The sequence below is a fragment of the Mercenaria mercenaria genome, chromosome 7 (assembly GCF_021730395.1).
Source record: "Mercenaria mercenaria strain notata chromosome 7, MADL_Memer_1, whole genome shotgun sequence".
NCBI lineage: Eukaryota > Metazoa > Mollusca > Bivalvia > Venerida > Veneridae > Mercenaria > Mercenaria mercenaria.
Window position 1 is genome coordinate 72,144,374 of NC_069367.1, and position 144,179 is coordinate 72,288,552.

Consider the following 144,179-nt stretch of genomic DNA (forward strand, 5'->3'; position numbering starts at 1 on the left):
GTAGAAGCAATATACATTCCTAAAAATCAAATACTTTGTCTAACAAGCTAGGGGTAAACAACAGGACAAGCGGGAATGTGCGGGTGTCAATGGCTTTAACCGGAAATAATAAACTCAAAGCATGTATTTCACAAACAGACTAGACGACAGATTTGGTTAATTTTTTATCATTTTTTCCCCAATTTTGGTCTCAAGATAAGGTTTGCACATCATGATCATCTTAAATTTACGGACTGGGTTAATTAGTAGGGAACTTAAGTTTTCTCATGTGTTCAAAAATATATCAAAATTGCCGAAATTGAAATTCACTCGAATACATAGAGGATATTTGTTTGTTTTGAGTGAATATGGAATATATCTCACTGAGAAGTGAGAAAATTTCAAATATTTTTACGAGCGCGTAGCGCGAGTGGAAACGTAAACATTTTCTCACTTCGAGGTGAGATATATTCCATATTCACGAAACACAAACATATTTTCTTTTTATTTTATGCTCAATTACATTGAGATGTACATTTTGAAACAATGTTTAATCTCAGCGCGGGAAACAGACGCGCGTAAACAGACATGACGTCAGACGTATTGTGACATTAGAAAGACGCACACAATATAAAGTTTCATCTTTTTTTTTTTGCTGCATAACGTTATGAAATTCTCATTAAGTAAAATAATTTGAATCGAGAAATATACTATAAAGAACAAAGTGCGAGTATAATTTTCATCCTGATTTAAGCAAATAATTAAAAATTCATACACAGTGTATGAGGTATGGAGCTATATCTCTCACAGTGTAAAAATATAGATTTCATATTTTCACAGTGTGAGTGATGAGATATAAAAATATTTAACTGATAGAATACAGTATTTCATTAGTTAGCATAAAATAAAATATAATTTTGATGGGCAATCTGATCAACATTTTAGAATGCACAAATCATGTAAATATATATTTTTAATTATATAATTAAATCGAATTCAGGATATGGAAAAGATATTCGTATTTATAAATATGATAAGCTCATTACAGGATATCACAAAATACATTTATTTCATGCTTTTCAGTGGTTTACTGAAATATAATGGTAGATTATATCCTGGTAAACCCACAGTGAAATTTATCAAAATATAATTTTCACTGTGCCGGACTACTTTCTTCCCCCAATTGGACACCTCTCTATGTACATGTATATACATGAGGTGACAGGTTGGTTGTAGTAGCTTCCCTTTGTTTACATGTTTGTAACAACAACAACAACACCTGTCAAATCTGACGTCTGCTTTAGTATACAATCAAGATGTCTGTAGAAGAACTGGATCCAGAGGTCTTGAATGACATTTTCACAAATTTCTTTGACCAGGAGGAATATGGAGACTTTCAGGTTGCAGACAGGAACTTTAGACAAGTAGATGCTGACCAGTTTCTTAAAGAAAATGAAAATAAAAATACCCAAAAGAAGACAGAGAGTGACATGAAGTTATTCTTCTCTTTTTGATGTCAAAAAATGAAATGAGAAAACCAGAATACATTCCCCATATCAGCTTAATTCATTACTGTGTGAATTTATCTTGGGTGTTACCAAGAAAGATGGCAGGGAATATGAGCCTACAACTTTGCGGGGCTTTATAAGCTCTGTTGACAGATATCTAAAAGCAAGTGACAGCAATGTTGCCATATTCAAGGACAGAGAATTTTCCAAAACACGAGCTGTCCTTTCAAGAAAACAGCAACAGCTGAAAGGCCAGGGACTTGGCAATAAGCCGAGAGCTGCAGAAACCATGACAGAGTCTATCATTGACCAGATGCATGAAGCCAGGACACTAGGTGACTACACTCCAAGGTCTTTGTTACACTCCATGTGGTTTGTATGCACAAACCATTTTGGAATGCGGACAGGCAAAGAATGCCGTGATCTCTGCTGGGGAGATATTCATCTTAGAATGGACGAAACTTCTGGTGAGGAGTATCTTATATATGACCAAGAGAGACAAACCAAAACCAGATCTGGTTCAAATCCTCGGGACATTAGGTACGTTTCAATTGCATTTTTATTTAATGGCTTTATTACACTCCCGCAACGTCGAACATGTGATAAATAGCGGATATTACATGAGTGTCTTTTCATATTGAATTTATTAAACTCGTTGAATAAAATGATAAAATGCGAGGCTCTGCCGAGCATTTTATCAATTTTATTCAACGAGTTTAATAAATTAAATGTCGAAAGACACAAATGTAATATTCTTTTCATCACATGTTAGCTATTCATGTCGAAACATCAAAAATTCAACTTTCTTTTACTATACAAATAAGTCAATTTGTCCAGCGTCTCCTATACTGTAAACGACGTCGACGTCAAAGCGTTATTACACTAGTTTATTTCATGCTTTTCAGTGGTTTACTGAAATATAATGGTAGATTATATCCTGGTAAACCCACAGTGAAATTTATCAAAATATAATTTTCACTGTGCCGGACTACTTTCTTCCCCCAATTGGACACCTCTCTATGTACATGTATATACATGAGGTGACAGGTTGGTTGTAGTAGCTTCCCTTTGTTTACATGTTTGTAACAACAACAACAACACCTGTCAAATCTGACGTCTGCTTTAGTATACAATCAAGATGTCTGTAGAAGAACTGGATCCAGAGGTCTTGAATGACATTTTCACAAATTTCTTTGACCAGGAGGAATATGGAGACTTTCAGGTTGCAGACAGGAACTTTAGACAAGTAGATGCTGACCAGTTTCTTAAGAAAATGAAAATAAAATACCCAAAGAAGGACAGAGAGTGACATGAAGTTATTCTTCTCTTTTCTGATGTCTAAAATTAAAATGAATGAAAAACCGAATAAAATTCCCCATATCAGCTTAATTCATTACTTTTGTGAATTTTCTTGGGTGTTACCAAGAAAGATGGCAGGGAATATGAGCCTAAACCTTTGCGGGGCTTTATAAGCTCTGTTGACAATATCTAAAAGAAAGTGACAGCAAGTTCCCAATTTCAAGGACAGAGAATTTTCCATAACACGAGCTGTCCTTTCAGAAAACAGCAACAGCTGAAAGGCCGGGGAAATTGGCAAAAAGCCGAGAGCTGCAGAAACCATGCAGAGTCTATCATTGCCAATGCATGAAGCCAGGACACTAGGTGACTACACTCAAGGTCTTTGTTACACTCCATGTGGTTTGTTGCACAAACCATTTTGGAATCGGACAGGCAAAGAATGGGGTGATCTCTGCTGGGGAGATATTCATCTTGAAGAGAAATTTCGGTGAGGATATCTAATAATGACCAAGAGAGACAAACCAAAACCAATTGGTTCAATCCTCGGGACAATTTAAGGTACGTTTCAATTGCATTTTAATTTAATGGCTTTTTTACATCCCGCAACGTCGAACATGTGATAAATAGGGAATTCATGAGTGTCTTTTCATATTGAATTTATTAAATCGTTGTAAAATGATAAAATGCGAGGCTCTGCCGAGCATTTTAAATTTTATTCAACGAGTTTTATAATTAAATGTCGAAAGACACAATTGTAATATTCTTTTCATAATTTTATTATTCATGTCGAACATCAAAAATTCAACTTTCTTTTACTATACAATTAAGTCAATTTGTCCAGCGTCTCCTATACTGTAACGACGTCGACGCCCAAAACGTTATTACCTAGTGTATTATCATTTTTATTTAATGGCTTTATTTACACTCCCGCAAAGTCGAACATGTGATAAAGTAATTTAATTCATATACAGTAGATCTCCCATAATTTTTGTGTGTTGTTTTTTTCAGTGTCACTGATGAGCACTAAAATTAGTAATTTCAAAATTTGTGTCACAAATTGAAATATTCATTCTTCCACTGAATTCTTTTCGGTTTATTTCATGCACAAAATGCTTTAAATTATTTTGTATTTTTGTTTACCATCTTAAAAATCTTTAAAATTGCCCCAAGCTTTCCTTGTGAAAATGTAGAAATCTGTGAAATAAAAAAAAAATTATGTGAAATCTGATATTACAGGAGTGTCTTTTCATTTTGGGGAATTTATTAAAAAGTTGAATAAAAAAATAAAAATGCGAGGCTCTGCAGAGCATTTATCATTTTACTCATCGAGTTTAAGGCACTGACCTCCAGATTTGGATAAATAATATTTTTTCTTTCAAATTGAACTTTGGTCTATTACGAACTTTTGAATATGAGTTTTTGTTCAAAAAATAATTTTAAAAACCTATTCAAGAAAAAAAGATGACCGTCTCGGCAATGGGGAACCCGGACAACCACGGCAATAAAGACATTTTCCCGTCTTCGTAACCAAAAAAGCTATTGAGGAATTAGTGAGTTATGATTTAAAAATACGATTTTTATAATTGAGAACAGTTTCCCTGGAGTAATGCGTTACAAACGCATTTCGATTTTCATCGTAAAAAGTAAAAAAAACAGCAAATTCTAATGTGTTTCCGTAACATGAATAGTTTGTCAGTAATTAAGTTTTAACCCTTCTTAGAAAATATAGCTTTTTTTTCCAGATATCTAAAAAATCTTTTAGTAGACTAGTAGAATGATCTGGTGGCCAGTCCCTTTAATAAACTCAATGTGGAAAGTCCAAATGTCATATTCTTTTTTCCCCACATGAAAACCCTTTCCCCTGGCGAAAACCAAAAATTCTACTTTCTTTTACTAGATTATATGAATAAGTCAATTTGACATACGTCTCCTATACTTTTAAACAACGTCCACGCGTTTACTGAAATTAATGGTAGATTATTTGTAATGATAACGATAAAAAACAAAACAGCTATCCAAACTGGGATTCGAACCCAGGCCTACTGCTACTTAGTAACAGCCGTCTTCCGCTAGACTATTTGGATGCAAAAACTGTTGTATGTTGCCTACAATCCCATTTTACGATTTAGAGTTTTAGACTTGCATTTTTTTTTCTGTAAAATGTCTGTCAAAAGGTTAGAGACTGTAATAAAGATAAATGATTTTAATGATGGTAAAACAGTGTAAATTTCATTACTTCAGAGGTAAAAAACCCCAAAGCCTATCCCAAACTGCTGACGCCCAGGAGAGATCCTGTACATCTGTACAAGCGGTACAGCCAGAAACGCCCGGGACGAAATGTGCAAACCTGACAGCCCATTCTTCCTTACACCAAAATGATAAACCACAGAGATGCTGGTCAAAAAAACCCCACTTGGAATAAATAAACTTTACAACATTATGGAGACATGAAGGCTGAAGCGGAATTGAAAATCCAGAATAACCCCCTTACAGGTGTGCTATTATACATTATATTCTTTTTTATGCTTTTCCATGGTTTATCTAGATATAATAAATAAAACAGCTAAAAATATCCTGATATACGCAACGTTTTTTAAGCCTGATTTTATAGCCGATTGTTCTGAGTTCCCAAACTGAAAATTTTTCCACCCATTTTTTGCAAACATTTTAAATTTCAGAGCTTTAAAACGACAGTTTTACTGGAATGTCAAGAAACGTAATTTATAAGCCTTTCATATGGATACAAAAACTTTTTTCCGACAATCAAAAAAATTCAAATCGACATCTATTGATCTTTTCTTTCCTTTTCAAATTCATTTTGAAAAAAGAAACACCCTAAAACTGTAAAATTTACTTTTGAAATACCTTACCAAAGTCATACTGCATAAATTCATTTATATTTAAAGTAGTTTGATAACAAGAATCTTCAAGTACTTATCAGACTGTAAACCCCAGGCCCCGATAATTTTTCATGCAATTAGTGTTTCAATTCTTTGTTTTTTCACAACAATTTCAATCAGTTTTAGTTTTGCTAATCGCAAACATTTAATCTTTCTTAGTTAGTTTTTTTTTTTTTTTTTTTGCTGGAGGGAGTGCATCTATCATTTTTTGTCCGTTTTCAATGACTTTAGTAATTTTCGTTACGTTTTAGAAATTTCGTATTCATCATGGGCTATTTCCAACCAGAATCAATGACATTTGTTATTGATGTCCGGTACAATTCCACCTGCGATTTCTTCATTAAGATTTTTTCCGTTCTTGTCATAAAATTAACCAAAGAAGGACAGGGCACTGGTCAGTTTGATGCTTTGCTCACCCCTCGCTTTCTTACTGCCGACGTCATATTCGCAATTTCTTAGAAGGTGAATTCATTCTAGAAAGCTAATAAATGGCACGATTAAGATTTTATCGCTGACTTGAATTAGCCGTGAAATTAAGAAAATTTTAGTAATAAGTTCCCAAACATGGTTATCGTAGAATAACCCGTGTTTTCTGTGTTCTTATGCGTACATGTAAGAATGTATCAAGAAGGCCGTATTATTTTAAATACTGTTTGCATAAGAACGAAAAACTCGTGTTATTCTACGATAAATCACACTTGGGAACTTGTTATTTCGATTCTAACACTACATACTAGTATCAACAGTGTAAGAAAAAAAACTACTTTTTCAACCGTGCTATGCACTGGATCGGAAAACGTCACTGCACGCGAGTGGTTTATTTAGAAATAATATATCTCATCGGTGATTTGCGCTGAATAAATCACTTTTTGGGGAGTTCAGATGCGAAGGAATTATATCACGAGGGCGGAGCCCGAGTTGTATAAATACTACGCAGCGGGAACGACAAACACTGATTTATTCAAGAGCAAATCACTAAATGAGATGTATTATTTTGATTCTAACACGTTCCCAAGGACGGGAAAACCTGCACTTTACCAGTACGCACTTTAAAATTTAAAAAACCCCATTTATTCTTATGGGGGCTACTGCCCCCACACCCCGTTTTCTGTTTTCTTTAATGAAAGATTTTGTTACAATTTATTTAAATGATTGTAACGAGCACATCCTACCTTTTACAATCCTAGCAAAAAAGTGCGTACCAGAAAAGCGCATTCTAGCCCCAAGGACTTTAAAGTACATCTTTGCCGGCATTCATTATTATTTCCCCGTTTTCAATCGGTTTCTTTCTAGCGCGCTGCTACGCCGTTTGACGCAATAATTGTGACGTCAGAACAGTGAATTGTTGTTTGAAAATTCACTGATTCCAGCCTTCTTTGTTTATAGTAAAATGAATCGGATCGTGTTAGAATGCAGAATGAGATAACCCGAGAGCCCTCCCATGTCAGCCAACTTAGAAAAAACGAACTTATGCCTGCATACTTATTCTAAAAAAAATGCACTTGTACAAAATAATTTATGCCTTCAAAAAATTTCATAGGTCAATGATATGAAAATTCCTTTTCATTTTTTTTTTCAGCTCCAGAAAAATCTGGTTCAAACCCCTTAAACGATGCTGGGGTCCATGAAAAATTCTGGTCACAAGAATGGAATTCTATAAACAACTACAGTAAAATCAACAACGACCAGTCGAGAAATATTTCTAAAATACTGTCGAATCAGAAAAATGAAACCAACCTTCAAACTCAAGGAAGTGGTGCTGCCAGTGCTCCGGAGCCATGGACTGGGCCTTTCGGTTTCCAATCGCTCTCGCAGTCTTTTTGAAAGAGCACTTTCCACGGACCTGTGACTTTAAATTTCCACAGTACATCTGTATCGGAACACTGTCACAAATGCCCACAGTTAACGTAGGCCAAAAGTAATGCAACTGCTGAAGAGTCCGTTTCCAACATGCTCGATTCGCCAGTTGCCACTGCCGGGACCATTCAAACGAATAAGAATGATTCCAGAAAGTGACAGTGACTAACTGTAACACTCACGACACGAGAGTTTACATATAAGTCCATTTAAAATCCCACTTTTTACACTGTTCGTATTGTTTCTCCAGTTATTTGTTCTAACTGTTTACCGATTGACTGAAGAAAAACAAAATGGCGGACTCGAATTTTGACAAGCGCAATTTGCGCGTATCTGCGCGTATAAATTTTTCACACATTGTTTGTTTAAATATATCTGAAGTTACATGAATAAAATTTTTGAAGTACCAAATATATTATTTATATCCCTTACAAATAAATTAATCTCCTTTCTTCTGTTAGACAAAACACAACCTGGACCAAATTTGTAGAAACTATTTGGGACGCATAACACAGCGCTGACAGTCGTAAACAGTGGGGCTCCCTGCGGGGGAAATTTTTAAAAAGTAAAACGATTTTATAAAGAAACCACTGAATAAGCATGAAATAACAGAAAATTTGTTTGTTTCGGGGGAAAGATCGAAATTTATTTCTCTCGTGAACATCACATGTTAATATTTTCACTCGTGGCTTCGCCACTCGTGAAAATATTCATGTGATGTTCACTCGATGAAATAAATTTTCGATCTTACACCGAAACAAACAAATATCCTCTATTTATTTTATGTTTTTCGGTGGTTTATCGAAATATAACGGTGAATTATATCCTGATAAACTCACTGGCCACTCAGTGAAAATTATCAAATCTGATACCCGGATTAACGTCAAAAAGTTTACCGAGCGTACTGAAAGCCGGAAACAATATGACGATGACGTCGTTAAAATGACGTCATCTTTGCGATGCTTCCTGATAAAATTTCCCGCAAATTTCGACATTTTATTGAAATAAACACAACAAAAGTAGTTTTAGACATAAAATAAACAGAAAAATTGTTGGTATCGATGTAATATCACGGTAATTTCACTCGTGAACACCAAAAGTTGTTATTTTCACTCGTGGCTGCGCCACTCGTGAAAATATCACTTTTGGTGCCCACTCGGTGAAATTATAACGTGATATTACACCGAAACCAACAATTATTTCCCCTATGTATTATCATTTTTTTAATGGCTTTATTACCCCCTCCCGCAAAGTCGAACATGTGATAAAGTATTTAAATTTATATACAGTAGATCACCATAATTTTTGTTGTTGTTTTTTTCAGTGTCACTGAATGAGCACTAAAATTAGTAAAATTTTAAAATTTGTGTCACAAATTGAAATATCTCATTCTTCCACTGATATTTCTTTTCGGGTTTTTTTCATGCACAAAATGCTTTAAATATTTTGTATTTTTGATACCATCTTAAAATATCTTTAAAATTGCACAACTTTTCCCTTTTGAAAAGTGAAATCTGTGAAATAAAAAAAAAATATATGTGAAATCTGATATTACAGGAGTGTCTTTTCATATTGAATTTATTTTAAAAAAGTTGAATAAAATAATAAAATGCGAGGCTCTGCAGAGCATTTTATCAATTTTACTCATCGAGTTTAAAGGCACTGACCCCCCAGTTTTGGATAAAATATATTTTTTTTCAAATTTTAACTTGGTCATATTACGAACATTAGATTTTGAGTTTTTGTTTCTTAAATAATTTAAAAATCCCATTCAAGAAAAAAGATGACCCTTCGGCAATCGAACCCGGACAACCACGGCAATAAAGACATTTCCGTCTTCGTAAACCCAATAAAGCTATTGAGGAATTAAATGAGTTATGATTTCAAAATACAGATTTTTATAATTGAGGGCAGTTTACCTGGGTAAATGCGTTACAAACGCATTTCGATTTTCATCGTAAAAAGTAGAAAAAACAGCAAATTTAATTTTGTTTCCCCTAACATGATAGTTTGTCGTAATTAAGTTTTAACCTTCTTAGAAATATAGCATTTATTTCCAGATATCTAAAAATCTTTTAGTAGACTAGTTGAATGATCTGGGCCAGTCCCTTTAATAAACTCAATGTGGAAAGTCACAAATGTCATATTCTTTTTTCCCCACATGAACCTTCCCTGGCGAAACATCAAAATTCTACTTTCTTTTACTAGATTTATATGAATAAGTCAATTTGACTAACGTCTCCTTACTATAAACAAACGTCCACGCGTTTACTGGGAAAAATAATGGTAGATTATTTGTAATGATAACGATAAAAACAAAACAGCTATCCAAACTGGGATTCGAACCCCGGCCCACTGCTACTTAGTAACAGCCGTCCTTCCGCTAGGGCTATTTGGATGCACAACTGTTGTATGTTGCTACAATCACCATTACGATTTAGAGTTTTAGACTTGCATTTTTCTGTAAAATGTCTGTCAAAGGTTAGAGACTGTAATAAAGATAATGTTTAATGATGTATATAGAGGATTAATTGTTGGTTTCGGTGTAATATCACGTTATAATTTCACCCTGGCACAAAAGTGATTTTTCACGAGTGGCGCGCCCCGAGGAAAATAACAATTTTGGTTTCCGAGTGAAATTACCCTGATATTAATCGATACAACAATTTTTCTGTTTATTTTTATGTCAAAACTTATTTTTTGTTGTGTTGATTTTTAATAAAAAAGTCGAAATTGCGGGAAAAATTTTATCGGAACATCGCAAGGAAAATCATTTTAAGACGTCTCGCAAATTTTTTTCCCGGGTTTTGTCGCCGGAAATTTTTGCGTTTAACCGGGTATCAGATTTGAAATTTTCCCGAGTGGCCGTGATTTTCAAAATTAAATTTACCCTTAATTTCGATAAACCACCGAAAAACATAAAAAAACAGGAAATTTTTACAAGGTACAAAACCCAAAGCCTATGCCTGCGACGCCCGAGGATCCTTACATTGACAAGTGACACCCGAAAAAGACCGGACGAAATGTGCAAACCTGAAGCCTTCTTCCCCACCCAAAGATAAACCACAGAGATGTGGTTCAAAAAAAACCCCCTTGGAAAAAAAAATTTAAAAATTTTGAGAGAATGAAGCTGAACAGGAAATTTAAAATCCCGAATAACGCCTTACGGTGTGCATATTATAATCTTATTTTATTTTATGCTTTTCCATGGTTTAATCTAGATTAAAAATGAACAGCTGAAAAAAAAACCTGTATAGCAACGTTTTAAAGCCCTTTTTTTTAGCCCTATTGTTTGAGTTCCAAAACTGAAAAATTTTTTCCCCCCTTTTTTTGCAAACATTTTAAAATTTAGAGCTTTTAAAACGACAGTTTTCTGGAATGTCAAATAGAAAAATTTTAAAACCTCATTGGATAAAAAACTTTTTCGAAATCAAAAAAAAATTAAATTGACATTTTGATTTTTCTTTTTCCTTTTTAAATTCATTTCTGAAAAAAGAAACACCCTAAAACTGTAAAATATCTACTTTTGAAATACCCTTACCAAAGTCATACCTCATAAATTTAGTATATTTAAAGGTTTTATAACAAGAATCTTTTAAGTACTTTTCAACTGAAAACCCCGGGCCCCCAGATAATTTTTATGCAATTAGTGTTTCAATTCTTTGTTTTTTCACAACCAAAATTTAATCAGTATTAGTTTTTCATCGCAAAAATTTAATCTTTTTTTAGTTATTTTTTTTTTTTTTTTTTTTGTGGGGGGGGAGTGCATCTATATTTTTTGTCCGTTTTCAAAAGACTTTAGTAATTTTTCGTTCGTTTTGTATTTCGCTATTTATCAGGGGGTTTTTCCCCAGAATCAAAACATTTGTTTTGATGTCCCCGGGACAATTTCCCTGCGATTTTTTCTTTAAGATTTTTCCGTTCTTGTCAAAAATTTAACCTGAAAGGGAAAGCACTGTCAGTTTTATGCTTGCTCATCCCGCTTTTTTACTGCCGACTTTATATTCGCAATTTCTTTGAAAGGTGATATCTTCTAGCAACTAATAAAAGGGACGTTTTAAATTTTTTTGCGACTTGAATTAGCCGTTTAAAAAATTTAAAAAAATTTTAGTATAAGTTCCAAAATGGTTTATGTAGAAAACCCGTGTTTTCTGTGTTCTATGGTACATGTAAGAATGTATCAAGAAGGCCGTATTATTTAAAAAACTGTTTTGATTTAAAAAACGAAAAACTGTGTTATTCTCGATAAATCCACTTGGAACTTGTTATTTTGTTCAACCTACATATAGGCTTTGAACAGTCTGTGATAGCTATTCAAGAAATTTGTGCTACTCCAGCATGTAACATGTCAGCCATTGAAATCATTCAATACAAATTATTAGTCTGTGTTCCATCTTTTGTACAACTTAAAACCTGGAACAAGCTACTATATACAGATAATGTAAATTTCATCAAACTCGTTCATTGCCAAACCATGGTTGATATCTACAGGTGACTTGAGTTGTCCACAAATGAGGGAGGAAGGTCGTTCTTTTCAAGCTTGCCAAAGTCTGTTTCTGTTATAACATGGTTATAGTATTATAATCTGTCTCTGGTTGTATAGGCAAATGAGTCTTTTGTTTGAAATGGGAAAATCAAGTTCAAGGGTAAGAGCCTTGTTATCACCAAAACAGTTACCCTAGAGTAGGTTATTCCAATCTGTATTTACAACCAGTGTTAAATTATATTTCATGCATACATTATTTTACAAATTACAGAATAAAAAATGCAAAACTTAATATTAGTACCATATTTAAACAGAGCCAGGGAAATTAACGTCCATATACAGAAATGACGTTGTGGTATTTTATAGACTCACAACAACAAAGTTCCAGTTTAGTAATTCCTTTTGTAGCATTTCGTTAATTTTTTCCCCATAAAATAACTATTTTTGAATCGAGAAAATATACTATAAGGAAGAAAGAACAACTATCTAGACATTTGATGTTTATCAAATTTTACATATTATTAAAAACTATATATAATCAATGCATGAATCTAATACATAAATTTAGTTTGATAGTTGTCATTAAGAATCACCTAATAGAGAGGGGTGCCAGGTGGGTTTTGCTGGCATGGGTAACTTTTGATGGTAACATGACCTCCCCCCCCCCTCTTTATAGGAAATGTTTGATGGTAACATGACCTCCCCCCACCCTCTTTATAGGAAATGTTTGATGGTAACATGCCCTCCCCCCCCCCTCTTTATAGGAAATGTTTGATGGTAACATGACCTCCCCCCCCCCTCTTTATAGGAAATGTTTGATGGTAACATGACCTCCCCCCCCCTCTTTATAGGAAATGTTTGATGGTAACATGACCCTCTTTATAGGAAATGTTTGATGGTAACATAACCCTCTTTATAGGAAATGTTTGATGGTAACATGACCCTCTTTATAGGAAATGTTTGATGGTAACATGACCCTCTTTATAGGAAATGTTTGATGGTAACTTGACCCTCTTTATAGGAAATGTTTGATGGTAACATAACCCTCTTTATAGGAAATGTTTGATGGTAACATGACCCTCTTTATAGGAAATGTTTGATGGTAACATGACCCTCTTTATAGGAAATGTTTGATGGTAACTTGACCCTCTTTATAGGAAATGTTTGATGGTAACATGACCCTCTTTATAGGAAATGTTTGATGGTAACATGGCCCTCTTTATAGGAAATGTTTGATGGTAACATGACCATGACCTCCCCCCCCCACCCTTTATAGGAAATGTTTGATGGTAACATGACCCTCTTTATAGGAAATGTTTGATGGTAACTTGACCCTCTTTATAGGAAATGTTTGATGGTAACATGGCCCTCTTTATAGGAAATGTTTGATGGTAACATGACCATGACCTCCCCCCCCCCCCCCACCCTTTATAGGAAATGTTTGATGGTAACATGACCCTCTTTATAGGAAATGTTTGATGGTAACTTGACCCTCTTTATAGGAAATGTTTGATGGTAACTTGACCCTCTTTATAGGAAATGTTTGATGGTAACATGACCCTCTTTATAGGAAATGTTTGATGGTAACATGACCCTCTTTATAGGAAATGTTTGATGGTAACATCACCCTCTTTATAGGAAATGTTTGATGGTAACATGACCCTCTTTATAGGAAATGTTTGATGGTAACATGACCCTCTTTATAGGAAATGTTTGATGGTAACTTGACCCTCCTTATAGGAAATGTTTGATGGTAACTTGACCCTCTTTATAGGAAATGTTTGATGGTAACTTGACCCTCTTTATAGGAAATGTTTGATGGTAACATGACCATGACCTCCCCCCCCCCACCCTTTATAGGAAATGTTTGATGGTAACATGGCCCTCTTTATAGGAAATGTTTGATGGTAACATGACCATGACCTCCCCCCCCCCCCCCTTTATAGGAAATGTTTGATGGTAACATGACCCCCCCCCCCCCCCCCCCTCTTTATAGGAAATGTTTGATGGTAACATGACCTTCCCCCACCCTTTATAGGAAATGTTTGATGGTAACATGACCCTCTTTATAGAAAATGTTTTGTGGTAACATGACCCCCCTCTTTAAAGGTAATGTTTGATGGTAACATGACCCTCTTTGTAGCATATGTTTGATGGTAACATGACCCTCTTTATTTCAGAATGCTCAGCAAATAATTGATCTCACAAGTGCAATGAAAGAAAAGGAGAAAGAACTTCAGCTCAAAGATTCAAAGTGAGTATATATGGCAGACTGAGCCATGATAGACTGGCAAAAGGTTCTCATCATTAACATTAGATTTGTATGTTCCGGTTTACTGCCTCTTATGGTTACACAAAGGGAGAGAGAAACTTTAGATACAGACATATCTGGCTAACCTAACCTAGCTGTTTTTAGCTTGACTATTCGAAGTAATCTCATGATGGCAAAGATGTGAGTACAATTTGAGAACATTTGATCAAGTGGTTTCTAAGAAACATGCTCATATCGAGAATTTTAACAAAATTGTACTCACATCTTTGCCTTCATAAGATTACTTCATGAGACAGGTTTCAGGTTACTGTTACATTTTGACAAAATCATGTCCCTTTTTTCAAGTAAGAAAATCTTGCTTAAGCTGGTGTTATGTGGAAGGGCTTCAACTAGTCAAATGTGCTGTCATTAGACAGTTCTTGTTTTTAGATTCAAGTTCAAAATTAATACCACTTTAACTAACACTTAGACTTACTTATTAAGGTACTTTGATGTGGTGATCTGAGCTACTGGTACATTGCACTTTCACTTCGTATTACTGTCGATTTGTCAAATCAATGGTTCTTTGAATATGGTACAACAAAGTCCTATAGTCATATCTGTATTGTGAAGTACCTTTCTATATTTACAGGCTGATGGATGCACTGGCTCTAGAGAACAGTTTAAAAGCTGAAATAAAGCATTTAGAACATACTGTGTTTGAACTGGAAGCTACAAATCAGGTAATGTACAGCTGTTACAGAACAACTTCAGTACAGAACTTGCAGCTTTTCTGTGCTCTGTACGTAGGTAGACTGTAATACTTTTGATACATTAGTTGTAAAGCAAGTTCTCACAGCTTATACAAATTTGTCAGAGGTTCAACCAGGTGACCATAGTATGGTAAACCTTAGTATGTGAGAATAGGATCCAAGTGAACATCAAAACTTAAGTTAAAAAAAGTTTTAATCTTTAACAGTGACATGAGTTTAAACAGTTTATTCTTGCTAACTCACCTGTCTATGGTGTGACAGATATTTTCTACTTACTTCATACTCTATAAATAAATGATGCCTAAAGGTCACTGAATTATGTTATTTCCACTTTATTTACAGTGGAATTTCTAAAAAATTGCCACAAATATGGAAATTAAAAGATGGTCTCTCTGCTAAACAGGAAAAGGGGGCACCTGTATGGATAAGGGCCCTTATTACAAATCACTTGGCGTTCAACAATATTATGTAGATTTCTTTCAGGTGAAGAAGCCATTTAGCTGGTTTACTGAAGGGCATTGCCCATATGCCTCCCAATACCTGAAATAATTCCCAGAGGGGTACCTGGGGTCGTCCTCCTCCATCAAAGGCTGAATAGTGGCCATATATCTAATAATTGGGTCAGTGTGATGTTAAACCTAGCTTAAACAAACAGAAAATACGGGAAAAGGAAAAAGTGAGGTTTCAAAGCAGATTATGAAGTTGTTGTTTTAATTTGGATGCAAGACTCTTGAAATAGGTAAAAATGTATATAACAGGAAGAAAAAATTGTTACATCTCAAAGCAGTTTGTTTTAATTCAGTAATGACCTTTGTTTCAAGTTTGACTGTAAATTTCAGACATTGAAAGATGAGCACCAAGCATTACAGATGGCATTTACGGCACTGGAGGAGAAGTATCGTAAAGTTCAGGAAGAAAATAGTGAGCTGATGGCCCGCTGGCTCAATCAGAAGATGAAGGAGGCGGATGTAATGAATCAAGAAAATGACAGGTTTTTCAGGTATGATATAAACGCATCACTGTCCCTATGACACAGTTCAATCAAATAAATGATATGCTACAAAGCAGCAAGTAAAAGTGAAGTCTATATATGAAAGTTTTTGTTCAACGTGTGTTAGATCGAAATATCTTTCATTGAGTGAACATCTGATACAATAACAACTGTGATTGCAGTATTTTTCCATGACTCTTGTGAAAATGAAAGTCAGGGTTTCCAACATGCAACAGATTTTTTCTTCTTGCCTATTTTTTCAAATTTTTGACATTTGAAAATTAATGTACTTTTAAGAGTTGGTTATTTGGATCAGAGACAGAAAATGTCAAACTTTCTCACGCAGTTTGTATGGATATACTCTAACTTTGAGTTTATAATCATTTTATTCATAATTAGATCTCTTTAATTATCAACATTTTTCAGTTATTTTCCTATGTTAATAATTATGTCTCCCCCATACCCCCATACATAGGGGAGACATATTGTTTTTGCCATCTGTCTATCCGTTCGTCTGTCTGTCCATCCGCATTAAGCTTGTCCGGCTTTCACAGGTCAAACTGCTGGCCGGATTTCGACGAAACTTCCCAGGAGTGATCAGTACCAAGACTAGTTGTGCATATCCCCAGCACGTTCCGCTTCGCTTCACGAAATGGTCACCAGAGCTAAAAATAGAAAAATCTTGTCCGGCTTTCACAGGTCAAACTTCTTGCTGGATTTCAACGAAACTTCCCAGGAGTGATCAGTACCAAGCCTAGTTGTGCATATCATCAGCACGTTCTGGTTCGCTTCACAAAATGGCCGCCAGAGCTGAAAATAGAAAAATCTTGTCCGGCTTTTACAGGTCAAACTGCTGGCCGGATTTTGATGAAACTTCATAGGATTGATCTGTACCAAGCCTAGTTGTGCGTTTCGCTAGCATGTTCCGCTTCACTGCACAAAATGGCCACCAGAGCTAAAAATAGAAAAATATTTTCCAGCTTTCATAGGTCAAACTGTTAGACAGGTTTTGCCGAAACTTCACAGGAGTGATCAGTACCAAGCCTAGTTGTGCATATTGCTGACACGTTCCACTTCGCTGCACAAAATGGCCACCAGGGCTATAGGTATTCATAGGGGGGGAGACATATGTTTTTTTGACAAAAACACCTTCTAGTTGATCATTGTTGTCAAGTAACAGATATAAGTGTGTCACAAATCAGTTTTTTATGTTGACAATTGATTATTCAATGAATGTACAGATATAAATATGTCACAAATCAGGCTTGTAGCCAGTTGTTGCAAAATTTGTACCTTAAGAACAATTCACTTTCAGACACAAACAAGAACGTCTACAGAAAGATTTGGAAGATGCTGCTAGTGAACCAGTTCAGATCAAGGCTGAAGAGTATGTGTCATTATATTTTAGTGTCTTATTCATTGATAAAGGTAGATGGTCTCCGTGGTAGTGTGGATGCTGTTGCTGTAATCTCTTGCCCCTTACCACTCTGATGCTAGGGTCATGATGTGAGCAAGCCATTTAGCTGGCTTGGTATAAGTTGATCAATGCTCTGTCAAGATTAATGAGACTATGTATGATCAAACATTTACACTAGTCAGTTTGGTATTATTAGATAAAGTTCTTCACCATTCAGTTGCATGTTGTCTAGATAGGTTTGTAAGTAGAGTATGAATATACACACATGAATGGAATTGTCATGAGTTTAATCCCTGTACAATTTGACTCTAATCAGTCTTTCGCCAGTGATGGTTTATGTATGCATGTTGTCATTTACTAGCCATGAACAAGTCGATAGTGGTAAAGAATGCAGGAACTCCTGTTCGGTTTATTGACTATTTTAAACATAAAACTAACATTACATTTCAGGATTGCTGGTGTGTATATGAGAGGTGTTACTCCAATTTGCCTAAGTGCATCATTACCAACAAAAGCTCAGTGTAAATTGGTAAGTTTACAGCAAGAAAAGCTCAATGTAAATTGGTAAGTTTACAGCAAGAAAAGCTCAATGTAAATTGGTAAGTTTACAGCAAGAAAAGCTCAAGGTAAATTAGTAAGTTTACAGCAAGAAAAGCTCTGTAAACTATCAGGTTTACAGCAACAAAAGCTCAATGTAAATTGGTAAGTTTACACCAACAAAAGCTCAATGTAAATTGGTAAGTTTACAGCAACAAAAGCTCAATGTAAAATGGTAAGTTTACAGCAACAAAAGCTCAATGTAAATTGGTAAGTTTACAGCAACAAAAGCTCAATGTGACTTTGTGCATGAGTGTTTTTGTAATGAAAGCTTGGTGTAATTTGGTTTGTACATTACAGTCTAACCTGTCTTAAGCAGCCAGCGAGGGGAAGCAGACAATTTGGCCGCTTAAGCGAGGTGACCGCTGATCGGTGCAGCCAGTATATGCATTTTTCAGACTTCTGACCAGTTAAGCCTTTAAGCCCATTTCTTTTTTGGTTTTCTAGTATTATTATACCAGAATACATTCACGTGCATTTGCTTTTGCAATACAAATGGTCTTCCTAGCAATCTAAAACTCCGGCGTTATCTTTTTTTTACAACAGAAATTATTACAGACAATTTTCCAATTTCAGAACAGGTTTGTTTTCAATTTTCGCCATTTTGGTAAGGGAAGCTTCTCTCTGCGCTTACTGTCTACGCTAAAATCTAAGATTGCCGTTACGTTCTGCAAATGATCGAGTGGTTTATATTTCGTTCAAACATAATAAATTTCGTATAAATTAAAACGTATTTTGATGAAAGAAATATAAAAAATCATAAATATTATGTAACTAATTAGTTATTGAGTATTATTTTTAACCGAGATCAAACTGTGAACAACAAAATTGACATGAGGTGACACGCTAATTGCCGATAATTACTGGCCACTTGATCGTAACAAAAGGCGATCACACCTTTTGTTATCAGTTTTACCGTATTTTGGTGTGTATAGGTCGCGGTAATGTATAGTCCGCATCTAATTTTTGCTCTGGAAATGGTTGGAAAATTTAAGTTCTAGCGTATTAGTCGCAGTTAAGTTTCGGATTTTTTCCCCAGCAATATTTAATTTTTACCGGCAAAAAAGTTATGGCGGCGGCCATATTGATGCCGCGGACTGAATTATTATCAGAACCTGATTGGTAGAAATCGGACAGTGTTTTTTCGATCCCAACCGTTTCGTACCAACAGTAGTATCGGTAACAGACTACATCAAAGAAAAGCGGCTTTTTGACACTAATTAGCAGCAAACGGTTTGCGTTTACATTCTGTAATTATGCAAGTTTAAATGTGAATTGTTTGCACAGCAATTTTAACACCTTTCCGCGTCATGTACAGCGTTCGACACTAACGGTGTCCCGGGATCCCGAGGACACCAGAAATCCGCAAGGGATCCTGAAGTTCACAATTTCGATGTTCCGTCGGGACTCTTGATTTTCAGATAAAATATGATTCTAAAAAAATGAAATTCCCCAGTCTTGTTCGCTCAAACATCGGTCTTTTGCTAAGCCAGGGCGTTCAGTTGACCCAAAGTCCCGGGTTTTGACCCGCGAAAATCGAGAAAAACTCGTATTTTACCCGCATAAATTACGGCACGTGCGTCGGCTTGACTCGCGGAAATTTACTTAGATGCGTTCCAAGTTCGATAGTTCTGCCCCCTGTCAATCAAAATCCCAGTGAATTTCAATATTGTTAGCCGGCACAAGCGGAAATATGGCAGTAGACGGAGCGTCGTATGTTAATTAGCTACCGACAGATGTCAGTCACGCCACGCGCCAAATGACACGTGCTTATCTCGCGGTTTGTATTTAGTACAATATGCCTTGTCATTAACAAAGGTGTTTATTGATCAATGTTTACAAGTTAATTGATAAACAATGCAGCCTTAGATTATTGTGTTTGTACCATTATTTTGTGTGCTCGATACGATTACATGAGACGGTCGGCCGTTACGGTCTATAACAAATTTATTATCATTGCCGTGGCTTTGTTTGGGCAAAACAAATTAAATAAGCAGAAATTATACGTGGTATGATGAGAAAATAAAGTTAAAACAGTTATCTTTTCAAGAACTTTAACTGTTACTTTTGTTTTTCGTATTTGTCACTCGTTTTCTAGACCGACATTTTCGAACATTTTTATCATTTCTTACAAGATTTTTCTAGTACAAACTAAAATAAAAAGCCAATAAAACGTCTGCATTTACGAAAAATATGATCACTGTTGCCAAAGCAGCTCTTATTTAGAAGAATTTGCTGATAATAAAAGCATGCAAACACTAAACCCCACCCACTTTTAGGCAATGTGCAAAATAAAACAACTAAAATATGAAATGTTTAAGAAAATCTGTTATGACCAATGTACTAGTTTTAGATAAAGTCTGTGGGAGTTGCATTAATAAGGCCTAAAAAATCTTTGTATCTGGTAACATGCTCAAAAAATTAGGGTAGGTAGGTCGGAACATTTTTTTTTTTTTTCATTTTTTTTTTATTTAAGAGAGACTTCGGAATTTTTTTTATGTCAAAAAAATGATTACAAATAAGCGGGTTATAAGGGGGAATGAACTAGGCGGCATACATTTAGACGAACTACAACAAATGGCAGAGGAGTGTGATGGTAGTGAAGATGAGGGGGAAGAGGACTTGGACAGAAATGACATTATTCTTTTACAGCAAAAGTCATACAAGCTATTGTTGTCATTAATGTAAAATGGAAATAAAGTGGAAATAAAATACATGTAGTACTGTAAACAGTTGTGTTTGCTAGATTTTAGTTTTTTCATGTTCTTACCATATTTTGTTATCAGGGACTCCTAATTTTCAGCAGGGATTCCTAAATTTCCCAGCAGGTATTCCTTCGGGATACCTGGCAAAAAAGTTAGTGTCGAACGCTGATGTAATTAACCGCGTTCTTTTGATTCTGAGATTAACAAAATACCTCTTTTTGGATTTTTTTTTCTTTTATTTAAAAATCAAAAGTAAAAAATTATCTTTTAAGTTTTTTAATACGCTAAGAATTAGTATAAACAATGTTTGGAATTGATGACGGATCTGTCCGGATTTTATCCAACCCGGAGTACATGTCAATGGCGTCCAGTAAAACGAAAGTAGAAACAAACGTAATTGAAATTGCAAAAACATCTTTGAATTAAAGTAATTCATAATTTTAATATCTGTATGGGTTATTTACGATCTATTTAATTGAAAGTAACCGCTATTGGTTGAAAGGCCGCCGAAATTGATATTTTTTATCCATTTTGTTCGTTCGTAACAGATGCACGTAATTTTGCGAGAGCTATGGTCAGAAAATTGGCCCGAAAAAAAAAAACTCTGCTGGCAATGTTCTGTCGTATAGGTCGCAGGAACTTTTTCAGGCAGCAAAATGGGTAGAAAAAGTGCGACCTATACACACCAAAATACGGTAATTGAGAAGCTCATGTCATTTTGTCGTTCTTGTGGTGAGACTTAGCAATTACGTGTTTCTCAAAAATCGGGTATCTTCGGCGAGTATCGCCTAAAAATAATTGGTTTTGGAAGAAACATGGCGGCTGAAAGGGTTCAAATACGGCGGTCGGGAGGCAATTTCGGTGGCCGGTGGCCGCTGGCCGCGGACAGGAGGTGGATGCTGAATGAAGTGATATAATAGAGGAAAATCCGTCAGGGGTGTCAGAAAATGACCGCTAAACGGAGGTGACCATTAGTGCAGGTTAGACTGTAATTGCAACAAAGGCTGTGTTGACTGGAACTACTTAGGGTAAACATTTCCTCCCTGGAACATCAAGTAGGCTTCTCAAGAAATGTCTTTGTACATTTTTTAGCTCACCTGTCACATAGTGACAAGGTGAGCTTTTGTGATCACCCTTCGTCCGGCGTCAGTCCGTCCGTGCATCAACAATTTGTGTCTGCACGATAGTGGCTTCATTTATGAATTTATTTTAACCAAACTTGCACACAACTTGTATCACCATGAGATCTTGGTTCCTTTCTTGAACTGGCCAGATCCCATTATGGGTTCCAGAGTTATGGCCCCTGAAAGGGTCAAAATTAGCTATTTTGACCTTGTCTGCACAATAGCAGCTTCATTTATGATTTGAATTTAATCAAACTTACACAAAACTTGTGTCACCATAAGATCTTGGTTCCTTTCTTGAACCAGCCAGATCCCATTATGGGTTCCAGAGTTATGGCCCCTGAAAGGGCCAAAATTAGCTATTTTGACCTTGTCTGCACAATAGCAGCTTCATTTATGATTTGATTTTAACCAAACTTGTATCACCACAAGATCTTGCTTACTTTCTTGAACTGGCCAGATTCCATCATGGGTTCCAGAGTTATGGCCCCTTAAAGGTCCAAAATTGGCTTTTTTAGCTTTTTCAGCCATATAGAGACTTCATTTATGGTTTTATTTGATACAAACTTCCAAAATGTCTTCAACAACAATAAATCTTTGATTCCATGACAAATCAGATCCAATCGTAGGTTATAGAGTTGTTATGTCTCCCCCAAGAGACATATTTTTTTTGCCATCCGTTCGTCCGTCCGTACGTCACACTTCATTTCCGAGCAATAACTGGAGAACCATTTGATCTAGAACCTTCAAACTTCATAGGATGGTAGGGCTGCTGGAGTAGACGACCCCTATTGTTTTTGGGGTCACTCCGTCAAAGGTCAAGGTCACAGGGGCCTGAACATTGAGAACCATTTCCGATCAATAACTAGAGAACCACTTGACCCAGAATGTTGAAACTTCATAGGATGATTTGTCATGAAGAGTAGATGACCCCTATTGATTTTGGGGTCACTCCGTCAAAGGTCAAGGTCACAGGAGCCTGAACATTGAAAACTATTTCCGATCAATAACTAGAGAACCACATGACCCCAGAGCTCCAGATAAGCTGCGTATTCGCGTATTTACGCAATTAAAATTGCAGAAAACCCAATTGAATTCATACAGTGTGCGTACTGAAACGCAATTAAAATTCCTAATACCCAATTCGTAAAAAATAGCTTGCGTATTGCATTTTCCTTATAACTAGAACGGGTACGAGACTTTAACGCTAGATTTGACTGACTGGTTATACGTTACTGCAGAACAGGTTGCAATTTATCGGAAAAATAACAGGACCATTCAGTCGGCTGATCGGTGTTATTTGGACGCTTTGTAAACAATTTTACGCCGATAAAATGTAAAGAGGTTGCAGGAAAAAACATTGTTGCAGCACAAACAAACAAATTAGTGGGATATTTTGCTGTTCAACAATGACAGTTATCTGTTTGTGACGATGTAGTGTCACCAATACTGGATGACATCTTTTGGGAGAATGCATATTGCGGTGACCACATCGTTCGGGATATTGTGGATGAACTGATCTCAGACTGCATTAAAAGTGAAAAAGAAAACAACAGTATGAAACATTCATTTACCCAATGCAAATTTCCAATACCCAATTCAGACAAAAAGTGATGGGTAAATACCCAATTGCACCAAAAGCTTATCTGGAGCTCTGTGACCCAGAATGTTGAAACTTCATAGGATGATTGGTCATAAAGAGTAGATGACCCCTATTGATTTTGGGGTCACTCCATCAAAGGTCAAGGTCACAGGGGCCTGAACATGGAAAACCATTTCCGATCAATAACTAGAGAACCACTTGACCCAGAATGTTGAAACTTCATAGGATGATTGTACATGCAAAGTAGATGACCCCTATCGATTTTGGGGTCACTCCATTAAAGGTCAAGGTCACAGGGGCCTGAACATTGAAAACCATTTCCGGTCAGTAACTTGAGAACCACTTGACCCAGAATGTTGAAACATGATAGGATGATTGGTCATGCAGAGTAGATGACCCCTAACGATTTTGGGGTCACTCTGTAAAAGGTCAAGGTCACAGGGGCCTGAACATTGAAAACCATTTCCGGTCAGTAACTTGAGAACCACTTGACCCAGAATGATGAAACTTCATAGGATGATTGGTCATGCAGATTAGATGACCCCTGATGATTTTAGGGTCACTCTGTTAAAGGTCAAGGCCACAGGGGCCTGAACATGGAAAACCATTTCCAGTCAATAACTTGAGAACCTCTCGACCCAGAATGTTTAAACTTTATAGGATGATTGTTCATGCAGAGTAAATGACCCCTATTGTTTTTGGGGTCACTCCGTTAAAGGTCAAGGTCACAGGGGCCTGAACATTGATAACCAGTTCCGATCAATAACTTGAGAACCACTTGACCCAGAATGTTGAAACTTCATAGGATGATTGAACATGCAGAGTAGATGACCCCTATTGATTTTGGGGTCAGTTTATTAAAGGTCAAGGTCACAGTGGCCTGTTCATGTAAAATTATTTTTTTGAAATAACTTGAGAACCACTTGACCTACAATGTTGAAACTTAATAGGATAATTGGACATGCAGAGTAGATGACCCCTATTTTTTTTTAGGTCACTTGATCAAAGGTCAAGGTCACAGGAGCCTGAACAGTGACTTGAGAACCACTAGGCCAAGAGTGTTGAAATTTAGCGGGATGACTGGATATGCCAAGTAGATGATCCCTATTGCAGCCAACCATCAGTGTCTCTTTGACTTTCGCTCCTGACTTCTTGCCTATAGGACTTTGCATTGGGGGAGACATGCGCTTTTTTACAAAAGCATTTTCTAGTTTTATATCTGATTACCTCCCCTGATTGTAATCAAAATGGATTTATATCAGTAAGTACTTATAGGACTTATTTGAAATTTCATTATTGCTATTAGTTGGACTGAGACAATCAGGGTAGATAACTATGGACTGATTTTATGTCAAATTACCTCCCGTTATTTCAAATTAAAATGGGTATATCTCCATAACTAATGAAGATACTGATCTGAAATTTCATTTATGTCAACAGATTTATTTGGCAGATCCTTCTTTTGTTCACTTACAATATTTATTTTTTTGTACCCCCCGACAACAAAGTTGTAAGGGGGGGTATACTGGTTTCAGGTTGTCTGTCTGTCTGTCTGTCTGTCCGTCTGTCCGTAGACGCAGTCTTGTGCACACCATCTCTCCTTATCCCCTTGACAGAATTTAATGAAACTTCACACAAGTGATCAGTACCAACAGTAGTTGTGCATGGGGCATGTTAGGTTCTTTTAGAAAAAAAATTTGCAGAGTTATGGGACTTTGTTTTTTTTGTTACTATACTATATACATAGACACAATCTTGTGCACACCATCTCTCCTCATCCCTTTGACACAATTTAATGAAACTTCACACAAGTGATCAGTACCAACAGTAGTTGTGCATGGGGCATGTTAGGTTCTTTTAGAAAAAAAATTTGCAGAGTTATGGGACTTTGTTTTTTTGTTACTACACTATATACATAGACACAATCCTGTGCGCACCATCTCTCCTCATCCCCTTGACACAATTTAATGAAACTTCACACAAGTGATCAGTAACAACAGTAGTTGTGCATGAGGCATGTTAGGTTCTTTCAGAAAAAAAATTTGCAGAGTTATGGGACTTTGTTTTTTTTGTTACTATACTATATACATAGACACAATCTTGTGCGCACCATCTCTCCTCATCCCCTTGACACAATTTAATGAAACTTCACACAAGTGATCAGTAACAACAGTAGTTGTGCATGGGGCATGTTAGGTTCTTTCAGCGACAAAAATTGCAGAGTTATGGGACTTTGTTTCTTGTTAACATACTTCGTACATACAGTCTGCATATGCAATCTTGTGCGTGCCTAATCTACCAAACCCTTACACACAATTTAATGAAACTTCACACAAGTGATCAGTACCAACCCTAGTTGTGCATGGTGCATGTTACATTCTTTTAGATAAATATTCTGCATAGTTATGGGACTTTGTTTTTTGTTACTATACTGTATACATACAGTCTATATACATACAGTCCACATAATTATGCAATCTTGTGTGCATCAAATTGCAATGTACTGTGTCAGTGCATGCGGGGGGTACATTCATCACCTTTAGTGATAGCTCTAGTTTTAATTACTTCCCTTTTACATTACTATAAATAGCTTATTTTTAGTAACTTTTTTATTATTGGCCGTAGGGAAAAACCGAGTCCACTTTTCTGTGGTACAACATGAATGGTACCTCCAATTTATAGGTGTATTTTGACATATCTATACCTTGTAAGAATTTTTTTTTCTTTTTGGTTAAATTTCTTCCCTTTGTTGTTCCTGTCCTTTGGACTATTTTTTCTGAGGACCTTCTTGTCCTCAAGTGCAATGATAACAGGTGAGCGATATAGGGCCATCATGGCCCTCTTGTTGAAAAATGTTTACTAATTGAAGAATAGGCAGAGCTATTGTGCTTATTAGTTTGTAGGCATCGGCATCACGATTTGGTTAAGGTTTTATATGTAAGCTGGTATTTTAGTAACCACTTGTGGGAGTCACACACTAGATCCATTTGATGAATTAAATTGCTGCACATGTTCCATAACTCTGTTTTGCATTTTAAAAAATTCATAGCCCATTTATTTTGTCTTTTTTAGCAAGTTTTTGAATGTAAGCTGGTACCCACTATTGGGAATGGATTAAAACCTCACACACTTGTTATCTGTGATAGTCTGACATTTAGTGCATGCTTTCCAACTCTGTGTTCTTTGTTACAAAGTTATGCCCCATTTTTTGATTTCCGTATTTATTCATTTAACTTTGTTTAATGGCAAGACTTTCGAATAGTCAAGCATTGCTGTCCTCCAACAGCTCTTGTTAAGTTGTCATATAATTGCTTGGTATATTCTTATTTTCCTCATGTAAGGCACATACTCGCGGGGCCTACTATGTATTTGCAAAGGCTAGAAACAGCTTTAGTTACACAGGGCAGCATAACCATAGGGAAAAAAAAACACATAAAACAATATAAATACAGACTTGTTAACTGATGCAAAATATTCCTGTAAGCAACAGTAACTGCCCTACTGTTTGTGCTGAGTAAGAGTTGCCATGGTATCTGTTTTGCAGGATGCCCATGAAGGGGAGGTAAATGCTGTATTATGGAGCCCCACAGGAAGTTTGTTTGCAACTGGGGGATCAGACAGAAAAATCAAACTCTGGGATTATAATGGAGGTCAGTTTTGAAATCTAGTTTATATGGGAAAAAATCTTGTTTAAATGATGTTTGTTAAGTTGACATTTGTTTCACTTTTATTGTAGGATTTGATAGTCAATTAGCCTTTTGCTTTGTTGAGAAATCAAAAAAAGTTTCTAAATTAACTAAGGTATTTTTATGTTTCCAGGTTAGTTACGCTGGTAGTTTATGTTTCCAGGTCAGTGTACATGTAAAGGGACATTACTGGGAAGTAATGCTGGTATTACTGCCCTTGAGTTTGACTTGGATGAAGAATTTGTACTTGGAGCATCAAATGACTATGCCAGTAGACTGTGGTCTTTGTCTGATCAGAGATTGAGGGTGAGTTGGTTTATATGTATTGAAACAATAAATACTGTACAATCTTGAGAAAAACAAATTCTGATGAAATGGGATTTTTTTATGAAACCAAACAAATGTCTGACTGCCAAAAATTTCCTTCTTTAATTCAGTTTAATAAAGTCCTAAGATTTCTGAATTCCTAAAGACGATGGTCTCAGAGTATATAATTGTACTGTAATTATACACTAAATACAGAGCAATTAACAAGTAATTGATGTCATCACATTAAGCCATGTATGAGTTGCAGAAGGGGTTCCTCACAATTTGTCCTTTGTAATATTTACAGTATTGTTATTTTTAGCTCGACTATACGAAGTATAAGGAGAGCTATCCTACTCACCCCGGCGTCGGCGTCTTTCCGCATCCCCACCTTGGTTAAAGTTTTGGTGCACTTTCTCTTTTTTCAACTTATCTCTGTAATTACTTGATGGATTTGATTCAAACTTGAAATACTTATTCCTCATCATCATCCACATCATCTGACATAAGGGCCAACTCTGGCACCAATATTTCATGAATTATCCCCCCTTTTCACTTAGATTTTCGGGTTAAAGTTTTGATGCACTTTCACTCGATCTCTGTTATTACTGAATGGATCTGATTCAAACTTAAACATTTGTTCAATATCATTACCCTTATCATATGACACAAGGTGCATAACTCTGGGACCAATCTTTCATGAATTATTTCCCCTTTTTACTTAGAATTTCAGGTTAAAGTTTTGGTGCACTTTCGCTCTACCTCTGTTATTACTGAATGGATTTGATTCAAACTTATAATAGTTGTTCAGCACCATCACCCACATCATATGACACAAGATGCATAACTCTGGCACCATTTTTCATGAATTATTTCCCTTTTTACCTAGAATTTTAGGTTAAATTTTTATGCACTTTCACTCTATCTTTATTATTACTGAATGGATCTGATTCAAACTTAAACAATTGTTCAACATCATTACCCTTATCATATGACACAAGGTACATAACTCTTGGACCAATTTTTCATGAATTATTTCCCCTTTTTACTTAGAATTTTGGGTTAAAGTTTTAATGCACTTTCACTTTGTCCCTGTTATTACTGAATTGATTTGATTCAAACTTAAAATAGTTGTTCAGCATCAACACCCACACCATATGGTGCAAGGTGCATAACTGTGGTACCAATTTTTCATTAATTATTCCCCCTTTTTACTTAGAATTTTAGGTTAAAGTTTTGATGCACTTTTACTCAGTCTCTGTTATTACTGAATGGATTTGATTCAAACTTAAAATAGTTGTTCAGCATCATCACCCACACCATATGACACAAGGTGCATAACTCTGGCACCAGTATTTAATGAATTATGCCCCTTTTTGCTTAGGATATTCTTATATAGTGTTTTGATGCATTTTATCTTTCCCTCTCTTATTACTTTAAGTTGATATTTTTGGCATAGACTCGGGCTTTTGTGCAATATCTTCATCCACAATTGGAGTCATTAAACACTCCAGTGACAGCTCTAGTTTCCTCAGAATCTGCACATCTGATGTGCACAGTTTCACTATCCAGCATCTAAATAGTCGAGCGCGCTGTCTTCTGTGACAGCTCTTGTTACATGATCTTTTTTCTATGAATATGAGTGAACAAAATTTGATCTTTATTTCTATGAAATTCAGAACAAAATGTTTTTTTCAATGCTGAGGGTGATTTTACCAAAGTTAAATTATAATCATGATGTGTTCATTTAATGGTGATTTTGCAATTGCAGTTACGTACATATTTGTACCCCCCGACAACAAAGTTGTAAGGGGGGGTATACTGGTTTCAGGTTGTCTGTCTGTCCGTCTGTCTGTCTGTCTGTCCGTCCGTAGACACAATCTTGTGCGCACCATCTCTCCTCATCCCCTTGACACAATTTAATGAAACTTTTTACAAATGATCAGTAACAACCGTATTTGTGCATGGGACATGTTAGGTTCTTTCAGAAAAAAAAATTGCAGAGTTATGGGACTTTGTTTTTTGTTACTATACTATATACATAGACACAATCTTGTGCGCACCATCTCTCCTCATCCCCATGACACAATTTAATGAAACTTCACACAAGTGATCAGTAACAACAGTTGTTGTGCATTGGGCATGTTAGGTTCTTTCAGAAAAAAAATTTGCAGAGTTACGGGACTTTGTTTTTATTCCCCCGAAGGGAGGCATATAGTTTTTGAACCGTCTGTCTGTCGGTCTGTCAGTCTGTCGCAATTTTCGTGTCTGGTCCATATCTTTGTCATCGTTGGATGGATTTTCAAATAACTTGGCATGAATGTGAACCACAGTAAGACGACGTGTCGCGCGCAAGACCCAGGTCCGTAGCTCAAAGGTCAAGGTCACACTTAGATGTTAAAGGTCATTTTTCATGATAGTGCATTCGTGTCCGGTCCATATCTTTGTCATCCATGGATGGATTTTCAAATAACTTGGCATGAATGTGTACCACAGTAAGACGACGTGTTGCGCGCAAGTCCCAGGTCCATAGCTCAAAGGTCAAGGTCACACTTAGACGTTAAAGGTCATTTTTCATGATAGTGCATTCGTGTCCGGTCCATATCTTTGTCATCCATGGATGGATTTTCAAATAACTTGGCATGAATGTGTACCACAGTAAGACGACGTGTCGCGCGCAAGACCCAGGTCCGTAGCTCAAAGGTCAAGGTCACACTTAGACGTTAAAGGTCATATTTCATGATAGTGCATTGATGGGCGTGTCATCCTATGGAGACGGCTCTTGATTGTAACTATACTATATACATAGACACAATCTTGTGCGCACCATCTCTCCTCATCCCCTTGACACAATTTAATGAAACTTCACACAAGTGATCAGTAACAACAGTAGTTGTGCATGGGGCATGTTAGGTTCTTTCAACGACAAAAATTGCAGAGTTATGGGACTTTGTTTCTTGTTAACATTATACTATGTATATACAGTCTGCATATGCAATCTTGTGCGCGCCTAATCTTCCGAACCCTTGCACACAATTTAATCAAACTTCACACAAGTGATCAGTACCAACCCTAGTTGTGTATGGTGCATGTTACGTTCTTTTAGATAAATATTTTGCATAGTTATGGGACTTTGTTTTTTGTTACTATACTGTATACATACAGTCTATATACATACAGTTCACATAATTATGCAATCTTGTGTGCGTCAAATTGCAATGTACTGTGTCAGTGCATGCGGGGGGTACATTCATCACCTTTAGTGATAGCTCTAGTTTCATTTTGTAAAAGTTGTTGTAAATAAAAGATATTTTTGCATTTATTAAACTTTTTCATAACTAGGCTACAAAATGTACTTACATGAAACTTCGGCATAATTTCACATTTAACTTACAATATGCACAGTTATAACAAATTTCCAGATGAAAAGAAGTTTTCATATGTTCAGTTTCATCTACTTTCTTAAGGACGTATGCTAGAATTTGGTGCGAAAATTTTCCCAATAACAGAATTTCTTCAAACTTTGGATATTGAAGGACAATCATCTAAGAAACAAAAAAATGCAATAAAAATCATAGGTCACCGGTATCAAAAAAGAGTTATCTGCCCTTGAAAACGGCATTTCCCCCAAAAATGACGTTTTCAAGGGCAGATAACTCTTTTTCGAATCCGGTGACCTATGATTTTTATTGCATTTTTTTGTTTCTTAGATGATTGTCCTTCAATATCCAAAGTTTAAAGAAATTCTGTTATTGGGAAAATTTTCGCCCATCTCATATACAGGGAATTCTAGCCTTTAATGTGAAAAAAAAATGGTTATAGCAGATTTTTAGGTATACAGTTAAACTGTGTTCACTCAAACTCTGATAATTCAAACACTGCCCTCCGCTTGAACTCATTGTCAGGTCCTGGCAAAACCCATGTATAACGTTACATAATAATAATGTTGTTCGATGACTGGAATTACTGATAACTCGAACAATTTTTCCGCTCCAATCAAGTTTGAGTGAACAAAGTTTGACTTAAAAGAGATTCTCAGGAGTGAAGACTCAATTTAAAAACTCATGGAAGTAATAGCAGTTAATCAAGTAAAGTAAATTTGATTATTATTTGTTTTACAAGAATACAAAGAAAATTGGAAAAAATGAGAAATACACATTTAAATTTAATTTTAAATTTGAATGATTTGAAGTAAATTACTGCCTATCTTTAAGTTTGTGTATATTTCAGCACACGTTAACAGGTCACAGTGGGAAGGTCTTGACCGCCAAATTTCTTGGTGATTCTACTAAGGTAGTAACAGGAAGTCATGACAGAACATTAAAGATCTGGGACCTTCATACAAGAGCGTGTAAGTTACACATTGAAATTTATATTTAAGGTTACATGTACACAGATTTAAAAGTGTACAAACTTCAGTTTTTCATGATTTTAAGTCAAAAGTATTTTTAGATTTTGTCTAGGGTCTGTTTAATGTATGGTCATTTTTGTTAAACTAATACAAAATTATTTGAATTGTTGATGAATTGCTAATTCTTAAACTTTCATGTTGAAGGCTTCTTTTAACCTTGACTCATCCCAGTCAGATTCTCCTAGATGTGAAGACTATACAGTTTACTTGTAGAAGGTTGATGTTTTGCTCACATGCCAGCAGGTGCAAGAAATACATAATTATACTCTCCAAAAGTGTCTTTATCCAACAGTGTAGAGGAGCATCTGTGGTTGAGTGGTTATGGTTGCTAACTTTGCTAGTTCTACCCCGAGGCGGCCTGTGTCTCGAATAATGCCAAGACAAGTGCATGTTGTTTTCTTTCTCCGTTATAACTGGAAAGTCACTACATTACTATAACTTTGCTAGTTCTACCCTGGGGTCTGCCTGTGTCTGAAATAATGCCAAGACAAGTGCATGTTGTCTTCTTTCTCTTATAACTGGAAAGTCACTACATTACTATAACTTTGCTAGTTCTACCCAGGGGTCTGCCTGTGTCTGAAATAATGCCAAGACAAGTGCATGTCTTCTTTCTCTGTTATAAGTGGAAAGTCACTACATTACTATAACTTTGCTAGTTCTACCCCGGGGTCTGCCTGTGTCTGAAATAATGCCAAGACAAGTGCATGTTGTCTTCTTTCTCTGTTATAACTGGAAAGTCACTACATTACCTCAGCTTTGTTGTATGACTTAACAGCACAACAATTAATCTAACAGTAAATCTGAAAAGTTACCACAGTGAAATTACTGCCGGCTTTACTTATGACTCAGCAGAAAAATATTTTTCATTTCAGGTTCAAAAACAATATTTGCTGGATCAAGTTGTAATGATTTAGTTACGTTACATGCTAGCAGCATAATAAGTGGACATTTCGATAAACGTGTAAGATTTTGGGATCCACGTTCAGATCAGACAATCAACGAGATTTCATTGCAAGGACGAATCACATCATTAGCTTTATCACCAGGTAATACATAGTGACTTGATACATGTAATATATTTGTTTGGATGTTTGTTTTATTTGGTTTTCCAAGATTCTGTATGAGTACAGATCTGGTCTCTACATGTAAGTTAGAACTTGCTCCTCTCAAGAGATGTATTTTGTCTAGTTTTCACAGATAACAAATTTACCTTTCCTGGGGATTGAACTCGTGACGTCCTTTGATTTATAATCTTTTTTCTCTACCTAGGCTGGCTTGTAGTAATATTCAAACTGTCGTATTTATATAATTTGTGGCGAAACATCTGATATCAGTAATTTTCAGTATCAACAACAGTTTCAAACTGCATGCTTAACACCTTCTGTATTTTATATACAAACACATGGAACTTTAAATCTTTCTATCTCCTCCTTAGACATTACTTATGAAAAATAAATGAGTGCTAATACAAAGTGCAAGGCTAGTAAAAGGTTTACTCACTGTCTCAGAATTGAATAGCATGTAGGTAGCATTATATCATAAAACACTAAACCTATCAGAGTAACTGTACTGTACAAAATGAAATATTTTAATCTTTGAGAACTCCTCCTTTGATTTCAGTTTTGCAATACATTCCAATTGTAACTGTATTTTATAGGTTGCTTCAGTCATACTTCATAAGTGTTTTGTAGAAACTACAGATTAAGTGGATATTTTTTCAGTTTTCTTTGGTATTGTATACTTTTGCAGGATTAACATGAAAGCCATAGTTTAATTTGATTTACATATTTAGTGTCATTAATGCAAGGTTTGTTGTTGATTTGATAGACCGAGCAACACTGATGGCATGTACACGAGAGGACACATTGAAAGTGATAGATCTACGCATGAACCAAGTTGTCTACACATTAAGGTATGTAACATTTCATTGTTTTCATTTTTAGCTCGACTATTCGAAGAATAAGTAGAGCTACCCTACTCACCACGGAGTCGGCGTCACAACCCTGGTTAAGTTTTTCGTACCAGCCCACTTTTTGACAAAGTCTTTTGAGATAAAGCTTTGAAACTTTCAACACTTGTTTACCATCACCATGTCCAGTTTTAGGCAAGAGTACATAACTCTGTCAAGCATTTTGACTGAATTATGGCCCCTTTTGACTTAGAAATCTTGGTTAAGTTTTTCGTACCAGTTCATATTTTGACAAAGTCTTTTGAGATAAAGCTTTGAAACTTTCAACAGTTGTTTACCGTCATGTCCAGTTAAAGGCAAGAGTACGTAACTCCATCTAGGATTTTGGCTGAATTATGGCCCCTTTTTGACTTAGAAATCTTGGTTAAGTTTTTCGTACCAGTCCACATTTTGACAAAGTCTTTTGAGATAAAGCTTTGAAACTTTCAACACTTATTAACCAGTACCATGTTCAGTTATAGGCAAGAGTACATAACTCCATCAAGGATTTTGGCTGAATTATGGCCCCTTTTGACTTAGAAATATTGGTTAAGTTTTTCGTACCAGTTCATATTTTGTGTAAAGTGTGTGACATATGGCTTTGAAATTTTTATAACTTACTCATTATAATAGTCTCTATCAGTAGACAAGAGTGCATAACTCTGTCATTTATTTTGGCAGAATTATGGCCCTTTTTGGATTTGGAAATTGGTTCTGTTTTTGTATATGTCCACGTTTTGTCAGCATTATTTGACATATGGCTTTTAAACTTTAAACACTTGTTTATCATCATGAATTCCATCTGTAGGCAAGAGTACATAACTCTGACAAGTATTTTGGTTGAATTATGGCCCTTTTTGAACTTTGAAATTTGTTCAGGTTTTCTTACAAGTCAGCGTTTTGTCAAAACTATTTGAACTGTGGCTTTGAAACTTTTAACACTAGTTTATCAATATAATTTCCATCTGTAGGCGAGAGTACATAACTCTGTCAACTATTTTGACTGAATTATGGCCCTTTTTGGACTTGGAAATTTGTTAAATTTTTCATACAAGTCCATATTTTGCCTGACATATAACATAACATATTTGCCATCATGGTCACACATTGCCATTTAGTGCAAGACTAATCAAAATTCACAAGTACAGGAACATTTTTGTGTTTAATCCATTTTTTTCTTTTTTCTGAAAATCTATGGTAATATTTTGACCCCATTCTTCAATCAATTTTTCGAATAGTCGAGCGACAGTTCACCTGAGCATAAAGTGTGTTGTCCATCATAAAATTTTTACTATTAACACTGTTGAGGTCACAATTTTAGCACAGTCTTAATGAAAGTTGGTAAGAATATTACCCTCAAAAAAAGTTCAATACTGGATTATCTAGGTCAAGAACTAGTCACTAGGTCAAATCATAGACATTGTTAATGCTCTGGAGGCAGAATTTTCAACCTGATCTTCATGAGACTGGGTAGGAATGTTTTGTCTGTTTAAAATCTAGGATTAATTTGTAACAGCATCACTAAAGAAAAACCTAGGTAATTAAGTCAAATTATAGACAAACTTTGTTAACATTTTACAGGTCACTTTTTCAACTTTATCACCATTAATCTTTGTCAAAGTGTTTTGTTTGTATGAAATCTAGTACCAGTACTTGAGGCCAAAAACTGTCTCTAGCTCATTGAAAAACTTGGTTAATGATCTTCCTGATTTACAAAAACATGGTCAAAATGTTTGTCTCAATGAAATGTCAGCCAAATTAAATACTAGGTCATCTGGGGTAAGACTTGGATCAGGTGAGATATACAATGCATTCAGAGCCCTCTTGTTAGCTGTACCTTGTTTTGTTGTCACCCTTTCATCCGTTCGGTGTCATGTCATAAAAGTTTTAGATGGGTGCTGGTTTCCCAAAGAAACTGTGGATAAATGCTTTCAAATTTTACACATATTTTCAGCATCATGAGATGACCTCACAGGACAAGTGACATAATTCTAGCTTCTGTTTTGCCAAAAGTGCATCCTTCCTAACTTTAAATAAATTTTGTTAAATTTTTACATGTAAGCATGTTTCTCAGAAATTGCAAGTCAAAACTTTTCTTTGATGTCATGTTTACCTTACAAGTTACATACAGTACATTCGCGATGCTACGAATCGCAATTTAACGAAATACTGGTATATTACGAAAAGGTGTTGTGGTCCCGGCTGCTTTCCTTTTTATTTCTATGTTACAAAGTCGCGGTTTTACGAAAATGCAATTTTACGAAAAATGCGCTCCTACGAATGTATTGCTATGTCCTTATAGCCTGTTTTCAAATTGTTTTAGTTGCAATTTTACGAATACCTGTATTGTCTAAGTTTTCACACCTTCCATAACGGCGTGAAATGCATTATAGTGGAAAGTGTCACTATCATTTAGCTCGGCGTAAACAGTAATTAAAGTGTGAAAATTTAGTAATTAAATTCGAAACACATACGCTGTACATTATGACATAAGTTAGTGGTTAATTATTTCTGCTATAACTGTTCAGATCGGATGACATACCAGTCACATTTGAACCGATACCTATACGCTCAAAGAATCACTGCATAAAGAAAATAAAAATATTTAAGTCCTAGTCGTCTGCATATTGTCGTTTTATTATTCCAAACTATTCAATTAAGGGTAGCTGATGGTATCGGAATATGCAATTGCGATTTTTATTCTCGTGCAACAATGTGCCCTGTATATTTTTATGTACAGTGAATAAAAAGTGAAGAAAAAACAACAACCCGTTTTACATTCTAGATATACCGTCTGAGTTCAGATTCGACAAAGATTTGTAGTAAACCCAGATGTACATATAAAATTGGTATACATGTACTCTGGCACGGAAATCACATGTTTAAATTCTATGGGTTACGACGTGTGGATAAAAAGGTGGTGTATAGCGAAATTTCCTATGCTACGCTCGAACGAAAATGCGATATTACAAACAAATGGCTGGTCCCTTGCATTTTCGTAGGATCGCGATTGTACTGTATTTATAGTCTTTTTTTGTTAAAACTATTCCACTACACAGAAATGTCTTTCAAGTTTTGCATGTAAGCATGTGTGACCAAATTTTACCAAACTCTACACACACCTTTGGCATTGTTAGATGACTATACAGACCAGACTTCATAACCCTGACTGTTTTTAGCTCACATGTCACAAAGTGACAATGTGAGCTTTTGTGATCACGCAGCGTCCGTCGTCCGTCCGTGCGTGCGTAAACTTTTGCTTGTGACCACTCTAGAGGTCACATTTTACACGGGATCTTTATGAATGTTAGTCAGAATGTTTATCTTGATGATATCTAGGTCAAGTTTGAAACTGGGTCAACTGCGATCAAAAACTAGGTCAGTAGGTCAGATAATAAAAAAACCTTGTGACCTCTCTAGAGGCCATATTTTTCATGAGATCTGTATGAAAGTTGGTCAGAATGTTCATCTTGATGATATCTAGGTCAAGTTCGAAACTGGGTCACGTGCCATCAAAAACTAGGTCAGTAGGTCAAATAATGAAAAAACCTTGTGACCTCTCTAGAGGCCATATTTTTCATGGGATCTGTATGAAAGTTGGCCAGAATGTTCATCTTGATGATATCTAGGTCAAGTTCGAAACTGGGTCAACTGCGATCAAAAAGAAGGTCAGTAGGTCAAATAATAGGAAAACCTTGTGACCTCTCTAGAGGCCATATTTTTCATGGGATCTGTATGAAAGTTGGTCAGAATGTTCATCTTGATGATATCTAGGTCAAGTTCGAAACTGGGTCAACTGCGGTCAAAAACTAGGTCAGTAGGTCTAAAAATAGAAAAACCTTGTGACCTCTCTAGAGGCCATACTTGTGAATGGATCTTCATGAAAATTGGTCAGAATGTTCATCTTGATGATATCTAGGTCAAGTTCGAAACTGGGTCACATGCCATCAATAACTAGGTCAGTAGGTCAAATAACAAAAAAACCTTGTGACTTCTCTAGAGGCCATATTTTTCATGGGATCTGTATGAAAATTGGTCAGAATTTTTATCTTGATGATATCTAGGTCAAGTTCGAAACTTGTTCAACTGCGGTCAAAAACTAGGTCAGTAGGTCTAAAAATAGAAAAACCTTGTGACCTCTCTAGAGGCCATACTTTTCAATGGATCTTCATGAAAGTAAGTCAGAATGTTCACCTTGATGATATCTAGGTCTTGTTCGAAACTTGGTCACGTGTTTTTAATAACTAGGTCAGTAGGTTAAATAACAAAAAAGCCTTGTGACCTCTCTAGAGGCCATATTTTTCATGGGAACTATATGAAAATTGGTCTGAATGTTCATCTTGATCATATCTAGGACAGGTTTGAAACTGGGTCAGCTGCGGTCAAAAACTAGGTCAGTAGGTCTAAAAATAGAAAAACCTTGTGACCTCTCTTGAGGCCATACTTTTGAATGGATCTTCATGAAAATTGGTCAGAATGTTCACCTTGATGATATCTAGGTCAGTTTCGAAACTGGGTCACGTGCCTTCAATAACTAGGTCAGTAGGTCAAATAATAAAAAATCTTGTGACCTCTCTAGAGGCCATATTTTTCAGTGGATCTTCATGAAAATTGGTTAGAATTTTTATCTTGATGATATCTAGATCAGATTCAACACTGGGTCACATGAGCTCAAAAACTAGGTCACAATGTCAAATAATAGAAAACAACGACATCATACTCAGTTTAAAACTGGGTCATGTGGGGACAGGTGAGCGATTCAGGACCATCATGGTCCTCTTGTTCAAATATTATGCCCCCTTTTCACTTACAGATCTTGATGAAAGTTTGGCATGTAAACATGTCTGTCAGGAACTGAATGCTTTCAAACTCTTCATAAGCTTTTGGTATTTTGTGGTTTCAAATAGTCAAGTGTGCTATTGTTTGGCTTTCTTATTACATTTATTTAAGGACTTGAATTATACACAATAAACCAGAATTCTTTGAAAAACCTGTTTTAATTATTTGAAACTGATTCACAAAAACATATTGCATAATACTTTGTTATCAATAACAAGACATTAATAAAATCCCTAACACAAGTTTGGATAGTTTATGGCCGCATCTTTATGACAATAATTGTTTTAGCCTGAATTTTTGTCACACGCTGTGACCCAGGCCAAGAAAATGTAATGAAAATTCTAACAACCGAGGACCAAAAATTGCCGACACCCTCAAGTAAACTTGAAATTAGCTATGTTTTTGCCATGCACTAAATCAGTACAATAAATTAGCAAGACTAAATAATATTTCTGTCGTGCAAAATTAAAAATTTTCACAATGAAGGATAATACTTTAATAATAGCAAAAATCCAGGTGTGTACAATACACATGCCACCGTTTAATAACTGTTACTTAATCATTCTTCCGCGCACAATACGCGTAAAGTACTCGTAACAATTTAGCAATATTTTTGCCATACAATATGGCACAGACAATAGCAAAACACAATGTATCTGTCATGCATAATATCCGGACAATAATTTATCAATATTTCGGCCATACAATATGGCACATACAATAGCAAAACACAATGTATGTGTCGCGCATAATATCCGGACAATAATTTAGCAATATTTCGGCCATACAATATGCCACAGACAATAGCAAAACACAATGTATCTGTCTTGCATAATACTTGGACAATAATTTAGCAACATTTCGGTCGACAAAAACCAATTTTGTGCTAACACTATAGAATTATTTGGCAGTGACAAGCACCCAGCAATTAATCAGGCAATAGCAATTAGCCGGTGCACAATAGCAAAAATTTTAATGGCAATAGCTATATTTAGCACTGTAATGTCCTATCCATGTAAAAATTATAATGCCAAAGAGACACCTAGGAGATACCAAGTATAGCAACAACTTGTGGGCAAAACCCAGTGCTCACAGAAAAAACTAAATTTTGAAATGTAATCGAGCAAGTTCACCAGATCATTGAACATTCCGCCGAAGCGGACCAACAACCCAGTAAAATAATTGCTCAATTATACATCAAACCAAAAATAATGCATTCAATACTGTTTTTCCTTATACCTTACAAAAAATGATCCCCGGCTGCCAGAATTTTATGTAATCTAGCAAGTTCACCAGATCATTGAACATTCCGCCGAAGCGGACCAACAACCCAGCAAAGTATTGCTAGATTATTACCTAACGAAATCAAGTTAATACAAACATCCACTTCCATGAATATCCCACCTAATATTATAGGCCATGAAAGCAAATGTCGACTAAGTGTACAAGCACAAATGACCCTCAGTCGTCAGAATCCTCAGTTAAGATGCGACAGGTACCTTTACTTCAAATTACGGTTAAAATATGATTTATAACACTGCTAAAGAACACCCTACAAAACAACACTTCTTAATATTCATCAATTTCAGCAATGTCACGTAGTTAATACCTGTTTGTTTGTAAACAATGCTTGCACATGCAAGCATGATAACATTAAAAATTCAATAATTCAGGAGTTTCAATATAAAACAGTTTCAACAGAAATAATTAAGCACTCGAATAACAAAACAAAATAATAACACACATATTAATAAAATGTCTATTCTGATACTGAATTAAAATGCTCGAAACACCGTATGTATTATGCCTAATAAACATACTAAAACAAAATTGTGTTGTTCATTTTTGTTCATAACACATTTTCTGTCTATAGAATGCCCGAACATCCAATGTATCATCTGTCTCAAACCACACTCTTAGGTTCAACACGTTACTAAAGGCGAATTAAAATCCACCTAAATGTTCATGCCTACAATACCGCTATGAAAATTGTTCTGTTGTTGCTACCTCTTAAGATCCGTTTACTGATATTACCCAAATTTATACAGTGTTAACGGATATATCCAGCCTCACATAACTCTGTTATATACTAAGTTATTTGGTTCATATGCACATTGTCCTATTGCTGCCTCACACATTAAAAGTTTATATTGCTGCAAACTGATGTATTAAGCCTGATATCGCTTAGGTATATACAAAATCTGTATTTGATTGACCAGAAAATTGTTCTTTTGCTGCCTCCGCAAATGAAATTGCTATTTATACTGCTAACCAATGTAATAAGCCCGATACCGCTTTGGTATATACGAAGTCTGTAGTTGCTTGATAAGAATATTGTTCTGTTGCAGCCTCCGCAAATGAACGTTAATTATGCTGCTAACTGCTATTTCAAGCCCGATATAGCTCCGATCTATCCGAAATCCTTTTTCATTTATATAGATACAAATATTGCTCTGCTGTTGCCTCGACAAAGGAAAAGTTTATTTATGCTGCCAACCGATATAATGAGTATGATATATCTCTGATGTCTATAAGTTTTGTACTATGATGACGCCCTATGGAACTAAATTTCTAGACTTTCAAATTCTAGAGATTCCTGATGACCACAAATCGACTGAATGTAAATTGAAATTCCCAGTATTGTAATTAGGTACATGTCCTGGTTGAATAACAGGTCTGCAACCAGAACGGCTGAATATGTTCCATAAAGGTAGGGGTCATCACCAGGCAACATCAGACCTCACAATTTGGCAGCCTGAAAATATATAACTGACAGCAGTATCTTTGTAAAAGTAACAAAGTCAATATATCATGTTATGGTTTATCACATAATAATACATATATATATATATATCCATATGTATGTGAAGGGTGTGGTGGGTGGTAATTTCGTGTCTATTACACCAGCTGATCGAAACATGTGAACTGCCCGAATGACTCCGAATAGTGATGTGACGTCACCGACAAAAAACTGTGCGGTTAAAACCGAAAGATTCCAAATACACATCAATTATACTTTGTTACTTCCCTTGATCTAAGGCTAATTTGCTTACGAATGACATAAGCGTCTATTATTTTGTCATCATGACAAAAACCAAAATTAATTCTTGCCTAAATAAACGCGAGTTATTTCTATTCAGAAAATAATCGGTATTATTTAAGGACTTGAATTATACACAATAAACCAGAATTCTTTGCAAAACCTGTTTTAATTATTTGAAACTGATTCACAAAAACATATTGCATAATACTTTGTTATCAATAACAAGACATTAATAAAATCCCTAACACAAGTTTGGATAGTTTATGGCCGCATCTTTATGACAATAATTGTTTTAGCCTGAATTTTGTCACACGCTGTGACCCAGGCCAAGAAAATGTAATGAAAATTCTAACAACCGAGGACCAAAAATTGCCGACACCCTCAAGTAAACTTGAAATTAGCTATGTTTTTGCCATGCACTAAATCAGTACAATAAATTAGCAAGACTAAATAATATTTCTGTCGTGCAAAATTAAAAATTTTCACAATGAAGGATAATACTTTAATAATAGCAAAAATCCAGGTGTGTACAATACACATGCCACCGTTTAATAACTGTTACTTAATCATTCTTCCGCGCACAATACGCGTAAAGTACTCGTAACAATTTAGCAATATTTTTGCCATACAATATGGCACAGACAATAGCAAAACACAATGTATCTGTCATGCATAATATCCGGACATAATTTATCAATATTTCGGCCATACAATATGGCACATACAATAGCAAAACACAATGTATGTGTCGCGCATAATATCCGGACAATAATTTAGCAATATTTCGGCCATACAATATGCCACAGACAATAGCAAAACACAATGTATCTGTCTTGCATAATACTTGGACAATAATTTAGCAACATTTCGGTCGACAAAAACCAATTTTGTGCTAACACTATAGAATTATTCGGCAGTGACAAGCACCCAGCAATTAATCAGGCAATAGCAATTAGCCGGTGCACAATAGCAAAAATTTTAATGGCAATAGCTATATTTAGCACTGTAATGTCCTATCCATGTAAAAATTATAATGCCAAAGAGACACCTAGGAGATACCAAGTATAGCAACAACTTGTGGGCAAAACCCAGTGCTCACAGAAAAAAACTAAATTTTGAAATGTAATCGAGCAAGTTCACCAGATCATTGAACATTCCGCCGAAGCGGACCAACAACCCAGTAAAATAATTGCTCAATTATACATCAAACCAAAAATAATGCATTCAATACTGTTTTTCCTTATACCTTACAAAAAATGATCCCCGGCTGCCAGAATTTTCCGCCACAATAAATTTATTACAACTTCACATTCACAAAATAAATTTATCCCCCAAAATTCAAAGCCGCGAAACTAGTTTGTCTTTTAAAGCGTCTAAAAAATATTCAAGCCCCACCAGTGATAAATGCACCCCATCTAAACGATAAAATCCGGGGGTATCAGTGTCAATGTCTATGGACAACACGTCGCCCTTGGGCAAAGCAAGAACTTTTTGGCGACCAAACCTGTTAATACGCCGTCTTTTGCCATCTGCTTTTTTATAAATTTGACCAGTACCCCAATTTAACCTTGGCAAGATGTCACACCAAATGATAACACACTCCGGAAAAGTTGATGCCACATAATTCAAACCTTTGGATATTAAATTGAAAATACGACACAGAGAAAACTTGCTCACATCATTGCCACCCAAATGAATCATAAAAATACTAGGGGGCTTTTGAAAAGCTATCTTTAGCTGAAGGCTGTGAATAAACGAAGACCAGGACATTCCCCTTATACCATACCAGCCCACCTTTTTATCAAGTTTCAGATCTGGTTTGCCTGTCTTCACTGCCTGGACACCGGCCCAATGTACAATTGAATCACCGCACAACCAGATATCTGCAGAAGAAGATTTACGAAACATAAAAGCATTTGCCTCACACCTATTTCGATCTATAAACGTATGTAACGCCTATAGGCTCCAGAGTGCCAACGACCTAACTTCATAATTGCATCTGTAGGGATACCCATTGTTGCTAACTGAGTTGCTCTACCAATTCGAAAACTATGTGATCGAATTTTTTCACTGGCAAAACTGGAAGAACACAAACATTTAGATAATACACCAGAAAATTGACATCTGGTAACTGGTTTCATATTGGCATGTATGAATAACGGACCAATAATTTTCGGTCTTACCACAATATAATCATTAAGTGCACATACAGGACACAACTTATCATTATTTTCACATTTAATCCTAATTGTTGTGGGCGCATTAGAATGATTTGTTTTTGACATTCTCAGCACTATAGTTAGTTGTGTGTTATCACTTTGGAATGTAACATCTTGATACTGCACAGGTCTATTAAGCTCCAACTGATTTGTCACCACTAATTCACTCACCCTGAACATACCAAAATATGCTAGTACAAACATAGCCTTGAACAACTTGGACTCGAAAACATCATAACAAATTATTGGTAACAAGGAACAGATTTCGGTTAAAATTTTTAAAGTGACAGGGGCTCTAAGGTCCCTTCTTTTCCTAGACCTACGACAACCTTCCAACAGTTTCCTAATGATAAATACCTCGCCAAAATCTGACCCTTCATTTAACTTATTATAATAAGTTATACCTGCTACATAAGTTGATATTGTGTTTGGAGAAAGCCCTTTTTCAAAACAGAATGAAATGAACAATATTACTTGATTCTGAGTTATTGGCCATTGTAACTTCAATTTGTATACACTACAAAAGTCTTGAAATGTGACTAATGCTGTTCTATATGTACCCAAGGTGTTAGCTGATAAACTGGCATTCAACAGTTGCTTTGCTCTGGATTGAAGACATTCCACAGATGGGTTGGGACCGGACATGGTTCGAGTTCTGCTTCTGGAGCTAAGTCCCTGAACCTGTTGAGCTGTAAGCGGGATAATGCATCACAAATGAGATTTTTCGAACCTTCAACATGTTGAGCTCTAATCAAAGTATTGTTATCCAAACATGCCAGAGTCAATAACCTTAAAATACACATAACATTATCTGATTTCGATGTCATTGTATTGATAATATGAACTACAGCCATGTTATCGCAGTTGAACTTAACCTTTTTGTTTTGAAACTGACTACCCCAAATGTGCAAAGACACCAATATTGGGAACAACTCCAGTGCCGTTATGTCTTTAGTTATGCCAGCACTATGCCAGTCAGCAGGCCAAGGTGCATATGACCATTGTCCCTGAAAATAAATACCAAATCCCAGGTTGGGACCACCAGCGCTATCGGTATACAAATTCATATCAACATTTGACAACCAATACCTGTCATGAAAAACAGAAATTCCATTGAAAGCTTTGAAAAAGTTTAACCACATAGCAAGATCTAATCTTACACCCTTACTAATGCGCAGATGATGATGCGGCGTTGTTAAGCCGCAAATAGAATTAATAAGCCTTCTACAAAAAGGTCTGCCAACTGCTATAGCCCTACAACAAAAATTTAAAGAGCCAATCAAAGATTGCATTTCTCTCAGTGTAGTTTTCTGTTTCCCAATTAGATCTTCTATTTTCTTAATGACTTCTTCCACTTTACTTTGAGGAATACGCACCACCATCTGCACTGTATCAATTTCTAAACCCAGAAATATAATGACCTCACAAGGACCTTCTGTTTTTTCTTGCGCTAATGGAACACACAGAGAATTAGCACAGTCAAGAAATATTTTCATGACCATCTTACATGATGCATATGATTTATCACCTCCCAAAAAATCATCTAAATAATGAACAAGTTTTCCAGACTTCATTTTCTTTTTAACGCAGAACTCTAAAAATGTTGAAAATTTTTCAAAAAGACTACAGCTGATAGAGCAGCCGAATGGCAAGCATTTGTCAACATAGTATTTGCCATCATACTTGAAGCCAAGCAATTCAATATCTTCAATATTGATTGGCAACAATCTAAATGCATTTTTTATATCTAACTTAAACAATTTACAACTTGGACCCAAGTCCTGTACCATAAAAACCGCCTCGTCAAAGCTAGTATACTGAACAGAGCATAAGCCTGGGTCAATGAAATCATTAATAGATTCAAATTTAGGATAGGACAGATGATGTATAAGCCTAAACTCACCAGGCGTTTTCTTAGGCACCAGACCTATAGGAGAAACTTGTAAATTTAAAAGCGGTCTGTCAGTGAAAGGGCCCGCAACTCTACCAGCTGCAATTTCTTTTTCAATTTTATTTTGAACAACAGACGGATAATCATATACCGAACTTAAATTTTTTGATTCTCTTGCTGCACGTGGACCTTCATAATGTATGTTAAAACCACGAGTAAAACCATTTAGAAGTATAACTGCATCTTCAGATTGATAGTTTACGAGTTCCTCATGTAAAACTGAAATGTTGATTGGGGACTTAGCTATTTTCTGTAATTCAAGATTACTTATTGGATTGTCCTCTGAAGGATCCTCTTCTAAAGGATCCCCTGTTTGATCTATTGTACGGCCTATATTGGTTGCGAAAAGATCCTTGGTTCGAACCTAGCGTTTGTGTATTTGCAAAGGGAGCAGTCTGACTATTTTTATAAACACGGCAATAAGAAGCACCATGGCGACTACTCCCGCATGTTCTACATAAGTGACTATACCGGCAGGACCTACGGAAACATGAACCTGCATTGAAATAATTGCAAAGCAATTGTCCAGACACATTATTACTTGCCATGTGTTGCCTCTCTAAAGTACAACGCCACCATAAATCTTGATTTATATGAGACCAGTTTGACTTGGTCGTAGCTTGGCGCATCCTAAACTGTTCATCATAACTTCGCCAAGCCAGACCGCCATATTTAGCAGCTGCTTCCCTAATATTGAACATATAATGTAATAGACCAGCAGTTTCATCAGCATGAGCTGTTAAGTAGATGGACATAAAAATCAAAAATGCATCAGTCCATTTATCTATAGAGGGAATAACTTCTTTGTTTGCCTTTGGCCTAGACTCAAGTTTGCCCCCTTCAGCCAAATGCAATGAGGCACCAGTACAAATTTCATGCAGCTCAATATTACCCTTTAACAGCAATGCAATATTGATATAATCACCCTTGCAAATTTGTTGCTTCAACAAACACGGCACGTGGGCCGATATATCATCTTCACTACATCGTGCGCTAGGCAAATTATGAACATTAACCTGCTGCTGCTGCTTATCAGCTACACCACACCCTTCACTTTCATTTAATAAATTTGACGCCCGAATTATTTCGTCAAAATCAGTTACAGACTGTTGGCTTCGGGAAGCCACATTGACATTTTCAGCAACAACGTTACCTGTATTTTCATCAGATTCCGGCGCTTCTGGCAGATCAATACATTGCCTCTTGGCAGTTGTAGGGTTCCTTGCTTTCCTACGAACGCCTCTCCCACGGCCAGGCATTGTAACTTTATCGGATGAAATAAGATAAACTAATTATAATTTCGTGTCTATTACACCAGCTGATCGAAACATGTGAACTGCCCGAATGACTCCGAATAGTGATGTGACGTCACCGACAAAAAACTGTCTTGGCAGTTGTAGGGTTCCTTGCTTTCCTACGAACGCCTCTTCCCCGGCCAGGCATTGTAACTTTATCGGATGAAATAAGATAAACTAATTATAATTTCGTGTCTATTACACCAGCTGATCGAAACATGTGAACTGCCCGAATGACTCCGAATAGTGATGTGACGTCACCGACAAAAAACTGTGCGGTTAAAACCGAAAGATTCCAAATACACATCAATTATACTTTGTTACTTCCCTTGATCTAAGGCTAATTTGCTTACGAATGACATAAGCGTCTATTATTGTTGTCATCATGACAAAAACCAAAATTAATTCTTGCCTAAATAAACGCGATTCAGGACCATCATGGTCCTCTTGTTCAAATATTATGCCCCCTTTTCACTTACAGATCTTGATGAAAGTTTGGCATGTAAACATGTCTGTCAGGAACTGAATGCTTTCAAACTCTTCATAAGCTTTTGGTATTTTGTGGTTTCAAATAGTCAAGTGTGCTATTGTTTGGCTTTCTTATTACATTTATGTTGCATATACATGTTGTTGTGACTGTTTGCAATAAAATTAGTTAACCCAGTTAACAAGAAAGTTCTCTTTCAGGCTGTTTTTGCCATTGAATTATAAAATCATTGTGCATTCAAAATGAAATAAGACTAACATTCGTATGAAAGCGTAACGGTGTCATTAGATGTACCTTTATAATTGGTTGGAGTTAGAAGATCTTAATAAAGTTCATTTCATTGTTTGTTGTGTATTTTCAGTGCTGACAACTTCAAAGTAGCATTTGACTATTCTAGAGCAGTATTTAGGTATGTATCTGTGCATTATCTTAGTCAGTACACCATAAGATCTTCTTTTAGATACTGTAGAAACATTTTGTAACTTGGGGGAAAAAGTAATGTCTAGGTTTGTTTTATTACACAGAAATGTATATGTAAATTTCGTGCCAAAGAATTTTCTCTGAACTTCAATTAGTGGACTGATTTTTTGTCAGTCATTCATATCATTTCTTGAAATGAAGATGCACCCTTTAATATTTTGTGGAAAAAAAGAACAACATAAAAATTGATGTAATTTTTATACATTTTCAAATAAGGTACACAATGTATGTTCCAAGAATGCTTTCAGAATGAAGCCCTAATGCTTGCAATATGCCAGAATAGACTGGGGTACACCCTGCCTTTTCATATGTAGAAAGTTTCAGCTACTTATGTTTAGTTTATTACTGTTGTAAACAGATTAGAGAAAAAAATATCAGCTTGTAAGAGTTACTCTTTGAAGAGACTGCTTCCAGGATTTCTGACCAAGCCACGGGATTTTACACACTGATATCAAAGTGTGCCGCTGATTAGATTCTAACCTGTTTCATTAGTGTTCAAATTTTAATCCTTTAATTGTTGTTGAAGAATAAATTAGTTGTAAGATTTCAAGGAACCTGGAGTATCTGACTAAATCAGTTTGACAGAATTCTATTGTACAAAACATATTATTACATGACTCCATATATAAATTGACAATCCATCGTTTGTGTCTATAGTTCACCCCAATTTTTTGGTTAAAGTCAAAACTGAAGGAATAAATCTTTGAAATTTATTTGTGACATCATGTTAGAAACACTTGATGAATGGCTTGCTGTCTATTAGTCAAAACAATAGTTCTGATTATTGACTGGCAAACCTTTAAATAAGTGTATACTTTATAAATGAAATAGTAATACTTGATATTGAATGGTTTACTAGGTAATAGTCAAGATGATTACATGACTATGTATATAAATCACCAGTCCATGGTTTGTGCTGTAGACCAGTCTGTAGTTCAACAAATATAGTCAAAACTTAGGAAAATAAAACTTTGAAATTTATTTCTAATGTCATGTAATAAAACACATAGAATTGCTTGTCAGTCAGTAAGTGTTACTGTTAGCCTGAGATGTTAAGGGGTTCAGTGAACTACCTGAATTTAACACAAAATAAAACTAATGTTATGTTTTCATCAGCTAAATAACTCAAAATGGACTAACTGAGCTACAAGGTAATATACAGACTATTGTCTTGCTACCTTGGCATATAGCAGTAAACTATTGACTGGTTAACTTATAACCAGTCTTGTAATAATAAATTGACTTTAATATAAAGATTGAATAAAAGCAGCAAAAAGTGTATGTTATTATTTTCAGTCCTGATGGTAGCTATGCAATGGCAGGATCCTCTGATGGAACGTTGTATATCTGGAATATAAAGAAAGGCAAAGTCGAGAGAACGCTGAAGGAACATACGTAAGTCTTCTTGTGTTTTAGAATTGTTCATCAATTTCAACAGCTTTATATAATTTAACTTGAGTTCATCATACTGATCACAACTACAAAACCAGTTGGTACTTGTAATTTTAAATCAGGATAAATGTTTTCAAGCTTACAGAATAATTAATTTATAGTCAATGGGAAAATGAATGTAGATAGAAATAAGTACTGGTTTTACTGGGGCTTCTCTGGCCAAATGGTTAAAGTGGCCATCTTTGAATTGCTTGTTCTTCATATCTGTTGGATAAAGGCCAACTTTAGTCATCACATTAGGAACCCATCAGGATAGCTTCTGAAGGTAGTTAGCTCTACCCAGTTCTGTACCCAGGTGTCTACCCAAGTGTCTGCTCAGGTGTCTGAAATAATGTCTGAAGACACAACGGGGATCTTCTTCCACCATTTAAACTGGAAAGTTTATTATGACTTAGATTGTTCAGGTGTTACTTAATACCCATCAAAATTAATTTTACTTGTAATTTAAACAATTGAATGCTCTCATATCCTTATATCTGGAAATTATTTTACCATATTGTTTCTTACGTAGGGTACTTTTACAATCAGTTAGGTTGAGAACACAATTCTGAAAAAGTCGTATCATGTAGAAAACATGATCAACTGTTCTTTCATCTTCCTGTAAGTCAGAGCCTTACTTTATGAAAATTTATCTCGGAAACCAAAATATAACATTGCTACTTGTCAATTTCAAGATCATATGCAGCAGAAAGCCAATCAGATGTTGACATCCAGACTAGGTGTTATAAACTTGACTGATAACAAGATGCTTCTGTATAAAGATGCCAAGATATATTTAGTTTACGTGTAAGACCTAATGATTATTATTCAACTTCTGTTTTTTTGATATTTCAGGCATGCTATAATGGCCTGTTCTTGGCATCCATCAGGCTCTGTCATACTCAGCTCAGAAAAACAGAAGAAAGTAGTTCTTTGGTCGGACATTTAATGCAACATTTGGAATTTTAGTGTGTTCCTCCAGAACAACAAATGCTGAACGTTTTTTTCCTATGTGTAAATATTATGCAACAAAGGAGTGCAGACAGAAAAGCAAATAGTTACGATAGATTTATTTTGAGTCGGCAAGACATATTTAAATTACATTCTGAAGAATTTTTTAAACAGCTATGTAATACGTGTAAAATGGACACAATTAAGAAATGATGATATAACAGCATAAAGTCTATGAGAAACATGCTTATTTTACCAACTGTGGTTTAAAACTGTTTGAAAGAAGAGATAGTTATGAGGTGACCAGGAATATGAGACAAAATTGCTGTAATTAAAAACGTCTGAAATCATAGTTGTTCCCAAGGTTGTAAGGACAGCAAGGTCATGGTGTAAATTTTCTGTTAAATCTTTGCTAAGTTACGAATAACAGTAATCATGCTAAATTGTAACATGTTTCCCTTGATTGCTCCTCAGATATAAGACAATACCATTGTTATGTTACATTGTTTATAGGGGCTATAAGGATAGTACATGTAATAGGTTCTTTTTGAATTTTCAGAACATCTTTTATTAGTTTTGGATTTACCATCCAGAAACTATTTTGTTAGGGTATTTTCATTTGTATATTTCAACAATTTTTGAAACAAAAAAGTTTTAAAATCTCAGTTAAAACTTAATTTGTTGATGATTTACAAAACCTACAGGCAGTAAAGCAACGTTTACCTGTAAACTTTGTGAAAATGGATCATGTTTTTTTATGCCCCCGAAGGGAGGCATATAGTTTTTGAACCGTCTGTCGGTCTGTCAGTCTGCCAGTCTGTCAGTCTGTCCGCAATTTTCGTGTCCGGTCCATATCTTTGTCATCCATGGATGGATTTTCAAATAACTTGGCATGAATGTGTACCACAGTAAGACGACGTGTTGCGCGCAAGACCCAGGTCCGTAGCTCAAAGGTCAAGGTCACACTTAGACATTAAAGGATAGTGCATTGATGGGCGTGTCCGGTCCATATCTTTGTCATCGATGGATGGATTTTCAAATAACTTGGGATGAATGTGTAACACAGTAAGACGACATGTGGCGCGCAAGACCCAGGTCCATAGCTCAAAGGTCAAGGTCACACTTAGACGTTAAAGGATAGTGCATTGATGGGCGTGTTCGGTCCATATCTTTGTCATCCATGGATGGATTTTCAAATAACTTGGCATGAATGTGTACCACAGTAAGACGAGGTGTCGTGCGCAAGACCCAGGTCCGTAGCTCAAAGGTCAAGGTCACACTTAAACGTTAAAGGTCATTTTTCATGATAGTGCATTGATGGGCGTGTCCGGTCCATATCTTTGTCATTCATGCATGGATTTTAAAATAACTACGCATGTATGTGTGACACAGTAAGACGACGTGTCGCGCGCAAGACCCAGCTCCGTAGGTCAAAGGTCCTAAACTCTAACATCGGCCATAACTATTCATTCAAAGTGCCATCGGGGGCATGTGTCATCCTATGGAGACAGCTCTTGTTCTTACTTTTTTGATGGGCCAGAATTTTACACAAATTTGTATTTTGTTATAAAATCAACATTATTAGAGGTATCTTTAAAATTCAAAATTTTCCTGCTACCTCCCCATGGAGACTTTTAGATATATGTGTATCTTACATTTTGATCATGCAAAATGTAGGAGAAATTAAGAAAAATATTGTTACAGATTTGATGGATTAAACAGCAAGGCATTTGTATTTTCTCTGTATGCGTACAGTAAAAAATAGACGCTCAAATTCAGTACAATGTATACGTTTGTTATGTAATGCTTACATTGACTACCAGTCCCAAAGTATGTAGTTTTCTGAAACTAATTTCTATACAGATTATTGAGAGATATTTGTATATATCTGTATGTCTGATCACATATAGCTGAACTACTGTAGAATACATGTACTTCTAACCTTAGCAGTCAGAGAAACATAGGAAATGTCAAGGTTGGAGGCATTTTTAGCTGTATTGTACTGTGGTGTAATTGAGAGGTTGACTATTTCATTGCAATGATCAGATCTTCATGTTTTGAAGGAGTTTATGATTTTCAGTAGCATTGCATATGAAATTTTTTGCCATTTTAGTGAAATTGAGAGGTCATAAGTTTACAGGTACATTTTTTATCTGAATTTTTCTTTCTGAATCATGAAAAGATTTGTTAGACACTTTTATCCAGGCTTTAATTTGTACTTAAACAAAGGTCTAGACACATAGATTATTGTACCAATTTTGGTTAAATGCAGGTATTTGTCAAAACGTCTTTCAAGAAAGTTGATTTAAACCAGGGTGTAGTTTGTATAGTTTTTAGACCATTTCCTAGTAGTATTTGTAGTCAAAACCATGGTATTGATACAAATTAATTGAACATAGACAGGTATTATTTAATTTTTAGCTTGACTATTCAAAGAATAAGGAGAGCTTTCCTACTCACCAAGGTGATGATGTCACATCTTGGTTAGATATTTCAAACCAGTCCACATTTTGACTATTAACCTTTCGACATAATATGAGCCATGACATGGGAAAACCAACATAGTGGGTATGCGACCAGCATGGATCCAGACCAGCCTGCGCAGTCTGGTCAGGATCCATGCTGTTCGCTAATAGTCTCTCCAATTCCAATAGGCTGGATCCATGCTGGTCGCATACCCACTATGTTGGTTTTCTCATGGCACGGCTCATATAGCTTTTAAACTTTCAGCAGTTGGGTACCCTCACCATCTCCAGTTTTAAGGAAGAGTGCATTACTCCATCAAGGATTTTTTCTGAATTATTGCCCCTTTTTACTTAAAATCTTTGTTAAGTTTTTTGTACCAGTTTATATCTTGTGTTTGACTGTGGCTTTGAAACTTGAATCACTTGTTCATTTTAACAGTCTCTATTGTAGGCAAGAGTATATTACCCTGTCGACTATTTTGGCTGAATTATGGCCTTTTTTGGACTTGGAAATTGGTTCAGTATTTATACAAGTCCATGTTTTGTCAAAACTATTTGACATGTGGCTTTGAAACTTTGAACACTTGTTCATCATCATTATCTCCATCTGTAGTCAAGGGTAATGAATTTTGGCCTTTTTTGGACTTGGAAATCTGTTAATTTTTTTGTAGCAGTTCATATTTAGTCTTAATGTTTTGATATATGACTTTTGGAACTTTGACTATTTGTTTACCATCTTAGTCACCATATGTAGGCAAGTCTACATAACTAGGACAAAGATTTGGGCTCAGTTGTAGCCCTTTTTTGACCCCACACTTAATCAATTTTTCAAATAGTCGAGAGTGCTGTCAACAGACAGCTCTTGTTTGTTTTATATTTTTACTCTTCCTGGTTCTCATTTAGTTTAAACTTTTTGAAGTTTGCAAATCTAGGTTTGAACAAATAAAAACATTTGTTGTTTTAATGTAATTCACTGAGAAAGTACTACAGTAGAATATATGATTCAGGCAGAGATACCATTAGTAAAAAAAATTATGGCAGTTAATATTGTGTACATTTTTTGTTTTTAGTGTTTGTTTAAATATGAAGTAATTTACCTGTTAAAGAACCACCAGATGTGTATTAATGTATGATTTCTTTCTTGAGCATAATAGATTCTGCTTAATAATTTATGACATAAGTCTGTGTTACTGTAAACAGACCCTGTATTATCTTAAACAGGGCATTATGTTGTGATTTAGGTCATATTATGTTATTGATACATTTGTTTTTTGTGCAAGAGGTTACTGATGATAAACATTTAAGTGGAAAGTCAGTTACTTACACCAGCATTTACAAACCATCAGTACTTTTATGAATTGGTGTAATTCATTTAAGCTTCTTCTAAAATATTATGCAAGTCATATTTTCATTAGTATGTCAAAGTCATTTTTCTTTTGTGTTGATGTAGATCTATTATGATAATTTTTTCTGTCCTAATACTTTTATTTTAAAAATGCATGTATCAGAAAGATAAAGCTTAAAGGTCCAATACTAAGGAAAGTGAACATTTTAATTTCTTTTAAAAAGCACAGAAACTATTTCATTTTATTGGAAAATGAAAGTTGGTATGTAGAAATTCGAAATAAATCGCAGTATATGTACAATTATTTTTCTATGAAGTATGAAGAAAGTTAAAAAGACCTGGGGGTCATTCTGTCGATTCATTGAAATTTCATCATAATACACATACATTTCTTTGAGTTCCAAAGACCTTCTGTAAATTTTGACCTGCCAATCTTCATTATTTAGTGTCTTGCAGAAGTCTATGCACTGGCTATGAAAAAAATTGCCAACTCACTTTCCCTTAGTAATGGACCTTTAAGTTCCTATGAGTATAAAAAAAAGTTGTGTTTCTATCAGTCAGATATATATATTCCTTGCTGTATTGATTTACCACTCACAGAACTTCTATCTTTCCTTTCTTACACTTACTATAGATAGGGTAATGATAGTGGCACTTTTTTAAAAGATAATCAGCAGACATAACTACAGTATTATGAATTCTTCTTTTATAGTTTGTAAAAGTTTATGACATAATGCTGCTGTGTGTTCACACATGTTTTGGACTTGCATGCCAGAGTGGCCACATGCCACAATGTCCATGTGCCACAAATGCTGAGTATAAACAAAAATGAAAACCTGGGGAATATTACCAAACCTACATTATATAAAAGTTGCACTGTCTCATTGTAGTATTTCAGCAGAAAAAAAACTATCAAGACAGCAAAAACTATCAACAGGGTTGCCAGCAGTCTTGAAAAGTCAGGGAAATTGGTTTCTTTTTCAAGGTCAGGGAATTGTCAGGGAATTTTAAAATTTGGTCAGTGAAAAATGAAAATCCTGGAAAGTCAGGGAAAAGTGATTTCAAAGCTCGAAGAAGTTAATCATTTTAAACTTTTGTGGCTATGGCAGTCTTCAAGCATTAAATTTAAGTAATTAAAAACAAAGTTTAATGATGTAATACTGTAACATTCATTTAATTTGTTTAAATCCCTGATTTTGCTTGAAGACTGAAAGGCTTTGCAACCCTTGCCTCCAGAGCTAACTAACATTTTTTTGTTATTTTGTAGGAAAGTGACACATGAAGAGAGCCTACAACTAACATTATTCTAATACACTTTTTTTGTTGTAGGTACTCCAGGTGTTTTCTGGACACTGTATATTAAGAGATCTTGGATTTTGAGAGTGATGCTTTGTCAGTATGATTCCAATGTTCTTGCTGTGTTTTATTGTTTTTGCCTCTAGGAAACTGTATAATAACAGATCTTGGATTTTTGAGAATGATATTTTGCTAATACTAGCAGGGTTCCAATGGTCTTGTTATTAACCATACTTTATTGTGTTTACCTTGAGGAAAGTGTACCTTAAAAGATGTTAGATTTTTGATAGTTACATGTCTTGCAAAGATGCTTTTGATATGTATCTCTTAATAATTAGGTTTCACTGACCAATAGTCACAATTATTTTCATTGACTTGACCACCAAACAGTCATACAAGAAAGAAAACCATGTTTATTATCATTGTGTTTGATGTTTATGTTTAATATATTGGAAAATAAATACAAAACATTTGGAAAAAAAATAATGGGAGGATTGGACGGCTATAGGGGAGGTCAGGAGGCCGTTCAAATGTTTGGCGGTTTTGGTCAGTGAAAAACATGAATTGGTCAGGGAAAAGTCAGGGAATTTTATTCACCCAGAATGCTGGCAACCCTGATATTCAAGACAATTAGCAAAACGTATTTTGCAACACTTGATATGCTGATATTTTATTTAAAATTTAATGGAGGAATATATGAATTTCTAAAATTTGGCAGGCATACTTTTAGAAATATTCAGTGAATATTAATTTGAAGATAACTTATGAAATTTCAAAACAGTTCATTGAATAATTTATTTTATGATGACATCCTTTGTTTAAGTCACAACATACACTTAGAGATGTATTGTAAATCAGGTAAAATACAGGTTGGTTTAAATTTCATGTAACTAGGGTAACAAACAAATTTATAATTCTTATGATTATAAGGAAGTATTTTCTCTAACAGTTATTTACTACATGTACACATTTGAAATCACAGCTTCTGTATTGATTGTGTTTTATTGTGGTGATGGCAACATTAGATTTGTTTAAAATGGTTGCTACTTTTATTTTGGAGATAATTTAGAACCTGTTTATAATCATAGATCATGTATTAGATTTACTACTGACTTAAGTTCATGCTTCTTTGGCCATTTTTGTTTCGTTTTTCTGATAATGTGATGAAGTGCTATACCATTTATTCTTACCTTTCCATAGAACTGCATCGTAATTTCTTGCATTTCTACTACTTTTTGCTGAATTCTTTATTCTGTGATAATAGCATAACAAATTTATTATTCTTAAATAAAATGTGTTCAAACTTTATGGTTTACTTATTTATTATGTTCCCCAAAGTAGATAGTAGTCTTTTCAAACCTTTGTTGACAGACACAATGCACACACACACACAGAGACACAAATATATATACACACACACACACACACACATATATACACACACACAAACACACATACACGCACACACAGACACACAACACACACAAATCCTGTCCAGAAAATTTGCCTGGCCAAAAGATCCTAGGCCAAAATGTCTGTCCACCTTAAAAATTCTATATTTTGGGAAATTTCTTTATTAAAAGAAAAATGTTTGTTCTTCATCAGAAATTTATTTAGGAATATATTACAAATTTCACCATGTGCTCACATTCAAATTTGATATTTAAGAAAAATGTGACATTCACTCATCTAAAGTTTTCTTTTACTAGATAGGTAGAGTGTTCCTCCATATAGATGAAACACAATAATTTGATTTTTGATATTTTAAAAAATGTTAGATGGAAAAGTTTATTTTGTATATACATGTAAACTGAAACATTTGTACACCGAAAGATTTTTAAAATGCAACACCCAGATAAACATCAATAAAACATTGTCTTTTCGTCGATCTTCATTCAGATTTATTTTGTTTTATAACATCACATCTTTCGCCCATTCATAGAAACTTTATTAAAATCTATAGCGACTGTCATTTCTTTTTTTAGCTCGACTATTCGAAGAATAGGGGAGCTATTCTACTCGCCTCGGCGTCTGCGTGAGCGTGAGCGTCACACAAATGTTAAAGTTTGCGTACCACCCCAAATATTTTCAAAGTCCATTGAGATATTGCTTTCATATTTTGCATACTTGTTTACCATCATGACCCCAGTCTGTAAAAAGGAGGAGGCAACTCTATCAAGCATTTTAACTGAATTATGGCCCCTTTTCAACTTGGAATAAATGTTAAAGTTTGCGTACCACCCCAAATATTTTCAATGTTCATTGAGATATTGCTTTCATATTTTGCATACTTGTTTACCATCGTGACCTCAGTCTGTAAAAGGAAGAGGCAACTCTATCGAGCATTTTGGCTGAATTATGGCCCCTTTTCGACTTAGAATAAATGTTAAAGTTTGCGTACCACCCCAAATATTTTCAAAGTCCATTGAGATATTGCTTTCATATTTTGCATACTTGTTAACCATCATGACCCCAGTCTGTAAAAAGGAGGAGGCAACTCTATAAAGCATTTTAACTGAATTATGGCCCCTTTTCAACTTAGAATAAATGTTAAAGTTTGCGTACCACCCCAAATATTTTCAATGTCCATTGAGATATTGCTTTCATATTTTGCATACTTGTTTTCCATCATGACCACAGTCTGTAAAAAGGAGGAGGCAACTCTATCAAGCATTTTGACTGAATTATGGCTCCTTTTCGAATTAGAATAAATGTTAAAGTTTGCGTACCACCTCAAATATTTTCAAAGTCCATTGAGGTATTGCTTTCGTATTTTGCATACTTGTTTACCATCGTGACCCCAGTCTGTAAAAAGGAGGAGGCAACTCTATCAAGCATTTTGACTGAATTATGGCCCCTTTTCAACTTAGATTATGCTTATTGTAATGTTAAAGTTTTACTCATTGCTTATATTATACTATCAAGCACTGAGAATAGTCAAGCGCGCTGTCCACTGACAGATCTTGTTTTATTTATTTAAAACAAACAACCCCTGCTACCTAGATTAGAAAAATCGGCATCTTGTATAGTCTCCTTGCGCATTGATTCGTGCTCATTGAATATTGAACGGCGAATATCGGAAATATTTGAAATTGGGGCTGTTAGTATGTCGGTTTGCTCTTGAACAAGCGCTTGGAGTAGTTCTTGATCTTAAAAACATAAACAAGATCTGAATTTCAAAATCAAGATTAACCAATTCTAAATGAACAGGGTTTCGTGTTCCGTGAAGGAATATAGCGGGGACTGTATTTTGATATATGTGCAATGACATGACAGAGTTGTGTTACAAAAAAAAAACCTTGAAATCGTATCTCTAAAAAAAATCATTTTCATAAAGATAAAACAATGCTTAGATTAAACATTAAACACCTTTCCATAAGAGAAGTAGATATTTTCTATTCAAATTCGTTATATTTCCGTTCTTTTATTTCTACACCAACACTACCGACTTTCTGTGCAAAACTTGTGTTTGGCTTAAATTTGCCACGGTTTTCAAGAGTTAATAACATCACTGTCAATATCAGCAAACCTTGTCTCCCTTGATCTCAGGTGTGCTGGACAATGTTCCGCTTGGCCTTGTGGAATGAAATAATTAAGAAGTTGTAACATACAATAACTAGCTAACAAGTCTCGTTCTGAGTTAAAAGATGATTTCTTTTACCAGATTTCCAACCGCTCCAGTGCTGAATCACATGAAATTAATTTGCACCAAGAAGTATGTTATAGTGTAAGTGGGGTTCTAGTATTGCTATGCCTTCAGACTGTGTTGAAGTTATTTACTTCAGGAGATGCGTTCCACATCCTCTCTATAGAGCACTGCTACTTTCTTTCTGCTCATAACTGCTATCTCATGCACGAAGATATTTGCAAGCACAACAGACATCAGAAACATCGTGAACATAATCCGGCATGTGATACATTCTGAAATAATAAAAGCTAACTTTTATCAATCATAGTCTTTTTCTGAAATATTGTTTCAGACATGGGCTTCCACTGACCTCCCGTAATCAAACCAAATGGCTTCCTTACATGACGGAATCTACCTTCCAAGCGAACCTCACCGGTGAGAGGCAAGTGATTCGAAGTGACCATAATCACTCGGCCACGGAGGCCCCAGCATCTGATATCGCCATATATAGTATATAGATTTTTTTTTTTGCATAAGTGTTGGAAAATATGAAATAGAAGACAGATTACGAGAGTAAAGTTAACAGAAATCCATACACTAAGATATGAAGGTACATTGTATACCGAAGATATTTGAAATTGTTTACTATTAAAAGTCGTTGTTATGTAACAGCTTTGACTATTTTAGTTGCACGCATTCAAACCACGGCAAGATTTTACTAATCTCGCAATACAAGGACGTTTAAAGTACTTTTAAGTGTTATTTTTGCGTCCGTGCAGGTACGCCTTCAAAACAGGAAAATTAATACAAGGTGCTGCGTCCATGCAGGTACGCCTTCAAAACAGGAAAATTAATAAAGATTGTTTACAGATATTTTCAAACTAATCATAGCTAAAATCAATTTTTTTCTGCATGTTTGCGACATTTTGTCAACATTATTATTAAAATACTACAAATGATATATACATGTATACCAAGTAGCGGCGCTCTGTATTTCCATGAAAAAGTAGATACTTTATAACATACTTAAAAATTAAGATATTGAATGTAATGTAATCACACAAAATACATGCAAATATTTTACTTCAAATTTCATAAGCTCTATCATGCATTAGAGAGCAATAAAACAATCTTGAGTATCAAAATTACCCAACGTATAAGACTTTTTGATAAAGTCCGACTATATTAAACATATTCTTATTCTAAGAATAGATTTGATTAATCCATTGCTTATCTAGATAAAGTAAAGCACCCATTGAATTTCATAACGAGTGGTGTGATCAGTATAAAAAAACTCTGTCGTCAATATAGTGCATGAACTTGACTCTAATATCTTAGAAAAGTGTTTTAATTTTGTAAAAATATTGCGATTTATTCTTGTCCGTGCATTCTACCATCTGTTGCACAGGGATCCGACACATGCTATGATAGAGGGGGAAATTATTTTAAATGTTTTCAAATGAAATTCAAGAACTTATATGTAAAACAATAAAACACACATAAACCACATATAAAGAGACTCCATTAATACGGTGTAGACATCCGGTTGTTTGTAACACGCACACAATATTTTGTATTACCATGATGCCTTTCAGGTATAAAGCGAACTCTTACAACCAAGGCTGCTGCTGGATCTTTAGCCAAACAATCAAAAACTGCTGAAAATCAAAGTGGCTTGTCTGATGAAGAGAAACGAAAGATGGAGGAGTTACTAGTAGTTCCTGCTGTAACAAAAAGTGTAGTGGAAACTCTGATTGCCATCCAGGTCCCATCTTCTGCAAACTCTAACCCAAACTCTAACCGTCTACTGAGGAACATGACAATAGTCCAAGGGAACAACCGCCTTCCGATGAAGCCGGGAGGTGCATCTTCTTTACCAATTAATTTACATGTTAACCAGAAAGTTAGAACAATATCTGGGCGAATGAATATGTTGATTTTGCACTTCTGCAGGCAAGCGACAATGATCCCGAAGACCAGGAATCAATAAGAATGATGGAATAGACTGCAGGAGTTATGGTTACAGTATGAAGAAAATACCAAACCTGAAAGCCATTGTCTCCCCACCAAAATGGTTTGCAGCTTTTAATTGTTATGTAGCCATCTACTCAAAAATGCCGAAGTTTTGGTTGGGGATTGTGTTCCACTATCTGTGGCGTAATTTTGGGACCCAACCTTTGATAATTTTTATGTTTTGTTATTTATTATATTGTTCTTTAAGTAGCCATAGGAATATGCGTTATTAGTTTATGTACAGTTTTGTATGATTTGTTTTGTTGCATTTTGAAAAATGTTGTTTACATGTTTCTTCATTTAATGCATTTCTTCAAATCATCATACTTAGAAAACTTCGGTGGCGTCGCCGTCCTATGGAAGAAAGAACCTGAACTCCTCTTAACAGCAATACCTGATGGTAATCAAAGAATTTAAGGAATTGAATTGAAAACTCTTACTAAATTTTATCTTTTAGTGTCAGTATACGTACCCTCAAGAGGCAGCGCAGAGGCTGAAACTGAATTTTGTGAATGCATAGACCAATTTGAAGAAATTATCATGAAATACCAAGGTACACATGAAATTTTATTCGGAGTGGATTTGAACACAGATCTATCAAATGAAAATAACCTTATTTTCGCACTTTAGGCCTACCCTGAACCGATGTAGAAGAGGCAGAATGTCGGATGTTTTCGGCAATATTCGTAATATTCCGATCTCATAATGTAGTTTGCACATAATGTTATTTGCACCGCATATAAAGTTGAAAGCACCGGATATAAATATAAAGGTACAGCATATACAGTTAAACGAACCGTATATACAGTTGAAAGCACCACATATACAATATAATGCGCCACATTCAAAGTTAAAATCACCGTATGTAAATTTAAAAGAAATGCACATACAGTTGTAGGTACCTCATATACATATGAAAGTTGAAAACACCGCGCATAAGTAATTTCGATACAAAGTTATAAGCACAGCATATGCAGTTGAAAGCACCACATATACAATTGAATGCACCACATATACAGTAGAAAGAACTGCATATAAAGTTAAAAAGACCACAAATGCAGATGGAATCATCGCATATACTACTAAAAGCACCACATGTACAGCTGAAACAACCATATACACAGTTACAATCATCGCAAATACAGATGGAAGCACCGCTTATACAGTTAAACTCTTTTTCACATGTATAAACACTGTATATAAGGGTAGAGGCATTTCATATACTGGTATATGTACATCATAAAGTGCTATATCAACATCAGAACAGCTAGGGCGTTCCATAATAGACACTAGCATTACATGTATTTAATAACTTTTTTACAGAAACTTAAATGTATTCTTCCAATTTCTTTAGATTTAGAGTTACCCCAGATTTCACATGAATAGTTCAATATAGATAAAACAAAAGCATCGAATAATTTGCATAACGTTCCTGGACTAAGATCAAATTCCCTACATTTACACAAAAGTACATTCATTACTTTAATGCTTTACAAATTAAATGTTCTTGATTTAATGATGTTTTCTTTTTTTCCTTTTTTTTCAAAAAAAATCCCTGTTTTAATCATTAGAAAAACTGGCTAATTTATGTACCTTTTAACGGTGCATTGACCTAAACGAATTTTTAATATTTTTTTCCGACGACGTGGCATCTCTCCATAAGTACGGCTATTCCGTGAATTTTTTTTGGAGGTGTAGAGTGTCAATTTGCGTTGTTATATTTTCACAACATCGTTATTTTATTTTTTTCACAAAATGACATGCTAAACAATGTTTTCAAATCAACAAGGAAGAATAAAGAACAAATGTGTCGTACCGTCAACTATCTTTGAGCTTATTTCGAAAAACATGTGTCGATATTTGTAAACATCTATTCAACTTTAAATTCCTTGTGAAGTACCGACAACGTCTTAATGCGCATTTTAAAACAAATACATTGTTTACAATACTTTATAGTTTATTATAACACAATAACCAAGCATAAAGCTGTTCCAGTTAATGAAACCCTAACCTTGGTGCTTCACAAATTTTGATGTTTTTTTTACACTCAGACAGTCATCCATCATATTTTTGGAGAAAAAGTAGATCGTTTTGTAAACTTGATATGTATCACAGTCCTTTAAAAACAATTTGTAACTAATGGAAAGTTTTCTAGTGTAAAATTCAATAAATGTAGAATATAAATGCATGTGTAAATATTTATATTTGTTTAGGTATATGTCTTTTCAGTATAAACTTTTATGCTAGTTGGATGGAAGGAAACTTTATTTCAGTTGAAATATTTGCTCATGCTCAATAAGAACAATAATATAACTTTCTAGATAGTTTTCACTAGTATTCATCGTTACTTAAGAAAAACAATAACATAATAACGTTTCTTTACATTTCTGTACATGTTTGTAACTCTGTCCGTTAGTAACTGGAAGAAATATACAACCTGCTGTTAGATAATACTGCTGCGTTACAGATAGAAGTAGAACAAGGCTGCAGCTGTATCTTATATATTTAGGAGATATTTCGTCTTAGCTTTCTATACCAAGATGTCTTTCAACCCTTTTTAATTAAAGCACTGAAGTACTAATTGGGCGATTGTCTTGTCTGTCTGAGGGAAATTTTGGGTTCGAACCCAACTACCAACATGATTGTGGTCTAGTCCTGTTCCTTCCCTAATACGATGGTTAGGAAAATTGACCACAGCAAGGAAAATTGACCGCCTTAATATAACGTTAAATACTGTTGAAAACGGGTGTTTAAACAAAAATCGCTTACATCACCCCTCCCCCTCCAACCCCATGAAGCAAACTGGAGCAAAGCACTTTTTACAACAGTACTTTCAGCTTTCAGCATTCGTCAGAATGTTGTTAAGTACAAAAATTGTCAAAAACTAAACTGCCGTTAAATCAAATAATATTATAGTTTCTATTGTAAATGTAAAAATTATTCTGTTAAAAAATATAGCATGTACGCTGTCTCGGTATACAAATCGTAGAATGTGGTTATTTGTTTCTTCTCACGTTACTGTGGCAATTCCATGCAGCGCTTGTCTCCCTAGCAACTGATCTGGAAGAACTGATTTTTAAAATTTCCTTTTACATTCTACACATTTTATGCTCATTATTTATTGTATTATAAGCAAAATCATACCTAGTAAAAGTAAAATTTTTATTAAAAATATAATTATAATGCACAGTATAATTCATATCGACGTTTTCTATGCATGAAACTGTGCTCAGAACCAGTCTGCAATAAGTCTGGTTGATTTCGTAATGTTTGTTTGATGAGCTATTTATAGACCGATGCCATAGTCCATGGAAAGCCGTTTCCATTTAAATAACATAAACATTATCTAAGTGTTTCGATAAAATTTTAATTAGAAATACAGTATTAAATTTTGTTAAATACACCTTACATTTCGCATGATTTATTAGCTTTATCTCTGCATATTGCACAGTGTGTATATTATGCCATTGAGTTTTACCTTACCAAAGACGAAAAAGCTCCATTCATCATGGTGGCTGATTTCTGCCATTTCGTACTGGCGTGTTGGCGGGGCGAAAACACGACAAATTTGTCGTGTCGGCGCTCTCTAAACGTCGAGTTTTCGCGTATAATGTGTCGTGTTTTCTGAAAAGATGACAGAGAGCTGTATGACACAGTCATTTACAGAATACGTAGAAATTATAGCATTCTATGTATTTTGGACAGCTATACATATATATATGCCATACATGTTATTACTGTTCTGCTGAAATGTTAGGACTATTTTGGGGGTTGCTTATAGGCAGATCATATTAAGGGAATCTGAACCATATTGTTAACCCAGGGGCTAATCGTAAAGCTGACCAATATTTTCTCTAAACTAAGTGGTCAGGTATCTTGAGGAGATATTGGCCTCTGCGTGTTGAACTGAAAATGCATTCTCATGTTCCCAAAAATGCATTGTAGATTTCGTAAGACAACGTAGTTAAAACGCATTTGTCATCTTTTTGTTTTAAGTGTTTTGTAAGATGTTAAAGTTTTTCACTAGATTAATCTTCCTGTTCGAATTTCTTTTGCGCACAAAATGACCCAAGATCCCGGGTAAACACTTTGAAAACTATATAAAGAAGGAAAGAACACAGGGCGCTTCGAAGATTTTTCAGCACTTCTGTTGCTTTTAATGTTCTCGTGTCTACTTTCATAGTTACAAACAAGGTGTATTTATTCTTTCATTTGCTTTCTTGGTAAATGGGCATTTTTTAAACTATCGGTGCTGAAATGGTTACTTGGTTGGTTGTCTCTACATTTTGAATTGGAAGTTCCGTGGATTTTACATGAAATTTCTTTTTTTTTTACTTCAGCAAACAGTAATGGAAAAGGCTCAGATCATAGCAGGACTGATACTGAATTTGGTTGTTATGACAACATGTCGATTGGAGGTATGTACAAAAAATGCTTATTTTTACTTAAAAATCATATAACGTTTTCTTGATTGATAAAATAATTTTATTATTTTTTTTATTATCAAAACTACAAACTTCACAAAACAGAATAACTAGATTTGTTTTAAACTTACCTACTAGAACAAGTATTAATTATGATGTTTTAGAAAATATCAATATCCTCAAAGTATGTGACAGAGCGAAGCAACTACGTCTGAATCATGCCTTCAATATTTTTCACGATAAATGCCCAAACTATTTGAAACAAAACTTTATTAAAGTATCTGAGATACATACAAAGACAAGATTTAGTAAAAACAATTTTGTAGTTCCGAAAATTTCATCCTTTGAGTCAAGGACATTCTTTTGTCAGGCAATTTCAGATTGGAATGCTCTGCCAAGCAGCATAAAAGATATAAAAAATAAGTCACGTTTTAAATCTGCTTTAAAAGCACATCTGTTTAAAGAAGGGAAATTTCTTGAGGAAAGCCAAGTTATAAGATATTAATATTTAGTTTTTAAATCCAATTGTTATTTAAACTTTAGTTGTTATTACTGAGGTACTCACTAAAATAATTCTCTTTAGTACTTCCTTTTTATTTTATTCTTCTTTCGCGTATTAGTTTTTCACTGATGATTTTTTTCTTTTTACTTAACATATAACTAAATCGGTGCCGTAATGAGTCGAGGACCCCATTGGAAATAAGTGCTCTTTAAGCTACTTTCATGGGTTATCCTTGGTATAAGATCAGCGGAGAATAATTTAGGAAGCACGACTAAACTTGAAATAACTTTTTTATGATTTTTATTAGTATTAAATCATTGTCTTTTTATAACTTTTATCAAACTATCTATTTGTATTCTTTATCTATGTTTAAGCAATATTATGTGAATGTAAGTCACATGTTAGTTTTAGAATTTGTTCGCTTAGTTTTAGATATCTTACAAAACTTGTCTTACTTAATGCGATATTGGTAATTTTAGATTGTATATATGATCTTATACCTGAATAAATCTATCTATCTATCTATTCATTAAGATTTGATAGTGAAAACTTTAGTGGTACAAATTCAGAAAAGAAACTATTAAGCCTGCTCATTTAATATGATAGACGTCATTAATAATAACAAACAGACACAAAAGAACGATACATAATGCTTAAAATAATGAATGTTCATTCAAAATTGATGAATCAATGAAAATTCAGTAAAATATGTTTAATACACATTTTCTTACTAGTTATGAAACTAAACAAGTGCATATTGATAAATATTTACATGCCGTATGTATTACACTATTATTGTTGTTTATGTATACTTAAAATAATATCATGGACTAGGTCTTAAACATTCAATATTAGAAATTATAAATTGTCATTTATCTCAATGTAAATTGCTTTTACACTTTATCATTTCTCATTTCTTTTGTGTTCAATATATATGTTTTGTCTATGTATTATATGTTCATATAATTTCTTTATTATGATGTGAATTGTATGCTTCTCATCTCATGGTGGAATAAAAGATATATCTAGCTTAATAGGGAGAGCGGAGATCTACAGTTCGATTCCAGGACGAGTGTGTAAGATTTTTTTACTGGTTGTAGGTGCATTAGGCGGTAACGAAGCTCTGCCGAGTTATCGCGTAAACAGTTACCCGAGACTTGGGTATTCCCATCTGAACAGAATCTTTTTCTTGCACACCATATTCAAGAAATAATAATAAAAAATATTTTTAGAACTATTTATTGTAACAGCATATGTAAACAAAGCGCGGTAAACCAACGTCCGTAAACATGAAAGACGTCATAACGTTTCAAAGACAAATAACAATGTTTAGTTCCAGTTTTGTTTTATCAGTTGCAGCGTAACATTATGAATATTTCATAAAATAACGTTTTTTGAATCGAGAAACATACTATCAGGAACAAAGGGGAACTGTCAAGGTATTGGATTCTTTTTCCGTTTTTTGAAATAAAGTATAAATTACTACGTAAATCTTCTACATATGTGTAGTTCGTGATACGTCATCGGTATTATTCCAGCACCGGTAAAAATTACGGAAATATCCGTCTTGTATGCAAGAATATGTTTTCCGTAGAGCATCGGAATGTCTCAAAATGTGTCCAGCATGGTTGTTTTGTCTACTTCTGACAAGAATTAGTCGACAATATATAAACAGATAGACCTTAAGTGTCTTATGTTGCATTTCGTATATTTTCATGGAAAGGAACCCAGACAGAAGGGTGTCGAAAATATACAGTTTTTAGTTTTTAAATTGTTCCTCACCAGGTTGCAGTTAAAATACATCTACTGTTACTGTAATGTTTCTGGGAATATAAAGGCTCTACATCTATGTAGTTCTTCTTACTGTCAGTGTGTGTAATTCCCATGTGTTATCAAATCTGGGTTAGTATTGAGATAAATTCCCTTAACAACTTAAGTTGTGGTTTCAATGACTACTTACTGAATGTAACAACATTTCAGGATTACTCGTTTGTGTTCCACACAAGAGATGGTGAAACTATTGAGGAAACTATTACAGTGACAGACACAGAGGAAGATATAATGCTGAGTAATGGAACCCGTATTATATACGATTTCGAAAGGGTATGTAAATGAATAAATTGTTCATATGTTATTATTATGTATATTATCTAATACTAGATCACAAGTATTCAATAATTGTTCATACGTTATCATTATCTGATACTAAATCACACTTATTTAAGAAATAATATATCTCATTTTGTGATTTGTCGTTGAATAAAACCATTGTTTAGAGTTCAGATGCGAATGAATTATATCAAGAGAGCGCAGCCCAAGTGATATAATAATATAGGTAAAGGTAAATACGCATCTGAACGACACACAATAATTTTATTCAAGAGCAAATCACTAAATGAGATATATTGTTTCGATTCTAACACGTAACCAAGGATTTTTAAGCACATCCTTGACGTCACCATCAAAATTTGCCTGTTTCCTGTTGGTTTCTTTTCCAGCGTGCCTCTATGCCGTTCAACACTATTACGTAGTAATTGTAACGTCGACAATTGAATTATTGTATAATAACACACAATGTTCAGCCTTTTTTGTTTAATAGGAAAATGAACCGGGTCGTGTTAGAATTAATAATTGTTCATATATATACGGATCTCATTGCAAATGGAGGATAAGTATCTGCGTGTATGTACATATGTTTGTACTTGTTTGTATTGAATTACATCAATAATGTATACTAGATTTTTAAAGTTATGACTTGTCGGGTAATAAAATCCCAAATGTGACAGTTTACAAAGTTTCTCTAGTGCAGTTATGCAAGAAACGTTATGTAGGTACAAAGCACGTCTTGGGATTGGTCACAGAACTATTCTTTATTTGTTTACAGAGGTCAACAGAAATATTTCCTTTTGAAGCTTTCTTTTCCGAAAATCGATTGCTTTTTTATAAGAACGTCTTCAAGATAAACGCATTGTTTCAAAAACACATCTGTTCTTTCATGTTTATATTTATAGCTATGCAAATAATATTATGTAACAAATGCGGTAATGTATAGCCAATTTTTTTTTATATATAAATTGCATAATGTATGTCGTGTATATTCCACAGGTGCCCGGCGCGTGACCTGGACCCCACTACCCACACACTACAAACACCCCCTGTTTTAAAAAATAAAAAAAAATATCATCAAAATCCTGTAAAACACTATCAAATATTCATATTACAATCAAATAAATAGTTTCAAACAAAAATATAAAAGTATATGTGTATTTTCTCAAGAGAAAACTATTTATTTGATTGTAATATGAATATTTGATAGTGTTTTACAGGATTTTGATGATATTTTATTATTTTTTAAAACAGGTGGGGGGGGGGGGGCGGTTGTAGTGTGTGGGTTGGGGGGTCCAGGTCACGCGCCGGGCACCTGTGGTATATTCCTCTTATTTGACGTATACGCATGGTGGATTTAAATGCTGTGCTGATCCGGTATACAACTACCGTAACATCATTGCATTTTCTTTTATTTCTCTGAAATCCAACAATGGTTTTGCTTGAAATGTGCTGCACATAAGATATACACACGAGTCTTTCATCTCTGTTTTATTTGGTAAACGATAGAACTTCGGAGATGTTAAGTATATTCTGGTAAGACAAATTATTTCTGATTGTCTGGATTTCCTTAAGTACGTCTGATTCTATAAAATCACAGATAATTTCTGTATTAGTAAGATGTTCTACTTCTCAATATGATCTGGAATTATAAATGTTTTAATATCTATACGGATTAAAGGGAATCATGGTGATGAAGGTTGAAGAAAGAGGAGAGCAAAGTACTTGTTATGTGGCAACGTTTCAAAGAGACAGCTTAAATACACCACCCGCTGAAGACTTTCAGGCAGTGGTAAGAATACTTGATAAGCATGGTGAAACATATTATACCTTACGTTTGACCTGCCACGGTGAAGATAATGAAAAGGAAATACTGCTGTACAGTTCTGAACAAAGCAATACATTTTGAAAACATTATATTACGATCAATAGTTTCGAATCTGCACCAAATGCATTTTTTTTTTCAAAGTTCTGTCATATACAAGTCACTGTACATTTATATATTTTAGTTACATCACTAGAACTTGTCCACTAGTCTGGGACAAGATGAAAATGTTTGTACAGTATTTTTGTTCATTTTTATGCCCCCCTGCGAAGAAGGAGGGGTATATTGTTTTGCTGATGTCGGTCGGTCGATCGGTCCGTAGACCAATCGGTTTCCGGATAATAACTTAAGAACGCTTAAGCATAGGATCATGTAAGTTGATAGGGAGGTTGATCATGACCAGCAGATGGCCCCTATTTATTTTAAGATCGGTAGGTCAAAGGACAAGGTCACAGGGACCCGGAACAGTTAAACCGTTTCCGGACGATAACTTAAGAACGCTTGGGCATAGGATCACGAAACTTAATAGGGATGTTGATCATGACCAGCAGATGACCCTTATTAATTTTAAAATGAGTAGGTCAAAGGGCAAAGTCACAGTGACCCTGAAAAGTAGAACATTTTTAGCCAAATAACTAGAGAATGCTTTGGTCTAAGATCACATTTGATACGGAGTCACTCACGACTGGTAAATGACCCATAATTATTGATTTGAGGTCAGTACGTCAAACGTTCAGTGCACAGTGATCAAATAATTTCAGTTCCTTGTGCAGTTACTGAATGCATCAAGGGGAGCATTTCGTGTTCTATGAGCTCTTGTTTTCATTAATGTTTCAGACAGAGGATGAGGTCGATACTGAAGAGGTTGACTATTATATTGACAGATCCGTCACCGTAAAGCGATACATGTTGTCTTTAAAGGCACACAGGATGTGTCAAGACAGCAACATGTATTTGATGAAAGCTGACCCAACAGGTTGGATTCCAAATCATATCAAGTATTTTACTTCATATCAGCTTAATCTGGTTTTAGCATTTTTTAAAATCGTTGTGGGAATATAATCATAATTCTAACACGATCCGATTAATTTTCCTATTAAACAAAGAAGGAAGAAAGCAGTGAATTATCATACAACAAATCACTGTTCTGACGTCACAATTATTACGTCATGGCGTCAAGCGGCATAGCGGCGCGCTGGAAAAGAAACCGATTGAAAACGGGCAAATATTTAATGCATGTCATCAAGGATGTACTTTGAAATCCTTTATAACGTGTTAGAATCGAAATAATATATCTCATTTAGTGATTTGCTCTTGAATAAATCATTGCTTGTCGTTCAGATGCGTATTATTATTTCACTCGGGCTACGCCCTCGTGATATAATTCCTTCGCATCTGAACTCCAAGCAATGATTTATTCAACGGCAAATCACTGGATGAGATATATTATTTCTTAAACAGGAGTATGAAATATTACATTTAACAAAAAGTATCAAAACTTCCTTCGAATAATTTCTCTATTATCATTACAGATACGGCGGTAAAGAGGCGTAAGAGAGGGGTCTGCTGTAGCTGTAGAAGATATTGTGTGTGTTGTCCTGTGAGGTGTGGAACTGCATGCGCCTGTAGATATTGTTAATAATGTGGAGTTGTTCTATCAAAACGAAAGGAGAAACTTTTACTTTAAAGCTACGTTCACGAATGGAATGAAACAATGCAAACAATTTACTAACAACATTCATTAATTGCTTTTATTAAAAGAGGAAATTATACGTTGTACAGATAGTACGTGTACCACACACAATGTCTTTAAGCTAATATCCTATTATAAATTAGCTGGCTTCTACAGTTGTTAAACGTTTTTCTTAAACAAAGTACAGTACTAGTATTCACGGCAGCCAGTTTCTAGTAAACATGGAGAACAATTTCTGGGAGGCATCTTTTAAAACTTACAGTAGCTTCTTAACTCATTTGTGTCTAATCTATCGTGGTTGTGAACTTGCTGATCAGTCGAAACTTGGCAATTTTTACTTGTACGCCTACTGTTTCTTTTTTTGAGTTTTGTCGTTCGCAAATACCAATTTTGTACTCACCAATTTCATTCGAAGTCAGGATTATTATATTGTGACATTTCTCATTTTCAACAAACCGAAATATTACATGTTTCGTTTTATAATTATTGTAACTATAACTTCTTTATTTAATGGCGAAAGTTGAAAGTATGAACTCAACACAAGATGACAAAACTTTTGAAATATTCAATATTTACTATCAGACAATTATGCGCAAAATGATAGAACTGTGTTGTAGTATATATGTTTCATGGTAACTTTATTTTATTTATGATTTTTATTTTGTGATCATAACAATTTATAGAATCGTACTTGCGAAATTGTAAACAGATTGTCATTCATACCAGTTCTCAAAACGAGACAATAACAAAACTTGTACAAAATAACTTGCTTTCACTGAAAAACTCATTTCCTATTTATGTTTTGTGTAAATGATTATGTAACAATAGCATTTTTGAATAAAAATTAATTCTGCAAGTGTTTACTCTTATTATACAGTGTCAAGTGTTGGAGTGTGTCCAAAATTAGATTTGTCAGTATTCTTCTGTCGTTTCCCCTGACTTGCCAGCATGTACACACATATACAATTTTCACAAAAGTGTCAGTATTTGTGTTCTCGTTACAAAAGCCAGAAACAGAAATATTTTACAACAACTCCTTCCAAGACCTAACAAGATATAATGCATGTACGTGTATATAGCGGAAACACGTGCATGGTGATACTCGCCGATACACACGAACCTAACTACATTGTCTGTCCAATTAAACGCATGTCGCCTGTATTATTTGATGAAATGCAAGGACTGAAACCCATGTGGTTCGAATATTAGAACGGCCAACCGTGATAACTATTGAATTTAACACTTAACTGAGGTGGCCTGTAACGCTTCATGAAATTTTATTAGCTAAAATGTCAAAGATTGACATATTTCTATTACATTTCTAGACTATATCAACCCATATCAATCTATATATTTTCTATAATTGATCATACCGCTTATGTCTACAAAAAGACGTCTACAAAAAGACAGGTCGCTAAAGGTAATAAAGTGTCAAGAGGGACTACCATTTGATAAAGCGTTATATGCCGTACCAAAAAAGCATGCTAAGGTCATGCAGAAGAGTCGTGAAACAAATTTGAAAATTAGCTTTGGAAATGTGGTATTTCTGTAACGCATTGAACTAAAACTAAAATACACTTTGAAAAGTTTGAATGACAAAGACATAGTAAGAAATAAGTCAATACAACGTACTTCTTATATACATAATTTAGACAAGTAACGCAAGTAACATATATATGATCAGTGATAAATACAAGGAAATTAAAATCATATTATATGTTAACTTGTCACTTTATTATTCCATACTTTATATTCGCATCAAACACACTGTGACAAGAAAGATGTCAGCATTTAATGATATATATACCCTAAAAATGTTTGATAGAAATATTATCTAATATGTAACTATTTTCATTATATAGTTCTGAGTAGCAATACATATTTTTGATAGTCCTCCAACTTTAAACTGAATTAGAAGCTCTGTTAGGTAGTTCTGCAAGTTTGATGAACTGGAAGTAATGGCGTAACGTTATTTATTCGGATAACTTGGAATAAAGCCTGGATTCTGCGTACGGAAATGAAAATCATTTTATGAGTTAATGGCAATTGGTGAGGAGACGTATTGCAACGGCAGTGTTACTACCTTTCTGAAGTTATGTTATTATATGATATTAAAACATCTGACATGTTAAAAATTTACAACAAAAAATGTTTTAAAATCAGCTTGAAATGCGCGGATCTCTTTAATCGTGCACACATATCTCACAAGTACACGGATTTTATTCCACTATATTGTAGGCCATAATGTTTATTTACGGCTGTGAGAAGTTTCACTAAAATCTACATTGTAGGAAATATATATTAGCGCAAGTGTTAACAAAATTGTGATTTTCCCATAGACTCCCATTTCGAAAACTTGTATTAAGTAAAAAGAATCAAATCAGTCTTGCAAATCATCGAGCACACGACCCTATTCCTTTTATTTTCCGAAAGTAATTTCTGAAGTTTTGGAAAATCAAGACTTAGCAAACTCTTCATTATAGAAAAAGATTATATCCGAACGTGCAGGATTACCTTAACATAATTAGTTTCAAAATCCAAAACAGGCATAGCTGAAGAAAAAAAAAACTTGATAATAATGACGTGATATATACCCTTTTTTTTCTAAGAAATACTTGATATTGTAGAAGAGTACATGCGCAGTTGTTACATAATTGTAAAGAACTACAATGGGCATAACTGCAGAAACTACAGCAGTCAGTGAGAGGAAACAAATCTCTAAGGGAAGTCTTGCTGTTTTGTCAGAGGTCCGCCCAAAACGGGATTATATACGCCCGAGGTTTTAGATCAGAGGAGCAGGTAGTGATATTTAAAAGATTTCTTTAAGGTGTGTGTGCCGGGGGGACAATGTTGAGGTGGAAGGGTAGTGGGAATTAGTGCTGGTGGTGGGTTTTGTGCAGCGGCGGTGACAAGATACTAGGGCACAAGAAACTTAAAAAAAATCTTGGGGAGGGGCGCGGGGTCGAGGGTAATGTGGTGGTTGAGGGAGAAGGGTGGGAAGAAGAGGGGCGGTGGGGGAGGGAGGGGGGTTAATGTTGACTGTTACACATGATTGCACTTTTTTACATCACCACCTGCCTTTATTCCAAGTTGCAAGACAGTTTAAATTTTGCTCTGGACACGAAATATGACAAATTGATTTGACATTGGTGATCAGTTTGTGACAACAACCTTTAACCATGCACAATTGTCTCACCGCTTCGTGCCTATATGTCAAGTTTGAAGTCAATACCTTGAATGTCTTTAAGAGATAGCATGCTGTGGGAACAGTAGCAAAATATTCTTGATATACTGGCAATATTTCTAGGACGGTATTGTAAAATATTCCGTGAAGTTTTAATTATTCATATTTCCACGCACTCATAAAGTTTCAGTTTGAAGAAACTTCGAAATACCACAGAACTAACGCAGTTCCTTTGGTTCTTTCACGTAACTAATGAAAAGCACTGATACACGGAATGTGTTGTTAAAAGCCCCATCCAAGAACTTCAAATCAGAGATACTAATATCTATAGTAGTATTTTCCCTATGTATGCATGGGAAGAGTACTGTTTCTATATATAAAGTATTTCAAGTACTATCAAATAAACATGTGTGTAAAAAATACGTCCTTTCAAAGGCAGATAATTAAAAATGGCAAGCTGTTTAAAGACTTAATTTGAAGATTTCGTGTAAGTTTTCTTTTAAAAACTATTCACGAATAAACGGTTAAAACAAGTTTATGAGAAGCTTAAAAGCTATTTGTTTTTCAGTGTGATATTGATATGTACAAACTGCACTGAAAATATATAAGATCATAAAATTTAGCCTACAAAATGATTCCAAGCTACTGCAATTAGCTAATGTCCTCGCTGTAAGTGTGATGGATCCATTGTCGCCACTGCAAGGTCTGTCAAGAATTGTTATAAATCACTAAATTTGCAAAAAAAAAAAAAAAAAAAAAAAAAAAAAAAAACACTGTAAAATGCCGATAAAATGTAGTTCTATAAACTTTACTCCCGAAATTTTAAATTTGTTATTCATTCCACACATTTATTATTTTCACAACAGGTACCTTTAAACATTGAAGTTTCAGGGCCTTGAGACAGTCCAAAACTAAGCCATGTTTGCCCCAACTTGAAGTATTGATTCCCCCTTTGTACTGAAATAATAGAGAGTTATTATTGTCCAATGACTGTATTTGATTAAACTACAAGTTTGAAATATAATTTATAACTGGGGTTTACCTTCTAGAAAACAATTAATCTTGTCTGTTCTGAATTTGGATAAATAAAAAACAAGGATGAATATCCAACAGTGCAAGCCAGTTCCAAAAAAATGTTTGAGACAAGTAGATGTGAGCAAACGATATTTTTCAAAATGTCAACATGTTTTTTTCAAAGCCGTTAGCGGAAACAAGTAGTCGTTGAGCCTTACTTTATTTTTGGAAATTTAAAATCCTTAAAGAGCTCTCTACATACAATATTCAATGCAGTATCCAGGGCAAGGCAAGCGGGATTCTTGCAAGCCCGTGAGACCATCGGCTCCAACTTCCTGTGCTGAAGTCCCCCAAAATTGGTTTTAGAAACAACTTCTATGTACAGCAGAAACGGTCGGCCTTCGGTGTTGGATAGAACAATGTCATCTGCAAAGGGCCAGATCTCAGATGCTCCTAGCCAGCACGTAGAGCAAAGTTGGACCCAGTACTGTACACTAGCTTATCTGTTGTTTATTTTTGGGAGTGTCCGTTCCCAATAGCTCTTTGTTCCACAATGTATTTTGTTGGTCATTTGAAATAGTATTAGCCTATCTCTGATTGATGCCTTATAAATGATGAGACATTTCCTTGCTGAATTGCGGGTCTTTCTGCGTTTTTCGTTTTTATTTCTATGTAGGATTGACATATTTGAACGAAAACTAAACAAACTATGATGACTTTTCAATGAGAGCAGTATTTAAAACGTAACAGCAATATCAATCGGACATAAAGTCATTGGGTTGTGACAGTGTCAAGATCTGTCCAACTTGGGTGCTTATATTGCCATATGCAAAATAAGACAATTGTACGAGCAACTATACAATTGTCGAGACTTTTAATTGGACATAGGTTGGTATTCAAAATTGATCTGTATTAGAGAAATGTGCACTGGCACTGTAGGTCAGATACTGCGCAACTTTCGGGGCGCAATTTTAATCCATGAAAGAACAAATGAAATGCTAATGATGTGTTTTTTGCATGTTCATTTTAACTTATAAAATGACGGACACAATCCTTTAGTAAATATACGTTTATTTATTATTGTTGTTTTCAAAAAAAATCATTGGACATTGTAATCCAATTTATTTTGTCATATTTGGTGGAAGAACTGATTGTTAAGTTTAGCACAGGAGAATGTTTATTTTAAATGTAAGATAGTTTTGTGTAACTGCTGACAAATTGTTAGTATACAATGATGCCATAGCTTATTATTCTAATCAATTCAAAACTGCTTTGGGTCGTATACCTGATACTATTTCTTCGCAACTTTAGACACAAATAGGTGATATTTTGTACGAATTTTTGAATTTTATCAAAGCTGATTCCCTGCAAATGTTGTGAATATAACCTAGTATTGTCAGTGCTATTGCCAACGATTTGTTGTTGGTTTTTGTTGCTGATAACTCGGTCATAATGCATAAATTTGATTCAATATGTATAGTAATGATTCTACATTGTATTAACAAGAGACCAGTTTCAAACAAATGCAGTCATACTCTTCACAAATGATCAAAGTTACTTTTTATACATATCACAGTTATTTTTACTAACTGGATTTTGTCTGTATATCAGAACAAAAAGTAGTTTGAACAGCTTTTCTTCTTTCCAGGACCAACTTTCATGCGTATGAACAAATAGTCTCAAATTGTACCCGAACATATTACAATTTCACATCTTGTTTTCTTGTATTACGCCATCCATTGCATGCTTTTCACTCAAATTTGCATCAATATTCACCACCGAACAGAGGAACTATTCTCTGCGTAACCACTTCAACATTATAATTAACCAATGGCAAAGCAAAGGTCTTATGCCTATTTAAATAGGCCAGAGTTAGAGCCATTTAATTGATAAAAAACTGCAATTTCCACCATTATCTATCTTCGAAACGGTTGGTTAGTATCTGATGCGAATGTTTGTATTCACAGACAATACCATTTGTCCCTGATTTAGAATTTATCCTTTTTTAGGTCGAATTAGCATAAATAGTATCCACTATACATTTTATATAAAACTGACATTTTAATGAGCTACCAAACATAGGTAGACCCATTTCAGAGAGCAAATCCTTACTTCATTTTAAAGAGTTATGATAAAACTGACATAAAATGAAGACATGTATCTTCTAAGAGAGATTTAGTACTACTCGTACTAAAATTGAGTTTCTTTTCTCAAAACACAACCTCCTCTCCCATGTTTTACCACAATATCAAAAATACACCCACAATGAAATTTAAACAGAAAACCAGCTTTAATTTATACCTCTCTGACCGTGCAAGTGAAAAATTAGTGTTCAAAAACCTGTCCGCCATTATGCGACTAGATGTTGGTTCCTTTACTATAGTAAGGCATTTATACAATTAAATGTATTGATCTACACACAGTTATATCAGATCAATTGTAACATGTAATGCTTATTGACGAAATATTACAGGTATAGAGTGTCTAATTCTAGAAAAATTGGAATGTTTAAACGTCATTCTTACCCTACTATTCCACTTTTGTTTTAATTTCACTTAATTCAATTGAATGCATAGAAAGATAGTTTGATATATCAGCAAGTGCCCGTGTAAGAGTTTGTGTAGAAAATCCCTTTCAAGTATGTGCAGTAATTGTCGTCTACCAGGAAAATTTTCCAGCGGCAAAATACTTTACGGAAGTTTATTTATAGATGTATTCAACTGAATAAATGCCATATTGAGAAAAGTTTCTATGTCCAGGGACACTTTTCAACGTCGCAAAATTCCCATTCTTTATCAGGGTCCATAGTCATGCACCAAGGGTCATAATCTCCTTCTTCTGGATCCCTACAATAATTCTTGGCTGCAGCTAAAGTATTTTCAGGGTAGTATTGTAGATCTGTATGCGGGTGTGAGTGAGGGAACTGGGAGTCCCATCTCTGGCACACTCTTCCGGTTTTGGTAATGCTTGTTTTGCCCGTGTACTCCTGTGGCGTGGCAGGGTAACAATCTGCAATATAGATTTCGAATCATGCAGAAGTGATAACATATTCAGTGATTTTGTTTTCCTGCCAGTTGCAAAAGAAAACATTTTCTAATATCCGGGCAAAATTTGAAACATTTGCTAAATGCGACTTTGATGTGGAATTTTCCTTGGCAATTACCATCTTATATATAAATAATTCAGTTATGATTATGTTTGTGGATAGAACCTTGTGAAACTTCCATCCATGAAAACTTAATTAGCATTAAGTCAACATGTTAACAGGTGTTTGTAAAGCTTCTAAAGCATTTTTAATGAAAACGAATACATGTCAAAAAGATTCTAGATATAGTTTTTCTAAGTTTATAAAATTTTGGCTTTCGCACTAAGAGACCTTTAACTTAATGAGTACTTTGCATCTTTCAAAACAAAAAGATACTGTTAACAGCAAATGCGTCTTTATAGTCAATTTTTTACTTACTTAGACTAGCCGCTACACTGATAATAAAGTATTTGTCACAAAATTTAAGCTTTTGTAATTTTTCTTTAATTCTGTGTAATAGTGACAAATCCAGTCTATAGACTTCTGTAATATGATATTGGATTTAGGTAAAAAAACTGCCTAAATTCACATTTTTATCATGCAACTACTATGCAAAGTGCCTGATATCACTTGCCTGATATCAAAATTAAGCTCATTCCATAATCACGGATTAGTTTTTACATCAGTTTCATTCCACATCACATTTTACTACAGAATCCAGTTTTAATGTTGCACGACTTTTTTCTAAACAAATTCTGTAATCTCAACTAATTTCCTTAAATATGCATGTCTCTACATTTATCACACAGACAATAGCAATTAATGACGTCATTGTTCATCATGACATCACAGTGTTTACATTGATCGATTCTTGGAAAGGCTAACAATAAACTCGACAATTTACGTATTCTTGATTTATGCATAATTTTTAAGGCATCCATTTCTTATTAAGTAAGTAGCAAAAGTGTTTATGTTCCCTCACCCCTTCCAGCTCATATCAACCTCCTCGACTTGATAACATTGGTATCAAAAGACAGTAGCCTGTTATTCTCTTTTTAAAAATAAAAGATTATATATTATCAAAGACTATATATATCATAGTCTAGGAGCTAGTCCCTGATTTGTTAAAATGATCAAGAGGCCATAAGATCGAAAAGAAGGCCAAGTTATTTTTTTGGGATGTACCAAGGTGTATTGCACATGGATGATATAATACGAAAAAATAACCATGTAAAAATACCACTGCACATGGCCAGCATATCACACTTCCGTAATTAGAAAAAAAGTGGATGGGATATGATAGATTTCATCTGGCGAAATAATACAAGGCTACAACAAATGGAATAGGTAGTATTGAACAACTTTTATAAGTAGACAATGGACTATTATCTTAAATACAGGTGAATAAGCTGAAATAAGAAAGTTATTGCTGGTTTATTTTCATTTTGCATACTGTAAGCTAAAACTCAGTGCTTTGTTTACAAAGTACAGTGAAAACTCGATTATTTGACTTTCTTGACAAACAATAATCGCCAATATAATAGTAATAATGAAACAGGTCATACTCTTTGTTTACGAAACCTGGGTTCGTGAGTCTGATCCCCTATTCCTCCAACGAGTATAACTGACCCTCGATAAGCATACAAAGTATGGGAGCTTTAAACTTAGTACGCGAAAGGACCAGGGAATTTCACTTTTTTCCAACTAAAATTGCAAACTACTTAAACAATTTTCTGGAGGAGAGGCCAATATACTTGTGTTAGTTTTTCGTACCAGTCCACATTTTGACAAGGTCTTTTGAGATAAAGCTTTGAAACTTTCAACACTTTTGTACCATCACCATTATGTTAAACATTTTTTAGACAAGAGTACATAACTTCATCAAGGATTTTGGCTGAATTATGACCCATGAGGAAGAATTGACCTCATGACCAATATTGCAGAAAATCGATATCAGGGGAGACAACAGCTGTCGGAAATAGCGCGAAATTACATTGACGTTATGTTGACGCCAACTTATGCGTGACGTTAGACGTCACTTACCATGTGTTGTTTTGTAACGGATAGAGTTCACAGAATACATTTGTATGAATCAGACGTGAGTTTGTTTCATTAAATACAGAGTTTACCCGCAACCCCCCACATTTGGTGCCGTGACCAAAGCAACAATGAAGATAGACAAATTACGATCGATCCGAGAGGGACAACGCAAAGTTATAGAAATTCAACTCCAGAAAATCGAAAATGCAAAAGATAGTTCGTCGATGTCGGAATTTCGTGCTATATTAGAATCTGTGACTGGCAAATTCGAGAATCTTGTATCACTGAATGAGAAAATACTTGAACAGACAGAAATCGCTGAGATTGAAGAAGAAATCATTAACAGTGAAGAATATTCATTAGCGATACAGATCAAACTTCGTGAATTCCAAGAATTCAGTGAAAGTCGTGAAAAGTCGTCACAAAATCAAAGTCAGAGAAATAATTCATCAACACCTGGTGAACAGCAGACGATAATTGTACAGGATAGAAATAGTGCGAGTTCGACGCAATATTCCCGCCTTCCAAAATTCTCATTACCTACCTTCAACGGAAACATCTTAGAATGGCAAGCTTTTTGGGATTCATTCAGTTCAGCAGTGCATTCAAACCAGAATTTAACAGATGTGCAAAAATTTAATTATTTACGTTCACAACTGGAGGATGAAGCAGCTCGGAAAATAGATGGATTTGCCCTAACGAACGCTAACTACAGTAATGCAGTTGAATTATTACATGAACAATACGGACAGAAACATAAGATAGTGCATGCTTACATACAGTCTCTTCTACATCTTCCGTCGCCTAGCAACACACTTCCAAGCCTGAGAGGTTATTATGACAAGCTAGAAACATACATCCGGGGACTTCAGTCACTTGATCAGCATGAGGATTCATTTGGGACGTTCTTAGTGCCTGTGATATTTGACAAACTTCCGGCAGAAATACGTAAGAACTTGGCACGTGAACATAAAGGCAGAAATCTAGAATTACATGAGATGCGCCGCGCTATCTACGAAGAAATCAACGTATTAGAAGCAGGTCAGGTCAACAGTAACTTGTACTTGCATGAAACACCAGCCACGATGTCATTGTTAACTGGTTCAGGCTTTAGACCACGTGCACGACAGGATAGGGATAAGAATCACGTGCGTCCACATCCACATCCACGTACACAACAACAACAACAACAACGTTTTACAAACGCTAAGGTATGTGTATTTTGTTCAAGCAATACGCACTTTGCTAATGATTGTAACGTTATGAGGGACTACGAATCCAGAATCGCAGTGGTGAAAAACAAACGTCTATGTTTTAACTGTTTGGGAACACACCAAGTATTTAACTGTAAGTCTCAGAAAAGATGCAGAAACTGTCAGAAAAGACACCATACCAGTATATGTCAGAACTCATCTCAAGTTCAACCGCCAATACAGACGTCTTCAGCATCTGCAGTCAGTGACAACCAGCTACAACATCAGACTGCAGCGTTGCATACTTACGATGATATCACGTTTGAGCAGACGACATGTGAGCAACAAACGCCGTACGTGCTGCTTAAGACAGCGATATCTCCCGTAACATGCGGTATCATTTCAGCAGATACTAACATTCTTTTCGATGAGGGTTCTCAAAGATCATTTATCACGAGAGAGCATGCAGACAAACTTAGACTTACATCCACGGGAACTTTGCACTTGGCGAGTTTTGGAAATTCGAAGAATGAAGTGCGCCACCTAGACACTGCCACAGTGTTTTTGATTACGTCAACCAAAGAGAAAATACCGATTAATGTGCTGATAGTACCAACTATAGCAGTACCGTTTCAGAAATACAACAAAAATGTTTCCCACTTACAGCACTTGAAAGGTCTCAAATTATCGCATCCGCTGACAGAAGACACAACGTTCGAGGTTCAACTTCTCATTGGTGCAGATTACTATTGGAGAATCGTTGAAGACAACATCATCCGAGGTCCAGGACCTACAGCAGTCGCTTCCAAGATTGGCTATCTTCTGTCCGGTCCCGTCCCTTTTCATGCGTCATCTAGCAGAGCCACGACTAGTTTAACATTGAATGTTATTACGCAGTCACCCAAAGATATTGACCTAGAAAATTTTTGGAAACTTGAGAGCCTTGGTATTCAACAGAGCGAAGATGAAATCCCAGAGAGGAGTTACATGACAGAGTATCAAGACACGTCAATTACGTTTACTGGTGACAAGTATGTAGCGAAATTACCCTGGAAATTAGACCACCCCGCCCTTCCCACTAACTACGGCATCGTGAAACGCCGAACTGAGACATTGGTCAGTAGATTACGTCAAGACCCTGTGACATTGAAACTTTATGGAGATTTTCTTCACATTGTATTACACGAAAATGACCGAGACATGACGAGATTTCTTTGGCTTTCAGACCCAACCAATCCAGAGAGTGCACTAAAGACTTATCAGTTTAAATCTGTACTTTTTGGCGCGGTATGTTCTCCATTCATTTTGAACGCAACACTCTTGAAACATCTACAGAGAAACGCAAATACATGGGTCAGTAATAGACTACAGAGTGACTTATATGTAGATAATACGGTGCAACAGCTTATATTTGCTGAAGAAATCACTCATCATTAGTAATGGCTAAGAACAGAGTCGCACCATTGAAACCCCTCACCCTACCAAAACTTGAACTTATGGCGGCTGTCATAGGAGCTTGACTTTCCCAACATCTACGAAAAGCACTAGGAATAGACAAGATAGATTACTGGTCAGATAGCCAGATTGTTTTACACTGGTTGAGTAACCCGGAAAAAACCAATCGATTTATACGAGACGAGTTGAAGAAATCAGAAATCAGACCGGAACCGGAAGTTGGCGATATTGTCCCACACAGAACAATCCCGCAGATCTACTTACCCGTGGAATATCGGCAAGTCAATACCAAGACAACAAACTATGGTTTACAGGTCCGCCTTGGTTAACCGATGAGATAAACTGGCCAAAATGTAAAGTTCGAGACAACACTGTGCTATCTACAATACAACCCGAAGATGACCAGCATACCCGTATTTCGCGACAACCAACACCCCAGGTTCCAGATACGATTGACGTAAGCAGATTCAACAATCTTCAGAAGCTACTTCGAGTTATGGCCTACGTCCGAAGATTTATTGACAACTGTAGAACACAACACCAAGATAGAATGGTTGAAGCTATTACTGTTACGGAGCTAAGAGAAGCAGAAATGAACTTGATTCGACAGTGTCAGTCTACAGTCTACAATGAAGTTATTGAAAACCTTCGATCTGGAAAATCACGACTACCGCTGGTACGACAATTACGACTTTACATTGATAAAGAAGGCTACATCAGATGTGGAGGTCGTATACACAATGCACCCCTTGATGAATACACCCGATTTCCCATCTTATTACCAGCGAAACACCCACTTACGCGACTTATCGTACTTGATGCACACCAGAAACAGCTGCATTCGGGTATCAGTGCAACTATATGCCACTTACGACAACGTTATTGGATACCGACGATACGACAATGTGTCAAATCTCTACTACGGAGATGTATAACATGTCGGAAGATCAACTCACCACCTTAGAGTGCTCCAGACCCACCACCGTTACCAGCTTACAGAGTAGAAAGTTCGCCACCATTTAAAATCACAGGGGTCGACTACAGTGGTGCGCTGTTTGTGAAGTCATAAACCGGATTAGGATCGAAGGCTTACGTATGTTTGTTTACCTGTGCAGCTACCAGAGCTATTCACCTTGAACTTGTGCATGACCTCACCGAAAATTCATTTATACAAGCCTTTAGACGCTTTGTCAGCAGACGTTCACTACCTAGAATGATCATATCAGACAACGCTGCAACATTCCACGCAGCATCTAACACATTGAAGACCATGTTCCAGTCCCAAACCTTGAGAAATCATATAAACAGATCCGGAACCGAGTGGAAATTCATTCCAACTCGAGCACCATGGTTTGGAGGATGGTGGGAGAGAATGGTTGGGCTCGTAAAGACATCCCTAAAGAAAGTGTTAGGTCGAGCATTCGTTACCTTTGAGGCGTTACAGACGACACTTACTGAGGTAGAAGCTATCCTCAACGACAGACCTCTCACATACGTCACATCAGAAAACACAGATCCAGAGCCGATTACCCCATCACACTTATTAACTGGACGGAGAATTACAGCGATACCAGATGCGACAGATCCTAGCACCATAATCAGCAATCAACAAATAATAACAAAACGAGTTAGAGTCCAGCGTGAGCTGATTAATCGTTGGTGGGCGAGATGGAAGTCAGATTACCTCACATCACTACGTGAGCGTCATACACAAAGTGGTCGCAACGAGCAGACGATACGTATTGGAGATGTCGTGCAGGTGCACGATGACAGTTCTCGGTTGCTATGGAAACTGGCTGTGGTGGAGGAACTTGTACCCGGACGAGACGGACTGATCAGGGCAGCAAAAATCCGTACCGGAAGTGGGCATACCACCAGACCAATCGTGAGACTTTACCCTTTGGAGATCAATTGTGAAAACGAGAGACTTTAAATAAGTAGAAAATACGAGATCGATGAAAAATGAACAGTGCTTTAATTTTAGAGTGTTCTTCAATTTCGTGAAATATATGATTTAGAGACAATGACCAGAAATTCAGGAAACGCACGTTATATATTGATAAGTGTTTTATAATTGTTTTAATATAATTAAGAAATGAAACTTTTATTACTTTCACTTTTCGCGGGCCCCAGAATGTCGGAAATAGCGCGAAATTACATTGACGTTATGTTGACGCCAACTTATGCGTGACGTTAGACGTCACTTACCATGTGTTGTTTTGTAACGGATAGAGTTCACAGAATACATTTGTATGAATCAGACGTGAGTTTGTTTCATTAAATACAGAGTTTACCCGCAACCCCCCACAACAGCTATATGATATTGGTAACAGATGACTGGTATTGCGATGTCGATATTTTTTTGCCTCCAGGTATTGTCACCTGGATGTTTATTTCAATATCAAGTGTTCCATAAGATAATTAAACAAGCTTAATTGAAATGTTACTTCAGTTACAAACTATGGAGAAGGGATTTTTCATTAGAAATAAAACAAGTCATTTTTACCAAAAGCACATTTAATATGTAATTTTCTGAATCATAGCATTATAAAAACGCTATTTTATAATAACTAAATTAAATTTTTATACCCAATATAACATATCTTTAAGGAATAAAAACCATATTTTCTAACAATTCTTATATAAGAAGAATGCCTTTTAACTTGGTTATGGTTTTCGTACCAGTACACATTTTTTGTTAATAGTTTGTCATATGGCTTTAAAAAGGGGTAAGTTCACCAATGGTCAAAATTTGCCCAATCTCAGAAACAGATAAATTACGCACATGTGATAGAGCAATATATATTCTGTTCAAATACCTGGCTCATTTCCAGCTAAAAGACATCATAGTGGTTGCTATGGCAACAATGCTAACTACCTTAAAATCCGTTTTCACTGCAAAATTGGCATTTAATAATGTGTTACTAAACAACAAACAATGCTGTTATAAACATTAACAACACAACAATGATAAATTGTAAGTTGCTTCGATTTCCATCCTATCTTAGGCTATGTTGCTATGGTAACCATGCATATTTGAGAGAAAACATTGTTTTAGTTCTCAATATGACAACAGTAGATGCTCTATACAAAATTAAGCAGACTATAACTTGTCAAGAAATAATTATCAGAATAATTTGTAAAATAGCAGACAGTCAAATAATTTGATTTTGTCATGGTACATGTAACAACAATGTCAATATCACTGAATATTTCACTTAGAGCTAAATTACACGTTTTTCTCGATCCTGGGACCTTCAGTACCTGAAGCGAGCGCTCTACTACTGAGCCACATGGACTACCAACAGTTACACGTGTAAAACTAATATATATTTCTAATTGGATTAACCTATAGCAGTCGTCTGTCATTTCCGACGGAAAAACAGTTTGTATACGTTTTATATGGTGTTCGTTATTGGGGTATACATTTTATGACATATTGTAAGATATTTTTATACTTATTTACATTTTAAATGAAATTACGGCGATTCCAAAATTAACTGTATGGGGATGTCGGACGGCAATCAAATTTTTTATTGACGGGTGGTGGGGTCCATCGTAAAATCATAATTATGGGTGGTGGTGCCATCAGAAAATCATAATTATGGGTGGTGGTCCTCAAAAAATCGTCTTTATGGGTGGTGGGTTGATTGTAAAATATTAAAAATATAGGTGGGTGGGTGTTTGATCACCTCTCTTAATTACTTACGGATATTTCCTTTCTTTTTAACTAGAAGTCGCTACTTTACTGACCGCGATACACGGAACGCAATTTTGACATCACTGATCTAAAAAATATTATCTTTCTTTTTATTTCTGTTCATTAAATATTTCATTTTTCTGTCTAGTTCCCGTTGAATTTACAGTCAGCGTCCTTAATGGCCGAAAGTTTGCCCAACAACATTTCCTGACGTAATAGAATCGTGTCACCGATTATGTATGGTATCTCGCACTTGTGTAGAATTCAATAAAATCCGTGAAGACCGATTGATAATTCCATTTTTCCCGCCTTTCCTTCACACTTGTGTATTCTGACAAGCACGTGGTGTTTGTTATGCCACCAGTTACGGATGTTTCTCATACGCCGTGAAAAGAAATAGAATGAAGCTAAATGAAATCGAGGCAGGCCGTAACGAAAACATGCGTGAACTGAGTAAAAAAAAAATTGCATGAAGATCAGTCTATTAGCTCGACTATACGAAGTATAAGGAGAGCTATCCTACTCGACCCGGCGTCGGCGTCTTTCCGCGTCCCCACCTTGGTTAAAGTTTTTTTACACTTTCGCTTTTTTCAACTTATCTCTGAAATTACTTGATGGATTTGATTCAAACTTAAAATAGTTGTTCAACATCATTACCCACACCATTTAACACAAGGTGCATAACTCTGGCAATTTTTCATGAATTATGCCCCTTTTACTTAGAATTAAAGGTTAAGTTTGATGCATTTTCACTATCTCTCAGTTGTTATGAAATGCATTTGATTCAAACTTGAAGCAGTTGTTCCACATTATCACCCACATCATATGACAAAAGACGCATAACTCTTGCACCAATATTTTATTAATTATGCCCCCTTTTTGCTTAGGCTATACTTATATAGTGTTTTGATACACTTTATCTGTACCTCTCTTATTACTTAATATTTTTGACACGGACTCAGGCAATTGTGCAATATCTTCTTTCACCATTGGAGTTAATAAACACTCCAGTGACAGCTCCAGTTTCCTCAGATGTGCCCAGTTTCACTATCCAGCATCAAAATAGTCGAGCACGCTGTCTCCTGTGACAGCTCTTGTTTTTTTCATGCTCGCACAAATATTTTAAACGGGCGTACAGATTCCACACAAAATCGTATGTTAATATATCAATGGTACTGATTTCATTACCCGATGCCAACTTAGATAACATATCGTCATCATCCATATTAAGGACATATTTGCCTCGGGTATTTCAATATATTTGTAAAGCACTAGCTGATTTGGAAACCTTTTTTTACAAGAAAATGTTTAAGTCGTTAAGAAAACCAACATCATAATATTCCCAACAGTAATTCTCGTTTATGATTATGGGAAGTCATTAATGTCGCACAAAGTCATATTTACTGCAGTATTACGCAAATGTTGTATGTGGCCTTACATGTGAATGAACTATTTAAACTGTTTCACACGCGGTTTATCTAATTTTTTTTCTGTCGAATTGTTCAGTTAATTCACTTGCGTATCACTGCGAAGTTAAATTATAAAAATAGTGAACATCAATTTCTTTAATAAACTTGCATGATTTATGTTGAGCTTGATAAAAGACAAAAGCCAAATGTTCCTTTGATTTGCAAGGTGAACTTATCTTCTAATAGTTTCCAATCATATTTTGCCCACAGATTAATGCAAATGATAGACAGACCTATCATAAATAAGTGCATTCTAGCAGTTTAAATTATTAATGACAAAGCCAGCGTCGTAAAAAGAAAACTTTTTTAAAACTTATTTTACGTGGAAGTAAAATAAATGTGACTTGCGTAATATGTCATTTCTTTTCCTAAACATTACCATTCTTAATTATTTCCATTATACGTTAAATAGTATGTAGACAAAAAGATCAAGAGTTGTTACTTAAGCCTTTAGCCATTTAAAGGCACTGACCTCCAGATTTTCGCTTAAAGTTTGGTCATATTTTGAACATTAGAACACGAGATTTTGTTTCTAATCTGTCTTAAATGCCAAATCAAGAGAGAGAGAGAGAGAGAGAGAGAGAGAGAGAAGAACATGCTCGAGTGGGAATTAACCCCGGACCGCCGCGGCAATAAAAATTTTCCTTCGGTCCTGACCAATATATCACTGAGGAATATGCGCGTAACGGTCGTTAAATAAATATAAAGGCAGTTTACCTACACTATACCGATATTTTGAATGGAAAATCGCAAAAACAACTAATTCTTACGTGTTTCTATAACATAATCTGTCAGTATCTAAGCTTTAAAACCTTAAGAAATATAGCAATACTTTTCTAATATCTATTTTTTTCTTATTTTTTGTTGTCGTACGATCTGGAGGTCAGTGCCTTTAAACAAGTTTACTGAAACATGTACTGTGTGAAATCATTATTCGAAAAACGGTTGACAAAATTTCCATAAATCATGTCCAAAGAAATGACAAGTCTTGTCGGCGTCGGGGCATGATACGTGTATGTTTTAATGACTTGACATGATTCTTCCGAAACCATATTTCAGTAGAAACTGCTAGATCGATATTATACATTTTCGAACATTGTTCGGAAGATTTCTCTAATGTTTGGTTGAACACACCTACATATGTGAACGTTAAGATGGAAACGTGAATAATAAAAGGATGAATATGCGTAAATATCGGGCCTTCTTGATAGAACCGGAAGCAGACGTTTCTTCTTTGTATTTTGGCGGGGAAAATGCACGTGCCTTCAGTGATGCTCCTTCGGTAATGACCGCGTGCTTATAGAAAATTACGTATTGGCGTTATATTTTCGCGTCACCAGAAACGTTACTGTGTTGAAACTTTCATGTAATTGTAAACAAAATGCTCTATAACCAAACAAAAATGCATGCTTAAAATCGTGAATTTATATCGTGTCTTTAGATCTACGTCCGTGACAGGCTCTTATAATATTTTTCATTCGAGTTCTTAATATTATATTTATGTGCTCAACTTTTAAAAAGAAAGGATGTTTACGTTTAAACACTAATAGGCATGTAATGACGATTGTTTCACCGGTAAAAGAACATGTTTTACGGGTGAGCTTATAATAAATCAAGTGGGTGGGGTATAGACATTTTTTCCACCTGGAAACGTATTTTATCAAATGTCAGCATCAGCGCATTTGTGTACCAAACTTATACATTCACCATTTTGTTGGGATCTAACTAACCTTTCACTGATACAAATATTTGTTTGGTACACGGATGCGCTGATACTGAATTATTCACCCGAACAGTGAAAAATAGCGAAAATTCAGGTTTTTTGGCGAAACTAGGGTTAGATTGAAGCGATGTAAATATTCACATACTGTGGATAGAACTGATCTATTGATGTCTTTTAGAAGCTCTAAGGTTAGTCTTTTTGAAAGAAGACGTAAATGATATTTTTTTTATGTATTTAATGTATTTGAAATGACAGGGCAAAATAGTAGTGTTGGTGAACTTACCCCTTTTATCATTTATTGTAACATTTTCTATCTGTAGGCAAGAGAACGTAACTCTGTCAACTATTTTGACTGAATTATGGCCCTTTTTGGACTTGGAAATTGGTACAATTTCTGTACAAGTCCATGTTTTGTCAAAACTATTTGACATGTGGCTTTGAAACTTTGAACAATTGCTTATCGTCATAATTTTCGTATGTAGGCAATAGTACATAACTCTGTCAACTATTTTGGTTCAATTATGGCCCTTTTTTGGACTTGGAAATTGGTACAATTTTGTACAAGTCCATGTTTTGTCAAAACTATTTGACATGTGGCTTTGAAACTTTGAACAATTGCTTATCGTCATAATTTTCATATGTAGGCAATAGTACATAACTCTGTCAACTATTTTGGTTCAATTATGGCCCTTTTTTGGACTTGGAAATTGGTTCAGTTTTCGTACAAGTCCATGTTTTGTCAAAACTATTTGACATGTGGCTTTGAAACTTTGATTTCATGATTTCCATCTGTAGGCAAGAGAACATAGCTCTGTCAAGTATTTTGGCTGAATTATGGCCCTTTTTGGACTTAGACATTGGTTCAGTATCCGTAGAAGTCAAGGCTTGGTCAAAACTATTTGACATGTGGCTCTGCAACTTTGAACACTTGTTTATCGTCATGATTTTCATCTGTAGTAAAGAGTACATGATTCATACCAGTCCATATTTTGCCTACCCTGTTTGTCATATGGCTTTGAAACTTTGACCACTTGTTTACCATCATAGTCTACATATGTAAGCAAGACTACATAACTAGGACAATGACTTCTGCTCAGTAATGGCCTTCGTTTGACATAGAAATTTAACAGTTAAGTTTCGCATACCATTCTATATTTTGTCTAAGCTGTTTGATATATTGCTTTGAAACTTTGAACACTTTCTAACCATCATGGTCACACATTGCCGTATAGTGCAAGAAATATCCAAATCCATAACTGCAGGTACATTGTTTGTCTTATCTATTTTTCTTATTTTGTCTGAAAATCTCTGGTAATATTTTGAACCCATACTACCATCAATGCTTCGAAAAGTCGACCGCGCTGTCAACAGACAGCTCTTGTTGTCTATGCATAGTATTACATGGTACCACTATGTCACCTATGGGGTACCATACCTTTTTGGAAATTACATTTCTTGTGTAAAGAGACTGAATTGATAACAATAAAAAACGTATCAATTTGGTGATGAAGGCTTTGTTTGATAAAGAATTAAGATAGTAAAACTTGTAATATGAGTTATTTGAACCGCGCCATGAGAAAACCAGCATAGTGGCTTTGCGACCAGCATGGATCCAGACCAGCCTGCGCATCCGCATTACAAAGCCTATTGCAATTAGTAAAAACCGTTAGCGAACAGCGTGGATCCTGACCAGAGTGCGCGGATGCGCAGGCTGGTCTGGATCCATGCTGGTCGCAAAGCCACTATGTTGGTTTTCTCATGGCGCGGCTCATTTAATGTTTCTTGCATCTATAGGATAGTGATACTACACAGCGCAAGTAATGCCTTTTCAGTTTGAGTCTGTAACTTTACAAATAACTGCACAAAAATAAGTAAATAAATTTCCTCTTTCCAGATTTCAATTAAAAACTGAATTATGTCTGTTTGTTTATTAAAACATAAAATAATTATCTACGTTATGTTCTTTTACCTCAACTCATAATGTACCCCGTCCATTATGCTTTTAGTCTTAGCATTTCACTTTACATGTATAAAATATTTTATTTACAATACCAACTAGTATGTAATTTACCGTTTCCCTTGGGTAAGAATATTTTGTGAAACTTACCACCTCCAATGTATGAAGTAATTTGCTTGTAATATTTTGCAACTTACCATTTTCCCGTGCGTATAATCTTTTTGTATAAGGGGCCGACGATTTGTTATTAATGGGGTGTGTGGGGGTTTTGCATTTTTCAAGTTTAAACTCCCGACTATGGTTTAGCTTGAAAAATATTCTGGCTTCAACATATTGAAAAAAAAAATTCTTACTTCAAAATATTGAAAAAAATCTGACTCCCAAATCACTGACAAAAAGTTTGGTTTCAAATCAAATCTAAAAAAAAAGAACATTTCCATTTTTCAAAAAGCCATATTCTTTACTTCGAAATTGCTTTTAAATGTACAGTGAAACACCGCTCGCTCGAGGTCGCAAGGGGATGAGCAACATGCTCGAGTTATCCATGGTTTCGTGCGACCCAAACATTTACCATCATACGAAGAAAGTTGAAGTTTGTTTTACGAATTGTCATCGAGACCATTTGCAGAGGAAACGGTGATGCGTAACAATAACACACTCGTGACATCTAAAAAAACGTATTACAAACGTTATTTATGATAGATCGTAAGAAACAGCTAAGACATTTTTTTATTTGAAATACTGTAATCGAATTCGCAATTTTCTTCTCCAAATTAAGATCTCATTTTATCGTCTCAATTTTATAAAAAGGCTATCTTATTTCCTGTATTTGCATGCAAACAACTGTTGATTAAAATATTAAGATCTCATAATTATCTTCTCGATCCCGCAGAAAAAAAGTAATAATTAATAACAATTTTGATCAATAAAATTTTTCTTCCACCTTTCATCAGTAATTAAATTCATTATCAGATCAAATATACCGACAAACAAACATTTAAGATAGTCGGGGAATAGACCATGCAATTCTCACGACGTGGGAAAGTTTTAAATTAACCGATACATTCTGACAGCCGAAGGTGTGAAAAATTTTGACACCTCTGCTCGAGTTTGCCATAAGCAACAAAGAGTAAATTAATACACAGGGACCAGGTGTCATGCTCGAGCGATCGAGTTATCGATGCTCGACCCAGCCATGGTAATTTCACGTAGAAAATAGAAGGAAATCGGCCGGGACCACATGAATTGCTCGAGCGAGCCCGGGTGCTCGAGTCATCGATGCTCGAGCGAGCGGTGTTTCACTGTAATATGTTTTTCTTTTATTACATAAATAGGTTAGTATATATATACAAAATATAATGCGGTATATTACTAAGGAGCTGTAATTTGGGTCAAATTGATTCTTATCTAAACATTCAATCAAAGAGATTTGCATTTAGCTATTTCACATGACTAAGTCATATTACTCAATACAGAACGTATTTAAGAAATGAAATTTGTTTTTCGGTGTTCATGCGAAATGAACGACAGAATGGGACCGGCATATCCATGAATCGCGATTCATGTTTAATACTTCTGTAACTTTCCGCTTTCACATGCGTAAAATATTTTTGTGTGTAATACCTATGCAACTTGCTGCTTTCCAACTGCCTGTACTTTTACACCAGATTTTGTTTCTTTCGGTCTGGTACCAACCATCACATGTCACAGTTGCCGTATCTAAGTAGTATATACCGTTGGCTTTATCAAGAACAACATTTCCATTGGCTATTGTGGGCGGATCACCGCAAGCTGAATTAAATAAAACGATAGTGTATGCTTAGTTTACTGTTATATGTGCAGCTAAGATTTGACCTCGAAAACAACTGACAATATCAACGGGTTGAAGGTAGCGTATAACGAGGTGTGTTTTTTTATCAAAACTCTTTAACTAAAAGCATCACTTCATTATATTTAGGAAGGGTCATTTATTCCATATTACTCGACATAAAATAAGAACATGTACCATTCTTTGTCTTTTATTTATCTCATTGTTATACTGTTAAATGTTTTAAGATCATATAACACATTATGACGAACAAATGACTTAAAATACTTGATTTCTAAATTAATATATTCTACATCTGCTAAGGTAAATGCATCAATAGATCTGAGAAAAACATTGAAAAGTTAAGTTGGCATGTTTTTGGCCGCTCTATCTTCAAGCGAGAGGAGACCAGGCGCAAGCATGAGACAACACGCGATGCGATGCCCCCAAAAAACCGCAGACGGCACCCAGCAAAAGGACCACACCCGAATGAAAGCCCGCAGACCCACCCTCACCACGGCCCCCACCAAACGATGCCCAAACCCAAGTCAAGGGGTGCACCAAAAAAATCAGGCTGGGGAAAGCTTTTCTGAATATGTCTGTTTTAAAAAACAAGAACAAAATTTTTGGGAAATTTTTGTCCACGAAAACGGCAGGGCTTTAAAATATTCATGAGACACCCAATTCTTCAGCAAAGTAAAACTTAAAAAAAAACGGACTGCCCGGGGGCCCTACCCACAAAACACCAAAATATCCCCAGACCCACTTCCCCTTTCCAAAAAAACGCAACTAGCACCAAAAAACAACATTATGGGTAAAGGGCATTACAACAACGGAATGCCCCCGGGGCCTCACCATACCTTTGGGTGATGAAAATTTTAAATTTTTTTTTTTTTAAAAACCTTCATTCGCAAAAAACAACGCAAAAAAAGGCATTACAAACACAAGTGAAGCACTAGGGACAAGGGAAATGCAACGGGGCCCTCACCAGTACCATATGATAAAAAGACAAAACCCTGGGTTTTTCGCCCAATACTGTAATTATTCACTATAAAGTTTCCTCGAAAAAAAAAAAAGGGCTACCGGGGAAATCCCAAAAACCTTTAGGGGTGCACTAAAAACCACTTCAAAAGCAAGCAACGCAACGAAACGAAATGCAATTTTGGACTCGCCAGACAAAAGGAAAAAAATTTCCTAGTGCCCCGAAGCAACTTCGGGGAAACCCAACCTTAAATAGCAAGGTCCCATTTTTGGCAAGGGAAAAACCCTTTTGGTGCACGGGTTTAAGAAAAATAAGGGCCCTTGTGATAGGCCCGAAAAAGGGAAAAATAGCTTCACCAAACTGAGCGGCCCGTGTCCATAACTGACAGAGGGAAAACCCCAATTACACGAACTGTTCCGAATAAAATTCATCACCCCAAACGCTTAGTTTTTATCCTGGGTTCGGCGTCTACCGTAAAATCGCCAAAAACCAAACCCCCAAACCCGGGGTATTTTTTAAAGGCAATCTAATTAACTCGATTCTCGCCTGACCCCCCAAATTTAAAACATTATTTGAGCGACATCTTTAACATTTAAGGTAAAATTTACCGATTCAAAAAAATTACCAAAACCTTTAAATAACGCCATGGGGCCTTATCTTTTACTAAAGCTAAGATATAAAGGAAAAAAACCAACTAAAGTTTTAACAAGTTCTTGTAATTTTTTTTCCCTATAATTCTTTTACGAAAAGGTTTTAAAAAAATTTTTTTTTAATTTCCGATATCCTAAAAAAGCAAAACATTTCCAGTTAAAAACATTCAAAACGAATGCTGTTTTTTTTATCAACAAAATACACCTAAATTAAAAATAATGGGGAAAAATACCCAAAAATTTAAAATTTTCCAGGAAGTATCTAGGGAAATTTTTAAATTTCCTTCGACTTGGCTTTATCACAGAACTTTCCCTTTCGTAACTTTTTTGGTATGATTAAAATTTGGGGTTATCGGGGGGATTTCCCCAGGTACGTTGCACAAAACACCCTCACTGACACTTCAATAAATCCCAAAATTTAAAAATCTGTACCCTAAAAGGGAAAAAACAAAACGCAGCAAATCGAACAAAATTTCCCTTAAGAATGCCCGGCCCTTTCCCCAAAAAACAAAGGGTTAACCAAAAAAAAAAAAAAATTACTGAAATTAGCAATTTTAAGGGGTGGGCGGGGGGGAAATTTTTCTTTAGGGAACGACTGTAAAAAAGGGGGGAAAACTGCAGTCAGGGGAAAAAACGGTCTTTTTCCCCCTTTTCGGGGGGGGGGGGGGGGGGAAAAGGGGGGGGGGGGGCAAGGTGGAGAAAATCTGCACGGGTTTTTTTGCTTTTTTATCGAAAAAAACTGGCGGGGGTTCTGGGGCTCGCTAAACATGCACATCAGTACTGCTTGAAAAACGAGAAAAATTTCAACTGAATAAAAAAGGGGCCCGGATTAACCCCCAAATTCCTTAGCAACTAAAAAAACTTTTTTAAGTCTGGGGAAAAAAATGAAATTTTTTTAAAAGGGAAATAATTTATATTATTCCATATTACTCGACATAAAATAAAAACTTTGTACCATTTTTTGGCTTTTTATTTTTTCTTTGTTAAAACCTTTTAAATTTTTTTAAGATCATTTAAAAACCTATGACGAAAAAATGATTTAAAAACTTGATTTCTAAATTAAATTTTTTTACATTGCAAAGGTAAATGCATCAAAAATCTGAGAAAAACTTTTGAAAATTAAGGGGGGGCTTTTTTTTGGGCCCTCATTTTAAAGCGAGAGGAGCCAGGCGAAAAGCATAGACAACACCGATGCATGACCCCTAAAACCGAAGAGGGGCCCCACACACGGCCCACAACCCAAGTATGACAAAAAACCTCAGCTCCCACGGCTCCGAAACCAAAAGGGGGCCCACAAAGGGAAGTCAAGACCTGCTACCAAAAAACTCAGTGTTTAAAAGCTTTTAAAAAAAACACCAGGCGCCCCTTTCTCCTTTTGTTTTTTTGATTTTTCCCCCAACAATAATTTTGCAAAAATTTACCCCCCAAAATCAACACAAAAAAAAAAATTTAACGTTTAAATTTTTTTAAACTTTCCTTGACCGCGGCAAATCTCAAGAAAAATGAAAGGAACCCGGGGCCGAAAAAAAATTTAATCGAACGCAAAAAATTTTAGAAGGTTTAAAAAATTAAAATCCACACGGACCCAATCGCTGGGGGTCGAAAATATCATGCGGTGTTCCCGAAAGATACGGATATTTCTAAAAACAAATTTGACCCCGTATTTCGGGGCAAACTAATTAAGCGTATTGATGAAATTATCCCTAATAGCTTTAAATCGGGGAACAACTTTTTAAAGGGGAAAAAAAAAGTTGCTGGGGGGCAAAAAAAAACAATTTATGTGATTTGGTTTAACCGTAAAAATCTTTGGCAAAAAAGATTTAACCCGAAATTCGTGTTAGGTTATTTGGGACTTCCCGAAACTTTGGGTCACAGTAAGTAGTCATGGGAAAAATTATTTGGTTTTTTTTGCGGTTAAAATGTAAAAAATACATACCCCTAGTTTCAAATCCCAAAAAAATTTGTTTTTTTGGGATTGTTTAATAGTTAAAAAAAATCAATGAAGAATTGACAACTTTTGGCACCACAAGGGTTTTTTTTGAATTTGTGTCCAAATTGGGGGAAATAATTTTCATAATTTTAAAAACCCCTAGAAAGTAAACGGGCATAGTATTTTTTCAAAAATTTCTTGAACTTTTTGGTCTTTTGAATGTTTGACTCGGGGGGGATATTTTCCCCCTAAGAAAAATAGTATCTTAATATTTCATAAAAATCGCGTTTTAAAATTTAAATTTAATTTTGGACAAGACCTGGGTTTGTTTTTTTAAATTTTTAACAAAAAAAAAATCCCCTTTAGATTTGTCTTGGGAAATTTTTTAAAATATAAACCCAAAAACGGGCCCTAAAAGACAGGGCGGCCCCCTTTTCCCCCAAAAAAACCCGGAAACCCACCGGAGCTTGATTCTACCCGTACACTTAATTAAACTGAAAGGCTAATATGAAAACAACTGTAAACATCCTTTATGCGTAGTTATTTAAAAAAATCTGCAATTAAAACAGGTTTTATATCCGCCAAAAAAAACGAAAAATTTTTTTCCGTTTTACAACCCGTAATAGATTACTAAAAACACTTCCCTAAAAACTAAAAGAAAAATAATGGGTGGGAAGGATGTTTAAAAATTTTTGGAAAAAATTACACTTTAAAACCCTGTCATGAATAAACATGATGACGTTTTCACTAATTTTTGGCCCTTTTTCCGGGTTTTTAATTTTCAAATATTTTTAAAGGGTTTTAAAAGCAGTTTTTTAAAACTTATATCAAGGGGTCGATAAAAGATTTTCCCACCCCAAAAAAATAAAATGTGTATTTTTACTTCTTTGTTTTTAAAAATTGGGGTCTTGGGAAAATTTTCAATTCGAAGGCGAAGCAGGCCAAGCAAATGCCATTAAAACGCCAAAGGGACGGAGGGGGTTTTTTAATAAAATTTTTTTTTTTTTTTTTTTTCATTTACCCTTTTGGTAATCCAAAAATAGTCCTGAAAAAAAGGGGAACCCATGCAAAATCCCCAAGAATCCAGTATTTTTTAAATCTAAAAAAATCTCAACCCCTAGTGGGGATAGGCTTTCCCAAATCAACAGAATGGTCCCTTTTAAACAAGACGAAACAATTTCCCCATACATCTCATCCCGAATTTAAAAAGATCTGTGAAACCAAACGAGTTTTTTTTTTTTTTTTTTTTTTTGTTTTTTTTTTTTTTTTTTTTTGGTTTTTTAAATTTTCTTTCTGAGTTTTAGGGGTCAAATTCGGTTTTACACTGGAGGGGGGGAAAAAATCAAGTCGAACCCCCAAAAATTTCAATCATTAAATTTCTTTTTTCTTTCGGGTTTTCCCAAAGGGGTTTAAATCCCTTAAAAAACATTTAAACCGCAAAACCAAACCCCCAGTAAAAACGTCTTAAAAAAAATCTTAAATCCCCCACACCTAGTAACCTTTTTTTTTTTTTTTTTTTTTTTTTTTTTAACCACGGAAATTTCCCTTTAAAAACAATTTTTAAATTTCAAATAATATACAGCCCTGAGGGGTAAATTTAAAGGCCCCTTTTTTAAAATAAATGATTTTACAGCTTCAATGCAAAAAAATTATTCAATAATCTCTTAAACATCATAGTTTTAAGGCTAGCATAGAAATGAAATACTTTACACTGAAGAAACCAAATTTTGTTCGAAATTTAACCCTTTAAAACACTAATTTCTTGGTTTCATTAAAATTTTTTTACATGGGTTAAAAATAAAATTAAGTCATTAAAACCTTGGGGTTTTTGGCCCCAAAACTATGTCACCGACAACGGGGTTTTAAAAAAAGGGTTTATCGGTTTTTTTTTAAAAAAATCCATTGAAATTTTTTATTTTTAGAACTGATAAGACAAAAAACCGGGGTGGGGCCCACGCCGGCGGCCATGTTTTTTTTTTTTAAAAAGTGATGGGGGTTTTTTGGGCTTTTTTCTTTTTAAAACACAAAAAATATCAATAAATTTTTTTACAATGGAAAGTGTATAAAACAAGCAATTTTTTTGGGGGTTACTTTTGATTAAAATTCGAAATAAATGGATTAATTATGAAGGGGTTAAATTACGTGTTTTTTCAAAAAAGTTTTTGGGGGATCGCTACCGGGCCCTATTAAAAACTTAAAGTCATTTTTTAAAAAAGGGTATTCATTTTAAAAAAATTTTTTTAAATGGGAAAATTTAAAAACCTAAGCATTCCAAAACTTTTTTTAAATTTTTAAAATATTAAAGGGGGCGAAAAAATTTTTAAAAATTAAAAAATTAGATCCCCTACACAAAAAGGTTTTAAAAAAAATTTTTTTTACCCCCCCCCCAAAAATTTTAAAAAGGGATTTATGCGTGACGTAATGGCAAAAACTCCTATACTTGTATATTTCAATCGGTTTTATCAAATCATGTTAAAACAAACCCCAGGGGAAAAACAAAGAATTCAGGATTTTTTGGCGGATTTTTTAAAAAACCAGCAAATTTTGCGATTTATCCCTTCCCAAAAGGGGAATGTTGTTTTCAAAAAAAAAACTTTCTGGGTCAGCCCCGGGGGGGTTTTTGGGGGGGCAGGAAAAACTATTTAAAAGGACTAAAAAGGTGTGGGGTTTTGCTTTTTTGGCAAATCCCCTTTACCTAGGTTTTTACCCCATTTTTAAAATTTAAAAAGCTGGATTTGGGGCATATAGTTTCCCTTTGGGCCCGTGAAATTTTCTAATTAAATATATCGGAATTTTTTTTTTTTTTTTTTTTTTTTTTTGGCCCTTTAGACGAAAATTTTATTTGAAAATTCATCCCGGGCGCGGCCCCCAATCTTGACCCCTAAAATGTCTTTTGAAATTTTACTTGCAAATTTTCCCGGGGTTGGGGTTTGATACTTCAAAAAAAAAAGTTTTTTCTACTGCAGGACCCTCCCGAATGTGGGGCCGGAAATATTTTTTTTATATGGAAAATTTGGAAAAATTTAAAGAAGTAATTGCCATGCATGCGTTACTCGCCCGAACCGCTTCCCCTCGTCTTAACCCAACCCCGCCACCCCAAGTCTGTTATGTTTTTAAAACCCCGGAGGGGGGGCGATATCACCCACGCAGCTTTAAACTGCCCACCGGCAACCCCCATTTAAAAAATTGTACATGTAACCCAAAGGGATTTTCTGAACTTTATCCCCGGGGTTGGGGTTTGATATTTTCCCCCGCATAAAAAGAACGCTTTCGACCCTGCAAATAAAATTTAAACTTGCCCGTGTTTTCAGTCTGACCGTTGGTAGACTTCTAAAAAGTTATTCTTTCAAAAAACTTTGGAAAACTAAATGTCCCCTTTGACCGGGAATAATGCCCAAAATTTATATTTTTGTCCCCTGAAAAACTGGTTTTAAGGGAGGAAAACGGGTGTGCCGCCAAAAAGACCCCTGGAAACTAACAAAGGGGATGATTTAAATTTTTGCATCTTTCCCCCCGACTATAACTTTTTGTTCAATATTAGACAGGCCCGCCAACAGGGCGAGCCTTGTATAAAAAAGACCCATACATTTACATCGGGACACCCCCCTTAAAAATTTTTCCTCTAACCATGACTTTGTCTTGGGGGAAATACCCCCAACCCTGTAAAAAAAACTTTAAAAACCCAAAAATATTTTGTATGATAACCCAGTGTGATTTGTTCAGGACTGGACCCCCTTTTTTGTCGACCCCCGCTTGCAGAAGCGAAGCATGTTGCCCAAAATGGCTGTTCAAAAATTTTGCGTTGGTCTGTCCGAATTTTTTTTCCCGGACAAAACTTTGACTGCATGGGCAATTTTGTTTATATTTGGCATGAATTTAAAAACATCAGTGAGACAGAGGCTTTGTAAAACCCCGGGTTTTCCTATCTCAAAGGAAAGGGTCCACTTAGAGGTCAAAAGTTAAGTTCAATAATGAGTTTGTCTGGAGCTTTCTTCAACATGGAGGGATTTTTGATGTAACTTGGACAAATTTTCACAACTATGTGGGAATTATGCGCAAGAACCGGACCCTAGATCAAGGCCCAAGGGTAACTTAGAGTCAAAGGGTCAAACAAAAATGACTTTGTCCGGGGATTTCTTTTTCATGTATGGAGGGATTTTGATGTAACTTGGCACTTTGTTCACCATCATGAACGGGTGTCATGTGCAAAAACCCTAGAATTATTTCCTTTTTGTTGTTACTTAAATAGCTTTTATTGTAACTTTTTTATGACTGGTCGAGGGAAAAAATTCAAGCCCACTTTTCTATAATACAATATGCATTTTACATAAAATTTTGAGTGGGTTCTGCCTATCTCTACTGTTTAAAGGTTTTTTTCGTGGACTTGGACTTTTTTTAAAGATTTATTCCCTTTGTTGTTACTATAAATAACTTTATTGTAAAATTTTGCAATCATTTTTTTTTTTTGTAAATTTGCCCAATGAGACGGGGGTCTGTGCAAAATCCGTTTTTTGTTGATACCAGGGGTGTCTGTTAGGGCTGGAACCCATTTTGTATAAATCAGTAGTGATTTTTTTCAGGGCTGGAGCTTTTTGTTTGATCCATAGTGATTTGTTTAGGGTGGGGCCCCTTTTTTTTATCGTAGTGATTTGTTCGGGCTGGAGCCCCCTTTTGTAGCCAAAGTAGTGATTTGTTCAGGGTGGAGCCCCTTGTGGTGACATTAGTAGTGATTTTTTCAGGGGTGGAGCCCCTTTTTTTTGATCCGGAGGGATTGTTCGGGTGGAACCCCATTTTGTATAAAATCAGTAGTGATTTGTTTAGGGTGGAACTCATTTTGTTGATACCCGTAGTGATTGTTCGGGCTGGGCCCTTTTGTTTGACATCAGTAATGATTTTTCAGGGGGAGCCCCTTTTGTATGATACCGAAGTGACTGTTAGGGCTGGAAACCCCTCATTAGACATCGTAGTGATTTGTTTAGGGCTCAGCTTTTTGTAGATACCGAGTGATTTGTTCAGGGCTGGAGCCCCTTTTGTAGACTCATAGTGATTTGTTCAGGGCTGGAGCCCATTTTGTATGATACCAGAAGTGATCTGTTCAGGGCTGGAGCCCATTTTATATGACATCAGTAGTGATTTGTTCAGGGCTGGAGCCCATTTTGCATGATACCAGTACTAAGTGATTTGTTCAGGGCTAAAGCCCATTTTGTATAATACCTGTAGTGTTTAAAAATTGTTTTTTAGGGCTGGAGCCCATTTTGAAATAAACGTACAAAAAGTGTTTGTTCAGGGTGGAGCCCTTTTTGGGAAAATCCAGTACAAAATTGATTTTTTCCCGGGTTTGAGCCAATTTTGTAAAATTTAGCGTAGTGAAAAAAAAAATTGTTCAGGGCTAGACCCCTTTTTTGTTGAAATCAGTAATTTTTTTGGTTCAGGGCTGGAAAAAAAATTTGTATGATCCCAGTAGTGATTTGTTCAGGGTGGAGCCCATTTTGTTTGAAATAAGTAGTGATTTGTTTAGGGCTGGAGCCCAATTTGTATGATACCAGTAGTGATTTGTTCAGGGCTGGCGCCCAATTTGTATAATACCAGTACTAAGTGATTTGTTCAGGGCTAGAGCCCATTTTGTATAATACCAGTAGTGGTTTTTTCAGGGCTGGAGCCCATTTGTATGATATCAGGAGTGATTTGTTCAGGGCTGGAGCCCATTTTGTATGCCATCAGTAGTGATTTGTTCAGGGCTGGAGCCCATTTTTGTATGATACCAGTAGTGATTTGTTCAGGGCAGGACCCCCTTTTGTATAAATTCAGTAGTGATTTGTTCGGGCTGGACCCCATTTTAAATTGATCCCAAATTAGTGATTTGTTAGGGCTGGAGCCCAAATTTTTTTTTTTTCCAGTTGTGTTTTGTTCGGGGGTGGGGGCCCATTTTGTTTGACATCAGAAAGTGTTTTGTTCAGGGTGGGGGCCCATTTTGTATGACATCGTTTTGTTTTGTTCAGGCGGGGCCCCAGTTTTTTTGTTTCCAGTAGTGATTCGTTTGGGGCTAAACCCTTTTTGTATGACATCAGTAGCGTTTGTTCAGGGCTGTCCCCCCTTTTATAGGGATTCAGTGTGATTTGTTCGGGGCCCGGGAGCCCTTTTTGGTATGACATCATTTGCGATTTGTTAAGGGCGGGAGCTCATTTTGTAAAAATCCCCAGTAGTGTTTGTTCAGGGCGGGAACCCTTTTTGTATGACTTCAGTAGTGATTTTTCAGAGCTTGACCCCATTTTGAAATGATCCCATTTGGGGGATTTTTTTCAGCGTTTGGACCCCCATTTTGTATGACATCAGTAGTGTTTTGGGTCAGGGGGACCCCAATTTGTATTTTCCCAGTAGGGGTTTTGTTCAGGGCTGGAGCCTATTTTGTTTTAATTTCCGTATGTGTCTGTTCAGGGCCGGAGCCCATTTTGTATGACATCAGTAGTGATTTATTCAGGCTGGAGCCCAATTTGTATGATCCCCGTAGTGTTTTGTTCAGGGCTGGGGGCCAAAAATTTTTGTTTTGATCCCATTTGGGGTGATTTGTTCGGGGTGGAGCCCTTTTTGTATAATCCCATTTACAAAGTGTTTTCCCCTAGTGAATTTTGAACATCTGGAATCCACGGAACTAAAGGGGGAAAATTTCCCTCTCAGTTTTCCACTGGTATTTTAAAAAGGGGAATATTTTTGGGTATTCCATGGAATAGCGTTTATTTTCCAGTTGAATTTTTTGGAATCCGGGGAAATTCCCCCCAAAATTCCGTTAAAAAATTTCCAGTGAAATTCAACCAAAAATCCCAGGGGAAATTTCCATTAAAATTCCATTTGGGAATTCCATAAATTTTCCCGGGGAATTCCATTTTAAAATTTCCAGGGGTATCCACAAGATTCCGGGAAAAATTTCCCATCAAGTTTCCATTTGAATTATATTTGAAATATAGTGGTTTTTAACATCCTAAATTCAGTAAAATCCAAGGTTTCCAGGGGTTTTTTCCAACTTAAAAACCCCGGTGGTTTACCTTCAAGACTCCCAGTAAAATTTCATCAAGTTTGCAGTGGTTTTTCCATCTGAATACAACCCGAATACCCTCTCAAAAACAGGTGAAATGGGATGACCCCCCCCAAAAGGGCAGTAAAAAATCCTTTTTGTTCTAGTTAAATTACACCAAAACTCTAAACCTGGAAGGAATTTTTTTTTTTAAGGAAAAACTAAAAATTGTTTTGAAAAATTTGAAATGTCTCCCCCCCAATGCAAAGCCCTATAGGCAAGAAGTCAAAAGGGGGGGGGAAGCAAAATTTAAAAGAGACACTGAGGGTTTGGCTGAAATTAGGGTTTCTTCTATTTGGGGCATGTAAGTCATCCCGCTAAATTTAACACTGGGGGCCCTAGGGGTTTTCTCAAGTCACTTTCGGCTCCTGTGGCCTTGCCCTTTTGATCAAGTGACCTCAAATTTAAATGGGTTTTATTTTAACCCTTTCTTGCTGCCCAATCTTCCTTTTAATTTTCCCAAAATTCCAGGTCAAGTGGTTTTTCAATTTAAATTTCAAAAAATGATTTTACTTTGATCGGGGCCCCTGTGACTTGACCTTTTAATAGATGCCCCCCAAAATCAATGGGTTTATCTATCTGCTTGTTCAATCTTTCCTATGAAGTTTCAACATTTGGGTAAGTGGTTCTAAAATTTATTGTTGGAAATTTTTTCCGTTTTCAGGTTTCCTGGACCTTGCCTTTAACGGGGGGACCAAAAAATTTTCGATAGGGGTAAATCATTCTGCATTTTTTAAATTTTTTCCTATGAATTTAAAAACTTTTCGGATAAAGGGGTTTTCTAAAATTTTTATTGAACAAAAAATTTTTTATAAATGTTGGGCCCCCCGGGGGACCTTGCCCTTTAATGAGTGCCCCCAAAAAAAATAGGGTTCATTTATTTTGCAGAAAAACCCCTCCTATGAAGTTTTCAAATTTTAGGCGAGGGGGTTCTCAATTTGCCTGACCGGAAAGGGTTTTTCAATGTTCGGGCCCCCTTTGTGGTTTAACAGAGTGACAAAAAAAATAAATTTGGGGGTTCATTTCTTTGCATGTAAAAATTATATGTAAAAGTTTCAACATTCTGGGTAAAAGTGGTACTCAAGTTATTGTTTCGGAAATTTTTTCAATGTTCAGGCCCCTGTGCCCTTGACCTTTGACGGAGTGCCCCCAAAAACAAGGGGGGTTTTTACTCTTCATGCCCCAATTACCCTATAAATTTTTAAACATTCTGGTTAAAGGGGTTTCCTTTTTATTGATGGAAAATTTGGTTTCCAATTTTCGGCCCCTGTGACCTTGTTTTTTGGGATGGAGTGACCCCCAAAACTTTTAGGGGTCATTACTCTTCTTGACCAATATCCTATGAAGTTTCAACTTTTTGGGGTCAAGTTTTTTCTCTAGTTTTTAAAATCGGAAAGGGTTTAAATGTTCAGGCCCCTGGGGACCTTGACTTTGAGGGAAAAGGTGACCCCAAAAAAACAGAAAGGGGTCATCTACTCTTCATAAACAAATCACCCTAAAAAAGGTTTCTAGGGGGGGACAAAAAAAACACATTTTTGGAAAAAAGTAAAAAGGGGGGGAAATAAAAAAAATGAATAAAAATATTTAATGTATAAAAAAAAAAAGTCAAAAAAACCCAAATGAAAAAAATTATGACTGTTTAAATGGGAATTATATGAAAAAAAGGAAACGAAAAAATTCCATTTTAAATGTTTTAAAACCTTTTTTTGTTTTAAAACATATATAAGGCATTTTCTGTAGGGATAAAATCCCTATTCCTTTAAATCTGGTCCAAAATTTCAATCTATAAAAAAAAACCAAAATTTTTTCCCGCCAAAACGGGTTTGCTTTTTATATTCACTAATCATAAAAATTTCCCCTTAAGTGGAATTCCACTTGTATGGATTCCAAATTCAAATTCCAGTGGAATTGCCTGTCCCCTGGTTTTTCAAATTAAAAAATTTCCGTGGAGTTTCCCCCTCTACTGGTTTTTCCCAAATTTTCCAGTTCCAGTGGTACATTTGGAAATTCCCATTTGGGTATTCCATTTAAATAGCGATTGGGTGGAATTTTGTAGCTTTCCCAGGGAAATTTCCCAATTGATTTTTTTCACTAGGGAATTTTTTCAGGGCTGGGGCCCAATTTTTTATGACATCATTAGGGGATTTTTTCAGAGCTTGACCCCAGTTTTTTTATGTTTCCCAATTGAGATTTGTTAGGTTGGAGCCCTTTTTGGTATGAATCGTATGATTTGTTCAGGGCTGGAGCCCAATTTGTTTGGATACCATTTGGGGTTTTGTTCAGGGCTGGGGCCTTTTTTTGGGATAATACATTTTTTTAAGTGATTTGTTAGGGCTGGAGCCCATTTTGTATAAACTTCAGAAAGTGATTTTTTCAGAGCTGGGCCCAATTTGTTTTGTTACCATTGTGTTTTGTTCGGGCTGGACCCCATTTTGGGAATAACACCGGTAGTGTTTTGGTTCAGGGCTGGACCCTTTTGTATGGGTGGGGAAGCGACTAATATGCGTTCAAAAATTAAAACTATTAAGCTAAAAACTAAACAAAATTTTGGGGAAATGAAACAAAATGGTGAAAATTTTTGTCTCTTATCTTTTTTTTTTGGGTCTCCCACCTTACGTGGTGTGGGGGGGAACCATATTGACTTACTCCAGTTTTTGTTTTGTGTGTGTCTGTGTGCGGGCACAAAGTTGTCCGCACTCTAAGTCGAACATTTCTCATCTGATCTTCCCCAAAAATTTAAACAAAATGTGTCTGTTTAAATAAGGGTTTGGGCCCAAAATTTGGGATAACTACCCAAATCGGCCTAGGCATTTTGGAAATTTTGGGCCCCTTGAATTACCAAAATCACTCAGTTTTTCTTGCGTAGTTTTCCCTCCAAACTAGTAGTTAGGGGTCCTTTTGGTGTAAAGGGAAAGCCCCATGCACTGTGGATTCATTTAAACAGAATAAAAAGAGGGATTTACTATTTAGATGTTTAGGCATTTTGGGGGGAGACATGCGTTTTTCCCAAAAGCATCTCTATTTTAGTTTTTGAAAATGAGGGATTATGACATTTTCGGAATCATTTCCTTTTTTTCCCAACCCCCTTTTCCAAAGGCCATAAATGGAAATTTATAGCAGGTTTTGGTTTGGGTTGTAAAGTATTTTTTCCAATAGATTTATTTAAAAAACACGCCTACAGAATCAACAATTGGGCCATGTGGAACCCCTCTGTAAAGCAGTCTGTATGTGTAAGACAAACATGTATATTTGATTCCTGACATTAAAAACCAAAGTTTGGGGACGTTGGTGGGAGGTTTTTGGTTGTTTTTTTTCGGTTTAATGGCAACTGTTGTGTACATAAAATGCTTTTTTCTTTAAACAACATTTACTAGGAAAAAGGGCAGGGGTTCAGCATTGATTTAAACTTTTTTGTCTAAAAAAAATTTTCTTTGTCTCTTGAAAAAACAATGTAACTTAATATCTGAACCCCGATGAATGCCCCCCCGAAAAAATGCATTATTTTATATTTAATTAAAAAGACAAAAGGGGAATTCACTGACGATGATGGTACCATAGTTTACTGATGTTGAATAATCCAAAGGCAATTACTCAGTGAAAATCATCTTAACGAAGCATGAAGATAATATGCGCTTCTCCTCTTGGAAGTAAAGTTTTCTATGACGTTTCAATGAATTTCAGCCAGTGGTTGCTAGGGAATACCCCCGGAAAAAGAAAATGTATGTTAGAAATTACTATATTCAATATTTAAAAGGGGCCAGAAAACTCGGTAAAAAATTTTCCCGACCAAAAAAACATAAAGAAAAATTTTTGGCCCCCCTCTTTTTGTGTTTAACCTTCCCATAAAGTTTTTGTTTAAAATTCCAAAAAGAGGTTGCTGGGAATATTCGCCAAAAAAAATTTTTATTTATAGTATACTAATTTTTTGATATTCAATTGGCAATCGTAAAAAACTACCCGGCCCGAAACCCAAGAAAATTATGGCTTTCCCCTCTTGATAGTGAACCCTTCCTTTAAATTTTTTTGCTAAATTCCAACCAGGGGTGCTACAAAAAACGGGTTCCCTTTAGCCCCACTAATTTTAAAAAAATTAAAAAGGGGAAAATTAATTTGGTGAAAAATCATCCGACCAGAAAATGAAGACAATATACGGTACTCATTTCCTTGAATAGTGAGTTCCCTAGGGGTTTTTGCTAAATTTCCCAAACCCGGGTGGTTACTGAGAAATTGTATTAAGTTTGTTTTGTTGAAAAAAAAAAAAAGGCAGTATGTCTAAAAAAATACCCACCCCGGAACGGAAGCCCAATATAAATTCTCCATTTGATGAAAAAATAAACCTATGAATTTAGGGGCTAAACTAAAACCCCATGGTTGTAAAGGAAATATCCTATATTTTTATTTTAAAATTTTAAACCAGGGGTTTTTTTTACCCTCACTGATCCAAAGGCCTTTGGTGAGGTTTTATGCCCCGCCAAGGGTCCGTCGTGAGTCTTTACGTCGTCTGCCCTTTCAGTTTTTAGCCCCCCCCCACCTGTCAAAAAGTGAAAAGGTGAGCTTTGTGACCGCTTGATGTCCGTCGTGCGTCGTCAGTCGTCTGTCAACATTTAACTTGTGTATGCGATATAGGCTGTATGTTTCAAATGATCTTCATGAAATTTTGTAAAGGAATGTTTACCTTGATAAAATTTCTAGGAAGTTCAAAAAAGGGGGTTACCCTGGGGTCAAAAAACTAGGTAACTAGGCCCAAAATCAAAGAAAAATTCTTGTGATAGGGTTTAGGGGCTGTTTTTTTAAAAGAATTTTTCTAGAATTTACTCACCCGGGGTGGGCGTCGGCACCCAAAACCTTTTGGTTTTGGTTTTTGCTCCCAAGTACATAAAGCTATCATTTAAGGGCTTTATAGTTTTAAAATTTTATTTTTTTTTTCTGGTTTAAATTTTACCAACCTAACTGGGCCCAAGTTCCTAACTATAACAGGATTTTGGGGAAATTTTATATCCCCCCTTTTAAAAAATTCGGTTTAAAAGTTTTACATGTAATCCCCAAAAATTAAATGCAGATATGGAATTGAAAAATTTAAAACAGGTTTTTTCAGGGTTGAAAAAACTAGTTGATAGCATAAAACCCCCAAAAACTCTGATAGGGCTTTTTGGGTAAAATTTGGGTTGCCCCCTTTAGAACCTTAAAATTCTTTTGTTTTTTAAACATTTTGGGTAAAAAATTTCCCTTTGCTTCGTGACAAAAATTTCAAATTTAGCGAGCTTGGCGGGCTTAGGGACAGCTCTTGTTCGATTGATCTTCAAAAATTTTTGGGGTCAGAATGATTACCTTGTTTGAAATCTGGGCCCAAAGTTCGAAAATGGGTTATCGGGGGTAAAAAAATGGGCCCTTTAATTTTAATCAAAGAGAAACCTTGTTTTAAAACGATAGGGGGCTGTATTTTTAATTGATCTTCATAAATTTTTTTGGTCAGAAGGGAAAAACCTTGATGAAATGTGGGCCCAATTTTTGAAAAGGGTTTTAATCGGGGGTTTAAAAAACTAAGTCGCTAGGTCAAATCAAAGAAAAACTTTTTTATATCCCGATAGAGGGCTGTATTTTTCAATTGATCTTCAGGGAAGGGTTTGTTCAGAAGGGATTGCTTGATGAAATTTAGGAAAAATTCGAAAAATAGGTCATTTGGATCAAAAATTTGGTCACTGGTAATATCAAAAAAAAAAGCTTGGGGGGCAATAGGGACTGCTTTTACAGGGAATCCTTATAAAATTTTGATCAAAAATGTTTGTTTGGATGAAATCTGGGGTAAAATTTTTGAAAGGGTCTTTTGGGGGGTAAAAAAAACTGGGTCCCCGGTAAATTAAAGAAAAACCTTGTGTAGGAATAGGGGCGCATATTACACGGGAATTTTTAAAAAAAATTTGTCAAAATGATTGCCTTGAGGGAATCCAGGCGAAATCTTTTATAAGATTATCTGGGATCAAAAGCTGGTCATAGGTAAAATCAAAAAAAAAACTTTGTGTATGCCATAGAGCCTGTATTTTTCAATTGTTCTTTATGAATTTTGGTCAAAAATATTTCCTTGAGGGAAATCTAGATTAAGTTAAAATGTGGGTGATTTTTGGGGTAAAAAAACAAAGGTCACTGGGTTTCAAATCAAAAAAAAAAAAACCTTGGTAGCAGTGGGGGCCCTGCATTTTACCCGGATCTTTATGCATTTGATAGGTATTTGTTTGGATGAAAAAAAAAGTGAGGTTAAATTATGGGTCTTTCTAGGGTAAAAAACCTATTTTTCCCCCGGTAAAATTTAAAAAAAAAAAATTTTTTTGTATGAAATAGGGGAGCTTTTTACACGGTTTTTTAAAAAAAATTTAGTCAAAATGATTGCCTTGAAAAAATTGGGGAAATTTTCAAATTGGGTCATTTTGGGAAAAACTGTTTAAAATGTTATGATGTGTTTCCCCAGGGGGAGCGCCCTGGGGCCCATTTTGGCCCTCTGTTTAAGTTTCACCCTTGAATTTTTGAGGGACATACACAGTTTTGCACCCATGTACCTTTTAAATGTTAAAGGGGAGCTTCCCAAAAAAGATACGGGATGAATGGCAAACAGTGAGTTTCTTGATCAGACTGCATGGATATGCAGGTGATCATAAATCTAACTGGTCCCCCCGTGACAAAATTTCCGTTGTGTCCGCTTTGAAAAGGGTTTAAATATTTTATTTCAGTTTGACATTTAAAAACATGTAGCTCATATTATCGGGGTGAGCGGGGCCAGGGTTTTCAGCCCCTCTTTTTTAAATACAGCCTTAAAAATTTGGATAAAAGTGCATTTTTTGCACCCCAATCTTAAAATGACTCTCAGTGCCCAGGGAATTTTAAAAATGCTGCCCCTACTTTTTTTAACTTTTTTAGCATCAGTTTCCCTTTTTTTAAAAACATGTGGCTCATATTACTCAGGTGAGCGATTCCGGGTTTATTTATTTACCCTTTTTTGAGAAAAACTCCAGACAAGAAAAAGTGGGATGGAAAGGACTAAAGGGGGGAAAATTTATTTCTTCCCTTTTGGGAAACAAAAAAAAAACAAGGGAAAAAAGTTTGAAAAAATTCCCCAAACAAAGCTTCACTGTAAAATATTTAGCATTACCCCCGTTCCTTTTTAAAAATCTCACTTATAAATTTTCGTTGTTAATTTTTATATCTGATCTATGGTTTTTTTAAAAAAAGCAAATTTTTCATGTATTAGAAAACAAATACAAATGTGCCTAAAATTAAGATGAACCCTGCCTTAAACCCTTTCATGAATTTATCCCAAAAATTTCCAGCTGAAATTCAGTTTTATTTTAAGCCTAGGTGTGAAGTTAGTAGGTCAAAGGTTTAAGATCAAAAATGACTTTAAACAGTTAATAAAACTGTAAATTGAGAAAGCTTGGGCCCCGGGAAAAGAAAAATTTATAGAGAGTTTTGGTTTGCCGCAGATGACCCCCTTTTGATTTTTTTGTCAGTAGGTCACAGGTCAAAGGGCCACAGTGACCCGGAACATTTAAAATTGGGTTTTTGGACAAAAATTTGTTACTTTTGGGCTTGGTCAAGAAACTTATGTGAGGATGGGCATGACAGCCCGAGGCCCCCATTAGTTTTGAGTTTTCCAAAAGGGCAAAGGTCAGATTGGGCCCAGAAAATTTTAAAAATTTTCCAGACAAAAAACTTTGAGAACGCTTGGGCCCAGGATTTTTGAAACTTCATTTTGGGTTTTTGATCATGACCAGAGATGACCGGGATTGTTTTTTAAGTTCAGTAGGGCAAAGGTCAAGCAAGTTTGGTTTTTAACATTGGGTTAGTTCTTTGGCAGGCTATATTGGGGGGGGGGGGTTAATTCGTCACTTTGGACAACTCTAGTTTAAAGGGATTGAAAGGGAATTTAAAAATTTATGGGACATGAAGAAAATTCAGAAAAATGCTTAGATTTTGGTTTTTAGTTTTTTTTCTTTTAAGGGTCATACATTTGAAATGCTTGAAACATTTCACTTTTCCTTATCCCAAAAAAAGTCCCCTTCGCGTTTTGGGAGGTTGTGGGTTTGATCCCCCGGCCCCCGTCATACCAAAAACGGGAAAAAATGGTTTCAGTATCGGCCCTTTTGGTGCTCAGAAATTTAAAAGGGGGCTGGGCCCCCCTTCTCTCATACCCTTTATGGCAATGGATTCCATCAGGAATGAGGTGTTGAGAGTGACTGATATAAGTTGTAGAACTTGCTTTATAATCGACCTAAAATAAATTAGTATAAAGTAATCTAACTTGTTATAAAGTTGAGGGGCCTATTGCTAACCATAAAATTTTAAAATTTTGTAGAAAATGAAATACAGTAAAAAATGTCACTGAATTGGGGAAGGAGGGTGAACAATCCCGTATGCAACGTTTTTTAGGGGGTTTAAAAAGGGCGTATTTTAGGTTGTTGGGCTGTAACTTTTACCCCTGACTGTATGGAGCAATCAGGAGCCAACAAGATCTTGTCTAGGTCATTACTTTCTTTGACATGCATTGAGCAGGCTTATTTTGTTTGGCTAATTCTGTAAAAGAAACAGGGTATTGCCACAGGACACAAGTCTCCATCCCAGGGGTCAAGGTCACATAAAGGGTTTGAAGGTCATGTCAGATTTTGTCAGTACTGTAACTTTTGACTTATATGGAGCTTTTATTTTTAATTGGCTGAAATGTTAAGGTCAGTGAGGCAGTGTGTCAACACCTAACAGGCTCAGCATTGTTGCCCTTGGGGAATCAACAACTTAAGAATGAATGCATGTTTTGTCTGACATATTATAATGAATTTAATGTTATTTGAGTTATATTGACTCTATACCTATAAGTCAGCTTTCTATTATATATTTACTTGGAACAGTTAAGATATTTTGATAACAGTTTTGGGTTTTAAATTTTAGATTTGACTGTGCCAAAAAAGACGTTAGGAATGAGGGCTTCTTTGGAATTTTACAGAGGTAAACCCTACTTTAAATCGTATTAAAGGATAAATGATAAAGAAAAATTTTATATTAAATTTTATCTATTGTACTGTCATAGTTTAAACCAAAAAAAATAAAGGGGTTTATTTTAGCCCGACAAAACAAAAATATATAGTTTCCAAGTCATTTCACCAAAAACTTTAAAATGACCCTAAAAGTTAATATTTTAAGAATACTTTAGTGTGAATTAAACAATAAAATGTAGGGTGACTGACTATAACCCTTTAAAGGGTTTTACCGAGGTTTACCAACTTTAAAATTTTCCCAACTTATTTTAAACAAAACAAGATTTAAAATAAAATTTAAAAAAACTTAAATATGAAAAAATTTCCCGCAACAAGAAAAGGGTCGTTGGAATAATTTACCCAAGACAGTTAAAAAATTTTAAATTTTAGGGTTTTTAGTCCCTTTTTGGTTGAAAAACCCGTTTCGGGGCCCATTGGAATGCCTTTTTCCCCCCCTTCAATCCCCCCCCCCTCCCCCCTTCCCCCCTCCCCTCCGCCCCCAAAATTTCGTGTCCCCCTTTCCCTAACCCCCCCGGTTCATAATGAAGGGATTTTTAAAGAAACCCCCCCCCACATAATGTTCCCCCCCGATGAGACAACATGTCCCTGCGCAAAAACCCCGGACCCTAGTAAAGGTCAAAAAGGGTTTCAATTGGAGGTCAAAGGTCCCAAAGGCTTTTTTTTTTCCGGTCCGCAAATCTCCATCCTTGAAGGGATTTAGTATAACTTGGCACAAATGTTCCCAAATGAGATTTATATGTCATTTTCGCAAAACCGGACCCCTTTGTCAAAGGTCAAGGGGCACAATTGGAGGTCAAAGGTCAAAAAGGGTTTTTTACTGACCGGTCCCAAAAATCTCTCATCCATGAAAAGATTTTAATATTACTTGGCACAAATGTTCCCCATGATGGGGACACGTGTCGTGCGAAAACCGGACCCCCAGCTTAAAGGGGCCCAAGGGGCCCCCAATTGGAGGTCAAAGGTTACAAGGCTTTTTCCTGTTCCCGGGTTTATAAAATTTTCCATGAAGAGTTTTAATATTACTTGCCCACAAATGTTCCCCTTAAGGAGGGCGAAAAGTGTCGTGCGCAAAACCGGACTCCCAGCTTAAAGGTCAAGGTCACAATTTGGGGGTCAAAAATCAACAAGGCTTTTTTTCCCGTCCCGGGGGAAAAACTCTCCCATCTATGAAGGGGAAATTTTTTTATTACTTGGCCCCAAATGATCATAATTTTTGCGTTTTGTCAGCAAAAATTTCAGCCCCTAGCTCCCAAAAGGGCAAAGGTTTACACTTAGCAGTCAAATGGGTTTAAAATAGCAGAACAGGGTCGTTTCGTGTCCGGTCCATAACTCTGACATTCTTAAGGGATTTTTTAAATCACTTCCAAGGTTCCCCATGATTAGACGACGTTTTCAACGCAAATTTCCCCCCCACCCCTAGCTCAAAGGTCAAGGTCACAAAAGGGGGGGCAAATTTTCAACCCGAGTTTTTTTTTCCCGTCCCGTTCCAAATTTTTGCAAAACCCTGAAGGGATTTTAATATTTTCTTGGCCAAATGGGTTCCCCCTGATGAGACAACATGTCATGCCCCAAAACCAGACCCTTAGCTCAAAGGTCAAGGTCACAATTTTTGGGGGTCAAAGGTCAATAAAGGGTTTTTTCCCCGTCCGATCCCGAAAATCTGGTTTATCCATTTAAGGGTTTTCAAAATTTCTTGGCATAAAAGTTTCCCATGATGAGGGCGAGGTTTTCATGCACAACACCCAGTTTCCCTTTGCTTAAAAGGGGAGGTCACTCTTTGAGATCAAAGGTTTAAGAGGATTTTTTTTCCCGTCCGGTCTTTTTTAAATTTGGGCATGCAAAAACAGGGGGTTTTTGATATCATTGGGGACAAATATTCCCTGGGTGAGAAAAAAATGTTTTGCGCAAAACCAGGTTCCCCAGGTCTAAGGGGCAAGGTTCCCTATTTTGGGGGTCAAAGGTCAAATTCAAGAATGACTTTGGTAGGGAAACATTTCTTTTTTCTGCATGGAGGGATTTTGATGTATTTTGGCTAAATGTTCCCCCCCATTTAAACACCCCTTTTTTTTTAGAATTATGTCCCCTTTTTTTTACTAAAATAAAATTTTATTGTAAACTTTTTTATTACTGGCCCGTAAGAAAAAATCGGACCATTTTTTTGTGGGTTTCAGCATGCAAGTTACATCCAAATTTTTTGGGGTATTTTGACCTATCTCTACCGGTAAAAAGGGTTTTTTGTGGACACTATTATATGATTTTTTTTTTTAAAGTTAATTTCCCTTTGTTGTTTCAAAAAAAACACAAATAAAATTTTTGAAACAGCCAAAAAATTCAATAAAAAAAAACTTTTTTTAAAAACAAATCCCCAAAAACCCAATTTTTATTAACAATATTTTTCACATTACCCCCAAAAAAACATTAAATTTTCCTTAACCTAAAAATAAAAATTATCTTCCCAAACTTTTAATTTTCAAACCCTTTTCATTTCCCCCCCCCAACCCCACCCCCCAAACAACCCCCCCCCCCAAACCAACCCCCCCCCCCCCCCCCCCCCCCCCCCAAACCATTTCCCCCCCCCTTAAAAATTCCCCTTTTCCCAATTCAAAAGAAAACCCTTGGGGAAAAAACTTTTTACGTTTTCTTTTGATTTCACGATTTTCATGAATTAATTTACGATTTTTCCCGATTTCACGATTTCCCCTTTATAATTTTACGAATTTTTACGATTTCCCGCTTTTTGAAATAAAATTTTAAAAACCAGCAGATTTCCGGGTTTCCCCTTCTTTAAAAATTTTTGTTTATTTCCCCGAATTTTAAATTTCACGAAAAATTTTACGATTTCCCCCTTTGATTTCACGATTTTTTCCACTTTTCCAAAGCCCTTTACGATTTCCCCCGGATTTTTCCTTTTCCTTCCCCTTTTGAATTTTTTCACGATTTCCCACCCCTTTCACGAATTCCAACAATTTAAAGATTTCCACTTCATGAATTCACTATTTCCACTTCAGGGAATTTTCGATTTCCCAAATTTCCCCTTCATGAATTTTTCAATTTCACGATTTCCACTTACGAATTTTACGATTTCACAATTTCAAAATTTATGAATTTACGATTTTATTATTGTGAAATCGTGAAATTTGTGAAGTGGAGATCGTGAAACGTGAATTAAAGAAATGGAAATTTTTGAATCGAGAATTCGTTAAGCGGAAATCGTGGAAATTTATGGGAAATGAAAATTGGGGGAAATCGTGAATTCATGAAGTGGGGAAAACGGGGAAATTTAGGGAAGCAGAAATCGGGGAATTCATGAAGTGGAAAAAAAATGAAAACAAAAAAATCGGGGGAAATCATTAAAAACGTGAAAACAAGAAAACGTGAATTCAGGGAAATGGAAATTTGTGAAATTTAGGAAGCAAAAAATCGTGGAAAATTTGTGGGAAAAAAATTTATGAATTGAAATGGGTTTTAAATCGGAAAACGAAATCGTTGAAATAATGAAGTTGAAATGTCACCACGGGTCTTTCGTAGTATTGCATATTCACTTGTTTGTTGTGTAATTGACTCATCTTTAAAAAATGATGCATTGGTATTGTCTACATTCAGTATGTCATACTTTCCAGTTTACTAGAAGTTTATTACAGTAATTGTACTGCAAAATTGATGACTGAATTTAAATCATTAATTGATTTTGTATGGAGATATTAAAGAATTAATTGACTTTCACAAATACAAGTTTTAAGATATTGTGGGAGAACTTTTCACCAAAAAGAAAAGGGGTGAACTAATCACTTCTTAATCCCTTAAAAAAACCTGTTCACACGCATTAATTTTTTGAAAATAAAAGAATAGCCGTTATTTTCCCCAAACTACAGAATCTTGGTTTATTTGATTTAAAAAGGGAAAAAAAAGGGCTCCAGTGGGAAGGAGTTTATTTTCTTTGTTTTCAAATTTCCGGGTTTCCAGTAATTTTTATTTGAGTTTCGCCATGAGAAAACCAACATAGGGGCGTTTGCAACCCCGCATGGGTCCGAAACCCGCCCGCGATCCGGGCGTTTTTGGTCAGGATCCATGCTGTTTGCTTTCAAAGCCTATTGCAATTAGAGAAAACCCTTTGCAAACAAAAGGGGTCCTGAAACCCGACTGCCACCCGTGTTTTGGGTTTTCCATGGTGCGGCTCAATTTTAAACCCCAGTCAGGGGAAAAGTAACTTACTATATGTTGTCTAGACTTTGTATTAGGGTTTGGGCCCGTTTTTGTTTGGTATTGGGCTGTCTTTGTTAAATTGGGATTTATTCAAAGACTGGGCAGTTTAAGCAATGATTTTATCAATGCCGGGATGTTTGGGGAAATCTATATACAAAAGGAAGTAATTAAAATATTGTGGGGTGTAAAGGGGAATTCTTTCTCCTTAATTTTGGTTTAGGGAACCCCTTTGGACTTAATAGATGATTTAGGAAAAAAGAACTAAAAAAAACCTTTTTAAAAAGATAAAAACCCTTTCGTTTTTTGTTAAAGGTTCTGTAGGGATCCCGAAAGGGGAGGGTTTTGTAATGGTAGAGGACACTAAGGTATCCCTAGAGATTCTGCAGATATTAGCTATAGATAGATTTATTTCTGTGTACAGTGTTCATATTCATGGCAATTTAAATGACAACATACAGATATCAAGTATGCATGTTAAAAAAAAGCCAGTCAAAACATTTTAACAAAAAGGGGACACAAAAAAAAAAGATAGAAATCTTCTTTTTTTCCATTGTGGTCCTTGCAAATTTTTAGAATAATTTTGGGATGACTTTGGGGAAAACATTTCACAGAAAAAAAAAAGAGCTTGGGTTTTCAAACTTTTAAAAAGTCAAGTGAATTTAAAATTTTTTGAATGGGCTATTTAAGAAAATAAATTTGGGAAATTTTTGGAATTTTTTGAAACTGCCTTGCAGTGGTTTTTTGAAACATGTATATTGGGAAATATAGCTAAAATTTGGGGTTTCTTTAAAAAAATTTTTTATCAACAGAATATTGGGGTTAGCTGGGAGTTTTTGCTAGGAAATTTCCCAAACCCCTTCTTACAAATATTACCCTTTTAAAGGATTCCCCAAGGCTCTGGGCTGTTTTTCAAAATCTTCTTTTTGTTTTAATCAACAATGTTTTTACTTATAAGTCAATTGGGGGATCTGTTTAAAAATCCCTTATGCCCCGTTTTCCAGTATTGTTATCATTAACCCGTTCTATTTTTTTGCATAGGAAAGTGCTGAAAACCCTTTAATTTTGAGGTGCTGGCTGGCAAAGGGGCAGGGAAAATGCCGAAAATTTTTTGACCTGCCCATGGGAAATTCTCAAAATTCAGCCCGCCCGGGATGCAGGCAGAATGGTTTTGGTGGTTTTGGGTTTTTTGTGATTTGTTTGTTTATTTTAAAACAGGAAATTTCCGTTTTGGTATGCGAGTGATATTGGTCATAGTTAACCAGACTAGTTCCTCACCAGATTTATCATTTCTCAGCAAATAAACGAAAAGTTCCACATGACATATGAAGGGTGAATGAATTCAGACAAATTATCACAGTGGATATGATAATTACCTGGTGTTTGAACCTCATCATTTAGCTTACCATGTGTGCCATAATTTTGTATTATCAACATGTTTATAGTGTGAAGGTCATAGAAGGTGTTTTGAGAGTAGAACCATATGGACTGGAAAATAGTATGCTTGTAACAGGACTACTGTTAGTAAATACTTCCGTACCAAAGTGGTATACTCTGAACCAGAATAATGCGTTTAGACATAGAAATTACACTCCGAGATAATCAAGAAAAATGTTTTAGAAGTGAGTTAAATTACAGCATTAGATTTAGTTGGATCTGAAATAGATCGGTCTTGTTTACAAGCTGTCTTTCCTATGTCCAAGAAGAAAATTTGTGAGTTTTAGGCTTGATTTCAGGGTTTTGTTTTCTTATTTACTTTAATAAACACTCAAACCTATGTGAAGATCAGTCATTGGAATAAACCCAAAAATGATCATTTCATTGTGGTCTGTATTTACAGGTTAAAGTACACTGCAAAAGTTTGAGTTGGAAAATGAAAATTGTTGTCCTAGAAGCTAATGATTGCAGTTCACAGGATTGTTTGACTTTTTCTGAATGTATGGTAATTTAATTTCTTGCTTAAAAAATGTAAAATATTTCAGTTTCTTTTGCTTTTTCTGACAGCACGAGTTGATCTCGCAGCAGAAGGAGTATCTGCATCGGAAGCAAAAGCCCCAAGACTGTCTGCGACACAGAACTCACTGGACTTCATACGGAAAAAGAGGCTGTTTGGATTGTATCAGGGTTGTGGAGCTACATTGCTTAGAGACGTGACGTTCTCGGCAATATACTTTCCTTTGTTTGCTCATCTTAAAGCAATCGTAAGCCAAGACACCATTGTTGAAATTTTGCTCTGAAAATTTGTTTGTTTTCAGGGCAAGTTACAGAATAAAAATGCCTGGCATGAATAGGACTTATGTTTGCCAAACAATTTCAGAAATGTTATCAATTCGAAGAAAATAACTGTATTAAGATCTTTAATTTTATCTGCAGATGAGAAGTGATTACTGTGAAAGGGGAAGTAACTTGAAGTTTGAAAAATAAACCTTAGTTTTCAAATGGTTCTGCTATAATCTTAAACTTTATGTGCACTAGAAGGCTTATCTGGAAAAAAAATGCTTGAATTTCAAGATTTCTTATCCCAAAAGATAAGTTTTTGTCTTAAGAGATTTCCTTACACAAAAATCTGAGATATAAGGTAAAACTGATTAACATTGAATTTAATTTTGTTGCTGAATTTAATCCGAACCCATTGTGATTTTTTCACACAGTAATTATTTATGTATGCTGGCTCGTTTCAGGGTAAAAGACATGAGGGGAGTAACTAGGCTGTGTTTTATCATTCCTTTGCTTCCGGTTGTATAGCAGGTTGTGTGTCTTCCTTTACTGTGAACCCATTTGATGGTGAGTTCATAGCAAGACAGTTGCAAAAAGTAACATCCAGTTTTAAGTGTGCATTACACTGTCAGGGATATAATTTTGTTTTATGTAAGCTTTGTTCAGAGACCTGTCCACTTTGTCAGTATTTGTTAATATCAAGCCTGCTTGTCTTGGAAGTAACTGGTAAAGAGTTTGCTTCATTTAGAGGGAAGCCCGCCCGCTTAGCTCAGTAGGTAGAGCGTCGGTCTACGGATCGCAGGGTCGTGAGTTCGATCCTCGGGCGGGGCGTATGTTCTCCGTGACTATTTGATAAATGACATTGTGTCTGAAATCATTAGTCCTCCACCTCTGATTCATGTGGGGAAGTTGGCAGTTACTTGCGGAGAACAGGTTTGTACTGGTACAGAATCCAGGAACACTGGTTAGGTTAACTGCCCGCCGTTACATGACTGAAATACTGTTGAAAAACGGCGTTAAACCCAAAACAAACAAACAAATCATTTAGAGGGTGTATCACCAGAAGTTTCAAGCCCCTTTTTCACACTTGAGGAGATCATTTCTGATCTTGTACAGACTAACTTTGACATCCGTAGTGCAATCTTGGGGTTAATGTGTTTTCACCAATGCAGTCAACTTAATTTGCTTTAAGTAGTAATGGAAATGACTGGATGGATGTATTATCCTTCATAGGGTAGCACTTGTGAGCTTGATCCTTCCCCCTGCCATATAGGGATTTGTTCAGATTGTTTGTTATCAGTGGGTCAACAAGTAATTGGCTCAAAATCTTTGCCGTCTGTTGATTAGAATTCTTACCAGTAGTAATTATGTCTCCAATGTTTTGGGGGATATTTTCATTTCCTTAGCTCACCAGATCACTATGTCCCAAGGTGAGCTATTGTGATTACTCCCCGTCTGTCAGTCTGCATCAACATTTTCTTCAAATGACATCTCTGAAACAACCACTTAGAAGTTGAAACTGGACGTTCATTAGGGGTCCTCCGCTTGGTACAAGAACTAAAAATAGAAAATCAACCGCTTGTCCAATACAAAGAAATCTTCCTTGGGTAATCATGTAACAAGGTTGTTTAAAATATTCCTATTTGCTAATAACCATGGCTGCCTGGTCACTTTTCCTTATATTTACTTTATGTCACTTTATATATATAGTAGAAACATTAAAAAGTCATCATGTTAGAAACTGCCTGCACATTTTTAGCTCGACTCTACAAAGCATATGGAGAGATATCTTACTCGCCCCGGCGTCGGCGTCTTTCCACATCCCCACCTTGGTTAAAGTTTTTTTTACACTTTCTCTTTTTTCTCATTATCTCTATAATTAATTGATGGATTTGCTTTAATCTTAAAACAGTTATTTCTCATCATCACCCACATCATCTGGCATAAGGGCCATAACTCTCACACTAATATTTCATGAATTATTCCCCCCCCCCCCTTTTTACCTAGAATTTCAGGTTAAAGTTTTGATGCACTTTCACTCTATTTCAGTTATTATGTCTCCCACCACATAGTGGTGTGTGAGACATATTGATTTACCGGTACTCCAGTCTGTGTGTGTGTCTGTCTGTCTGTCACAAAGCTTGTCCGCACTCTTAAGTCGAACAATTCTCAACTGATTTTCACCAAACTTAAACAAAATGTGTTTGAACATAAAACCTCGGCCAAGTTCGATAACTATCCAAATCGGTCCAGGCGTTTTGGAGTTATGGCCCTTGAATTACCAGAAATCGGCCTTTTTACTCTTGTCCGCACTCTAATTCACATATTTCTCATCCAATCTTCACCAAACTTGAACAAAATGTGTTTGACCATAAAACCTCGGCCAGGTTTGATAACTAGCCAGGTATTTTGGAGTTACGGCCCTTGAATTATCGAAAAATCGGTCTTTTTACTCTTGTCCGCACTCTAAGTCAAACATTTCTCATCCGATCTCCACCAAACTTGAACAAAATGTGTTTGACCATGAAACCTTGGCCAAGTTCGATAACTAGCCTAGTCGGTCCAGGCATTTTGGAGTTACGGCCCTTGAATTACCGAAAAATCCGCCTTTTTACTCTTGTCCGCTCTCTAAGTCGAACATTTCTCATCTGATCTTCACCAAACTTGAACAAAATGTGTTTGGCCATAAGACCTTACCCAAGTCCGATAACTAGCCAAATCCGCCCAGGCACTTTTGATTTATGGCCCTTGAATTACTGATTGGATCCACTCATTCAGACCATCTAATTGGATCCACTCATCTAAACAATCTAGAGAAACTAGACATTTTTTATAGGGACAGTTGTTGGAGACATGCGCTTTTCTCAAAAGCATCTCTAGTTACTATATTGATTTGATTCAAATTTAAAAAAGTTGTTCCGCATCATCACCCACATCATATGACTTAAGGTCCATAACTCTGGCACCAATTTTTCAAAAATTATTCCCCAGTTTTACTTGAAATTTCAGGTTAAAGGTTTTGGTGCACTTTTACTCTTTCACAGTTATATCGAAACGAATTTGATTCAAACTTAAAATAATTGTTCCACATCATCAATCACATGATATGACACAAGGTTAATAATAATTTTTCATGAATTATGCCCCCTTTTTACATAGAATTTAAGGTTAAAAGTTTTGGTGCATTTTCACTCTATCTCTGTTATTACTTAATGGATTTGATTCAAACTTAAAACAATTGTTTGACATCATCACTCACATCATATGGCACAAGGGCCATAACTCTTGCACCAGTTTGTCATGAATTATTCCTCCTTTTGACTTACAATTTCATTTTAAAGTGCATAACTCTTGCATCAATATTTTATGAATTATGCCCCCTTTTCGCTTAGAATTTTATTTATTTAGTGTTTTGATACTTTATCTTTATCTCTCTTATTACTTAAATTTTTTGACACAGACTCAAGCTATTGTGCAATATCTTCATCAACCATTGGAGTCATTAAACACTCCAGTGACAGCTCCGTCTTCCTCAGATGTCACTATCCAGCATCAAAATAGCCGAGTGCGCTGTCTCCTGTGACAGCTCTTGTTTAAATAATGTTACACAAATATTTCTTGGGTAGCCCTTCACCAAGATTATTCAAATTATTCAGATTCATAAAAAAAGAAAAAACGAAAAAACAATAAAGGGTGTCAGACCTAAAAATAAAACAAAATCTGCAAACAACATCTATGCATAAAGTGTTAGTCTGATTTTGAAATAATTTTACAGAAACATTCCTTGGTTAACTGTTTACGGAGAATGTTCTTTTGGTGTAAAAAGCATGGCCACTAGAGCTAAACATTGAAAATTCTTAAAGAAACATCTCCTCTCACGTTTTACACTGGTGATTTTGAAATAATTTCTCAGACAAATTTCTTGGGTGACACCTTACTTAAAATGTTAAAAGAAATCTTAATTGGTCACAAAAAGGTATAGCTGTCTGGTTTGCATCCAGTTTTCCTTTTTTAGGGTCTATGACAAATCTTGAAAAAATATTTAAAAACCTGGCAGAAATATTTCAGGTTATACATATTTGAGCTGTCAAAAATCTTACAATGATAACAATGTTGTGTAGTTGCTCATGTATGTCAGGTCCTGGTCAGATGATTTTTTATGGAATTTTTACCAATTGATGGTTAATTATGAAACCTTGTCGGATATTTTTATAAAACTCCAAAGTCACCTTTTGTTTTCGTGTACAGTTATGTTTTAATATCTGTGTAATTGGTCATCCAATGTATCATGATCCAGGTTTATACATTTGTCTGTTTTGATACTGAGCAGTGATACATCTTTGATCTTTATCTTCAAACACCAGTCTGATTAAAAGCAGACACATCAGTTATTTTGTTACACATAATTGCATTGGAGTGCATATGTCTAAACTTTGCTTTTTATACACCTGTCTGAAAGACGGGACGTATTATAGGAACGCCCTTGGCAGGCGGATGGGCGGGTGAGCGGCATTCACAAACTTTGTCTAGAGCATTTCTTCTTCATGCATGGAGGGATTTTGATGTTACTTGGCACAAATGTTCACCATCATGAGACTGAGTGTCATGCGCAAGAACCAGATCCCTAGGTCTAAGGTCAAGGTCAACATAGAGGTGAAAGGCAAAATTCAAGAATGAATGTCCAGAGCATTTCTTCTTCTTGCATGGAGGGATTTTTATGTAACTTGGCACAAATGTTCACCACCATGAGACAGAGTGTCATTCGCAAGAAACAGGTCCCTTGATCTAAGGTCAAGGTCACACTTAGAGGTCAAATGTCAAATTCAAGAATGACTTTGTCCGGAGCATTTCTTCTTCATCCACTGAGGGGTTTTGATGTTCATTGGCACAATTGTTCACCATCATAAGGTGGAGTGTCAAGCGCAAGACCCAGGACCCTAGGTCTAAGGTCAAGATCACACTTAGAGGTTAAAGGTCAGATATAACATGACAACTAAACAAGCTCTTTACGGGCATATTTTGTGACTAAAGCACCCTTGTTAGTTATAAAAGCATCAGATGGTCTCTTAGTTGCAGACATTGCCAGATGTTTGTATACACTGTTGCTTAGTTAAACAACCAGTTTGTACTTCTGTTACAACAAGGGGTTAAGTTGTAAAGGTCACTGACTTCAGTTCACTTGCCCTCTTTCTGATGTGGGTTTGAACCTCGCTTGGGGTGTAGAATTCTTCATGTGAGGAACAATGGTGATTTTACCTAGGTTCTGCCCTTGATGAAATAATGCCTGGAGGGGCACTTGGTGTCCTCCATCAGAAGCTGTAAAGTTGTTAATGACCTATAATTGTGTTGGTGTGATGTTAATCCCAACAAATCTATTACAGTAATTAAGAGGGAAAAAAGCTTATATTTACTAAATAGGTTAGATTTCAAGCTGCTCTTTAGGGCATATTGAATGCTTTATAAGTTTAGATTTGCCCAATTCTCTTTATAACAAATTGAAATTAAAAAATAATTTAGTCTGAAATGAAAAGATCACACATATTTGTAAATAAGTGAGACATTTGCTTAAAATAATGTTTTGATTTAAATTTGGTTGATTAAGTTTATTTTTGTAGTTTTGTTTTCTAAGATATCCGTCATGAGTCAGCAGGAATGATTAGATTCTTTTTCCTGTTAAAACATCCGATCAAGTAATATAATGTTATGCTTCACATGACTGCTTTACTTTCAGTTGTGAAAACTAGATTGCAGACAATACACAAAGGCCATGGAAAAATGGCGTACAATGGCATAGCAGATTGTTTCAAAATAGTAAAGAATAAATTTAAATGTGTTATGAGCAAATAAGGAATCTCTAGTCAGCTGAAAATCATGACTCCATATTTTTCTGTGTTTAAAGTTCAGTGCAGTGTAGGAATAGTCTTTTAAATATTTTTTTAAATATCAGTTTTCACCTGATAAATGTACCATGATCTTACCATTCTTTCTGTGTGAACATTATATTAAAATTTTTACAGAAAGGTTTACCAGAATGAGGGACCAAAGGCTTTCTTTAAGGGAGCTTTATGTAGGATACTTGTGATAGCACCGCTGTTTGGTATAGCGCAGACTGTTTATTACCTGGGAGTGGCCGAATATCTTCTAGGATACCCACGTACATAGAAGATACACACCAAGACTGACGACAAGTCGCAAGTGCATGGCTGTGTTCAAAAGTCACATGACGATGCCGTTGTACAGATCTACGTCACTGCATTTAAAAAATATTGTTAAGTTTCTCTTTTTTTTAAAACCATTCTTTGTATATTTCATATATTGAACTGTAAATAAGATGAATTTGAAACCTTCATAAATTGTGACTTTTTTTCCAATGCTGGAAGATGTTAATTCATTATTTGTTTCTTTGAGATAATTAACAAAAGTATGAATTACGTCGGGGTCGTATATAGCAGCAGCCGCATACACTTTGAATGTGATCCTAATGTTACCTTTTCGAAAAACCATATTCTTTCCTTCTCTTCTTTCCTTTTTGTAGTATTTTCCAGGTTTGGTTTGGTAAGTTTGCATTGCATTTTACAGGAATTTTTCATTTACTATTTAAAAGGGAGTAGTTTAATAGGGCATAGTGTGAAATGGTTTTAACTTAAACAAAATAAAGGAGATATATGTACTGGTTCAAACTTAATTTACAGAGGGTTCTTCTGTCTCATTAAAAGTAGCTGTTAATCCAGCTGGATGTGCAGGCTGATCATGATCTACACTGTTCGCAAAGGCATATTCAGTCGTGTCCAGCTTCATAAGGGTTAGTGATTCATCCATATTCATCGAAGTTTTTTCAGCCTGAAATTTAAACCTCTAAAAGTTCAAATTACTCTAACATCCTTTGTAATATATCTATATTGCTGAAACTTTGCGCAGCGTTTTGTTGCTTTGCATGCCATATTCTAGACAAGTTTCATGAAATTCAGTACTCGATTTACAAACATAGGGCAAAAAGTAATTTTGTCATGTTAAAGTCAAGTTTCAGACTTAAAATGTTGAAGAATACGTGTCCATAAGAATGTTTAAGTCATTTAGGTGTTTGGAGGATAGTACAGAAGACACTCCAATTCCAGAAGTTTACCTGGTGTTTTTTAAAATGCAGGGTGTAAAGCACCTACATAGGTCTCGTATAAAACTTTAGAAGTCACATTTTCTACTTGATCTTCATTAAACTTTGTCAAAATGTTTGTCTCTATGAAATCAAGGCCAACTTAGATTCTTACTTATCAGGGGTTAGAATTAGGTCCGGTGAGCGATACAGGGCCGTCAGGGCCCTCTTGTGTTTTGAAAGAGCCTTATATTTTTGTAAGTTAAACATATTATTCTACATGTCTCTTAAGGTGGAAGTTGGAAAAATGTTAGACTGATTACTATATTGTATTATGTTGCTCCAACTTGTTACTTAGTATCCCCACACACACCCCTATTAATTACCATCCCCACCTTATTACTTGGTATCTTTTGTACACCCCTAGTATCCCTCCCTCCATTACAGTCCACCAACATCTTACTTTACTTTTCTTTTAAGACTACATATTACTCTTCTTTAAACTTTTAAGACTACATATATTATATAGCCTGCCCGTTTAGCTCAGTAGTTAGAGTGTTAGTCTATGGATCGCGAAGTCGTGAGTTCGATCCTCGGGCAGGGCGTATGTTCTCCGTGACTGTTTGATAAACAACATTTTGTCTGAAATCATTAGTCCTCCACCTCTGATTCATGTGGGGAAGTTGGCAGATACTTGCGGAGAACAGGTTTGTACTGGTTTAGAATCCAGGAACACTGGTTAGGTTAACTGCCCGCCGTTACATGACTGAAATATTGTCGAACAATGGCGTTAAACCTAAAACAAACAAACAAACATATATCATATATGCAAATACATACTAATTATTGGCTCTCCATCATCTTTATCTACTTGCTTGACTGAACCTAGTGCCGATGAAATAGTTGTGTTTACAGGTTTTCCAGTATATGGAATTGTTTTTGTTTAGTTTTGTAATTTTTGTATATTAATGTGTATGATTTTTTCTTTCAGAGAGGTTATATGGCAATGTTGATCATGTAGAGGAAAGACATACTGTAGAGATAGAACTGATATGAGGTGAGATGCCCACAGCTTTAACATGTATCATTGATTCTTTTCATGTTGTCTTAACTATAGTTAAAAAATATAGATGTAAACTTTTTTGTTATGCATTTCAGCTTGCTAAGTTGAAGGCAAATTACAAACATTCTGCAGTTGAAAATTTGCTCTGTACGTTTTATACACCTGTGAAACGTATGGGCATAATGTCTTGGATATGCTTGATAACTAGCTGGATTGTCCCAGGGGCTCTAGAGTTAAGGCCCTTGAATTACTAAATATTATATTATGATAGTTTGCCACTCCTGTTATTTTTAGCTTGACTATTCGAAGTTACTTTACTCACTAGGGCATCGCCATCATCATGGTTAACATTTTGTTTGCAATTTCATATCTTAGTAACCATTTTATGTATTAGATTGAAACTTCACAACAGGCTTCCTAGTCATAAAACCTACTGAAATAAACAAGTTACATAACTCTTTGTTGAATTTAATACTGATTATGACCCTTAATTCGGTTAAATGTTTAGCGTGCAACTATTAAGCTGTATCTCAAGAAGAACTACATGTATTGGATTGAAACTTCACATAGTGCTTCCCTATCATCAAATTTACCTACTGAATTAACCAAGCTAGATAACTCTTTGTTGAATTTGATACAAATTATAGCCATTTTTCAATTTGAAAAATATTGGTTAAAGTTTTGCATGCAACTAATTATCAAGCACTATGTCACTAACAACTGTATGTTTTGGATTGAAAGTTAAAACAATGCTTTCAGGTTATCAGTTCTACTGAAATAAGCAAGATATATAATGCTAGGTTGAATTTAAAGGCACTGATCTCCAGATTTGGCTAAAAAAATCTTTCTTTCAAATTGAAGTTTGGTCATATTATGAACATCAGAATATGAGTTTTTGTTTCTAAAATATTTCAAAAATACCAAATCAAGAAAAAAAGATGGCCACGTTGGGAATCGAATCTGCGGACCACTGCGGCAGTAAAGACATTTTCCCGTAGTAGTAACCAATAGCGCTATAGTGGAATTAGTGAATTATGACTTCAAAATATAGATATTTATAATGGAGACAGTTTACCTGGAGTAAAAGCGTGACAATTGCTTTTCGATTTTCATCGTAAAAAGTAGTAAAGCAGCAAATTCTTATGTCTTTCCGCAACATAAAGTTTGTCAGTAATTAAGTTTTAAAGCTTTCTTAAGAAATATAGCCTTTATTTCCAGATATCTATAAAAAATAATTTTTTGTTGTTGTCAAATGATCTGGAGGCCAGTCCCTTAAAATACTTATTATAGCCATTTTTCAACTTAGAAAATTTGTTTATATTTTGGCAGGCAACTTACTATGAAGTTGTTTCTCAGTAACAACTATGTATATTGGATTGAAACTACACACAATGCTTCTTAGTTATCAGACATAGTGAAAAAAAACAAGTTAGATAACCTTTGGTTAGATTTATTGTAAAATACGGCACTTTTTAAATTTGGTTAAAGTTTTAGCGTGCAACTACCGAGCTGTATCTTGGTAATGGTTGAAACTTCACAAGAAACATCCTTTTTAGCTCGATTATTCAAAGAAAAGTAGAGCTATTGGACTCACCCGTGTGTCGGCGTCGGCGTCCCGATTTGGTTAAGGTTTTGTATGTAAGCTGATATCTCAGTAACCACTTGTGGGAATGGATTGAAACTTCACACACTTATTCAATGTGATAAACTGACCTACACTGCAAAGGTTCCATAACTCTATTTTGCTTTTTTACAAAGTTATGTCCCTTTTTCGACTTAGAAATTCTTGGTCAAGGTTTTGTATGTAAGCTGGTATCTCAGTAACCACTTGTGGGAATGGATTGAAACTTCACACACTTATTCACTGTGATAAACTGACCTACATTGCACAGGTTTCATAACTCTATTTGCTTTTTTACAAAGTCATGCCCCTTTTCGACTTGGAAATTGTTGGTTAAGGTTTTGTATGTAAGCTGGTATCTCAGTAACCACTTGTGGGAATGGATTGAAACTTCACACACTTATACACTGTGATAAACTGACCTACATTGCATTGCACAGGTTCCATAACTCTGTTTTGCTTTTTTACAAAATTATGCCCCTTTTTCGACTTAGAAATTCTTGGTTAAGGTTCTTGTATGTAAGCTGGTATCTCAGTACCCACTAATGGGAATGGATTGAAACTTCACACACTTGTTCACTGTCATGATCTGACATGCACTGTGTAGGTCCCATAACTCTACTTTGCATTTTTTTTTCAAAATTATGCGCCTTTTTCGACTTAGAAGTTTTTGGTTAAGTTTTTGTATGTAAGCTGGTATTTCAGTATCCACCTATGGGAAAGGATTGAAACTTCACGCACTTGTTCACTTTATGAGCTGATAAGCACTGTGAAGGTTCCATAACTCTTTTTCCCATTTTTACAAAATAATGCCCCTTTTTCGACTTTCGTATTAATTCAATTGACAAGGCTGTTGAATAGTCGAGCGTTGCTGTCCTCCGACAGCTCTTGTTATTATACAAAATTACATGGCCAAGTTTGAGAACTCATGGTTGAATTTAGCTCTTATTAAGGCCCTTATTTGACTTTGGTTGAAATTTTGCATGTAACTTATTGCCTTTGTAATGTTCATCTGAGATCATGTGAGGAAGCCATCCAGCTGGAATATGGAAGGTCGGTGGTTCTACACAGGTGCCCGCTCGTGATGAAATAATGCATGGAGGGGCACCTGGGGTCTTCCTCCACCATAAAAGCTGGAAAGTGGCCATATGACCTATCATGTGTTGGTGCGACGTTAAATGCAAAATAAAAAAAAAAAATAAAATGTTCATCTGAGAAGTTGTGGAATAGTCAAGCGTGCTGTCTGATGGACAGCTCTTGTTGGCAAAACTGTTTACTGTATGTGTACATGACTGTGTACATGCTTTTAAATACAATTTGCAGCTGAATAATAGATTTGACGAAGTTAAAGTTTGTATCTGTCTGGCTATACATTGATTTTATGTGCATCCCGCTTCAGAAATAGTTATTGTAAACTGCACAGTAAGTTGTATTTTGAAGAATGGGTTTTTGGTTATGCAGACATGTTGTAGAAATGTATCTGTTAATGCAATCTTGAGGTAAATCCAGCATTAGTTGAACAGTTTGAAGATATAAGGGAATGAAAAGTGTGGGGCACAGTGAAGACGGAGTACGAATGGAAATCATGGAACTACAGGGTTAATATATATATATATATATTATTACTGTTATATTTTAGATAGTCGTTGTTGATATGTCAACGTGTTTACAATCCCTACCAATGAAAATTGTCTCACAGGTCTAGTGACTCCTTAAACACAAATTTATAGGATAATTTTTAAAACTACAAAGCATGCTATAAATATGTACGGCTAAACTTCAATGAAATTTCATTGACAGGTAGTGAATTTTGATACTAACTTATTATCAAAATAAATAATGAAACTCCTACACATAAATATACCAGATCTTTGTGCAAAATTATGGCATCAGTTATGTTAGAATATTGACACCTAGATAAAAAAATGCCTGGAAAATCCTATTTGTATCAATCGTGAAATCTCAAGAACCCCAGTATAACAAAATTTTATGAAATTTATTATATACAATATCAGTGTTCTTGCGTTTACATTCAGACGAAAGTTTTAACCTTTAGCTTGCTGTCGACAAGTGGTTCTGCCTATGCGACCAGTGCAGACCAAGCTCAGCCTGTTGGCTGATCATGGTCTGCACTGTTCACTATTCAGTCAGTAAATTTTCATTGAACATCCCTTCAAATAATAAGTGGTACTGTCCAAATTGAATGATGGACCATTCCATTTTAGAAACTTAGTAGAGTATGGGTTAAGCTTCTTTTTTCCACATTGCAGGTCATTCTTTCCTTGTTGGTGTACAGTATCACCCAGAATACATCTCCCGTCCCATGAAGCCGTCGCCTCCTTACTTTGGTTTCCTTCTTGCATCTTGCGGTAAATTACAAGGTTTTGTGAATAGAGGATTCAGAAAGTCTCCCCATATGTCCTACAGAGAAAGTGACTGCTCTGACGAAGATCTGACAAAGTTTGTAGAGAAAGTTAAAATAGAAAAGGATATATCAATGGCAGTTGGCACTACCCATGAAATAAAAGGAAAAAATGATTGATGAAAAATATGACATAGTTTTGAATGTTGTTCCATTTTGTTGTGGCTTGATATGTTGTTTTGGAAATCAGTGCCTAAACTTTAATTTCTTGTCAGTGCCATAGTGTTATAGAAACTACACAAAATCAAAATGCCTGAAAACCGTGAAATTATACTCAATATAGTGAAAGATTGCCTCACTTCTATATGGGGTTAAGGTAGAAAAGTCTGTTTTGTAAAAGGTTTCCTTACTTATACTACTGTAAAAGCAGAAATTTTCGCAAGGGTTTAAGTTTTGCTTAATTCGAGAGGCCCTGTATCTCGTGGAAATTAATCCTCACTTAAATATTCACCATTAGTATAATTCAAATTCAAGTTGGATATCTTTTTTACAATTTTGCAGAATATTTAACCTCGCGAACATACTCAGAATTGCAAATTACCCAGCGAAAATAAGTGCTTTTACAGTATATAGTTCAAGGAATGATCTCATGTGATAATGCTTGGTGCAAAAGATTTTAGGTTATTTTATTGCATTGAAAATGTAAGATTCCCTTATATGTTATATGATGGTGTCTGTTTATTTCTTTACTGCATTCTGCTTGTTTTGTTGATGGATATTTGATATTTCTTCATAAAGACAGAATAAGTCATTTTGGAGATGACAGTTTAGCTCTTTTCCATTCTGTCAGAATTTTTCTTGTGAAACTTTGTTGTTTCTGCTTGTATTTTTGCAAAGTATTAACTTGCATAGTATAAACATATTTTTCATTGTTTTTTTTTTTTGCAATACATAGTTTAAAGAGAATTCCTATAGGTTTTTTCTTTGATAGATTTTTTTCAAATTTATATATATGATAGGAAAATTTGTGCTGAAAACAATGAACAAATAAAAACAATGGGTCACCAGGCTTGTTTTTGTGAAAAATTGTTTTGAAAACACCCACTGTTGCTGAAACTGCTAGCGATGTTTCAACATTTTCTTAATTTTATAAATACCAACCAAAATATGCATCAAGACAGCACAATAAGATTTATTCCTTTTACAGATTTTATTGTATACGTATTTGATATAATAGTCATATTTGTAATACTGTACCATTACAATGATGGGTACAAATGAAGAAAAATCTTGTTTCATATTCACTTTTGTGAACTTTTTTCAATGAAAAATACTCATAGTAAAGAATATTTTTGTAAATTTTGAACAAACTGTTTCATAGATTTTTTTCCTGTTTTCCTTGTGTATAGATAATTATATTGTGAATATAAAAATGGCCAAAAATGTATGGGTCACCAGGCTAAATTGTATGTTAAGACCACTTGAATACAACACCTATTCGGATGAAAAATGGCGCAAACCTGACCAAATTGATCATATATGCTAGAAGTTAAAGAACAGGTTAAAAAAATTCTTAATCCTTTCTATAATTGATTACTAAATAATCTGAAAGGAAATATTGTCTTATTAATGCAAAGTTAATTGTCTAACATTATATTCACAATACTGTCTTTGTACTAAAATGTGCTGTCAAAACACAACCACAAATGGCAAGTTGCATGATGATACATGTCAGGCACGATACATGTCAATACAACATAAACCAGTATCAACATTTGGTTACTGATAAAACTTATTTAGTCCTCTACTGGTTGAAAACCAGTTTCGGGACTATAGGAATGCGTTTTTCCGACATTCTGTCATTCCGTCCGTCCGCAATTTCGTGTCCGGTCCATAACTCTTTTATCCATGAAGGGATTTTATTATTACTTGGCACAAATGTTCCCCATGATGAGTCGACGTGTCATGTGCAAAACCCAGTCCCCTAGCTTAAAGGTCAAGGTCACAATTGGAGGTCAAAGGTCAACTGGGCTGTTTTCCTGTCCGGTCCATAACTCTCCCATTCATGAAGGGATTTTAATATAACTTGGCACAATTGTACCTCATAATAAGACGATGTGTCATGCACAAGTTTCAGACCCCTAGCTCAAAGGTCAAGGTCACACTTAGTAGTCAAATGTTAACATGGCATGAACAGGGTCTGTTTCGTGTCTGGTCTCTTTCATCCGTAAAGGGATTTTAATATTACTTTGCACAATTGTTCCCCATGATGTGACGACGTGTCATGCGCAAAACCCGCACCCCTAACTCAAAGGTCAAGGTCACAATTTGAGGTCAAAGGTCAACAGGGCTTTTTTCCTGTCCGGTCCATAACTCTTTCATCTATGAAGGGATTTTAATATCAATTGGCAAAATTGTATGTCATAATTAGACGATGTGTCTTGCACAACTTTCAGACCCGTAGCTCACAGGTCAAGGTCACACTTAGTAGTCAAATGATAACATGGCATGAACAGGGTCTGTTTCGTGTCCGATCCATAACTCTGTCATTCATTAAGGGATTTCAATATTACTTTGCACAGATGTTCTTCATGATGAGACAACGTGTCATGCGCCAATCCTGTAGCCCTTGCTCAAAGATCAAGGTAATACTTAGAGGGCAAAGGTCTAATGTAAGAATGACTGTCTGGAGCATTACTTCTTTATGCATGGAGGGATTTTAATGTAACTTGGCACAAAAGTTCACAACCATGAGACAAATTGTCTTGCGCCAGAACCAGGTCGCTAGGTCTAAGGTCAAGGCCATACGTAGAGGTCAAAGGTAAAATTCAAGAATGACTTTGTCCGGAGCATTTCTTCTTCATGCATGGAGAGATTTTGATGTAACTTGGCACAAATGTTCACCACCATGAGGCACACTTTTTTAGAATTACGTCCCTTTGTTGTTACTATAAATAGATTACATTGTAACTTTTTTTATTACTGGCCGTAGGGAAAAATCGAGACCACTTTTCTGTGGTACAACATGCATGTTACATCCAATATTTAGGTGTATTTTGATCTATCTCTACCTGATAAAAAAAATTTTCTGGACTTACATTTTATAAATAACTTTTATGATAACTTTTTGTATAATCGGCCAAAAAAAAATCCAAACGAAAACAACTGTACGTTTTTATATATGCAAATTTTAATCCAAGTACTTTGTTATATTATATTGTATATATAGTACAATAATGTTTATACATCATTGACAAATATCAGTTCATTATGTTATACTGCAGTAGAGAAAATTAGGTGCCTTCCAGTAGGGGACTTTGTATTGCATGGCAATACGTCATTCACTTGTTAAAAATGTTATTTTATTCAAGATTCCTCATATTTAAGATTGTCTGTCACATGTTTCAACAAATGTTGACTGCACTTCAGTTTTCCATAGATAGTGTCCGCTGCTCAGAAAGATGCGCATAAAAAACTAGGAATTCCCTTTAATGTAGCAAAAAACTTCATGCCTCTAAAATTTGGATCTCGAAGTGAAACCTAATCATAAATTTATCCTGTTAGAACTTGTATCCTTTTATACGTTACATACTGTCCTCATTCAATTTTACATAATTTTAATTTTTCTTTGTATCTTTTATAAAATTAACCAAGGAACACAAGTTTGAGATGTGTTTTACATAGAATTTCAAATGTACACTACTTTTTGTATTACTTTCCCGCCATTGCATGTGTCACCTGGCCAGCAGTGCAGGTACAATGTACTAGGCAGTATTCACTTGAAAATTTGTGAAATATTGTGAATGTCGCGAGTCAGCCTTTTTGTCGAGCCCGCTTGCGGAAGCGAAGACATAGCTGTCCAAATGGCTGTTCGGTGTATGTGCGTGCGTCCGTGCATCCGTCCAGATATGTTTGTCCGGACCATAACTTTGAAATGCATGGAGCAATCTCGTTTATATTTGGCATGAATATTAACCTCAGTAAGGCAGAGTGTCATGCGCAAACCGCAGGTTCCTATCTCAAAGGTCAAGGTCACACTTGGAGGTCAAATGTTAAATTTAATTATGACTGTCCGGAGCATTTCGTCTTCATGCATGGAGGGATTTTGATGTAACTTGGTACAGTTGTTCACCATCATGAGACGGAGTGTCATGTGCAAGAACCTAGACTTACTTCCCTTTGTTGTTGCTATAAATAGCTTATATTGTAACTTTTTTAGCTCACCTGAGCACGAAGTGCTCAAAGGTGAGCTTTTGTGATCGCCCTGTGTCCGTCGTCATCCGTCAGTCGGCCGTCGTCCGTCCATCCTCGTCAACATTTGACTGTTAACACTCTAGAGGTCACAATTTTGACCCAATCTTAATGAAACTTGGTCAGAATGTTACTCACAATAAAATCTTGGAAGAGTTCGATATTGGGTCATCTGGGGTCAAAAATTAGGTCACCAGATCAAATCAAAGGAAAAGCTTGTTAACACTCTAGAGGTCACAATTTTGGCCCAATCTTAATGAAACTTGGTCAGAATGTTACCCTCAATAAAATTTTGGATGAATTTGATATTGGGTTATCTGGGGTTGAAAACTAGGTCACCAGGTCAAGTCACAGGAAAAGCTTGTTAACACTCTAGAGGTCACAATCTTGATAAAACTTGGTCAGAATGTTACCCTTAATAAAATCTTGGAAGAGTTTGATATTGGGGTCAAAAAGTAGGACACCAGGTCAAATCAAAGGAAAAGCTTGTTAACACTGTAGAGGCCACATTTATGACTTTATCTTCATGAAACTTGGTCAGAATGTTAATATTGATGACCTTAAGGTCAAAAACTAGGTCACCCGGTCAAATCAAAGGATAAGCTAGTACACACCTTAGAGGCTACATTTATGACCATATCATAATGAAACTTGGTCAAATGTTAATCTTGATGATCTGTTCAAATCTGGGTCCGGTGGGGGTAAAAAACTAGGTTACTAGGTCAAATCAAAGGAAAAGCCTGTTAACACTCTAGAGGCCACATTTATGACTTCATGAAACTTAGATAGAATGTTAAACTTGATGATCTTTAGGACAAATTCGAATCTGGGTCATGTCGAGTCAAAAACTAGGTCACCGGGTCAAATCAAAGGAAAAGTTATTTAACACTTTAGAGGCCACATTTATGACCATATCTTATTGAAACTTGGTCAGAATGTTAATCTTGATGATCTTTAGGTCAAGTTTAAATCTGGGTCAGGTGGGGTCAAAAACTAGGTCACTAGGTCAAAGGAAAAGCTTGTTAACACTCTAGATGCCACATACTTTGCATACTTGTTTACCATCATGACCCCAGTCTGTAAAAAGGAGGAGACAACTCTATCAAGCATTTTGACTGAATTATGACCCCTTTTCGACTTAGAATAGATGTTAAAGTTTGCATAACACCCCAAATATTTTCAAAGTCCATTGAGATATTGCTTTGATATTTTGCATACTTGTTTATCATCATGACCCCAGTCTGTAAAAAGGAGGAGGCAACTCTATCAAGCATTTTGACTGAATTATGGCCCCTTTTGGACTTAGAATATGCTTATTGTAATGTTAAAGTTTGCATACCACCCCAAATATTTTCCAAGTCCATTAAGATATTGCTTTCATATTTTGCATACTTGTTTACCATCATGGCCCCAGTCTGGAAAAAGGAGAAGGCAACTCTATCAAGCATTATGACTGAATTATGGCCCCTTTTAGACTTAGAATATGCTTATTGTAATGTTAAAGTTTTACTCATAGCTTATATTATACTATCAAGCACTGAGAATAGTCGAGAGCGCTGTCCACTGACAGCTCTTGTTTAAAGATTTACTTCACTTTGTTGTTACTATAAATAACTTATATCGTAACATTTTGCCATCATTTTTTATTTGGCATGAATATTTGCCTCAAAGAGACAGGGTGTCATGTGCAACTCCTAGCCCTTTTGACAGCTGGCGGGCTCGACATGTTGCCCGTGGGCATCTAGTTTAGTGAAATTTGTGCATTTGAATTTAGTATGGTATAATTATATAAAATTTGTTGAAAGTTCCAAATAAACTAATAGATACTCAAAATGGTGTTCTTACCATGCAATCATTTATTCATATGCTGAGAACTTTGTGTGGTATGTTCACTTTTGCAGCAGGAGTTTGAGCAAATGTTGTGGTTAATTATTTGTTAGGTAAACACTTCAGGGCTACACTATAGCTTAATGGAAGCTGCCATCAGAAAATAGAAATGATGTCCGTTAAATTATGGTAGTCAGAAGTTTTATGTAGAATTTAATTCTTCAAATAATAGTTTGATAGTATGTTATTATGTATATTTAGCATTATAAAATGTTGCACAGCAACTAAAATATATTAATTTTACATTCAAATGTCATATATATTCTTTTATGGAATCCTTGATAGGGGGTGGGGTTGGGAGTTAGCTTGTCAGAATACATTACTATTTAATTTGCTGGTGGCAAGTTATTTGCCTTTTCGACCAGTGCAGACCAAGATCAGTCTGCACTTCTATGTAGGCTGATCATGGTCTGCACTGATCGCTTTTCAGCAGGTAAATTTTCACCCCTTTGAATAATAGCCCAAATTGAAAGATGGACCAGTCCATTTTAGAAATATAGCAAATTAAGGGTTAATATATTTTTTATAAACTGTCGCACTGAAATGAGAAATACAAACAAACAAAAGTTTAATTTCTTATAGTTGTATTGGTCATTGTGTTGGCAGTGACCATATGTACTGAAATGAGAAATAAATAAATATCACTATTTATTTTGATTTAATGAGCTATATTTATAAAATCTTTTTTATACGCCCGAAGGGACGTATTATGTTATGACACTGGTGTCCGTCTGTCCGTTAGCAATTTCGTGTCCGCTCTGTAACTCTTGAACCCCTTGAAGGATTTCAAGAAAACTTTACACAAATGTTCACCACACCGAGACGATGTGCAGAGCGCATGTTTTGGATGTCTCGCTTCAAGGTCAAGGTCACACTTAGGAGTCAAAGGTCATATCAGTTTGTTTCGTGTCCGCTCTGTTACTCTTGAACCCCTTGAAGGATTTCAAAGAAACTTGACACAAACGTTCACCACACCAAGACGACGTACAGAGCGCATGTTCCGGATCACTTGCTTCAAGGTCAAGGTCACACTTAGGGGTCAAAAGTCATATCAGTTTGTTTCGTGTCCGCTCTGTAACTCTTGAACTGCAGGAAGGATTTCAAAGAAACTTGGCAGAAATGTTCACCACATTGTAACGATGTGCAGAGCGCATGTTCCGGATGACTCGCTTCAAGGTCAAGGTCACACTTAAGGGTCAAAGGTCATATATGACTTTGCTTTGTGTATATTGCTCTGCATTGCAGTGCTCTTGTTTTTATTTGGCAGATCTCTTTTTTGTACTTACAGTAATTTTTTTTTTTTTTTTGAATTACTTCTCTTTTATGTTACTATAAATAGCTCATTTTGAAACTTTTTTATTTTTGGCCATAGGGAAAAGCCGAGACCACTTTTCTATGGTACAACATGGATGGTACCTCCAATTTTAAGGTGTATTTTTACATACCTGTACCTGATAAGGATTTTTTTTGTAGACTTTGAATATTTTTTTTGTGGACTTAGATTTGTTTTTTGAAGTTTTCCTTTTGTTGTTCCAGTCCTTTGGGGCTACAACAGTAAAGTTCTTAAAATTTTGCTCCCATCCAATGATGTAAGCCTTCGGGCGTATATTGCCCTGCTTGGCGGAGCTCTTGTTTACTTCTGTTTGGCCTTAATCAGAGAGTTGAGTTGATGTGTTCATTTGAAAGTGAAGAATACTCGGGTCTGGTAGAAATGAGCATTACATTTCAGTTGTTTCCAGTATGTTTTGTAAGACAGTTGTTGTATTTCAAGTTATTTGTATCATTATAGACTGAGCTAGATTTGTACATACATATGAAATTATGTTATTTTTCATTATTTTTAGTTTGAATTTAAGTGCCAGATTTATATGTTGTGAGATTAGTCATAATTTTGAAGAAGAATACTTGTATTTAAGCAGCTCCTGTGTGATCATTTACTTTTGCTGAATTATTTTATGTCCTAGGTTTATGTCATGTTAATTATGCATTACCAGGCAAAATAGAAGCTCAACACTTTTTGCTGTTCATTGAATTATTGAAACATTTTGGGGCCATTTTTCATTGTAGGTAAATATGAGCCGCGCCATGAGAAAACCAACATAGTGCATTCGCGACCAACATGGATCCAGACCAGCCTGCGCAGGATCCATGCAGTTCAATTTCAAAGCCTATTGCAATTAGAGAAACCATTAGCGAACAGCATGGATCCTGACCAGACTGTACGGATGCGCAGGCTGGTGTGGATCCATGCTGGTCGCAATTGCACTATGTTGGTTTTCTCTACCTGATGTTTGTTTTGTCTGTAGTCCATTTTCTTTACTAAATTTGATTCCTTTGGTTAATATTGTTTTGAACTTTTACCTGGAATGAACCTGTTGCTACACCTACGTAGAGCTATTTTATATGTATATATATTCCCACATAGAGTACTATTGATCAATGCTCATAAAACAGATTTAACATGAATTGGGTAAATTTTGTGGCAATCCAATTAAAAGACTGACAATTGGGTAAGTTTTGTGGCAGTCCAATTAAAAGACTGACAATTGGGTAAAATTTATGCAGGGACTCTCAGGATCTGGCTTTTGTAAAAAACATTTCTCTCGAAAACTAAGTGTATTGTAACACTGTTTTAGAATTAGTGGCATCAGTTATACAGCAATAACTGTTACTTTATCAATCAACTTTTATACAACTATTATAATTAACCAAAATACATTAGAAATGCAAATGGTGTGTAAAATTATTATTACCTCCCCTTACCTACTTTGATTGAACAGCCAAGATAGGTTGGAAATGAATTAATTTTGAAACAACACACAGTTTTAAAACATTAGTTAAGCCTCATCTGGTTCTGGGACTATCTGTGTATGAAAAGAATGCGAACCACTGCCTAACCCTTGCATGATCGTAAGAGGCGACTAATAGGGTCTTAACACTTGGTTTTGCTGTAATTCTGTGATTCCAGCAGGTATGCAAATTTTGATTCCATACCTCATGTTTTTATTTCGATGTAAATGAGAGATGAAACCAAAATTTGTAGTCCTGTTTGGCACCATATAATCTATACTGTGTTGGTGTGCCGTAAAACACAAATAAAATAAATAAATAAGATTTTTAAGATATTCCAATATCCATCATATGGAAAAGGAAAACTAGAAGTTCTACTGTCAGAAATCAAAAGAAATATTCAAAAGACAGATTTTTCTGAAATTTTGCTCATTTGTTGACCTCGAAAAATGAAGTTTAGTTAGCAAATAAAAATATGTATCATACCATTTGGTTAAAATTTATTGCGTGTTTAAGTTTTTGCAAACGCAAAACTACTGGAATATTCAGAAAATGATATTTTCCAGAAAAACAACAACAACAACAACAACAAAAAAATTGACTAAGAAGAACCCCGAAAAACTCCTAGAAGTGCCTTTAATTACTCTGATATTAAAGGTTGGTAATAAGAAAATTTTATAAAAATAAAATTTACATTTCTAATAAGTATCTAACTATATAAATGGATTTTTTGTTCCTATAAATAGAATATTCGAAAAGTTACAGATGTTACAAAATGTTCCTTTATTGTGATTGACCACTTTTAAAACATGTGTAGTGTATTTATCTTGATTGAATGTTTGATATGTAAATCATGTTTGTTACAAAATTATAATGATTATGAAAGTAAAAGTATTTCTTCCAAAATGTATTTGCCCAAGTTTGTTTTACTCCTTTTAGTTCCTTACCATTCTGAAGACTGCTTCTTGGTACTACAAGATTGTACCTTTCCATCATTTCAACAGTCTGTCTACATTTCTTCTCTCGATACCTCTGCCATCCTGAAAGGGATTTTGAAATTTTTGGTGCAAATGTTTCCCATAATGAGATGCAGTGTCATGTTCAACACTCAGACTCCTAGCTTAAAGGCCAAGGTCACATTTGGAGGTTACATGTCAAAGGAGTTTCTTTTTTACTGTCCATAAATGGATCATCCGTGAAGGGATATTAATATTACTTTTCAGGAATGTTCACTCTAACAAGATGATGTGTCTTACATAACTTTCAGACTCTTAAGCACAGAGATCAAGGTCACACTGGAGAGGGGACTACGGTTAATCAGGGAGTTGTTACAGAGATCAAGGCCACACTGGGGAGGGGACTACGGTTAACCAGGGAGTTGTTACAGAGATCAAGGTCACACTGGAGAGGGGACCACGGTTAACCAGGGAGTTGTTACAGAGATCAAGGTCACACTGGAGAGGGAACTGCGGTTAACCAGGGAGTTGTACGAGATCATGGTCACACTCGGATTGTTAAAGCCAAGGTCAATGGAGGGAGCAACCACGTTAATACCGGAGGAGTTTTTACAGAGTATCACTCAACAAGGAGGAGTCCACATAACCGGAGCTCTTAGACAGAGATCAAGGTCACACTGGAGAGGGGACTACGGTTAACAGGGAGTTGTTACAGAGATCAAGGCACACTGAGGGTTGTTACAGAGATCAAGGTCAATGGGAGGGGACCACGGTTAACCAGGGAGTTGTTACAGAGATCAAGGTCACACTGGAGAGGGAACTGCGGTTAACCAGGGAGTTGTTACAGAGATCAAGGTCACACTGGGGTTGTTACAGAGATCAAGGTCAATGGGGAGGAGACCACGGTTAACCGGGGAGTTGTTACAGAGATCAAGGTCACACTGGGGAGGAGACCACGGTTAACCAGGGAGTTGTTACAGAGATCAAGGTCACACTGGAGAGGGGACCACGGTTAACCAGGGAGTTGTTACAGAGATCAAGGTCACACTGGGGTTGTTACAGAGATCAAGGTCAATGGGGAGGAGACCACGGTTAACCGGGGAGTTGTTACAGAGATCAAGGTCACACTGGGGAGGGGACCACGGTTAACCAGGGAGTTGTTACAGAGATCAAGGTCAAACTGGAGAGGGGACCACGGTTAACCGGGGTGTTGTTACAGAGATCAAGGTCACACTAAGGGGGGGACCACGGTTAACCAGGGAGTTGTTACAGAGATCAAGGTCACACTGAAGAGGGGACCACGGTTAACCGGGGAGTTGTTACAGAGATCATGGTCAAACTGGGGAGGAGACGACAGTTAACCTGGGAGTTGTTACAGAGATCAAGGTCACACTGGGGAGGGGACTACGGTTAACCGGGGAGTTGTTACAGAGATCAAGGTCACACTGGGGAGGAGACCACGGTTAACCGGGGAGTTGTTACAGAGATCAAGGTCACACTGGGGAGGAGACCACGGTTAACCCGAGTGAGGGAGTTGTTACAGAGATCAAGGTCACACTGGGGAGGAGACCACGGTTAACCCAAGTGAGGGAGTTGTTACAGAGATCAAGGTCACACTGGGGAGGGGACCACGGTTAACCATGGAGTTGTTACTGAAATCAAGGTCACACTG

The 144,179-nt window shown here is 35.7% G+C and overlaps 6 protein-coding genes across 7 annotated transcripts; 5 read left to right on the forward strand and 1 right to left on the reverse strand.

The window, feature by feature from the left end:
- Positions 1–14,129: 14,129 nt before the first annotated feature.
- On the forward strand, positions 14,130–56,951 carry LOC128558659 (autophagy-related protein 16-1-like). Its single transcript, XM_053548655.1, has 13 exons — positions 14,130–14,283; positions 14,933–15,023; positions 15,893–16,053; positions 17,360–17,431; positions 17,912–17,990; positions 27,035–27,140; positions 27,340–27,482; positions 31,713–31,833; positions 32,766–32,939; positions 33,721–33,805; positions 48,037–48,084; positions 49,452–49,550; positions 50,442–56,951. The coding sequence occupies exons 1-13, from the start codon at positions 14,243–14,245 to the stop codon at positions 50,533–50,535; spliced, it is 1,314 nt and encodes a 437-aa protein (XP_053404630.1). The 5' UTR covers positions 14,130–14,242; the 3' UTR covers positions 50,536–56,951.
- Positions 39,933–48,028, reverse strand: LOC123552767 (uncharacterized). 2 transcript variants are annotated; one of them, XM_053548657.1, is made up of 2 exons: positions 47,047–48,028; positions 39,933–43,606 (listed from the first exon to the last, which is right to left on the reverse strand). In XM_053548657.1, the coding sequence occupies exons 1-2, from the start codon at positions 47,150–47,152 to the stop codon at positions 43,062–43,064; spliced, it is 651 nt and encodes a 216-aa protein (XP_053404632.1). In that variant the 5' UTR covers positions 47,153–48,028; the 3' UTR covers positions 39,933–43,061. The 2 variants fall into 2 exon arrangements, with proteins under 2 accessions (XP_053404632.1, XP_053404631.1); XM_053548656.1 differs by having other exon boundaries at positions 39,933–44,631.
- An 8,445-nt stretch (positions 56,952–65,396) lies between the features above and the next one.
- LOC123553946 (uncharacterized) lies at positions 65,397–72,690 on the forward strand. The gene is made up of 6 exons (XM_053548658.1): positions 65,397–65,478; positions 65,625–65,702; positions 68,191–68,313; positions 69,998–70,108; positions 70,979–71,117; positions 71,674–72,690. The coding sequence occupies exons 2-6, from the start codon at positions 65,634–65,636 to the stop codon at positions 71,778–71,780; spliced, it is 549 nt and encodes a 182-aa protein (XP_053404633.1). The 5' UTR covers positions 65,397–65,478; positions 65,625–65,633; the 3' UTR covers positions 71,781–72,690.
- An 8,535-nt stretch (positions 72,691–81,225) lies between these two features.
- LOC128558341 (uncharacterized) lies at positions 81,226–83,727 on the forward strand. Its single transcript, XM_053547270.1, has one exon. It carries the CDS (start codon positions 81,226–81,228, stop codon positions 83,725–83,727), a length of 2,502 nt encoding a protein of 833 aa, XP_053403245.1.
- A 1,231-nt stretch (positions 83,728–84,958) lies between these two features.
- LOC128558342 (uncharacterized) lies at positions 84,959–85,678 on the forward strand. The gene has a single exon (XM_053547271.1). The coding sequence runs from the start codon at positions 84,959–84,961 to the stop codon at positions 85,676–85,678; it is 720 nt and encodes a 239-aa protein (XP_053403246.1).
- Positions 85,679–119,331: 33,653 nt separating this feature from the next.
- Positions 119,332–126,848, forward strand: LOC123555727 (mitochondrial glutamate carrier 1-like; the record flags this gene model as incomplete). The annotated part of the gene is given in 6 exon segments (XM_053547272.1): positions 119,332–119,367; positions 119,370–119,430; positions 120,275–120,471; positions 120,952–121,054; positions 126,219–126,298; positions 126,509–126,848. Coding segments are annotated over 6 exon segments (618 nt in total), but the record flags the coding sequence as incomplete, so codon positions are not given.
- Positions 126,849–144,179: the final 17,331 nt, after the last annotated feature.

Coding starts and splice junctions, on each gene's coding strand:
- LOC128558659 (XM_053548655.1), top strand. CDS start 14,243: ATGAAAGAAAAGGAGAAAGAACTTCAGCTCAAAGATTCAAA. Junction 17,991..27,034: donor CAAAAGCTCAGTGTAAATTG/GTAAGTTTACAG, acceptor TCTGTTTTGCAG/GATGCCCATGAAGGGGAGGT. Junction 32,940..33,720: donor ATCATTAGCTTTATCACCAG/GTAATACATAGT, acceptor TTGATTTGATAG/ACCGAGCAACACTGATGGCA.
- LOC123552767 (XM_053548656.1), bottom strand. CDS start 47,152: ATGCCTGGCCGTGGGAGAGGCGTTCGTAGGAAAGCAAGGAACCCTACA. Junction 44,632..47,046: donor GGAATCTGATGAAAATACAG/GTAACGTTGTTG, acceptor TCCCGCTTACAG/CTCAACAGGTTCAGGGACTT.
- LOC123553946 (XM_053548658.1), top strand. CDS start 65,634: ATGGAAAAGGCTCAGATCATAGCAGGACTGATACTGAATTTGGTTGTT. Junction 65,703..68,190: donor TGACAACATGTCGATTGGAG/GTATGTACAAAA, acceptor ACAACATTTCAG/GATTACTCGTTTGTGTTCCA. Junction 68,314..69,997: donor TTATATACGATTTCGAAAGG/GTATGTAAATGA, acceptor TACGGATTAAAG/GGAATCATGGTGATGAAGGT.
- LOC128558341 (XM_053547270.1), top strand. CDS start 81,226: ATGAAGATAGACAAATTACGATCGATCCGAGAGGGACAACGCAAAGTT.
- LOC128558342 (XM_053547271.1), top strand. CDS start 84,959: ATGATCATATCAGACAACGCTGCAACATTCCACGCAGCATCTAACACA.